This window comes from Diadema setosum, chromosome 13 (genome assembly GCF_964275005.1).
Source record: "Diadema setosum chromosome 13, eeDiaSeto1, whole genome shotgun sequence".
NCBI classification, from domain to species: domain Eukaryota; kingdom Metazoa; phylum Echinodermata; class Echinoidea; order Diadematoida; family Diadematidae; genus Diadema; species Diadema setosum.
In genome coordinates, this window is record NC_092697.1 from 9,750,210 (window position 1) to 9,877,137 (window position 126,928).

Below are 126,928 nucleotides of genomic sequence, written 5' to 3' on the forward strand. Positions count from 1 at the left end.
AGATAGCAATGATAACAAAAGACCAGCTTAACACAATGAGAGACATGAATGAAATAGCGAAAATTTTTCGTTGTCTTTATCTTTATATAAGCTCAAACAAAATTGAAGTCGGAAACTTAAGGGAGAAAATAAGAATTTTCTGTCAACTCAAACTTCAAATGACACAGGGAGTAAGGGCACAAAGATGATGAAATGAACAAAATATTTTTTATTCCATTCATTAAATTTATTCCATTCATTAAATTTAGTAATTTAAGAATTCATGAGACAAATTCAAGAGCCAAATATAATTTACAATTTTCCAAATTTGAGAAATCAATTCAAAATCCTATCATTTTTGTTAATATTGCTTCTTCTCTCGTTTCATTTGAATTGGATTTGACAGAAACTTCTTCATTTTCCTCCATTTTTTAAGCCTTTATTGATCTTTAGAACTTCAAAGGTATTATAAAGATCATAGGTATATTTTTGCCACTGAATTCATGTTCTTTAATTGTGTTAATTTTTTTTCTTATTGTTACATGGAAGAGTATTCACGCATGAGTGACAACTTTTTTTTTGGTACTTTTGTGGCTTGGAAGAGAAAAAGAAAAGTATTCACTCATGCGTAAAGTTTCTCTTTTTATCGACTTACGAAGCTGATAGTCAATCAAATTACCTTTCATGTGGTATATAACATAATACATTGATATTTAGCCAAAAAAATTATGAGAAATATAAACTCGAAAAAGTGTTTTCTTTCTATTTCTATTTATTTAATTTTTTTTTGCTGAGTGTATAACAGTAGAAAAACCCTCTTTGTGGACTCCAAGTTGTAGTACATGGTTAATTTCCTTTTAATGATAGTTTGATTTAGCTGAAATAATCAAATGCAAACATGATGTCACTGATTATACAGTTTTCACTGATACACAAACACACACACACACACATACACACACGTATACATAATATCACAGTCATCTGCAATCTATCACACACTAACGTGCACTAAGATATGCAAAGATACTTCTCTCCCTCTGCTCTGTATACTATTAGTTATTGATATTTCTCTGAAGTTCAGATGTCGATTAATTTTTAACCTCAAGCCATGCACCAGCTCGTTTGCAGTTTTCTAACTGACTTTGTGCATTTCAGTGATCTGTAGGTAAAGTGACTATGTATAGCTGCTACATCAGTTCAACATCCAATATAAACAACAACGATCTCATCGTTTAAAGTGCAATTCCACTCAGAACAAAGTTTATTGCAGTGCATCACCCAAACGCTGACGTTGTTGCTCAACGTTAACGAAACTGAAGAGAATGTTTTTAAAGCGATAGATGTGAAGAGTTTGTTTGCAAAAACCTATAAGTCCATTTTTGAAGATTTTGAAGTACCGTCTCTGTCATAAAGTACAAAATACATGTAATACCTTTTAAATGCTATATTGGTCACTACATATAAAGGTACATTTTTAAAGTTATGGTCAAAAGAAGCAAAAAAATTCTTATTTTCTTTATTTTTCTTGACCTTTAATCGCAAATAAGATTATCTCCATTTGGCAAATATGGACTTATCGCGGTTTTTGCGAACAAACACTTCATGTATACACAGAACATCACCTTTTATTGTGGACAGATGGGCAGAGCCATGTCTACAATATGAATTAAAAAAAACTATACCTTCCCAAGAGCAGACAAAATCTATCTTTTTTGTTTTAACGGAAGGCAGATTCGCTTCTTACGAAAATTTAGCTAGTCTCAGAATGTCAAAGACGGTATTGCAACTCACAAACTACATGTACTACCAAACAAAGAGACAAGTGTTCTTATTTCTTCCTTGAGATAAGTGAATGAACAATAAATCTTGTAAACACGGTACAAACGATTCTCATGATAACAATGATTCTAAAAGTGACATTCTTTGCCATCTTTGTTAATTCTTTTTTTCTTTTCTTTTTTTTTGAATTATGCAGTTCAAAGTTCATCACAATACTTAAAAAAGGAATAACATCACTCTTTAATTCTCTTTTCATGATTTGCGATTTTTTTTCTAGTTCGTCAAAATAGATTTTCAAGAGCAAAGAGAAAGTGCAAGAATGTCATATTATAATGTGCTTGAAACTACTGTGTACTAGATATAAATAAAGATGTGCTATGCATCCAGTAACATTTATATCATTTTAAAACTGCGAATATTTTCTTCAAAAGTTCTAACGCACACCAAACAAATGTAGTCGGTATGATCTGAAGTCCTACACATTTCATCGAATGTACAATTAACAAAAACATAACCTGTCATCACGTTTGTTTGTTTTTCTGAATGATTCTCAAAAAAAAAGAAGAAGAAGAAGAAAGCCAAGTCGTGTGACGGAAATCAACGTTTTCCTGCAATATTATAATACAAAGAGAAAAAAACACACAAAACGTATGCTACGATCATATTATTGTCGAAATTAATCATTTGTATTTGAACGTCTAAAAAACGTTTGTGTGCCTGTGGCACCCCTGATTTTCTGTTGAACTCCTTATCTATACAAGGTTTGACATTAGCGGTGGCGCAGTGTTCAGCGACCACCATACAATGTTCAAGATGAATTGCCATGTCTAAATCACAATTTCGAAGGAGCAAAACAATATTTACCAATCTTCGATATCCAACAAGAGGACCTTGCGGCCAAACTCCATGCAAAAAGAAAAAAGAAAAGAAAAAGAAAACGGAACATATCTAAACGACTCTATTATCGATTATAGAATTTGTGACGAAACAACAATAAATCGCCTGATTTCCTCGAAATAATTCAGTGCCAAGGTAGACGGTGTAAGCGATATCTCTTCTTTCCCGCAGAAGACTAGTGGCAATTCTACATTCTTTGTAATGCTAAACAATTATGCAGTAGGCCCTACTAGCCTACCTCTCTAAGAGTCGATTCCCAGAATTTTTGTAAATCAAAGTATTTACGTTTGTCAAGGTGGATTCACCAGTGCAAACGTAGAAAAAGTACAAGAATGTTATACAGGCTTATATGTTCTTGAAAAGTGCCGCGCTTCCTATGATTCATTATCTAACAGGTGTGCTTTAAAAACTACTAAGGTCATAAACTTAAAACCTGAGTTCTACCGTTGTTCGTAAGTTTCATGGGATAACTCTTCCCTGGAGGAGAAATTAAAGGCTCGCTATCACGTGACCCTATGCTTCAATAATCATTGTCGACATCATTACAGGCTCTTATCATTTTTGATTGTATGATATGAGAGCGTGTATCTTATTTTCATTTCGTTATATTGATTTCTCGAAACACTTTCTTTTATTAACCACGGAGCACATTTTTGTCGTTGAGAAAACAAAACAAGAACCATGGACCAAAGTTTACTTTGAGAGGCCTTTTCAGGAGGTTACAAGTCCCTTACATTCCCATAGGACAGTCAACCTGTCCATGCACGATAGCGAGTAAAACCTTAAATGTGTTCACCAATCGGCAAATTATTTAATTTTCAACAACGTGCAGTAAAACAAAACGTCATAGTGTGCTATAAAAAATTCAAGAATATTGGGGCACTTCAGGGCCTCGTTTTATCGAAAGATATAATCAATTTTAGATTTCCTTAACACACAGTCTGCCATAGACTTATCATTGAAATCAACTATAAAATCAATTATAACTCTTCATAAAACAGGGCCCTGCAAAGTTTTTTTTTTGTCCCCGCCGAACGAGTTCGAGCAGGGGACTATGAAACGGGCTCCGTACGTGTGTGTGTCCGTCCGTCCGTCCGTGCGTCCGTCCGTGCGTCCGTCCGTGCGTCCGTGTGTCCGTGTGTGCGTCCGTGCGTGATCAAAATCTTCAATTTGCTACTTCTCTGTCATTTATGAGCCAATTTTGATTCTGTTTGCTTTATATGATAGCACTACATGGGAGCTTTGAAACTTCTACACAGAATTTCAGTCGTGACCTTTGACCTTGACCTTTGACCTATATTGTACATTTTGCTACAAAATGCTACTCCTTCGCCATTTCTAACCCGATTTCGATTCCGTTTGCTTTATATGATGGCACTAGGTGAGGGCTTCAAAACTTCTACACAGAATTTTGACCTTTGACTTCTTTGACCTTTGACCTTGATTTTTGACCTATATTGTACATTTTGCTACAAAATGCTACTCCTTCGCCATTTCTAACCCGATTTCGATTCCGTTTGCTTTATGTGATGGCACTAGGTGAGGGCTTCAAAACTTCTACACAGAATTTTGACCTTTGCCTTCTTTGACCTTTGACCTTGATTTTTGACCTATATTGTACATTTTGCTACAATATGCTACTCCTTTGCCATTTCTAACCCGATTTCGATTCCGTTTGCTTTATGTGGTGGCACTAGGTGAGGGCTTCAAACCTTCTACATAGAATTTTGACCTTTGACTTCTTTGACCTTTGACCTTGATTTTTGACCTATATTGCACATTTTGCTGCAAAATGCTACTCCTTCGCCATTTCTAACCCGATTTCGATTCCGTTTGCTTTATGTGATGGCACTAGGTGAGGGCTTCAAAACGTTACACAGAATTTTGACCTTTGCCTTCTTTGACCTTTGACCTTGATTTTTGACCTACATTTTGCTACAAAATGCTACTCCTTCGCCATTTCTAACCCGATTTCGATTCCGTTTGCTTTATGTGATGGCACTAGGTGAGGGCTTCAAAACTTCTACACAGAATTTTGACCTTTGCCTTCTTTGACCTTTGACCTTGATTTTTGACCTGTATTGTACATTGGCTACAAAATGCTACTCCTTCGCCATTTCTAACCTGATTTCGATTCCGTTTGCTTTATGTGATGGCACTAGGTGAGGGCTTCAAAACGTTACACAGAATTTTGACCTTTGCCCTTGATTTTTGACCTGTATTGTACATTGGCTATAAAATGCTACTCCTTTGCCATTTCTAACCCGATTTCGATTCCGTTTACTTTATGTGATGGCACTAGGTGAGGGCTTCAAAACTTTTACACAGAATTTTGACCTTTGACTTCTTTGACCTTTGACCTTGATTTTTTACCTATATTGCACATTTTGCTACAAAATGCTACTTCCGGCGGGGACATATATTACGCACCGCGTAATTTCTACTTTTCCTTGTTTTTTCATGCATTAAGTGTTTGTGATTATAATATGAATGTATCTGTACATAGTATTGCTATAAAGACTTAGTTGAAACTGTTATGCATGCCTAACAACACTTTCTGTTGATAGACTAGAAACTGATTATTGCAGTGCAACCAGGATCACACACAAACGGTGCGAGCTTGTTCATTTCCCTCCGCATTGTAACAGGCAAGAGCAATGAACTGTAGGACGCCATCAACCACCCTTACTGCCAGACATCTCCTGTTACTTGGGCTGTCCTGCAGGTCTGAGGAAGGAGGACAAATGGAAAGATTATCAGAATCACAAACAGGAATTTAGTTAAAAGATACTATACATACGTCTCGAATAAAAACAAAAGAAATCATTCAAAGGCTTATATGTGGAATGGCTAACTTCAATAACAGATTAATCGATTTTCATTTCGTTTCTTCTTTATTCACTTCACGAATGCTAGAACAATTCAAAAACCCAAGTTCATTAAATTCAAATGAAACATGAACAATATACTATATTTAATAAAAATTAATGTAGAACTAGATGCAAATGATAATATGATATATATATATATATATATATATATATATATATATATATACACATATATATATATGACACTGCACCTCAAAACCAACAAAATTCACCAGAGATGGACTTTAGTAAAGGGCAGGTTCTGAAAGAGCAGACTTTGAACTTTAAAATGATGTTAAACTCAAATCAATGGACTCTCCTAACCTATCTAAATCATCAAAAAGAAAACCCATACTCTGGAAAAGTGTTTATTATGAGAAAAGAGGCTCTGAAGTTAAGGTCTGTTTAATCACACCAGGCGGTGAATTGGACAAAAACAGGATGAAAACTCCGCAACAAAAACAACAACAACAACAACGAAGGGATAATAAGATTAAGCCCAAAATTAATTGAGCATGCTCTATCAACAAATTCTATTCATGACTAATACCAACTTCCAAAGCAGTAGCTTAAATCTTTCAAAAATTATTAGAGTCGAAAGTAAAGAATGGTGTAAAAGGTTTTAAAGAAATTCTAATACCACTTCCAAAGCATTAGCTTCATTCTTTCAGAGTCGAAAGTGAAGAATGTGTGAAGGGTTTTTAAGAAATGAAAGGGGACCCTGGGGCACATCTAATCACACTACCATTAATCCACAAAAAGTTGATCTAGAAAACTGATCAAAACACAATTTCCAATTCATTTTACGATCCCCAAACTTTATCATAGGGTAGAAGAAATCTTGCTCTTTCAGAAATTATGAAAATCTCAAGATTGACTATGTAGGTTGACCCATCTCACCTATTTTGAGTCCTCACACAAAACTTAAGAGCGTGCGACTTTTTGTTGGTGTTGCGATGCACGGCCATATTATACATGTATACACATATATGTTTATAAATTTGATTGTTGAAGAATAAAAATCACACGCTTTTGAGAGGTGTTCAAAAGCACGGAGACCATCGTAGCCCCCGGAGACATCCACCAAATTGTCTTGCTTCCCAATTCACCACCCCACAGAACGCAAGAAGCATCTACAGTCATTCCCACAACAAAATCATCAAATTAACTACTCGTGTGCTACGGTATAACCCCCCCCCCCATGTGCCACACTATTCTGAGACAGCAACGTACGATCACTTTTTGTAAACATTCTGTTTTTCAAAACCATATTATGACTTTTTTTTTTAAATAGAAACGTTCATGATATAGACATGCTTTGAGCGAAACTGGACTGAAAGATTTGCTGCCATGTCCATTTTTGTGACAAAGCTATATGATTACGCATTTCACTTCTCTTGTAAATGGCCATCTGCAGCACAGCAGTAGATAGGCCATGTTCTTAGCCAGGTCGAGGATTCATGATTTATGTAGACACAATGATCCGCGACAGAAACTAGAAAAAAAAAGCACCTCTATGAAACACTACCTATATGCAAACACCAGACCAAACAAGCTAGATGTTTGAGGAAGGAAATCGCGGCTGAAGCTTTCATCGTATATATAGTAAGGCCTTATTTATCGATTGGTTTGGGCAAGTTTGTGCGTTTGAGCAGAATATGCGAACTTGGAACGCCGTCAACTGAATCAGACGTGCTAACGTGGGACAAAAAGAGTGAAATACACTGTACTCTGTCCGTGTTCAGATGTCTTATCAAAGTTGCACTGTCCCCTTAACTCGGCGCAACGACAAAGATGGCAAATTTAAAAGAATAACCATGCAAACAGAACGCAAAACCGTCTAAAATAGAAAAAAAACAAAACACCCAACAATTCAGAGCTCATAACTTGACTGCCTGACCAGATCATTTCCACCCATGTTTATAGATTTCCATCGTATATCATATCATAGTTCCGGGTTTATGCCATCTGCATAATTAAACTCAAACATCGCTGGTGCGGCCGACCAGCCGTCTCGCACTTTCTATCTAGCCCAATTTAATTGCTATGACGATCACAAAAACAAGCGCGCCATCTATTGTTCATAATGGGCTCAGAGAGTCTACCAATGTTTAAGAATCCCCTCCCCCTAAACAATAAATAAATAAATAAATAAATAGATGAATAAATAAATAAATAGACAAATAATGAAACAATCCTTGATCCAGACGGTGATCCGGATCACTGTCAAAATTTGATAATGTATTTTTGTGTCACTCTCAAATCAGTATATAACTCTTTTTGAGCTATTTTGCAAAAGGCAAGCATAACAAAACTGACAAAAACACAACCTCCTTAATATGACGAAGGCAATTAACAAAATTTGCAACAATATGTGAAAAATATGTACGTAGACAAAGACATGTAACAGTGATTATAATCCAGTATGTTCTACAATCAACTGTATTCATTTTATAATAAATGAAGATAAGTGAGAACAGTTTCCCATGAGTATTATCTGAATGATATCAAACATTCAATGGCAGCACATAGTGCGATCACAGGAAAATTGCATCCCCCAACCTCACAGTTGGACAGTACAGAAATGTTAGCAAAGATTCATGTTATAATCACGTCCATACGACGCGGTATTATTCTTCTTAATAACTAGTGCGATATTAAATCTACGATATCAGGATTCAGAAAATCATTGCACAGTTTGTTAAAAAAAAAGAATCTATACAAACTTACATATCAACTGCTGTCCTCGTCATATCAGTACATCGGTCATTCTCGTAATGGCTATGTCGCTTTTATGCTTCTAATATTTGAACATGACTTTTGATATCAAATCTTATAGTAGGACTAATAAGTTTTAACCTAATCTCTCCTCCCCATTCTATGCAAGACTATATTTGGCATTTTCGCTTTGAACTTAAAAATATAGGCCTACACTATTAAAATATGAATAAGTGCACGTACTATTAGGAAATTGTGTTGCGAAGAAACTGACACTTCCTAACGGAATATTGCCTCTAGGAGGATACCAGCATCGCCAGTCACCGTCTCGTACAAAGTATTGCCAATCCCAAGATATCTGCTCCCATGACCAGCAACACGAGCAGCCCAACCAGATGAGGTCGTGATCACCACACTGGTTTCTCACTGCGTTCACTATGTCGAGGACGTAAGACTGGTTGACAGGGAGCGGCAGGATTTTCCCGTCTGTACCGCACCTCCCAATGGATCGTATCTCCCTCTCGCAGGTGATTTCAAAGGAGTTTGCTGAAAGAGCAACAAACAAGCAAACAACACTAACAAAGACAAGTACAAATCACGGTAATGATGATATTAGAAATTCAACAAACAAATAAGCAGTTCCCAGTCGATCATTACTCGGGACGGTTAATTGAACACAGTTTTGTATCATGCTTTCTGTAGAAAGGGGGGGGGGGGTCGTGTTTGTGCATTTAAATTGTATTTGTATGATGAATGTCTTGACTGCTTTCGTTGCTAGCACCACGAGATATCCTTCATATTATCCAAACACAACTTTGATATGAAAATGCAGTTTCATCATTATACTAGGTCTTTATCTTTCACATCCTTTTGAATACCTGTTCCATTATTTACATACCAAAGGAATTGACTTTAATGATTCTTCACATACTCTCTTTAACATTCACTAAAGGACGGTAAACAACATCTACTGTATATGAATTTGCATTTGCAAGGCACTTTCATTGGGTATAGTATCAAATGTTTTGAACATAAATCATAATAAAAGTATGTCTCTACCAGTATCCAGTGTTAGCAAGGTATATATATATATGTATGATATACACATTATTTGTCATTTGGTGCACATAAAACTGTAGTAATATACCGAAAATTGAGAGAGACAAAAAAAAACCAAAACAAAACTGTGGACTTTTTTGGAAGGCCATGCGTTTAAATTGTGGAGACGTACCATTCGCCATAACGACATTTCTAGTGTTCATTTATACCAATATGACCTTTTTTGTGATGTATATCTGTAACATTTAATGTCAAATAGTTTTTGAAACTCGATCAATTCATGTTGAAAAAACCCAACAAGCCCATGCTTAAGTAAGCTAGGTTATTAGGCCCTACATGGCTTGTAATTATTCTTTTATTTAACACTGTTTAATATTTTTCATCATTTATACAGCGTTTTCGTCATATTGATGGTTAATTTCAACAAATTTATTTGCAAAATGTCGTTTACGGGTTTTGTAAAACGAACAATTTCAGTTTTGAAGCTGCATGTTCCTGTTTTATTGTGAATAAACCTATATTGAATTGAATTGAATTGAATTGAATTGAATGAATTGAATTGAATTGAAAAATAACCCCAAAACAATCCAGTGTTGATCATTCAGATGAAATCTGCTGTTCGGTCACAGATGTATCAGTGTACCCTATATAACTACACCATCCGTACAGTACCTGTCTCCTGACTGGTTGTCTGAACAGTCGACGTCATCTCCGCCGTCGACCCGGAGTGAGTACTTGGCCTTATCCCGTCGGGAGGGGTTTCAGACACCACTGTCGTAGTGGACGATACACGAGGAATCTCTGTCTGTGCTGGATAAGACGTGCTCTTCTCATCAGTGACCCCAGCTGACCCAACGCTTGTAGACTCTTGTGAGGCGTTTGTCGGTGTATCTCGTTGGGAAATACAGTAAGAGTTAGTCTTATCAGTAGCTGCCAATTTTACATGTGTGTGTGTGTGTGCGTGTGTGTGCGTGTGTGTGTGCGTGTGTGTGTATGTGTGTGTGTGAAATAGGCGTCATCGCTGATATCAGAAAAATGTTTCAGGCAATCAAGATCCGCCCGGAAGATACAAGGTTCCATCGGTACGTCTTTCGAGAAAACCCGAACCAACCCATTCAAGTCTATGAACTCACTACTGTGACATTCGGAGGCAGGCCTTCTCCAACGGCAGCAATTGTCACACTCAGGCACGTCATAGATCAACACGCACCCGATGATGAGCAACTGAAGAAAGTCGTCACCGATCAGTTTTATATGGACGATCTGAGTGAATCGGTCACCAATGTCGAGGAAGCCGTCAATCTGAAAGCCAAGCTTGTAGAAACGCTTGCTAAGGGCAAGTTTGACATTCGCAAGTGGCAGTCGAACGTACCGGAAGTGTGCGACTCTGAGGAGGACACTCAGACCGCGTCTGTGTTAGGAACAAAATGGAACCTTTCGACTGACACACTTAGTGTGAAAAAAGTCAAGCCAATGGAAGATGTTGTCCTAACCAAACGCAAGTTGTTGGCTCACACCGCATCATACTATGATGTGTTTGGTATGCTGTCTGGAATGTTGATCCGGCCGAAGATTCTACTCCAGCAACTGTGGCAGTTAAATGTCGACTGGGACACGCCACTCAACGACAGACCTGAGCTCTGTCGAATCGTCAGGGAGATCAAGGTGGATTTGGAAGCAGCATCTACCATATTCCTGAGACATTGCGAGGGAAAAGGCCATTGCCAGAGGTTTCTCTACACGGAGCCAGTGATGCGTCTGAAGATGCCATGGGCATTGGCGTCTGGTTGAGATGGTCAGAGACTGAACACACGGAAGTACAGTTGTCCTTCGTCGCTGCAAGAGCCCGACTCACTCCACTCAAACAAACAAGCATGCCAAGGAAGGAGCTTCAGGCCATTCTCCTCCTGTCAAGACTTATGGTTGCCCTGAAAGATGCCCTTCGTTTCAACATCTCCTATTCGAAGATGTGGACGGATAGTTTGACTGTAGTAAGGTGGCTGCGGGGACAGTCCAAGTCCTTTCGCTCGTTTGTCGCATACAGAGTGGCGTTGAACGTTTTGGACGGTCTTTGTAAAGACCTCTCCCTATCGGAGAACGGTCCGAAATGATAGTATTGTGAATAATGGTCGAGACCCCTTCTCGCAGTCTCTCTCTCCCTCTCTCTCTCTCTCACTATATATATATATATATATATATATATATATATATATATATATATAGAGAGAGAGAGAGAGAGAGAGAGAGAGAGAGAGAGGATGATTAAAAGAGACTCGGACAAACAGATACTAGATACTAAATTCAGTGCTTATTAACGTCGATATGGGGAAATTTGTCAATCAATCGCAATGAAAACATCTCGACGAAAGAATTTCGTGAATTTGAACAAACAACCAAGCTCCAACCCGCACAGAAAAAGAAGTACTTAAAGTCAAAGTTACAAATTCTTATTTTTTTACAAAATAATAATGAAATGATATTACATGTAACATGAGGCATCATAAGTGAACATGCGAATTGTCATAATGGCCTAATTAATAGTCATGATTGCAATACTTTTATGTTAAGATAATTTATCACTGAAAGAAAAAAGAAATAGGTTTCTTCTTACGATAGAGACATGAATCCCCGCTAAACCCTTCAGCACAGTCAGAGTGGCAATGGAAGTTAGTCTCCGTTTCCTCACATACGCCATTCTTGCACGGTTCCCGTAAGCAATCTGTTTCGTATAATACAAAACTGAATTGAGCTGAATTGAATATTGAATTGAATGGAATTAAACTTAAACACACTAATGCATAAGCATGCGCTCAAATTGAATAATGTATAAAGACGAAATACAGATTATTCATGATATAGATATTTATGTAGGCCTATACATAATTATGTATAGGCATATGTACGTATATGTGCTTATGTGTGTGTGTGTGTGTGTGTGTGTGTGTGTGTGTATGTACGTATGGTATTTTGTTTGCTTTATTTTTCTTCCAATTTCATACATAAAGATTCATTTCAGTAATATCACATAAAATATCAGTTAACAGATTACAACACAATGATTACATGATTCAAAGAAGGAAAATAAATGTGTAAATTAATTTCATTAAAAGAATTATTGTATTATCAAATTTCCAAATAATTACCTCAGAAGTTATGCGGAAGGACTGCCACTCAAAACGTGGCAGCCCAGGAAACCTATTAACATAATATGTAAATGTATCATATACCATCAATGGTATTGGATTGGATTGGATTTATTTATTCAATGCTCCATAAAAAAATCATACAAACAAACAGAGAAAATACACAACATATTAGTACAAATACATTACATTCAAATTCATGTCGTCAAGTGTGTATAAAGTAACTGATATGTCTGCAACGGGTACAAAATATAAACTTCAACACACACACACACACACACACACACAAATATGAAGCATTAGGCAATTAGGAACTTGGCAGGAAAGCGGAGCCTTATATTGTATGAGGTAGTGTATCATTCATGCGTGTGAAAGTGTATCTATCGGACCTTGGAAGGACAAAAAGATCTGTCGATTTGAGACAGAACTAGATATAAAGCGAAAAAAAAAAACAAAACAAAAGGAAACTCAAATCTGTCATAATATATTAAAGCTGCAGGAAAGCGGCTGATGGTAACGTTAAGCTCATTAGGAAAGCTTACAATCCATTTAGCAATGCTATACACTCTTTAAACCAATATGAATTTTTACCTTTCGATATAATTTTGTCAAATTGTTGCACAGCAGTGAAAACTAATAAGCACCTACTTAAAGGGGATGGCTAGTAACTGATCAGTGGGAATCAGTGGGAATGCTGAGGGATGATTGTTCCAATCCTTGTGGGATTCATTTAAGAGTACATTATATAGCTATTCTTGTGTGAAAATTATTTGCTTCAGAATGGTCTCATATTCAAGTAATGTGCAGTTTAATGCTTCCAGGTAAGCGTCCCTGGTCAGTGACGGGGCATTAATCTGCACATTACTTGAATACGAGACCGTTCTGAAGCAAATAATTTTCACACAACAGTAGATATATAATGTACTCTTAAATGAATCCCACAAGGATTGGAACAATCATCCCTCAGCATTCCCACTGATTCCCACTGATCGGTTACTAGGCATCCCCTTTAAGCCATCTCGACGAGATGAATTCAATGACTATACACTCCACTCGGTAATGTCAGCATTATGACCGTCAGGTTTACCTGGAATTCGACAAGTCCATTCTTCAGGCTCAGCGCGCATCCCAGGATTGCCATGGCAACTCTTGCGGGAGACAGTTCCCGGTAGATTAATAACCTTTGGGATGAGTTGGATTTGTTCGCCGTTGAATGATACGGTCATGCACCGGGTGTTCGTTGGAACAGTATAGTTTACATTGTACTTGTTCCAGTGTTCACCATGTACTGGAAACGCAAGATAGATTCGTTCCGTTATTGCTGAATTTATAATGAAAGAACAATTCAACCCATAAATACCCAAAGGAGTTCTCAGTACGTTTATTTGCTGACAGCATGCGGTCATGTCTTGCACAAGTCACAATATAAGGATAATATAGCTGCAGATAAGCCCTCAAATACTGGAATGATATAGATTTACAGAATGGTATGATAAATCTTTCTTTCAAACACGCGCTCGCTCAATTTCTTACCCCTCCCCTCACTCCCGCCCCTGGAGATCTCCCTTGTCCCCTCTCTCGTTCCACTTAAAATCCATCCTCTTCCTGTTATAACAACCCAACTTTAACTTATTACATTATACATTTGGTACTGCTTTGTTATGTTGTTGTTGGATTTTTTTTTGTTGTTGTTGCAAAGCTAATGCATGAAAACATTGCAGCGCTACATATTCTAAGTACAACTATCTCGTGCTTTTGGGAACACTTTCAAATTATGCCATCAGGTCAATGATTTTAAGCCAAACTATTGTGCGCTAACCTATCTTGCGAAGAAATACTGAAACTATACTTGTGAGGCTTTCATCACACTTTAGGTTTTTGATATCAAAGGTAAGACAACGCGAAGTTCTAAAATGAGACTTTTCATTCCTTATCTTTCTTGAATTGTTTATTATATTATAATATACACAATATAACATTTCCCACAAAAAAAAAAGAACATTTTGGCAAAGATAAGTAACAACAGAGGTTGACTTAAAGTAAAAAGGGGCGTATTGAGAGCAAAACAAACAAACAAAAAGAGAAAAAAAAACATGCGCATAGTTGATCACATAACGTGATACAGGTTGTATCATTATAAACGGACGGAATAAAAAGCAAATGCTAACTTTCATTTGAGTAAAATGTTATTATTGTTCTGAAAAGTTTCAAATTTACCTGATCAAAAAAGAATATGATAAGATATGTGTTATCTTCGTACAAAATTATAATCATAATCCCACTCCTTGTCATTCCGGCATTTGATATAGTATTATACAATCTAAAATAATTATGGTAAGTGTTATACTTAATAATCTAAAAAAGTTTATAGCATTACCCATTATGGCGCTGACAAACAGTACAAGAACCGGAAGGCTAGTCCGCTGAAAGAAAGAGGAAATAAAATGGACAATGCCCGCAATTGCAGTGACTGAAGAAAATCAAAATTTGTCGTACTAAGGCTAATATACGGTCACAACGTAAAGGGCGGCTTCCGGCCGATTTGTAGCTTGCTCGTTCGCTGCTATAGAATTTAGCCATTTCCCAACGATTTTTGGAAAAGTCGAGCAGGCTGTAACACCCCCGCCGATGCGATGCCCGAGTGATCCTCTGTTGATATCCTGTCGGTCTCCGGTCGATTTTAGGTCAGTTGGTCACCGGTCGATTTTAGGTCAAAACTTGGTAAAATAGGGGGGTATTCTCCGCGTAGAGTCGAGCAATCACCGAGTCCGGTGACCTACCACATAGCAACTGGAACATCTCCCACCCCGTTCGGCCACCAGCCTATTTTTGAGAAATCGGCCGGCTGTCTGCAAGTGATGAGTGGGACATCTGCCAGTGTCCCGTCGGCGTATCGGCCAGCTCCGCCGAAAATTTCTCACGAGCTACTTGGGAATATAATAATGTGACTTACCTTAATTGGCCCCAACAACATTCGCGTAGCTTTGCATTTAACAAGGCAACGAGGTCTCCGATGCTCCTGATTCTACCTCAACGACTACCACAGTGAGGTTCACATGCCCAGCACTTTTGTGAAAACATGAACACATAAAAACCTCTATACCAATAATCAATTAACAACTTTTTTTTTTGTTCTGAGTTATTCTCCTAAAGATTAGAGTTTATTCTTCATAACGATAAAACTCGAAGTAAAGTATTTTAGAACTTAATTACGAACTATCAATCGCAGTTGTGAAATAGAAGATAAATAGGTATAACACGCATGGGAAATGAAATAGAAAGAAAAGAAAAACCAAGATTTAAAAAAAATGCATAATCACTCCTAGATTAGGATGTGCCAAAATACTTTTGCTTTGCTACTCTGTACTTAAACTTCATTCATTTTTCCTTCTTCCTAATGAATTCTTAAAGGACAAGTTCACCTTCATAAACATAAGGATTGAGAAAATGTAGCAATATTAGTAGAACACATCATTGAAAGTTTGAGGAAAATCGGACAATCCGTTCAAAAGTTATGATTTTTTGAAGTTTTTGTGCAGTAACCGCTGGATGAGAAGACTACTGCAGTGTACGATGTCACATGCGTACAACAATATAAGGAAAATATAAAGAGAATTTCACAAAAATTTCATCTTTTGAAAAAAGTACACATTCCCTTGACTCGTTACCGACATATGTTATGGGTAATACTATTCCCCCTGCCTTTAGAAAGAGGCAAGTCAAATGCTCTTTTGTTATGTGAAAAAAATTGAAAATATGTTGAATTTTCTTTACATTTTCTTTATACTGTTGTACTCATATGACATCACAAGCTGTAGTAGTCTCCTCGTCCAGCAGTTCCGACACAAAAATTTTGAAAATTCATAACTTTTGCATCGATTGTCTAATCTTCCTCAAACTTTCACTGATGTGTTCTACTAATATTGCTGCATTCTCTCAATCCTTATGTTTATGAAGGTGAACTTGTCCTTTAATCATCATTATCCACACATCTTTTAGTAATTACGCCTTCATTCATAAAGATACACATCGAAGCAAAAGATTTAAGAACTAGATAACGAACTATCAACCGCAGTTGTGAATTTTTAGATATTAGTATAACTAATAGGTAGAAAATAGGAAATCAAATAGAAAGGAAAAGAAAACCAAGATAAAAAAGTACACTCACTCCTATATTAGAATGTTCCAAAATACCATTTCTTTGCTACTCTATAGGGCCTACTTATATTTTAGCTACTTTTTCTTCTTCCTGTACTGAATTCTAAATTATGCGGGCTAACTCTGTTAAAGGGAAGCAGTCCTGAGATTTTCACTTTACTGATAATTAAGAAGAGTAAAAAAATATAACCTTTCACCAATTTATACGCGTGGACATCAAAAGTTGTCTCCGTACGCGATTTTAAAAAAATAATTCCTGCAAGCGATCGTGTAAGAGCCTACCAAAAGGTGCAACGTCATTGATGCCCTACTCTCAAGTTGACAGCCGTGCCTCAGAAAACCAATTTAAGTGTTCAAAATGATCATATCTGATTTTTTCATAAAATGTGACAATATGTGGTTTTATTATTTCAAACAAAATATTTCAAGCTTATTTATATATACAATTGATATAAAAACAAATAGTAAACATGTATTTATAAATAACTAGGGAGCGTACACTTGACGAGCAGAACACCGCTGGAAAGAGTTGTGCATCGATGACGTATGACTCTCCGCCAAGACTTACTCATTAGCATATTCACCATGCAAAGTCACACTTTTTCAACCAAAATGTACGAGCTTATTTGGTGATTTGAAAGTTTGTTTTTGGTGAAAGTAGTTCATTGGAGGTACCAACAACAGCATATATATATTTTTTGAAATTTCGTGAGGACTGCGTCCCTTTAAATGTCTCATATACTAGAAGTTGCAGAAGATGATGGGGGTTTTCTCGTGTCTGTCTTCCTTCGACCTCTTCCGATAGCCCTGGCTCCTCTTTTACCTCTTGTCTCTTGTTGTTCTTCTGTGCTTTTGTACTTTTCACTTCTATTATTTTGATCTCTACAAATCACAAGTCGGAAACCGACTCAATTAGGTTGGGGTCCATGGGGTTGCCGTCGGGACATCACCGAGCGTATTTCGGACTGTGAGTGTAAACTTGACGGTCGCTATACTAGAACTTGAACTCCGCGGTAAGACTTCACCGAGCAATGGCCTAAAAATCAGTGGTGCCTTGCCGAAACTTGCTACCCCCTCCCCGCCCGCCCCCCCCCCCAAAAAAAAAAACAAAAACAACAAAAACAAATGCAAAAAAAAAAACCAAAACAAAAACAAAAAAAAAAACAACCAAAAATCTGAAAACTAAACAAACAAAAAACCTCGCCTCCCGGCAGGCGAGCAAGCTGATTTTTTTTTTTTTTTTTTTTTTTGGGGGGGGGGGGGGTGTGACCGTAGCCACTGGTGTCTTATATCAAATAACGGTATCAATACTATATTAAGCTTAAGGTCGTCTTTTCATATATAACCTGTTGGATTTACTCCTTTTCTCCAATATTTTAAAAATGACAAAAAAAAACCCCACTAACAACAACAGCGACAACAATAACAAGAAGAAGAAGAAGAAGAAGCAAATCATGTTATTTTTTCCTTGGTCGTATTGATCTTGGTTCAATATATAATTTTGTATCAAAAAGTCATACAGTCTGTTATAAACAAGCCTTTCTATGACCTTAGAAAGGCTAGAAAGAATACAGATAGGACAGCGATTCGAGACAAGAGAGGAGTCATCTTTCTTGTATATTGGAACAACTTTTATTGGCAATTCGGAAATTCGGAAATATGCCAGTTGAGGTGTCATTATACTCTGTGACCAACAATTTGTTTTGAAAAGAGACTTCCTCATCATGCTCATTTCATCACAACCATTTGTATAACTTTGTTTTAATGAATGTACAGTGTAAATTTTCTCACTATAATCTCTTTGTTGGAAAAATAATGAATAATCATTGATGTGCCTGAATACTACGAAAATATGTATACGTACGATACTTTTTTTAAAGCTTGAATAGGACCTACATTAGCAAAGTACTCACTAAAACCAAGGAGGTTCAAGAGCTGGAGTAACAACAGTGTTATTCCCTTTGATACCATGTTTGATGCCGCCAATAAGAAATATTTGAAGTATGATAGGATAGGAAGACAATTGATTTATGTGGCATTGCATCATGACTCGTCACTCTCAAAGGAAGATGTGTCTTTATGATTTAATTACTTTTTGCTGTCCCTTCTTATGAAAGATGAGCGGTACATAAAGGTACAGACACAGGCAGGTGACAGGGATGTGCGAACAAAGATTCCACAAAAATTGATGAAATAAGAATAAAAATAACCCGAATTTACATGTTTTTAAACTAATCTGGAATATAAATGAATAAAGAACTACACTTAAAGTTTATACCATATCAGTTTCATTTGTCGGAAGTGATCGGAAAGATGATAATATCGATTTTCCAGTATTAAAGGGTGCAGTTCAAATATTTTCACAACGTACGGCTCAGATTTACACTTTTTGACGTAATCCTGGACAGGAGTTACTTTCTTCTTCATATATGCCTTATCATTAGCTGAAATTTAATTTTCCTTTAACACAAAACAAACAAAATATAGCCGACATCATGTAAGCGTTCCAAAATGAATCATCTCAATGCTCGGAAAGACGGCGGCATCAAACCCCGATCATCATAGTCACAAATGCATCTGTGGAATTCTTTTCATCAAAAGAAAACCAACAACTGTTTGAATGTTAACAGCCAGTTTGAACTCCATTTCTCAAAACCTCCTTGCGAAAACAGAGTGCTCCATCTCTATTATGGAGCGTTTGTCGGTCATATGTATCATTTGAAATATTTAAACCTTCTTTTGCTTACCAATAGCCTCATTAACAACCTTCCTAGTGGCTGACATGTTTCCAGTAGCATTTTTAAAGGCTTCCGTAAAATACATTCTCTGGGAAAGCATAATAATTTGCGGCAGTTTATTCTATATAATTGATATCAATTAACATTATAATCATTAGAATATTGTAACCTATATTTATATCAAATTTCTTGTCTTAATGGAAAGAAAAAAATCCTCTGTTATTAAAGGATTATTTTTTCAATTGTTCGGTATCTGCCCAGAATACCCGAATGCTTCCCAAATCCAACCGAATTCCATCCGAATACAAACCGAATTCCATCCGAATACACCCCGAATGTGGCCCGAATGAAATTCGTCGGGGCCACATTCGGGAGTATTTTGGAGGTTATTCGGCTGGTTTTGAACATTATTTTCAAACGAGCCGAATCCCTCCACGATTGTCCCAGAATCTCTCCCGAATTCGTGTATTCGGGTGGAATCGCAGCTGATTCGATCAGCTCCGGTGTAACCGAGGCTTAACATTCTGTATAAGAATACAAGTACTATGTGTTGTCAAAATAATGGGTAAATGATCAGAAACATCACTTTTCAAAGACCAGATTTCGAATAATCTGCATCAATATTAGTGAAATATTATTACTCAAGGCTTGTAAACTGCACGCAAAATATTACAAGATTTATTCTTAAAACATTATCTTGATTCAAAAGATCAATATTAGACAATGTCAGAATATCCTATCAAGTACACAATTCATCCTTGATTTATTGATTGACCAGCTCTAATAAAACAATAAATTATCCAAGAATAAATGGCAATCTGTGTGAGGAGGTCTGTAATATACATTGTAGTACACAAATATTACTTTTTTTTCAATTCTTATTAATTTCAACACTCACGCAATCGAATTCATTTCCGTTGTACTTCAACTTAATAAGGCCTTACTTTAAACGATATTAAGTATGATAGGAACAGGGCAACTTTGCCTCCTCGTCTGCATTTTCTATCAGAGCGGACAACAGAATATCTATCAATGTTATATAAAGGGGGAGATTTGTAACTTAAATCTACATGTCTATCGCAGGCGACAATTGTATATTTTCGTACTTTCTTTAAAGACTGCGAGCATTGACGTGCAATACAATGAAAGAATGCTCATTAGATTTTGAATTCAACTAGTCAGGTAAAGTACACCAACATTGGACATTTTTTACCCAAATTTGAAAATAAGAACTACATATGGGCCATGACATGACCATCAGCTTTTGCTGTATTGCTGAAAGAAGAGAAGAAGAGAAGGAAAATAGCAAAATAAAGTGTAGGTTGTTACCAAAGTACCCTCGTGAGTGTAGTGGCCGCATTGGACAATGTGGATCTGACAGGAAAGATCATTGTTATAAACATGTACGGCCTATGTATATATATCAGACGTCAAATTGTATATTTGCAAGAAGTTTATATACACAATACATACATCATACATAATATGATATTTGGCATAACTACGTGGTCTAGACTTAGAGGTTGACAGAACAGAAAAGTTGAGAGGTGCATGAGTGCTCGGAGAAAGATAGAAATAGACATAAATGATATGATTGTGACACAATGAATCAAACAAAAGTAAAACCAAATGATTGACTTGCATATATTGGCCTTAGAAAGGATTACACAAAGACTAAGACTTACCATTGTTGTTTTTCATTCAATAAAATGCACAGGAATATATACACGTTGCTTGATTTATTACAAAAGGCAAAATAAAACGCATTTGATTCAATGAATTTCTTCACTTTGATGATGCAAAAAGATTATCGATCACGTTTCTCGAGTTGCTGTCCTGAGCGATGTCATATTTCGATATGGTTGATGAGCTGACTGAAGTGATGACTTCATTAGTTCCTGGTCACGCCTCACCAGCTGCCTAAAGGCCGTGTCACACTAGCCTTGCGTGCGACTTGCAAAGAACAATTTTGACTACCCGGAGGTCCCTGTAGATGATCCGCACATGACAGTACCTAGCATGTATCTCAAAAGTAGTCGCCCGGAGGTGCGCAAGCATATTTTTTTTTTTTTTTATTTTTTTTTTTTTTTACCCGCAACCGTGTTTATGCCCCGTCACACCTTTCCGGGCAAGCTACTCGGTTACGTGTAGGGATTTTCTAGCATACCGGACATTCCTGAGGGCGGAAAAGGATTTGTGCGAGTCAGCGCATGTGTCTTACTTGCTGGACGCGTTATACTTGCGAGTATACTGTGTGACCTTTGTACCAGTCGCGTGGGGGCTGACAACTCAGTGAAGGAATTCCTCTGCTGGAATGGTTGAAATCTCACAGAATTTCATTATCTTGGCTGCATACGGGACTGCGAAGTACCTGCGTGGGAATTGTCTGGGAAGTACTGCCGCTAAGGGTCTCCTACTGGCGTTCTGCGTGGACCTCTACGGTCATTCCCGCGACTCACCCGGAAAAAGTTGTAGTCATGCTCAAAATTTGGCTGCGGTTAAATCGGACTTGCGTGAGCACCTCCGGGCAACTACGCGCTAGACACTGTCAGGTGCGGACCAACTGCGGAGAGCTCCGGGGAGTAAATTTGTTTCCCCGCAAGTCAAGCCGCAGAAGTTCCCCCATACGGTATGACAAGGCATGAATGAAAATTTGCAAACATTCTTGTTCGCCCGCTGAAAATCTTCTACGTGCTGGAAACTACCTCCTCGCCACAAGCCCGCGTAGCTTGCCCGGAATGGTGTGACACGGCCTTATATTAAACAATGAGCTTGACATAATGACATAGGTCGAACAACGGCGAGAAGCATCCATCTCTGTCCATATAGTCCAGTCAAACTATGGAATGACCCATAATTGCAACAGAAACCATTCCACATGCATTTAACGTTGAAGAGCTATCAAAACAACATATTAAAAGTTCCCTAAAATTCGAGTGGTGGATCAATGCCTAATTTGCATAAATTCAAAATGGCCGCCATAAATTCAAAATGGCCGCCATAAAACTTATTTATGCTTATATCTTGGGACATAGAACCCATAGAAAGTCAGTTCTTGTGTCTAAACCTATGTTTTTTAGGTCAAGGGGTACAGTTATGACATCAGTAATAACTTTAAAGTATCTATATGTACATAATTTGCATAAATTTACATATAAATGTATTCAAAATGGCCGCCATAATGGCCTTTTAATATCTCCGTACATAAAACCTGTAGAAAGTAAATTTTGGCATCTATATTTATGTTTTTCACGTCAATATACCCAATCATGATGTCAGTTGTAACTCAAAAAGCATTACTACATACATGTACATAATTTGCATATGCATATAATTATATGCAAATAGCTTGTACATGCCCCTATCTCTGATTATTTCATCCGTAAGTGGTTCCCTTTGTGTCTCTTATCTTCACTGCCGGGAATAATTGCTGCAGTACATACATTCAGTAGTAAGTCAATGAAAATCTGCATAAATATACATATAAATATGATTATTCAAATCACTAATATGAATACATTTCTGCTTTTAGGATATACATGCAGCCTGCACAATGTTGATTGTGATGCCTGTATCTATTAATTCAAGGGCAAAGAACATTTACATTTTACAATCTTATAATGAACATCCTTACACCTAGTTGCATGAATTTCCATGAATTTACAAGTAGTTTTAGGCCTACTCTATACCACCCAGGATTTCCTCAAATAAAGCCTCTGGACAGTAATCAATGATGAGCAATTAAGAGTTTATAAATATTAGTATGCATTTGTTTCTGTATCATTATGTTTCTCAATGCTCATTGTTTTTAGTACATTATGATATTATGCTTTTTGATCTTGCCTTTGGTACTATTTTTATATACGCTACATTTTTTTAATCCTTGAATCTATATCTGTGTATGATAACGCATCTCTATTTTCTCACATTTTTCTTTTACCTGTCATATGTTTGTTTTGACTACTTTTTTCTTCTCTTTTCTTTTTGTTTGCGTTACACTGTGTAAACCTACCTGCAATATTTCGATATTCTGAACAAAATGTGAAAGTGTACTTTTTACTCGTTGCCATATCACTTTTTGGCCATTATATCTGAACATTCTGGTATAACATAAATTATTTTGTTTTTGCATATGGTAGTCTCCTGCTGTTTTTACTTTTAATTTGTTAATTTTTCTATCTTTTTTTTACTTACGTAGATATCACATCTTGCTTGTTTCTATGTGTTCGTTTGCTTTCTTTTGTTGCTGGTGTATCATGTGATTTTTACTCGCAATGTATTATTTGTAACAGGGCTCACTTGAAAAGCAGGCCCTTGGGCCCTGAACGTGACTACCCTGTTCTTTTTTTTAAATAAAACTGAATAAATAAATAAATAAATAAATCAATGTAAACTGCACTGAACACAACCGATTTTCATTTAACTTTGACTTCAAATTAACTTCCAAGTGTCCCCAATAGGTACAGAAAAATTGAAATCTTTGAATTGTATAATGCATATTTGTAAGTACAATATATATATATATATATATATATATATATATATATATATATATATTTTTTTTTTTTTTTTTTTTTTTTTTTGCAAGGATGAGGGTACATCAATTCATAATGAGCATGTTTATCTATGAGTCTATATACAAAAGTTACATGAGTTTGGTATACAATGTAGTAGATGTTTTGGTCATATTTTGGTGCCTTGGTCACTCAATGACTTTCTGAACAAGAGACCATGGGTTCAGAGCTCACCTGAGTATCTCAAGTTTACCTTCCATGCAGTCTTGCAGACTGTTACCTAGGTAGAACACATCAAAGTTGGAAGCCTTTAAAGATCTCCAGGGCCCAGGGAGACATGACATCCTCATGTTTTTATTCCATGACACTGGCAAAAACACCTGCAAGGTCTGTAGAAAATGTGATCATGCGTTTCCAAAAAGATCAAAACTTACAACTGGTCCCTAATGAATTAGGTATGGCAGCGACCAAACCGGAGCACTCCTGGATCTGCCATGAAACATTTGAAAGTACCTTCTACAGTATAGGGTCCCTGTAATCATGGCCTTTATTCTTTTACCCATTTCTGATTCTAGAGGAAAAAAAAATGCTTTCAAAGATTCCCTAATTTCAAGGATTTTGGGGATCTTGGAGTCAACATGGGGTTCATGGTACTCATGTGACTAAATAATATGATATTCTATCACCTGCAAAGTTCGGTAGAAAAAAAATGACCACACTTTTCGTGAAGATGAGAGTGTGAAAATTGGTCCCTAATTTAGTACAGGCCCAAAGGGGATCATCCCTGAATCTATCATAAACAATCTTACGAGTCCATTCACTGATGTATTTACTCAAAGCACTTCTGCTTTGAATATACGTTATAGAAGTAGATACTCTAACGCCATTTCTTTCAGTGGTTGATGGGCCGCTTTCAGACTGTTTTCTCAAAATTTCCCGGTCTCCCTCCAGAGTTTGTAGTTATCCCGCTCTACATAGCTCTCTCTCTCTCTCTCTCTCTCTCTAGATTTTTTTTTTTTTGTGTGTGTGCACATGTCACAATTCAACACCCAAGAGTCATACAGCCCATGAGCTTGACACTAAACAAAATATTTAAGGGCCATGAGTCTGACACATTAGGCAATAAAAAAGAGCCCACGAGTCTGACACAACGCAAACAAGGCTCTTAAGTTTGACAGAGATTATTAAAGCAAAGAAGACCAAAGACCCTTTTTTCAATGCTGACCTCAATGACTCGTGGGAAACCCCCAAATGTTTAAAGCAGGAGAACAGATACAGGGATGATCCCCTTCGGATAGAACCAAATTAGGATCATCTTCAGATATATATATATATATATATATATATATATATATATATATATATTCTTTTTTTAGAGGGGGGGGGGTCTACACCGCTGAGGGTACTTTCAAGTGTTTCATGGTAGATTCAGGGGTGTCCCCTTTAGGCCGCAGCCAGGAATAATTTACTGAGGACCAGTTTTACGTTTTGATCTTCTTTTTGGAAACACGCATGATCATATTTTTATACACTTTTGACAAGTGTTTTCGCCAGTGTCATAGAATAAAAACATATAGATGCCATGTCTCCCTGGGCCCTGGAGATCTCTAAAGGCTTCCAACTTTGGTGTGTTCTCGCTAGGTAACAGTCTGCAAGACTGCATGGAAGGTAAACCTTAGATACTGGGGAGCTCTGAACCCATGGGTTTCTTGTTCAGAAAGTCATTCAGTGACAAGACACCAAAATATGATAAAAACGATTTCCACACCAAACTCATGTAACTTTTGTCTATCAACTCATAGATAAACTTTCTCATAATGAATTATTCATGTACTCTCCCTCTTCAAAAAAAAAAAAAAAAATTGCAGTATGCATTAAACATTAAGGCAAATTCTCACATTGTATGCAAATATGAGACGTTTTAAACAATTCAAAGATTTCAATTTTTGTGTACCTATTGAGCACACTTGGAAGCTAATTTGGAGTTAAAGTTAAGTGACAATTAGTTTCGTTTGATACTGTTTACATTGATTAATGCTCAGAGGCTTTATTTTGGGAAATTATGAGTGGTACGCAGTACTTGCAAATTCATGCAACTAGGCCCTATATACATATTATATAAGATAATCATTCACTCAGTCAATCAATCAATCAATCAATCAATCATAGTTTATTTCCAATCAACGAAAATCAAAAACATAGTACAATGTACACATGTCATTAAATGATATTGTTCAAACGTTTGCAAAAGATTCTTGTTATATACGAGACAAATTATAGAACAACATATATGTACAATAATTAGGAGGAACACTGTATAAATACTACGCGGGCGAGCGGAAAATAAATTCGATTTTGGAAAATAGTGATCCACTAAAAAGCAAAGCTTGTCGGACGTGGATCGCTAGATAAATAATGAGTAAATGATATACTATTATATCATTAAGGTTGTTATGTTAATGTTCTTTGCCCAACATTGTATGCATATATGTATGATAAAAGGAAGTGTATTCATATTAGTGATTTGAATAATTACATGATCTGATTCTGATTTTATTTCTGAATTTCTTTTTCATACATAAATGAAGTACAAAGTCAATTGAATAAACAAATTGAGCACAGTATAAATTGAATCTGACAATTAAAGCAAATAAATGATTAATTCAAATATTCACCTCTTTTCCATGATACAATTCAAAATGAAAATATACTATTTTGTGCATACATAAGTTACAGTACATCTCTTGCTCAAAGACAAATCAGGCAATTCTTGGTGTAGAGAAATTCAGGAGACCATGGTCATAAGCAAGCACTTGACGACGACAATGGCCTCAGAAATGATTATCTAAACAATACAACATTGTAGGAATATATATAAGTCACCACTCACTGATTGGCGATAAGGAGAAAGGGAGGGAAGAATGAGGGGAAAAAGTGCAATAATTATATGTATATTTATGCATATTTTTTATTGACTTACTCCTAAATGTTGGTACTGCAGCAATTACTCCTGGCAGTGAAGATAAGAGACACAAAGAGACCAACTTACAAATGAAATAATCGGGCATGCACAAGCCATATGACAGCCATTTTGCATATAATTATATGCATATATATGCAGATTACGTGTGTAGGAATCATGCTTTTTGAGTTACAACTGACATCATAATTGTGTATATTGACGGTAAAAACATAAATATAGATGCCACAATTTACTTTCTACAGGTTTTATGTACGGAGATATTAAAAGGCCATTATGGCGGCCATTTTGAATGCATTCATACGCAAATTTATGCAAATTATGTACAAATAAATACTTTTAAGTTATTACTGATGTCATATACTCCTTGACCTAAAAAACATAGGTTTAGACACAAAAACTGACTTTCTATGGGCTCTACATCCCAAGATATAAGCATAAATAGGTTTTATGACCGCCATTTTGAATTTATGCAAATTAGGCATTGATCCACCACTCGAATTTTAGGGAACTTTTAATATCAGGTTCGAGTTTCTTCAGTTTGTCTCCCTCTACAAATGAATATTTGTTAAGATCGCAACTTTAGATTAGATTAGATTTCTTCCATCAAAATGAAAAAAAAAATATTAAAATTGTATTCAGTTAAATGTGGTTGGGGACCCCTCCTTTATGGGGAAGATTTTTAGACTTTAAAACCTGAAATTCAGAGATCTGTTTCAAACTTTGTTTTGGAAACGTTCGATTTTTTTTTTTCTTCAAAGGACTCCTGAAATCCAAATGCATGTTGATTTGTGTTGACTTCTGATACCCTCAACATCACTTTTGCGGTGAAACGAATATCTAGAAACATTCCATGTACTTTTAACGATTTTTCTTCTATTTTTCTTCAAATTACGTGGGAACGCCCCCCCCCCCAAAAAAAAAAAAAAAAAAAAAATCCTTCCAAACCAACATTCCTCAGATAATCTCTTCTGTCAATCATTGCTAAAGTTATGAAATGTTTAACAAAAGACATTGGAATGCGCTTTCCCTCGACTCAGCATAACTTAAATGTTTCTGTGATATTAATGTGACTAACAAAAGACAGAGAATATGCTTCATGGAACTTAGGATATGTGCATGTACTGCCTGACTGATTTCCTTGGGTAACGGGGTCAACGGACAAGGTCAATTCGTCAAAATTTCACGATATCCCTCATATCTATGAAACGCCCAAAGGTATTTCGTAAAACATGCATTTTATATTACCCAATAGAGAATCTCTGGGAATGTTTTTAGGCAAAAGGTCAAAGGTTACAAGGTAAAAGGTCATTTTGCAATTGTACATTTCTCTTCTTCCTTATTATCTTGGAAGTGGCTCAAGATATCATTAGTGATTCTCTTGCGAATTTTAGGGTAATGTGTCAAAGATCAAGGGTCAAAGGCCAGCTTATAATGCTAAAGTTTTACCATGCAATGCAAATTATGCTTTTTCTCCATACCTAAATGATTGATCAATGCATAAACTTATAAAGGTCAAAGGTCAAGCAAAAATCCTCAAGGTTTATTTGGTAAATGTGGTAAGAAACAGTACTCCCGGAATAGGGGAATATCTGTAGTCGTCGTAAATAATTACAATTTATTAGTGTTCCTGACAAATTGACAAGTTCAGAGACATCTCATTATGCCTCGGAACCATTTGCCATGAAAATTGGTTTGTTCCAAAAGGCAAAATGCACTTAAATCGACATTACGAAAGCTTAGTCCGATGATGGAATGATTTATTGATGAGTTATTGCTTTGGGCGATGCCAGATGCGTGCATGGTTGATGAGCTGACTGAAGTTTGACCTTTTGTGGCAATGACAGGGTTTCACGGCCAAAGACTTGTTATAAACAAGGGGGAAAAGCAATCATACTGTGTCCATAGGTGACTGTGTGTGTGTGTGTGTGTGTGTGTGTTTTTCTTTGTTTGTTTGTGTGTGTGTAAATCTGTTTTTACAATTTAATTATGTTAATATTTCTTTACTTGTCTGTGTTTTTATCTTTGTTATTATTCTCTATTTTTTGGGCTTTGTTCAGATGGTAAAACATGGAGAGACAACATAAAGACGGGGAAACAAAGGAAAAACAGAAAATCGCGAGCAGCCAAACTGACTCAGCAACACTATAATATTTTACGCAAGACAACTGATATGAAAGGAAGCTTCCTAAGATTTGTCACTAGTTTATTCATTATTGTTCTTATCAGAATGGCTTTTATTCAAATCTAATGCCACTCTGATATTGTTTTCCTTCGCAGCTTGTCTATTAAACATCAGGTACTATATGTGATTCCAGGTCGTAACACTGACTGTCAGTTTCACACTGTTACTAGGTCTCGATCCCAATGGCATGTTAGTGGCTACGAGTCAAAGAGGAAGAATCAGCTACGGAAATTTAGAAGATGTTCACAATGATCAGAATCATCCAGTACTCTCCGTTTAATCCAGTAGTGTCGTTCAGAGCACTTCTCTCTTAAGCGAAGTATCCGATCAGCCAGAAAACGTGTTTCACTCTTCTTACAGCTACCACACACCAATTATGCACCTATTTACACCACATTATTTGGCATGCACAATGTCACTATACAGGCACAGCTCGTTTAAAGTTTTGTAATATAGCCTTAGCAAAAATCTCAATATCGTCTAGTAATGGTTTCAACGAAAACAAATCTAAAGAGATTATAATGTTTTGTTATCCGGTAATATATATATATTTTTTATAACATGCATCGGAACCGTTTGTTCACTTTTTATCGATAGCGGAGTACCGGATTAAGTAGTACCCGATAAATGTGGAGACTACTGTATTTCCATGATGGATGTATCAACAACGAAGTCGTGCACTTTCTATTTCTGACAGCTCTTTCGACGAGTATGTTTGAATTGTCTTATTATTTGTATTATAATTTTAATGAATCTGAAATGGGTAATTCATTTTGTAATCTTTGATTATTTATGAATTCAAGGTTTCTGTGTATTTCTTAATGTGAAATAGAAAATAAATGAATAAACACACAAACAAACAAACAAAACGCCGACACTCGGGTCATTTACGTTATTTCGAAATGCACAAAATCCTAAAAGTTTGTTGTTATTCCATCGGTGGAATGTAACAGTTATGAAACTTGGTTAATCTGAAAATGAAGAACTCGTGTACTCTCAAATCTTCGGAATTACGAACCTTGTGTCGTTTTCGGATGACAAACCTTTGAATTAATAGTGATATGTGAGCTCAGGACCGACAAGTTTTAGATCTCATGTGTAATATGATAATACGTAAATGTTTTTACTTCGGTAATACAACTTACAGGGAAAGTGGTAGAAGAGGTATAGGCCCTACGCCATAATCTGTTGGTTTCTCATGATTAATTCGTGGCCGCTAGAAGCCGATTGCGGAACCTTCGGCCTGACGCACGGGCAGAACGAGATGAATGGCATTGGTATAGGCCTACCTCATTAGCACTTTCATTTCAACAAAATAATTGGCGAAAGGTGTTTGTAATACCACTCTGTTGTGCATTATTCCTGCTGTTATAGTTGGTCAGACCGTCAATGTAGGACGATTTTCCATCTTTGCTTGTCAGTCGTTTTCTCCTACAGACGTATCTAATCTATCCCTCTCAGATTTGAGGGGGGAAAAGTTTTGCCTTTTATAGGTTCTCACCGTCGTTGCGTTTGAAGTGCTGTAGAGAATATTGACTTTTGTTTGATCAGGGAGGTGAGAAGAGGCAACTTCAAAATATTGCAGGTATGGATGTGGAGGTGGGTGGTATGGGATTTTTCGGGCTTCTTCTTTTTTTTTCTTTAGTTTGTTTGTTTGCTTGCTTGCCAGCGGATTTTGGAAAGAGAATGGGCAGAAATAATTTGAAACGCTTTTGTTCTTTATAATAAATAATAATAATAATAATAATAATAATAATAATAATAATAATAATAATAATAATAATAATAATAATGGAATAATAATAATAATAATAATAGAATAATAATAATAACAATAATGATAATGATAATGATTGTTATTAGGCCTATCATTACCATTTTATTAATCTCATTATTGTTATTATTATTATCATTATCGTTATTATCATTATCAATATTATTGTCAATAATCATTATGTGTTTCTTTTCAGTCGATTTTGCACAAAAGCTGCAGCAAATAATGTGAAGACCTACCTGTCTTGGTTTGTTTTGTTTGTTTGTCACGATCATGGGATCAACCCCGCACTCCAAGGCCTCCCCGTTAGCAAAAAGCATGATTTCTATTTATTTATTTATTTATTTATTTATTTATTTATTTACTTATTTATTTATTTATTTATTTATTTATTAATCTACTGATTTATGTATGTATGTATGTATGTATGTATATTTATTCATTTATTTATTTATTTATTTATTTACTTATTCATTTATTTATTTATTCATTTATTGCATGTTCACACTATTCTTTCATAAAGCGGTGCATTATAAGCTGTTTTGCTTCTCACGCGCATTATGATTAATTCACATCCGCACGGAAGTGATTGCAAAACTTTCATCGTGACGCATCGTGATGCATAGAAATTTCCATGATTACTTTCCAACTCACTGCATCCCCACATTAATAAACCCACCAGAATAAACAACAACACCCATAGTAAAACATTAATAGATAATATATTGTCTAATGTTATTACTGAAACCTGCACGAACGGCATTCTTTATTCAGATATATCCGATCATCTACCGATTTTTATGATTAACGATAAATCTGCAACAACCCCAATACGCCGCCAACCCAAACAATACTTGAAAATGCATAGAAATGAAACACCACAAGGTATTGATACATTGAATCAAGATTTACTTGAAGAACAATGGAATGACGTCTTTGAACTCCAAGATGTTAATTCTTCTTATGAAATTGTTTTACGAAAACTTTTAGATTATTATGATAAACATATTCCTCTAACTACCAAAAGAAATGGAAGGAAAAGAGCCCGGCAACCATGGATTACTCAAGGTCTTATACATTCCATTCTTACTCGAAACCGTCTTTATAAAATATCTCTGAGAAAACACACTCCTGAAAATGTGAAAAGGTATAAAACATATAGAAACAAACTAAATACTTTAATTCGAATTTCACGTAAATCATATATTTCAAATAAACTCGAATCTAACAAGGATGATAAAAGTGCTCTAATGGCGGACTGTTAATGAAATATTCAAAAAGAAACCTACGGAATGTCCTGATAGTATTACTCATAATGATAATGTCATTACCAATCCCGACCAAATTGCAAATATTTTTTACAATTTTTTTTTTTTGTTAATGTTGGTCCTTCTTTAGCAGCATCTATTCCCATAATGATATCAAAAAATATAAAGAACATTTATCTGAAAGTAATCAAATTCTTTGTTTTTTACTCCAATTAATGAATCAGAAATTATTGATACTGTTCGATCTCCGAAATGTAGTAAATCCTGTGCGCCTGATAATTTAAGGGTGAATTTGTTGAAAAAGAAATAATTTACCCCCTAGCAGCCCCTCTCACCCATTATATTCAATCTATCCCTTATACTTAATGGCAAGTATCCAGACTCTTTTAAAATCGCCAAAGTTATCCCCATCTATTAAAGAGAAAATCCATCAATGGTGAAAAATTATAGACCCATCTCATTGTTGCCTGTTTTATCGAAAATTTTAGAAAAAGTAGTTTACAAGCGTCTTTACTAGTTTATAATTGAAAATGATATATTGAATGCGAATCAGTTTGGTTTTAGGAAAGGATTTTCTGCTGATTATACTATAATCAAATCTGTCGACAAAATCATTGATGCGCTTACTAAAAAAGAATACCTAATTGGAGTTTTTATGGATCTTAGTAAGGCATTTTGACACTATTGATCATGACATTTTACTTGAAAAATTACATAATCACGGCGTTAGAGGGATTACTTTGTCATGGTTCAGAAGTTATCTAAGTCATCGCAAACAATATTGTTGTATCTAAATCTAGTCACTCATTATATTCTAACGTGTCATGTGGTGTCCCTCAGGGATCTATCCTCGGGCCCCTACTTTTTTTTTGGATTTACATTAATGACATTATCAATTCCTCCCCCCGTTTGAACTTCATCTTATTTGAGACGACACTAACGTTTTTTACTCTCACAAGGAGTGAAAATGTTCATTTTCACTCATTTTGGAGTGACTTCAGGGATCACTCCAAGATTTTGGAGTGATCCCTGAAGTCACTCTAAAACGAGTGAAAATGAACATTTTCACTCAAAATTCACTCCATTTTCACTCTAAATTCACTCTTTTTTGTATGCACTTTTTTAAGAGTGAATATTTTCACTCGATTTTTTTTTTTTTTTTTTTTTTTTTTTTTTTTTTTAAGAGAGAGTAGCTTCAAGAATCAAGCTGCACCGAGATAGCACTCATTTCTCAATCATTCCTGCTAACCAACCAGTTTATTCAGGGAAATATCAATCCGAGTAGAGTCCGGTAAGTTATCCATAATAATCGAAGTAGAGTAATAAAGAAACACAAACAAGACAACATTTTCAATGGAAGCTAACAAACAATGCGATAGCCAAGTTTCATATTGACTTATAGGTGTCCTACACGCAAAGTTCTTCTAGATTATTTCTTGCGAAAAGAAATGCAAAAGAAAGAAGGCAAAATTACATCAGTATTACGCCACATGGACTAGGGCCTACGTGTATGTAACGCGGAATCAAACGGAGAAAGGATGAATAGTCCCGAAGGCGTGCCATAGTCCACATTGCTTGCCGACTTCGTTCTTCTCATTGGCTTCATGAATCTTCACTTCTCTCCTCCATGATTTTAGAACCTTCAACTCCTCCCTCTTACCCTTCCCTTCTATTTCATCTTTGTCCTCCCAATTACGATATCCGAACATCTTACTTGATTCTCACTCTACGAGCCATCATCCTTACCACTCACTGACTCTCTCTCTACCGCCCGTCAGGATAACTTCAAATTCCAACCCATTACGGTCCCCCAGTCTTCATTTCTTTACCCTTCTTACAACCCCCATATGTTGCTTCTCTCCTCAATTCTCCTCTTTCTAGACTCTTCTTCTGCCAAGCAACAACGCGGGTAAGGACTGCCAACAAATAATAAGTTATGTCCTAGACTTGCAATGCTATAAGAGAGGGAGAAAGAAATTTGAGTAATCTGCGTAAAAAAAAAAAAAAAAAAAAAAAAATCTGGTAATAACTCTATGATTGATTTAGCGTGGGCTTATAATCAGTGTACTAGTATCTATAGCAGACATAATATTATAAGGCAAGGCGTAGTATATGCCTCCACATATCTTAATTATGGAATTCCCCATATCTTAATTTTCCCCATATCTTAATTATGGAATTCTTGCGTGGGGTAACGCATCTAAATATTTACTGGATTCACTTTTTCTTCTTCAAAAGCGAGCGATCAGAATTATTAACCATGCTGGGTATTTATCTCACACTAACGCTTTATTTCAGAAAAATAAGATTTTAAAACTGATAGATTTGTTTGGTTATAATTTAGGTATTTTTATGTATAAATTTTCCTCAAAAGATCTTCCTGGTGTCTTCTTACAGATGTTCATAAGAAACAATTCTGTCCACCACTATCCAACTCGCCAGAGTGACGCTTATCACCTTCCACGAACTCGAACAGTTTTCGCTAAAAACACAATTATGTATACAGGTCCTAAATATTGGAATGATCTCCCAACAGAGGTTAAAAGCTGTCTGTCATTATCATCTTTTAAGCGTAAACTCAGACAGCATGTATTGAATAGCTACAACACACAAGTGCACTAAAATTCCTTTTTATTATGCTGATGGCTGCTCTGTTATACTACTCGGTTGTTGCCATGTGAACAGACTCATGCATATACATTTTAGTTGCATGCTCTCTCAAATTCCTTCCCATCGGTGTTTTTCCTTCCACTCCTAGTATGAACTTGGTCGTGTCGCATAGTTTCCCCTCCTTTCTTTCTTTCCTTTCTTTAATGCATCATTGCAGCTGGCTGGTATATCACATAAGGGAATTGCAATTGACTCATGTTCTCCATTTTTCAAATCTTTCCCCGTGTCTATGGAAGCCGGAATGTTTAAACCCTAAAATTATATAGTACTTAAGTATTCACGTCATTATCACTCCCGTGTCAAAATTGCTTTTAGGGCAACTGCTATAGTGTGCAGCATGTGGTTACTTGTTCTCATTTTATCACACACATAAATACATGTGAGAAGAATCTTCTGAGCCTCGAGTAATAGTCATTCTCTTTTATTTATCCTTACTTTTGGTCTTGATTGTACCCGTGCTCCTCATCCTGTTCCCCTTACTAGGCTTTTGTTGGGACCTACACTCAACAAGCTTTGCTTTTTAGCAGGTTCCATCGTATTTCTCTTCGCATCCTTTACTTTGATTGAAAATGACACATCGACCGTTATGTATTACTTTTGTATTCCTATTTCGTCATGTATATATCCAAGCTGGACATTCTGTATTATATTTTGTTATTTTTTTTCTTTTTTTCTTTATCCTCCTTCGAGGGACTTTATTTCATTTCAAATATCTAAAAAGGTTCACAGAAGAGAACAAGATATACGAACATAGAACAATAAATTGTCAAATCATAATCATCACATGAATTTCGATTCCTCTGGAAATTATATACTTCAAATATATCCAAAATACTTCATAAGAGTGACATTACCTCAACATATTAATTTTAACATCCACAGTTAATCAAATATCATTTATGTGATTCAACTTCTGCTCTAATTCATGAAGATGCCTTTTCGTGAAATCAAGTAAGTTTTTTTTTATCTAAAAATTTTAAATTCATATTGAGCTCTGTTCTGAAGTTGGTCAATAATGCATATACATTCGTTGCTTTTGCGGTATAATTGCTAAGTATATACAAACGAAAAATCGTATATTGGGCAAAAACTAATATCAAATTTAACAACATCAAAGATTTATCTCTTACATCTATTCCTGTTAATATCATTCGTTCATTTACAGTGATATCAATATGAAAATAAGCGTATATAAAATTTGATATTTTTCCCAATATAACTTCGTATCTGGGCAATGTAACAAGACATGCCAAATCGATTCAACTTCGTTGCATTTCTTACAAATCATATCAGACACAATTCTCCATTTCACTAAATTTTCTTTAAATGGTAAAATTCTATGTAATAACTTAAAACTATATTGCTTTATTTTATCATTAAATAATTTTCCAAACTTGAAATCACACAACACCTTCCAATCAAATTCTGGAGGTATATATAATGTTTTTGTCCAAAAGTATATTACACTTAGCTCGGATTTCTTTTCATCCAGCAGTAACGAATAAAACTGTTTTGTCTTTAAAACTATCAATTCAATTATATCCCCAGTATTTATTTGGAACAATTCTTTATCAAACAAAACATCTCTGGTACATTGCCTTTTGCACAAAAAATCAAACCACACCTGTGGCAGTGCCTTTTTAATTCTTTCATATTGAAACAATATTAATAAAGAAGTCAAATTCATTGTCTCATATATTTGTTCATGATTTTTCCATGATTCATTTTCTATCAACTGTTTAACATAAATGATACCTTTTTCAACCCAGTATCTGTTAAATAAAACTTCATTCATACACTTGATGTTCGTATTATTCCAAATAATTTCATTTGATATATCAGTCACCTGCAATATACTTTTATAATGTGTTTTTGCCCATGTAGAAAGAAGATCAGAATAAAATACCGGTAATTTATATCTTTTACACAATAACATCATATCTGTTGCTGAACAATTATAATGTAAACATAAATAAACCCCTCCGATTTTATTTAACCCAAATTTACATATATATTTCCAGGATTTATCACTAGTATCTAATAATTTCGGCAACCAAGAAAGCCTAAGTGAATTCATTTTTGCATCTAAGTCAATCATTCCTAACCCACCTTGTAAAACACCATTCATTACAACCGCTCTTTTAACTTTATCTCTTTTAGAATTCCACAGAAATGAAAATAATATCTTATTCAACTGTTTTACATATTTCTGAGGAATTCTATAACAAGATGAAAGATAAATCAACTGAGATACAAGTAGAGATTTAATAATAACTACTTTCCCATAATACGTTAAATTTCTCATTCTCCACATTGTTATTATTCGCTGAATTTTTTCAATTTTTACTAACCAATTCAAACAATTAAATTCATTTTCTGTCTGACACAAAACAACACCAAGATATGTAACCGGCTCTTCTGTCCATTCTAAATTTTCTAAACAATTTACTTCATTAATATCAATATTCAATGGTAATATTTTTGTTTTTTGAAAGTTTAACTTTAACCCCGCATATTCACCAAAAATTAATACCTCTTTCATTGCAATATTACCTGACTCTACCGAGTCAACAATTAATGTAGCATCGTCAGCTAACTGTGAAATACGTATACATATTATCATAAACATCATAAGACGGGTCATCATAAACTGGTATACTAATACCGTGTATATTAATATTAGAACGTATACGTGTTGCCATTACCTCAACTAATTATTTGCTATATATTTTGTTATATACCATGTATTTTCCATCGAGAAATACGAAAATAAATTGAAATTGAAAAATTGAAAATATAATAGACTACTTTATTGTAGAATAGTGTGATTAGGTATGTCGTAGAGGCCCTTTTTATTTTCTTAAAAATCCTATGCACTGATCACTTTCAACTCTAATAATTTTTGAAAGGATAATGCTACTGCTTTGAAAGCTGGAATGAGCAATGAACACAATGTTATGATATAGCGTGCTTAAATTCAACCTAATATGATAATCCCCCCATTGTTGCCACGGTGTTAAACATCCTGCTTTTCATTCTATTCATTGCACAGCTAACGCGACTTGGTATTTATTAAGCGTTTGAATAGACCATACACTTCGGAGCCTCTTTCCTCGGTACACAAGTTATCAGAGTCTGTGCTTTCTTCCCAGTATCTAGATTAGAGTTATATATCATTTTAAGTCTTAAAGTCTGCTCTTTCCTAATCTATCCTTATGTAAAAATCCATGTCTGGGGACTTTTTGTTTGTTTTGTGATGCAGGGTCACACTATTCTTTCATAAAGCCACTTTATTCTGTATAATGTTCATTTTTGTGTCCCAAACCTTATGGTGCACCATTAAATTTTGCCATATCCCAAACGGGTCTACCCTGTTAGAATTACACCACATCGCCTGCCATAATAATGGAAAACATTCATTAACCTTCTTGAAAAGAGGAAACCCAAACAAGTAATTTTTTTGAATTCGTTAATATTTGGTATTTGTGAGCTCAAAATTGGCAAAGCCCATTGCCATAATGATATTACTTCTTTTATTATCTAGAAATACGTGCATTGTAAACCAGTAATGTGTTGCTTCTCACGCTCATTATGATTAAATAATTCACATCCACACGGAACTGATTGCGAAACCTTCATCGTGACGCATCGACAGAATGAAGGCATGTATACATGATTAATACGTAGACAAAGCATGCGCCATTAGAATGTCTAATAGTCATCATTTTGCATTTTTAAAGGACAAGTTCACCTTCATAAACATAAGGATTGAGAGAATGCAGCAATATTAGTAGAACACATCAGTGAAAGTTTGAGGAAAATTGGACAATCGATGCAAAAGTTATGAATTTTTAAAATTTTTGTGTTGGAACCGCTGGATGAGGAGACTACTAAGGCTCGTGATGTCATATGAGTACAAAAGTATAAAGAAAATGTAAAGGAAATTCAACATATTTTCACTTTTTTTCGCATAATAAAAGAGCACATGACTTGCCTCTTTCTAAAGGCAGTGGGAAACTTTACCCATAACATCATTATGTCAGTAACGAGTCGAGGGAATGTGCACTTTTTTCAAAAGATTAAATTTTGTGAAATTCTCTTTATATTTTCATTATATTGTTGTACGCATGTGACATCATACACTGCAGTAGTCTTCTCATCCAGCGGTGACTGCACAAAAACTTCAAAAATTCATAACTTTTGAACGGATTGTCCGATTTTCCTCAAACTTTCAATGATGTGTTCTACTAGAAATATTGCTACATTCTCTCAATCCTTATGTTAATAAAGGTGAACTTGTCCTTTAATGGACGGCAGCTATTTTGATCTCGCTGCCAATTGGTCAGCCTGTAAATGTCAGTGCTGAACATACTCATCCAGACTCACATTTTGTTTTGCTTGTCAGTTGTTTTCTCCGACTTTTGTTAATCTAATCTCAAGTGATAAAAGTGAAAAGCATTTTTCCCCTGTGAACTTTCTCCGCATCGTTCAGAGCGCACCAATTGGATATTAACACGTTGAAGACTAGTCCGCAGAGTACCCCGGCAGGTATAAATGGGAAACGTGTGTTATAGCAAAATCAGCAGCTCATCTTCAATCGGTCAACAGTAGTTGATATTGGTTTCAATCAATCAGGGAAATCCAAGTTATCCATAAAAGTATAGAGAAGAAAAACAAACAGGACGACATTTCCAATGGAAGCTATCAAACAATAAAATTATAATAGACAATTTTCATATTGACTTAAACACGCAAAGTTCTTCTAGATTATTTCTTGCGAAAAAAAAAATGCAAAAGAAACGAGAGGCAAATTAAATCAGTTATTACACATAGACTATGGAACGCGGAATGAGACGGAGAAAGGATGAATAATCCCAAAGGCGTTCCATATAGTCCATATTGTTTGCCGACTTCGTTCTTCTCATTGGTTTCATCAATCATCACTTCTCGGCTCCTCCATGATTTTCCTACCTTCAACTCCTCCCTCTGAGTCTTCCCCGCCCTTCTATTTCATCTTTCTCATCCAAACGATGTCCGAACATTTTACATGATTCTCACTCTATCATCCTTACCACTCTCTCTGTACCCTTTTCTACCGTCTCCACTAGTGCAACTTCAACTTCCAGCCCATTACTATCCCCCACTCTTCATTTCTGCCCTCCTCACAATTAACCCTCATACAACAGTATGTCGCTTCCCTCCACAATTCTCCTCTTTCTAGGCTCTTCCTCTGCCAAGCAACGATCCGGAGAAGGACTACTAACAAATAATAAGTTATGTCCTAGACTTGCAATGCTATAAGAGAGGGAGAAAGAAATCTGAGTAATCTGCGTAAAAATATTTCTAGTAATATCTGTATGATTAATTTAGTGTGGGTTTAGTGTACAAGTATCTATATAGCAGACATAATAGTGGCAAGGCATATGACTCCACATACATACGCGCATTATTTTCCTCAATAAGAGAGCTTATAGTCCTCGATCAGCACATTGACATATTAATCTACCTTTTTCTCACTCAAATTAAATATGATGTGATATTTAGTTTGTGATTGCTTTAAAAGGCGGTCAATTATTTAAGGAAATAATGCGCAATTATAATTACTAGACAGACATGGTTAACAGCCGTGTTTTGCATTTTGTCGATCGCTGGATTGCATACATCGTCGAACAGAGTCTGGGGATACGAGACTAAGTACAACCGAAAGAACTGATGTGCGCATGCGCACAGTTCAACCGCCAAATCCGTTTCTGCTTTGAACGCAACGAAGTTCCACTGCGTTCTATGCTTTAATTTACACTTTCCATCATGTATATTAAGGAAATCATCATAGACGGCTTCAAATCCTATGCTCAAAGGACTGAGATTAAAGGATTTGACCCACTCTTCAACGCGATCACTGGTTTGAACGGCTCTGGAAAATCAAACATCCTCGATTCGATATGTTTTCTCCTCGGAATATCAAATTTAACACAGGTGGGACTAACGATTACTAACACGTTAGTATGGTTGCTGTACACACGCAGTATTTTGTCGAATGAAGCCGATGCAGTACGTGTTGTTGTTGTTGTTTATGTAGACTCTATATCGTGATTCCGATATGTGGTGATGTTGTTAACGTTATAGATCAGTTCCGGGAAAAAAAAAAACAACAACAACAAAAAACAAACAAACCTTGTTTCCTAACTGGATTCTATAGATCTAGAACGATTTCGTACTGTACATTTTGAACACAATTCTTTATGCACGTCAACGTAACCTCGTAACGACGTAAAAAGTGTAGATATCTAACAGTTAGGCTAAACCAAACCAACTAGTGTCTATCTGTTAGAGCTAACAGTTAACTGTTAACGGTTGGTCGCCAGTTAAAACCTTAATCAACTCAGCTTAGCTTTGTCGGCGAGTGAAGTGCGACTGCTGCGATACATTACCAGCCCGAAGAAGGCGAAGCTCCGGCGTATACAAATTACTACCAAGACTACTAGAGCTTCAAACATACACCGTCCGCCCTTGACCGACAAGTAGGCCTAACTGTATGTCTAAGGCGAAAAACTTCTCATTTATAATAATGACATTTGCTGGGTCAGTTGTTCACTGACCCAGCAATTGTCAATCCGAATGAGAAGTTTTTCGTGGAATTACACATACTTGTCGGTCAACGTCCGCCCGTGTACAACCAAGCCAGCAGGAGGATTTCTAACGTTAACCGTTAGAATGAAGCTCCTTCAACCCCAACCGCAGTTACAGCTACACCGCCCCGCCCCGGGGTTACTTCAACCCTTGACTGACCTTGCGTTGGTACACCGGCGCGGCGCGGGCTGTGCCGGTGTTACATTAAAGGACAAGTTCACCTTCATTAAGATAAGGATTGAGAGAATGCAGCAATATTAATGGGCAGAACACATCAGTGAAAGTTTGAGGAAAATTGGACAATCGATGCAAAAGTTATGAATTTTTAAAACTTTTGTGTTGGAACCGCTGGATGAAGAGACTACTAAGGCTCGTGATGTCATATGTGTACAACAGTATAAAAAAAATGTAAAGAAAATTCAACATATTTTCACTTTTTTCGCATAATAAAAGAGCACTTGACTTGCCTCTTTCTAAAGGCAATGGAATAATATTACCTAACTGTTATAACATATGTCAGTAACGAGTCAAGGGAATGTGTACTTTTTTTAAAAGATGAAATTTTGTGAAATTCTCTTATTATTTTCCTTATATTGTTGTACGCATGTGACATCATACACTGCAGTAGTCTTCTCATCCAGTGGCGACTGCACAAAAACTTCAAAAATTCATAACTTTTGAAGGATTGTCTGATTTTCCTCAAACTTTCAATGATGTGTTCTACTAATATTGCTACATTCTCTCAATCCTTATGTTAATGAAGGTGAACTTGTCCTTTAAACAACAATTGAACAATGCTGGAAGAATTTGTGGATCTCCACATGATGATCTCACAATCACATCCACTCACTTGCTCACTTTAGCTTGGCTTGGCAGATACGAGAATCAGTGGTGGATCCAGCCAGAGGGGGGCGCACTGGGTGGGGTGCAATTGGTGCACGCCCCCTCTGTTATTTGTTGCCAAAAATGTTAAAACAAAAGAAATAGAATTCAAAGGAAAAAAATTAGATGAAATGAAACCTGGATGGCTGGATTGGAAGTAGCACTAGAAATATTGTTTGCCATGCCCCCCCCCCCCCCTTTATGGAATTCCTGGATCCGCTAGGCCCTACTGCTGAGAATGATCATATTACAACAATGTAACTAGACTATTAAACTTATGGTGCATTTGTGTGTGTGTGTGTGTGTGTTATGTTAATGTCCATTTTGCCCCAATAATAAAAAGTAATAAAAAGTTGGTGGTTCATCATGAATTTATATCCCGTACCTGTTGTGTAGGCCTACCCATATTTTAGTCTGTGGACTGACTGCTGATATCTATGCAGCTGTCAGGGCTGCAAAGGAAATAGGTGCAGGTCTTCATATATAAATCATATGCATGATACAATGCTGGAATTTCTATGGACACTGATGGAAAAAAAAAAGTCCAGACAAAGGAGTATCCTATAGTTTGAGGCCTACCTACCCTACCCCCTGATTTTAGATTAGGTCTATTAGTTTTTGTATTATAACTATTATTTTTTGGTCTTTAAGTTTTGTATGCATGCAATTTTTGGTCTTTAAGTTTTGTATGCATGCAACATACAATTAGAACTGTACAGCCTGTATGTAGACTTCTACATTTGGATATTTTTACCCCGTTCAATTCAAACTGTCCTAACAGTAAATGATACTGTAATATTTGTTCAGTCTCTTAGTCTTATTACTGAACTGCATTGGTGCCATAGGTGAGAGCTGGCAGCCTACAAGAACTTGTGTACAAAGGGGGACAGGCTGGTGTTACCAAGGCAACGGTAACAATCATCTTTGATAACCGCAACAAGAAGCAGAGTCCCGTGGGCTACGAGAGCTTCGATGAAATCACAGTTTCCAGACAGGTCAGTAACTAAAACTTTTGTGAACCATGTTCAGCTTGAAACTTCTGCACAGGATTGCCTTCATTCTTGTCTGTCAAATATGCAGAGTGAAGATGTTTCTCCTCAGTACTCCGATGTTAGTTTTCATGTGTTAGTTTGTTGCATGTGGCTGTTATTAAATATGGTATGCAAGTTCATATTATGATCATCAGCTGCATTACATACCGTATGCATAATGCATTGAAACTGTCGTAGGCTTTATCATATCTTTGTTATTTTGTCCCTCAGTATCTTTTATGGCTTAAGATTCCTACTAAACATGAATGAAACAGAAGCAACTTCCTGTTCAAATGGGATTCACACTGCAACATCTTACATGTATCATGTAGTTAGCTATTCAATCACACATACAGTATAATAGCATACAGGGGAAGGGCTGGGGGGAATGTACAGCAGCATTGACAAAATGTTTTGACATACAGTTCTATGTAGTGCAATGCATAAAACGTCACCATCTGTGAATGTACAGACATATTGAATGAACTTTGTAAGATTTTGGGCCTTTGACTGTAATTCTGTCTTTTAAATGTATAAAATTATTTTAGAGTGTTGCATACATGAGTTGATTAGAAGTTGCTATATATCTTCAGTGATGTCCTCGATCACTGTGATGCATGTTGTACGCAGGTTGTCATTGGAGGCAGAAATAAGTACCTGATCAATGGCAGCAACGCCAACAACAGTCGAGTCCAGGACCTCTTCTGCAGCGTGCAGCTCAACGTCAACAACCCACACTTCCTCATCATGCAGGTTGGTCCTACCTTACAGAGACCAAGTGCTAACTTTATACTGTATCTAGGCTGTCAGACTTGTCGCTGTTTGCTCTGTAAACATCTTTTTGTTGTTCTACTTACAAGTCCTTTCTTTTCACATTCTAGAGACTTACATCCTACCTGGTATTTGAAATTGAGATGCCTTCAAAAAAGTGTTGGACAAGGCACTCGTGCTTTCTGGTCTGTACTTTCTGTATTCAGCCAACAGGGTCTAGGGGTCATAGACCCATGATATGACCATAACATGTTATTCATGTTTCAGGGGCCACGGAACATTTTTCAGTGTGTGTGTGTGGGGGGGGGGGGGGCTGTTTGCTTATCAAAGATGCAGGATCACCTGTTGCATTTTATATGATCCACATTTCAAAGACAAATATCAAGACTCAGAATGATTGTATCTGTGAAGATTTCGAGGAAAGTAATGATCTGTAATCCATAATTCTTACAGTGCTTTGTTCGCTGTTTGGCACACACACTGGAGTGCTTTCTTTGTCGATAGGCACAGACATTTCGAAACTTATATTGTCAATGATTAGATATTACCTAACCCATCTACTCCCTTTTATGTCAACATGGCCTTTTTGTTTGGACTGAGGCACATTGCTGCACCTAAATGGCCTTTGCTGACTTTACAAGTAGGTCTTGTTTAGATGAATTACTGAATTCTGATGAAAAAGCTTGGCAGGTTAAACTAGGTGCTTGGTCACATGAGTCTTATTTTGTTCAATTCACTCTTGAAATCCTTTGTATTTGTTGTTGCAGGGTCGAATAACCAAGGTGCTGAACATGAAGCCACCTGAAGTGAGTTGCCATGAAATTACTTGATGAATTTGTTCGTCATTATTTTGTTTTTTTAACTACCCCATTCAAATACAGGGCATTCAGTGTGCTCCAGAGCACTCCTAGTGTGCTCTACACTGTATGAATAGAGAAAGTGGCTCTGAAATGAACAGTTGTGCCCCTCTCGAGGCTAGGTTTGAGAGTGCTCCTGAAGCATTATAAACTCTGTTATAAATGGTCACGTACAACCAACATACAATGTACGATTAGAAGCACTCCTGAAGTGGATTACCAGTATGTGGCATGTGCTGGGCCTACAGTTTGTATGTTCAAATTTCCCCTCTCTTGCAGAGGTTACCATGACAATTATTTCTCTCTCAGCCACTTTGTGTGTCATCTTGATTGACTGTGACTCTCTGTATGAACAAACTCAACAGGGCATAAGTCGAAGCGCTTCAAGAGCGCTCCTGTGCCCCAACTTCTTGTATAAATGGGATATAATATACAAAGATGCCAACTGTTTTTTTTGGCTAAGATACTGCAGGTTTTACAGAAAATACTTTTTTTTTCCTGAATTGTATTTCTGTGTATGTCTGTGGCAGGAAAGTTAAAGTACTGTTCTTCTGCCCAAAATATGCTTTTTCAGCCCTCAGAATACTGTAATGCTGTGCACAAGGTTGGCCTTCCTGGGTATGAGATTTCATATCTCGAATCCCATGTAATACAGAAGTTTGCATTTTCAAAACATGAAATTGTGGGGTGTGACAATTGCTTATTGAAATTTTATCAAGCCTGTCATGGAGTTACTCCCTAGATTTTCCATTCCCTTTGAAACCAGATTCTGTCTATGATTGAGGAGGCTGCTGGAACCAGGATGTACGAGAACAAGAAAGCTTCGGCTCAGAAGACAATCGAGAAGAAGGACGCCAAGCTCAAGGAAATAGAATCGGTAATTGTTGATGTGTGTGTTTGTGAATCCTGAGCTGGGATACATTGTACTTTGGGTTGATATGTGCTATAAGTGCACTGATTACAAACATTTTGCTGTCATCTGTTAGCACAATTCAATCAAATGTCAGCAAACAGACCAAATCAGAAAATATCACATATAAATGTATGTGATATTTTCTATATCTTTCTTTTGCATAGATAAGTGTCATGGCAGTGCACTCTTCCATGTGAACACTTTGAAAAAATTGCTGCAAAAATTCTCTTGCTCTGTCATCACCCGCTCGCCTAAAAAACAAACAAGCAAGCAAAAAAAAAAAAAAAAACCCAAAAAACAACACCACACCATGAGTGATGTATAATGTAATGAATACACCATATGTGATGCGCTCCGTCGGAATGAGTCAAAAGTCGCAAAAAATGAAATCGTAGTTATGCCTATATGCGAATTCTACAGACTCTAAGCTTTACACTGATATGTAATACAACTCATTTCGACATCCCTATAGATCATAAAAACGAATATTAACTGCGCTTATGATGTCAGTCCATTTTCTAAATAACGGAGAAAATCGCTCTCAAAGTTCAGGCTATGTTCAAGCTCACAACCAGTTTCTTTCACGGGACGAAACAATACAACAGTCCTGCTTAGCGACAGCGTTTACGCTCCATCGCACGCACTACCGTATAAGGCGATAGCTTGGGTGTGTAAGATCATTAACCAATCGCAGGACAGGTCTATCATTAACGATTCTGACCAATACGGCAGCCCGAATGTAAACTTCGGTGCGTTTGTGTCCGTGGCGCTGCCGCCGCATGAATGAGTCGGTACGCGTTGTGTGTCGGCTGCGGTGTAGTTTGCCGCAAGTTTTTAACTCACAAACAATAGGAAACAGTTGAAAGAAAAAAAGGCACGCAATGCGTATTACGAGAAGCGTCTTTTAGCGAGGGCGTTGATCGCTTCCATTCTCCTCCCACGTTGTTGTCAATGGAAACTAGAGAGGATGCGTTTAGCAAGTACCAATACCTAAATAGAACCTGAGAACCAATTGTAGGCGGGGGTTCAAAAGACAGTATCGGTAGAAAAAGTCAATGAAGTTAATTAACGATGGTCGTCTTTTGAGATCGTGTTCTTTGCGTGTACTAAAAGCCCTCAAATTACGCACATGGTCGTAATGTTGCAGAGCATCAAAGACTGCTTTCGCGTCTGTTCTACTGCAGCTGTATACAGCCGTAACATTCTGAATTCACGCCATATTAGGCACATTTCCTGTATAGGCGTTGCGTGCACAGTAATTATCGCTTATCACGCTTGCCAATGCTGCACATACTATACGTATGAGAAGCAAAGGTTGATGTAGGCTTGATAGCTTCACGTTGGGTTTATATAATTGTATCATAAATATACTTCTTATTCTCAGTCACTTTTGTAATACCATAGCATAATCAAAGAACCATTAACTTGTAGCTTAAGCTTAATGTGTTTTTTTTTTTTTTTTTTTTTTTTACATCACATTTGCAGTTACAATCTCTCTGCATTTGAGAAGTGGAGTATAGATAATTATACTGACAAATAATCGGAGTTAGTACTTAGGCCTTCCTCACTTCGTTTTGTATTCACAAACCTTACTAGAATAAATGATTGCTTGATTACTTTCGGGTAAAGGAACCACCGGAAAAGGAACCGCATTTAATTTTCTTGTTAACGAACCTAAGCTAATAGCGAACCATATTTCATTGTGTGATTAACGAACCTTCAGAATTATCAATTGTTTTACTCCCCCCCCCCCAAAAAAAAAGGCATTTCAATGTCATGCGTTGTCAATATAGTGATAAAAGGCCCGTTTTTATTTCGTAGTGTGTCTCAGTACTCCTGTGCTTATTTTTAATGATGTGCCTCTCTTTATGATTGCGATTGATGTTCAACTATTTCTTTCCCGCAAGCTTGAAAAGGAAGAAGCTAAGATTCATGCAAGGAGACGAGTTTTCTTCCATGAGATACAATCATTAAGACATTCCCGAAAGTTATGTGATTGCTTACGTGCTAAAGAATTGTATCCATTACATGTATCAGGCACTATACAAAACGGTTGAAATCTGCTGAAAGTCGAACTTCGGTTTGTTTGTTTTTTTAAATTTCATTTCCATTTCAAGCGGGGATAGACTAGAAATTAGTTTGTCTTTACTGGCAGGAGACATTAGTTTTCCAGTACATACTCCGCATTTAAACAGTCGCCATATTTTCGTGGTCAGAATCAGATAATGGACACGTGATATATTATAAAAATGAAAATACAAAATAACGAACACGCCACATGTACAAACATTATGAACTTCAATGAATTATACTTACCTGTAATATTCTGCATAAAAAACAACCACGCCAATTAAATAATTTAATAGAATTAATAGAACACACAGCGATATCATGCATGACAGATCAAATCAAGTTCAATTGGTGAGAAAGCTAAATGGAGTTAAAAAGTTGACTTCTCTTCGTTTCTCTTTCAATTTATGAAAACAGAATTACATTGTATATTTATTGAAGCGGATTGTCTCTGTTGCGAACGATCGCCATATAGCATTGTTAGTCTTCTGCGCAAATCCGAATCCCTAAATACTTTAATTTTTGCTTGATAATGTAATAACCCTTATAACCCTTATATGTGTCATTTTCGTTGCGACATCACTTAGGAATTAGAATGTATGAAGATAATCGTTAGTCATTTATTTTGCGCTATTATTATAGCATTTACATTTTCCAACTGTTATTGACAGTATTATGTTACTGTATGGTTACGATTACGAATGTTGGTTATGAATTCAAAAGACTGGTTCATTAATCGAACTATAAAGGTATAACAGCTGTTTTGAAAGTGGTTCGGTACAAGTTAAAAACGCAATCGAAGTCATCGTCATAGGGGGAACTGATAGCTCTAGAAAACTTGTTTAGGCCAGTAAAGATTGCCGTATGCAATCTTTGTAGAAAGTTTTGACTTAGGCCATCTTTTTGAGTATTTTGAGATATTATATAAAGAATTATTTGTTTTGATTATGTCAAGAACTATGAGAATGAAAAGGCGCGGACACCCCAACAATGTCGTAGTTCGATTAGACATGATGGGTAAAGTGAATTCATGACTTGACTATAATCCTTACTGAATTGATGATCACTTCTGTAAACCATCAGTTAAGTCTTGTAAATGATACCTTTGTAATCCTAGTCAAAATTCTTTTGAGCGATGAGACGAAAACCAACAACCAAAATGCCATGTATCATCCCTCGAGATTCCAACATTTGGCGTCACCCGACCAACAATAAGTGACGAATCAAATGGAACATTATGTTGTGGGATAGCAGACTGTGTTACGACTTTTAAATGTTGCGAGTAATTGTTAAAAAAAAAGAGAAAATGAGGCGAAGTTCAAGAAATTAGAAAAAAAAAACACGTAAATGCAGGCGATCATGTTTGATTATCAAAGTAAGAGATTACAATCGGCCATGCGGATGTATATGATTGCCTTATTTATATGTCTGATTTCTGTAAACTATGTTATATTTAAATTTAAGTTCCCTTCCCTCCTTGATAAAAGTTGTGTTGGGTTTTCGCTATAGGCATTTATTAGGAAACGCTGTAAAAACGACAACAAATGCCTACTATACATCAAGAGATGGTTTACATGAAACACAAAAATTCTGTACGTTCTGATATAATGCAACTGCTTGTTTGTTTGTTTGTTTGTTTGTTTGTTTGTTTTGAATTACCATGGTCTTTGTCGGGGGAAAGATGAAGAAAGATAGTATAGTGTATCACTCTCAAATCCGGATGATTGCGATAAGTGTGTATCCCCGCCCTTTCTATACGGGTAAACGATTTAAGCTTGGTATGCTATTATAAAAGCCTGGTGTCACGTAGAAGAACTGATTCCGCGATCACTTTTAACCTTTCATAAAATTCACGTTTTAAGATAGTAACGATAGCTTGTAGGAGATAAAGTAAGTTTAAAGCGTCCCTGACTGTGGTTCTGAACACAAAAGGGGACTGAAAAATTCTTTTACAAATTAGCAGACATAATGCCGATCCTCCAACACTGTTGCTCCATTACGTCACTGATTCTGCTATCAATGGCGAAGAAAGAATACTGGTTGCGTGATTATCCACCCCTTGATAGCAGGAAGTTTACCTTTCATTGTTTAAGGCTTCGTTGATGCGGGGTTTACTCGGATACAAGGCGTGAACAGTGTCGTCCGAGTTCTTTCATTCGGAATTCCTCAGAATACGCAATTCAATGGGCAATTAGCGCTGCTACTTCGCAAAGCTGTTAGCCAAATTCTTTGCAGACTTGACCTCTCACATGTCAGCTACACGCAATACACGACAAACAGCTATCATTACAAACATTTTGATTAAAAAACAAAACAAAATGAAGAAGCACACTTTTGAGTAGCGACACAGCTTTCTGTCACTTTCTCAAATAGGTCCTACTTCTAAAAAAAAAAAATACACAGATGACAAGAGTCAGAATATCCTCCAAAGGGAACACGAGCTATTTGGGCATTAATAATGTTTGTCTTCCGATTTGTCTCCATACCGTCACGGCCCAAACCACCATAAGAAATAGGGCAATAAGTTTTATTAACCAGGGAAATAATAGTACGCATTACATACATTTGGCGAATTATCACACGAATTGTCGAGTTTATAAAAACGAGAATAATTGACAACTTAGGCCCTACTTTATCTCCAAAGATGAACTTTAAACAGCAAGTCACATACCAGGGAACGAAAGTTATGATCATTTGAATGAATTCATTAATGAGGCCAATAACCGTTGTAAAAGTACACACACGCATAAAGGAGTTTCAAGTTCGATATGTTATCAGGTATTAGCTCATTGATAAAGTATCATAAATTTTGCGTGATCGTTTGTTGGAATTATTTTTTTTTCAGCGCGATTTGTGCGTCACATCAATCACCACTTCAAGAAATGTGGTGCATGTATCAAACGAAACTCGCTGGTCATGCAATCGATAGCCTTGGTCAGTTCACTATTATTGCGTAATTCTAAAGCCCTCGCCGCTTGGCCGCCGACGCCGCCGCGCGCACCATGCTTTGTTTTGTCTTCAATGGGGTCAAGAGCAATGCTTCATTAGCATACGCCCTAGCAACGGAGGCGGAGTCTCGATCGGGCAAGAACAATAGGTGCGAAACGCAACGCAAAGGCGAGCGTTCGAAAAAATGTAACCGAAAAAAATTGTCTCAGAAAAACTGTGATTTGGGACACTTGTACTCATTTTTACACGCTGAAATTTTCTGTACAAATAGATAAAACATCAAGGAATCAAAATCCGTCATAAAAATTTTTTGACCCGAACAGTGCTTCCCCTTCATTTTCGGCTCATTACGGGAAAACTCCCCGTGCGACTTATGACTCATTTTGTCGGAGCGCCACACATATGTTTTATAGGTACTGTATGACACTTTTGCAAATTGGAACTTCTAAGATAATTTTTGCGAATTTAAAGGGATCGTATAGTTTTGGTTGAGACCTAATTTCAGGTTTCTAACATTTTTTTGGTGAGATAATGAGAAACCTCTTATGAAATATGAAAGAGTATCTAATTCTATGAGGAATTCAACATTTATTTGATGAAAATTGGTTTTGAAATGGCTGAGGTATCCAAAAAAAGAGCGATTCTAATAAAGTGTGGGACCCACACTTTATTACGATCGCTTTGTTTTACTTTGTTTTTGGATGTTTCAGTCATTCCAAACCCAATTTTCATCAAATAAACTTTGAATTCCTCTTAAAATGGTATGCTCTGTACTGTATCATAAGTGTTTTCTTGGTGTCTCACAAAAAGTTAAAAGCCCAATTCTCATCTCCACCAATACTGTACTATCCCTTTAAGCCTTCAAAATTGAGATCCTCAATGACAGGATGAGAAATAAAGGCTATTACTTATCAGAAGAAATGTTGGTGTGATTTTTCAACCTTGGAATGATATGCAGTGGATGTGTGTTACAGGAGGCAATATCTTCCCAAGTTTTTAACTTTGCAAACATCTGTTGATTAGCCAAAAAGTGAATACACCACAAAATATACAGCATGCACAGCAGATGATGCTTAAGTTATGTGACACATGGACCAGCAGTTGCTTCTCTTTGTAACACTTAATATGAGTCAACAATTTCCTCTCTTTACTGTCTTCTAATAGCTTTGATGCTTTCTTCTAAGTGTCTTTTTTTTTTGGGGGGGGGTGGGTTTGTGGGATTCCAATGTCAGACCCTTTTTGTGATGAGATTAGGAAAAAAAAACACCTTTAACAATAACAACCAGTACACTGGGTAGAACTGTTACATCATAATTCATATGATATCCACTAATCCTCTAAGTTAATAAAAGATATGAAACTAGCAATTGGTAAAAAGACAAATACTTTCTATGTCAACGCATCAACCCTCCCCTCCCTCCAACCATACCAACTTGACCCAGGTCCTGAACGAAGAGATCACCCCGACCCTGACCAGGCTGAACGAGGAGCGGTCATCGTACCTGGAGTACCAGAAGGTGCTGCGGGAGCTGGACCACCTGACCAAGCTCCACGTGGCCTACCAATTCGTCTCCGCCGAGAAGCTGTCCAAGGAGTCTGAGCAGGACCTTGCCAAGGTGGCCGAGGAGACCAACGCCCTGCGGGAGAGGCTCCGGGAGGTAAAGTCCTGGGCCAATCACGACCTTGGTCCCAAGGATATAGTATTTGCCAGGCAGGCAAACCCTGCGAACATAGATACTAGAAACTGATTTAACAAGCAGTGTTTGTTTTCTTTTCTTTTTTTAAACGTAAACATGCTAACCCAAAATGTCCATTGTTTTGGAGATATTTCATTGATTTGAATTATATGATTTGAATTATTTCATTGATTGGAATTGATTTGAATTATATGATTTGAATTATTTCGTTGATTGGAATTGATTTGAATTATATCAGATGCATCTCATGACACTTACTAGCCAAGATTCACATCTCATTGATATTGAACCAACATGTTGATGCTTTGGTATTGCATGTCATTGCTGGTTTAAACCAGTTTAGTTTATTCCTCTGAGGATCAGGTTGGAACATTTACATAAAGTATGTTTTTGTTGTGAAGCAAATAACAAGAAAAAGATGCTTGTAACATGCATTGAATAGATTGCATTGTGTCTGTTGAACTTCCTCTGGAGGCAAATCATTAACTGTCTGAACTACTATAAATCTAAAACTACCTACCACTCAAAAAGGTTACTTGTTCATTCTGTACATACAGCCAACATACTATTTGAGCTGGGTAGAAATGACCCTCAAAACGGTAGGGGGAAAGACACACACCACTTTGCTGAAACGAATACTGTAGGGCCAGAAATGTTTTCATACATAAAACTCGCAATTTTTGCAAGGAACCAAGATTTGTCTACACAATGGAATAAATGAATGCCAGTGGGGTGATTTGCAGAAGTTTCATGCGGCAAATGTGTCTGGTATTACAGTAGACATTGTTATGCACCGCCACATGTACGCAGTCCTCTCCAAAGTCCGGTTCTATTCCGTGCAGATCGACGATAAAGTAACAGACCTGACAGATGCCATCAAGGAGCTGGAGAAGGAGAGGGACGTGGAGGCGGGCGGAGTCATGCAGGCCATCGAGAAGCGGCTGGTGGAGGCCCAGAACGCCGACACCAAGCTCCAGAGCTCCCTGCAGCACAAGAAGGAAACCATGGCCAAGGAGAAGAAGAACAAGAAGGGGATCGAGAAGAGCTATCAAGAGGTGAGAGGTCAAACCAAAAAGCAAGTGTTCTAAGCTCGGCGTATATCATTTGATTTGATTTGATTTATTCATTCTCTGCATGGCATTGCTTTGCAGTTTCATCAATATTTAGCAAAATCATCAAACATCATAACAGCAAGATTGAATGCCATTGATAGCACGACTTAAGAATTGATGTGATTAAGTGAAGGAACAGCAAAATCTTGATGCTTGGCTGCATATTTGACTTTGTTCGTCTAGTTTTACAGCACTGACTGAAGAATGTTCTTAAATTAAAGGGATGGTCCAGTATTGGTGGAGGTGACAATTGGGCTTTTAACTTTTTTCGAGATACTAAGAAAGCTGTTACGAAATAGTACAGAGCATACCATTTTAAGAGGAATTCAAAGTTTATTCAATGAAAATTGGGTTTGGAATGATTAAAACATCCAAAAACAAAGTAAAACAAAGTGATTGTAATAAAGTGTGGGTCCCACACTTTACTAGAATTGCTTCGTTTTGGATATCTCAGCCACTTCAAAACCAATTTCCATCAAATAGACATTGAATTCCTCATGGAATTACATGCTCTTTCATATTTCATAGGAGTTTTCTCATAATCTCACCAAAAAATGTTAGAAACCTGAAATTAGGTCTCAACCAAAACTTTACAATCCCTTTAAACAATAGTATGAAAATATCCCAGAGGAGCAAAGGTTACACAAAAGGAAGTCATGAGAAATTTCACTCTGTTTCATTATATTTTCTCTGCTAGATACATCTCTTCTTTGCCAGCATCAATAAGTATCATTGTCGGCCATATTTGCCAGCATTTGCATTCTGCTGTATCGTATGTTCATATGAAGCGGGAATAACTTTCCTTTGTGACAGGAGGGCATGGCAAATGTAAATATCTCTGCTATTCTTAACTAGAATCACTTGTGTGTCATCACTAATCGATAAAAACTTCTATGCTTCACTGGCATACTTGCCAACTAGTAAGATTTTATCAGATTCAGTAAGATTTTTTACGTTAGAAATAGTAAAATCAGATTTTCTGTCAGAGAAATCAGATTTTAAAAAAATAATTAGATATACCTTTCATGTGTATTTTCTGAAGATTTAACCGAAAGTAAGATTTTTAACTTCAGTTTGCATATAAAATAAGATTTTTGCAATCCACGAGTAAGGTATTTCATCTTGAAATGTTGGCAGGTATGCACTGGCCCTGAGTGCAGTACATTTTCATGCTAATTTATCTCACAATGTCATTGTGGCAGCAAACTTTGGTGGAGATCTTTATTTACATTTTCCCAATCTGAATGGAAGATGTGAAAAAAAAGAAGGTCATTTTGTTTCAGAATTGAATAGCTGATTTATAGGTCAATTATATGCCATTTCTGATCTGACAGGTTGGTAGATTCTAGGCCACATTTTTACATGCTGCTATATAACATCACACTTTCATCCTAGCAAAGGCAAAGATCGCTACAAGTCTCCATTTGCATTTGCTCAGCCCATAGTGACCTTACCTGTCCTCACAGTCTTGGAATATTCACAAAAAAAGTAAATGTAGCAATTTATGTGATCCTATAAACCCTCTTCATATGTCCAATCCACAGGATCAAGCCACGCTGAAAGCAAAGGAGAAGGAGATTGAGAAGCTCAGCGGAGGGTACGCCAAGCTGGAAGAGAAGTGCAAACAGCAGCAGGAAGGCGTGGCCGCGGCACAGAAGCACTTCCAGGCTGTGTCGGCCGGACTGTCCAGCAGCGATGACGGGGAAGACAAGACTCTGGCCGATCAGTTGATGGGTGAGTCTCCTGTCCACTTTCAGGGTCATTTAGATAGTCAGGGCCCAGTGGTCAGCCTGGCATTGTTATGAGATGAATTGGTTCTATTACAATATTATGAATGCTTAGTATCCTCAACCAAGACTTTTTCTTTTCTTTTTGTTCTCAATGTCCTTCTTGTATCATGACTGGACATGGATTTTGCAAATTTTGTCTGTGTAAATGTTGTAGTGTTGTAATTTGTAAATGTTGTAAATCATTTTGGTTAACACATCAATAATTAATTCACACTGATATGTGCAGGGTGTCCCATTTTGTGCTTGTTTTGATAGTCCATGCACTTAAAGACCTAATAAAATGCTTGCAAAATTTTTTAATATGCAAAAGAAATGTAAAATATATGTCATGATTATCAATGTAAATATGTTGTCAGTGTCGTTCCGGTTTTCATCGCTTCTAGAAACTCCCCCAAATATCACATTTTTGGAGGACCCCGTTGCAGCTTTTGCGAAAAAGATAGTCACGTGACCAACACCCCTGAACCGATTGATGACGTATAAGCACGGAGTTGTGCTCAGTTAGCAGACGCCGCTCAGCACAAGCACTCAGATTACTAGCTTGGTACACGCGCGTACACGATAGCTAGCCACGCAGCCCGGCCAGGCCCGGGCCCCGCGGGATGTGCGCTCCCGGTCGACACACTGACTGTCGACATACTGTACGCATTACCACGTACATTATCACTAAGTTAGCTTGCACAGATACCTGGTACCTCGAGCATAATGTCTTCCCCTATATGGGTAAACTTCGACATTGATGATGATGATGAAGACTGCAGCTCTGACGATAGCGGAGAGGAAGAGGAGGCACATAAAGTTGAAGGGGAAGATGGGGAGGGAGAGGCAGCCGATGAACCAGAATGTTATCGTGGGGCTGCACCTTACCGATATGAACCAGCTGCATCTTCCCCGCTGCCAGTGCAAGAGCGTATGAACATGGCACCAAGCCCGAGATTATAGACCTCACGGAAACGATCGCCTGGGAAATACAGAGTGGTATGTCTGGTATGCCCCCATATAGTTTAACGTTAGAAAGGATACACTGTATTCTACATGACTGACATTGTAAGTTGTAACTGTCTAGTAAGTAGATTAGAAGAACAGGCCCAGCTCGCTCACAAAGTGAGCGGCTACTCCGGCCGCAGCAAGCAAGCGGGAGCGTCCCGGCCGTGGCCTGGCCCGTCGGCCGGCGCTTACAAGTTAAACTACCAGTAGTAGTCTAGTAGTATATCTAGTAGCAGTCTACTAGTAGTTCCTACTAGTAGTAGTAGTCTACTAGTACTACTACTAGTAGTGTACTATTACCACTACGGCACTAGGTCTAGTAGACTAGTAAATAGCAGAATCTTTGGTAGTAGTACAGAGGCTACACTCTAACGATTAACGGTTAGGGGGATATGTTGTTAAAAAAAAAAAACCTAACACGTTAACCAGTTTCCCATAGTCAGTTTCTGCAATATGATCAGTAATTTAGATGCGTCATTTTCTAAGAAAAACGATACCAAGAATGATCGTCAATTTTGGTCGAGTAGTTTTTGTTTTATGCAAAAAAATCATACTGTGGAAGGAAGCCCAAACGCCGTGACCGATGAATGCCACGGTGGGGCTGGATTCACGAGTAGGTCTAGGCCTATAAAGCAGGCGAGTCGCCGTAGTATTAGTACAGACACGCAGTGGTGGTGGGGCTATCGTGAAATAGGCCCCACCGCAGTCACACGTGCACTGTACCCGTGCGTTTATAGCAAGCAAGGGTAGGTCCTCCTAGGGTTTAGGATTAGGTAGGGTTGTATTTATGGTTAAATTGGCCGTTAAATTAGTCGAGCCGAGGGCCATATTATAAAGTCATTTTCGCCGCATTCAAGAGTATTCACTGTGGAAGGCAGCCCCACCGCCGTGCTTACCTACCGAGATGAACGCCACACGGTGGGGCTGAAACAGGCGAGTCGCCGTAGTATTACTATTACTACACGCAGCGGTGGGGCCTATTTCACGAGTTTGCCGAAAATAATGGATATCCAAGCGTACCACAGTTGTAATCTGTATCATTGGCATTATTAAATCCGATACAGTTCATTAAATATTCTTTTGTCTAAAGGCTTAGCCAATGACAATAGTGCAGCGCAGCACCTGCTATGCGCTCGCTAGCTCGCTCCCCCGCCAGCGCTAGCCAGTGCAGCCGCCGGCCGCGCGCCGGCTGTCGCTGCGCTGCGCTAGCATAGCCTTGCCAGCTCGCTGGCTGCGGCTAGACTGGTCGTGAACGACTCCGTTCTTAGACGTCATCACAATTTAGAAGTGATAGTGCGCCGCATGCGGTGAAAGTATAGCAAGTTTTCCAAAACCGAGGAAATTGCATCCATTATGTTAACAAATACAGAACAAAATTCAGAACAGTAAAAAACCCCGCACAACCATAGAATTACTGAGAATTTAACATTTAATATTATTACATCATTGAGAAAAAAATGCCTAAACCATTTTATTAGGTCTTTAAGTCAGACCATGGATTCTATTTAAAACTACCATTGTGATTTCAGGCATATACATTCAAATCCATGACCAAGACTCCGTACTCCCGATTCCCAATTGGGGGATGTGAGTTTGATTCCCACCCAGTGCTTACATCCATGAACAAGATGTTTTTACCTACCGCGTCCCTCTCGACCCAGGTGTATAAATGGGGACCTGGCAACACTAGAGTAATAATAATATGGCAGGGCCCTCTGGTAGAGCAGTGGCAATACTGAATAGGCTACCCTGGATAAAGAAGACATTGTTATTATTATTATTATTATTATTATTATTATTATTATTATTATTATTATTATTATTATTATTATTATTATTATTATTATTATTATTATTATTATTGTCGTCGTCGTCACTACTACTACTACTACTACTACTACTACTACTACTACTACTACCATCATCATCATTATCATCACCACACTCTCATTCCAGCATGCAAGTCTGAGATGAAGGCTGCCGAGACGAACCTGAAGCAGGCCCAGAGCACACTGAAGAGGGACCAGAGCGAGCTGAAGAAGAAGCAGGCAGAGCTGAAGAAGACCGAGAAAGAGTATGAGAGGGACAAGACCAACCTGGATGCCATCCTCAAGAGCAAAACTAAACTGGAGGTGAGTCACTGTGGGAAAAACACTAAACTGAAGATCACTAAACCATGACCTTTGACATCATGCATTTCCCCATCCAAGTTTTTTTATTTCCTTCTTTGCTTGTTTTCATTTTAACCCGTTGAGGATGAGTACCGACTAGTATACTCAGGCAAGTGCCTATGGGAAATGCATATTGTAGCAAAATCAGCCCGTCCTCAACGGGTTAACTTTTACTTCAAGATTTTAGTGAAATCTAACTTTAGTGTATGCTAGTATACAAATAGAATAAAAAAAGAATGTGAATATTTTCTTCAATATCAATGTCATTGCACTGTATGGGACAAACATTTTAAGTCATTTTTTATAATCATTTTCCAAAGATTACATGACTGTCCGCCCGAACACAAATGCAACAGCCAGGTTCAGTCACCTAACAGGATGTAGCCATCCTCTCAGTAGGATTCTTTGGCTGCAAATTTAAAATGCTTTTGATGATGGCAAGATGACTTAAATTCTCACAAAAAAACTGCATGTATTGTAATATGCTTAAAGGACAAGTTCACCTTTGCATATGATATAAAGAAAATATAAAGAAAATTCCACATATTTTCACTTTTCTAATAAAAGACCGCTTGACTTGCCTCTTTCAGAAGACAGGGGGATGATATTACCCCTAACACATTACTAGTATGTCAGTGGCAAGATGAGGGAATGTGTACCTTTTTTCAAAGAATGACATTTTGTGAAATTCTCTGTATTTTCCTTATATTGTTGTACGACATCATAAGCTGTAGTTGTCTTCTCATCCAGCAGTGACTGAACAGAGACTGTAAAAATTCATAACTTTTGAACGGTATTGTCTGATTTTTCCTCAAACTTTCACTGATGTGTTCTAATATTGCTGCATTCTCTCAATTTACACGTTTATAAAGGTGATCTTGTCCTTTAAAGGGATGGTATAGTTGTGGTTGTGGTCCGAATAAAAGGTGGGACCCATTCAAACCAATTTTTTTTTTCAACCATTTTAACACCAATATTCAAAACCAATTTTAAGATATGAAAGAGCATACAATTTTAAGAGGAATTCAAAGTTTATTTGATGAAAATTGGTTTTGAAATGGCTGAAATCCAAAAAGTGGTCCTAAATAAAAGGTGGGACCCACCTTTTATTAGGACCACAACCAAAACTATACCATCCCATCCTTTAACTGTAGTAAAGAGCCGAACAAGGATACATACCGCAGGGCTCCACACTAACTTGTTTGTTTGTGGCCCCAATGGGGCCACCAAAATCCTCAATTTCATGTTTGGTGGCGCGAGAGAAAAATTTGGTGGTCCCCCCCCCCCCCCCCCAAAAAAAAAAAAAAAAACCCAATAAAAAACATTAAAAGTCTTGTTTTTTTTAATGAGTCAAATATTTAAGTTTTATCATAGAAAGAATTGTAAGTTGGACATATCTACTCATAAATGAACCTCAACAAACTCGCAACACTCACTCTCAGGCACTCATTCAGTCCTTTTCATCCATCCTTTAAACAAATTTAACTGCTAATTTCCGACGCAAAAAGTTAAGAATTTATTGACATACTTTTCAAAAAATTTTGGTGGTCCAAGGCGGGCCACCAAATTTGCCCTTTTTTGAAATTTGGTGGCCCGACTTTCTTTTCTGGTGGCCCCGGGCCACCAGGCCACCGTTAGTGTCGAGCCCTGCATACCGTAAGAGGTTAACTTGCGATTGTAATGTATGTCTACCAGGGAGAGATGAAGAAACTTGGCTTCGAAGACGGCCGGGAGGACGACCTAGAGAACCAGCACAAGACACACTCGGCTAAGGTTGATGCCCTCTCCGACAAGGTCAATGCACTCACTTCAAGGTAAGCGTGATCGGCTGGAAGTTGCAAAGCTTGAGGCTCCCAGACTTTGCTAAGTGGACAAACAGAATGAAAGGCAGTTTAGTTATTTCTGTTCTGGTGAAGTACTGTGTTATCACCAGATGTGTCGTAAATAGAATCTCTATGTATTTATAACCATATGGAAGTGAACTGATTCAAAATGTGGTTGTGAGGTCAAATGACACCAGATCAAAGTCAAAAGGTCAGTGTTTTACACTTCAAGTGATAGTGTAGGAAACGTTTCGGGGAATTCAATTAAAGATGCTGCGAGGTTCTGCAATGAAGCAATATGTTTTGCCTTTTGAGCTTAGATCTGTTGAAAATAAATTGAGGTCAACTTCTTAGCCCCTTGACTTTGTTTCATTGATGTTGCCAATTTGTAGGTATATCTCTGTTGTTTGATCTTCCGTCATATTCAGAGACTTCATTAGCAGGATGTCATTGACAATAATCAGTTGCAATGAAAACATCTCAACGGAAGAATTTCATGAATTTGAATCAATGTCTTGTTGCTGTGACCAATTGTCTCTTGGTATGTCTATAATCATCTTGTTTTGTTAGTTTTCTGTTAAGGTAGTTTCTGTTGTAGTTATGCTTTGTTGATATTTTTCCCTTATCTTCAATGAATATACAACTTTAGTGTATACTGTATCCAGCATATAAGAATCCTTTCCATCACAATTCTTCCACTACAATCCTTCTGGTTTCAGATTTCCCAACCTACAGTTTGAGTACAAGGATCCCGAGAAGAACTTTGACCGTTCCAAAGTGCACGGTCTGGTGGCCAGACTAGTCAAAATCAAAGATGTCAAGTATGCCACCTCCTTGGAGGTTGCTGCAGGTCGAAAGGTCGGTGTCAGATGTGGATCCAATGTAGTGTATTCATCTAGTAAAAGACAAGTTTATGTTCATAGGCTTTATCCAAAAATGCATTTTTTTTTGTCAGTGTCAAGATGTCCGACATATTAATACAGGAAACAAATTTATAAATGAGGTCTATTATTTTCACACTTTTATAGAAGAACACAACAAAAAATGTTTGTCATTGGTAAAATTCTTGTATTATGAATCAGATGGATTATTACTAGTCACTTTCAAAGGTCTTCCCCAATATATTCCTCAGATTTCAGCTTTGGTTTTATATCCCCATGTAGTGCTGCAAAGATAAGAATTCACATATGGAATTCCTTAATCATGCTATTAAATTCTTCTATTCTATATTCTAGCTGATTTTTCTGTATGAGGAATGTTATGCTAAGAAATGTTCTTAATTTTTTGCCTCATTCTCATTGAACTTTGATATGATTGTATGTAATTTACAATATGTGAAGCATTTAACATTTGCAGTTGATGAAATGCATTAAGAACATTCTCCTGTTTGTGCAAACGCATTGCCAATGATAATGACCGAATATACAGGTGACCCCCGTTATAACAGGTCCTTGAGACTGTAAGTTTTCTTTTGTTATATTTAATTTTTGTTTGAGCCAAACAAAGTACATAGAGATAATATCTTCAGGTCCCAAAATTATTGTCTATGGTGTATCATGTAGGCAATAATTTAGAGACCTGGCTTTTTACTTAATTGACAGGAATTTTGTTAAAGCTGTGTTCATAATAACAGAAATGCACTGTTTACTGTAATAAAAGCAAGATATTTTTGCAGTATTAAATTTTTGCAAATTGCAAAAGGCATTCAATGCATGTAGTGTGAATGAAAACTTTTGCAAATCTTGGCTCTCATGAAACTAAAATACATGCAAACATTTCTGGTGTTACAGTAATGCTGTAATCATCCTAGAGCAGTAGATGTCCACTCCTCCAGTCTTAAGCTACAATTTCAATTACAAATTTTAAAACTTTTACAAATGTCAATTTGACCCTTCTTAACTACGGGCCCACAGCTCTACAATGTGGTTGTAGATACGGAGATGACGGGAAAGAAACTCTTGCAGAAGGGGGAGCTGAAACGTCGTTACACCATCATTCCCCTCAACAAGATTTCGGCCAGGTCCATCTCAAGTGACACCATCAAGGCTGCGGAAAACCTGGTCAGTGTGAATGCTTCTGTGTCCGTCTTGTGGGCAGATATGAGGCCCAAGGCATGGCCTGTATCATGAAGTCTGTCAATATTTTACCCTCCCCCCCCCCCCCAAAAAAAAAAAAAAAAAAATCTTTTTCCAGCTGTCAACCTTCAATGTAAACGCTTTTTCCAAAAGTGACACCCTGTTGCTCAGTTAGGAAGAGAGTATCACAAAATATACATACTTGCCAACTAGTAAGATTTTATCAGATTCAGTAAGATTTTTCACGTTAAAAATAGCAAAATCAGATTTTCTGTCGGAGAAATCAGATTTTAAAAAATATTTAGATATACCTTTCATGTGTATTTTCCGAAGATTTGACCGAAAGTAAGATTTTTAACTTCAGTTTGCATATAAAATAAGATTTTTGCAATCACAAGTAAGATATTTCATCTTGAAATGTTGGCTGGTATGAATATATGATTATTTAGTGACAGCAAGAGCCATCTGTAGGGGAATATTACTAATTTCAAATCATCTTTAATTCCTTGTGTCGAACTGCTTTGATTGTAGCTTAATATTTCATTAAGATGGAATTCCTGGGGTATTTTTTATTTGGGGGGGGGGGGATAGCTTGACTTTCTTAGAATGTACAAAGTGATAAGAAACATAGTTTGGGTTTGTGTAATAGAAATTATTCAGAGTAATTGTATGTCTGGTAAATATTTTCAGAAAGGAAAACAATTTTTCTGTGTACTGAACCTCAAAAGATATGTTACCTCAGATGCAAGACCACTAGGAAATCTGTTACTAATGAAAATGCTGTGAAAATCAACATATTTCAAATGTTTGGAGAGTAGAAACCTTTACTCTTATAAGTGTTTTGTATAGTAAATGGTCACTGACAGAGGTAATGATATTGTCATGCTCTGTTTTGCACAATCCTTGTGAAATATCTTTGATGTGTGTTTCAGAGGATCTGAAGATATTCATCTACACTTTCTTTGACCGAGTTTTACATAGTTTACCAGTGAATAACATCTGTATAGTGCTGTAGCATTGAATTTCAATGTATTTGTAAAATAAAATGATATTGGATTGCTGCTGCCAATAGTGAATGATTTTTATAACTTTGGGACCACCTATTATGCTTTGCTAGAAATTATTGTTGGTGGGTTTGTTGTTTTTTTATGGAGAGTTGCAAGGATGAATATCGGTTCCATAATTATGCTGAGGTGTACTATCAAATGTTGGCCTTGTTTTTCTGTGATTTAGGTCGGCAAGGACAATGTCAGAACAGCGCTAACCCTGGTCGGCTATGAGAAAGACGTGCAGGCTGCCATGGAGTTTGTATTTGGTGCGAGCTTTGTCTGCAACGATATGACTCATGCCAAGAAGGTGAGGGCTTTGTTTGTTTTGTTTTGTTTAGTCTGATTTGTTTCTGTCAGTAAGTGGCAGTTGTCACTCTCCACCATAACTTGTTCACAATATTTGAAAACCAGATATTTTGACACTTCTCATGGCTTCCCCCTCTCTCCTTTCCAATTGTATTCCTATTCTTATTCAACACCCGGCAGGAACAGTTTCACAGTGATACTTGAAGTGATGATACATTGCCCGAAATAATCACAGTAATTGCCACAGTGATGACCAAGATGGACACAAAATATTTATTGCATCCCAGCCACTTCCATGGTAACTGCATTGTTGGTACCTACATTTATGCAAACATTTTTAGTGCAGTGGGTCCTGGGTTTATTGGCCGTGTGAGGAGTAAGATTGCTCTACACAACTAGGTGGCATATGATGAGAGCTGCTGGTAAAGCCCACAGTGTTTTGAAAGTAATTTCATTTAACAATTTTAACAAATGCCTTTTTCAATAGTTGATCACATATACACAGCAATTATGCTGTCATGCCAAGTATCCACATGTTACTGCAGTTTGCTTGAGTACCACAAAGTCATATCATGTATGATGGGACAATGATGATGGTGATGATGATGATGATGATGATAATGACGATGATGGTGATAATGACAGGCATGGTGATGATGGTAATGAAGATGATAATAATGATGTTGCTGCTTTTATCTCTTCACATACTCTCTCTGAATGCAGGTCACATTTGACCCCAAGGTGAGGTCAAGGACAGTGACCCTTGCTGGTGACACCTTTGACCCCTCTGGAACTCTAACAGGAGGTAAGAGTAAGAATAGGGTCAGTGTAACCAGTCCTTACAGGTCTTCGCCTTCAACCGCTTAGCACGAGTTGTCTTAAATGCATAGGAAAAAGTTTAACCCAGTAGCACATGATAATAAATATTACAAGATGGGCATTCCATTCTCATTTTAACCCATTGAGGATGAGCCCTGAGTATATTCGGGCTGGTGTCTTTGGGAAATGCTTGTTGTAGCAGAATCAGTCTGTCCTTAACGGGTTAATTGCATTGTCATATTTGCATGAGACGTTGCAGGCTTTTCCATGTTCTGGAAGATGCCAGTAGCATTCAAAGAAAGGAGGAGAGGACTGGAAGTTAATATCTCACTGCCAAACGTACAGATATATGAATTGCAGACAAGTGAAATCAATCCAGTGCAGACTAAGAATCTTTAAATGCACACCTCAGCTATACTTACTGGTATGCCATAGAGGCTCCACATGTCCTGTGATATCGAGTATCATTTTGATCCCAGTTCATGTAGCTACAGTATAGGAAATTACCGTGAGTTAACGTGTTTGCATTTACCATGGTAGCAACCAAAATACAGCTAATTTCTTGTCAGCCAGCTACTACCGTGGAAACTGCAAATTTGTTTTGAACTGCACTATGAAATGTGACCCCCCCCCATGCCTACCCCCGCAGAAAAAAGAAACTACCAAAAAAACAAGATAAAAACTGCCATGCATCAACTAACCAATAAATTGATGAACGCTGTTTGATATTGTCTGCAGGTTCCCGTGGCAACAACTCCTCTGTCCTGCGCAAGCTGAGCGAGCTCCAGGAAGCGGAGGCGGCCCTCGCGGAGGAGCAGCGGAAGCTGGACGCGGTGAAGAAGGAACTCGCCACACTGAGAGGATCGGCTGACAAGTGAGAAAGATTGATTTTTTTATCAGTCCCAAGGTTGCATCGATCGACAAGTTACCTAGAAAAAAAAAAAAGAAAATCAGTTGTTCTTACTATGAGATTCTGCTGAAAGTTGTATGTTACTTTGACATTCAAATGCAGAGCTAGATTTTGATGATGATGGCATAATTGCCTCCTCTAATGTCCATGTATTGTTTCGACCAACATCTCTATTTATTTTGGTGAAAAAAACGGAAACTTTTAAATTCCACGACTTTCTTATTGTATGCCTGATTTTAATAAGATTTTCCCCTACCGTAAAATTGGATATTTTCACTGAGTCATTTTTTTGGATCAAATCCACACCATTACTCACCAGGTATTTCAGCCAGATGCATCTTCCAGTTTGTTTGCTTACGGTTCGAAAATGAAATTTAATAAAGTCTAATTGAATATACGTTATGAAAAGAGTTTGAAAAGTTCAGATCACATTGCCTTGGCAAACTTGATAGCGAAGTACATTGAACTGCCCTCTGTGTAATATTCAGCATATGGGATCTCCTCCCACAGGTTCCGAACTCTGAAGGAGCAGTACGACCTGAAGGCCCATGAGGCCCAGCTCCTGGAGGAGAGGTTGAAGCAGGGTACCCACCACACCAAGCTGGAGGAGATTAATGAACTCCAGGCATCTTTCAGTAAGTGCATCATTCTCTTCTCTTTTTCTTCTTCCTTTTCTTGACTTTTTTGTTTGTTTCTTTGTTTGCAAGGAAGATTGCTCCTGATTCTAACTGGTGGACAGCTTATTGTCATGGACAATGTCATCACCTTGCAACTGTACCATTAGTTTGTAGACCTACAAAACAGCTCAAAAAGAATTGTCATAATGTAGCAAATGTAACACCCCTTTGAGAAAGTCCACTTATGTGAAATCACTACAGGTGACTCCTGTTATAACAAAGTCCTCATGACCAAATGTTTACTTTGTTTTAACATGAACTTTGTTACAATTGTGCTCCTTGTAACTGGAGTGCGCTGTACAACTCTAGACTGGAACACTGAGTGAAGTTTCTCCTTACATGTACATTCTCAATTTCCATAATAACTGTGATCTTTGCAGAGGAGCAAGAGACGATGATTAGTGAGGCGAAGACCAAGCATGCCGAGATGCAGGACCGGGCAAAGACCCTGGAGGAGAAAATCAAGAATGCGGCGGCCGTGCGGGAGCGGGAGCTGAAGGCGGCCGAGCAGGAGGTGACCAAGGCCATGAAGAAAGCTGAAGAGGCCAGCAAAGATATGAAGACAAAGCAACAGGTGAGGGAGATGATTCCTTTTTGGTTTGATTTAGTGATAAGTCTTCTGTCCGTGTTTCTCCCACATAGTGGAAGTGAGAAATATAGACGTTATTTTTCCGTCATCAGCGGTGGCGGCGGCATTGTCAACCATTTTGTGTACTCTCTCTCTCCCTGAAACTTACAATACAGTTACACATAATATTAAAAAATAATGCTGGTCATGTTAAAATATTGGGTTAGTCGGACAAGGTCAAACGTCAAAATGTCAATAAACTTTTCCTGATAAGCACTGTACTCACAATATTTGCGGTGTACTCTCAATAACTTTCTACAGATTTGAACTATGACTGCCAAACTCACACCACAGATACATAACCTAAAGATGCCAGTCAAATATCAAAGAATATGAGTAAAGTCCGACAAGTTCAAAGGTCAAAATATCAATGAACTTCTTTGATTTAAGTGCCATATATTTTGTGCTCTCAATAGCTCTGTCCATGGCTTTGAGCAATGACCACAAAACTCGGACCACAGGTACATTACCTTTAGGTGCCGGTCAAGTTCATTATCAAGTCAGACATGGTCAAAGGTCAAAAGGTCAATGAACTTACACTGAAAAACAGTATAATCACAAATTGTGATATGTGAGTGAGACATCACTTGCTGTTTGCCTCCTTTTAGTCATTGAATTCATTATTCTTTTCTCCTGGATTGATTCTTTAATTGTACTGTAAAAGTGGTAATTTTTGCACATTTCATGTGACATAAAACTAGTGCAAAAAGAAAAGCACAGAAATATTTTAGCCTTTCATGAGTAACATTTCATCTCTTTGATTCCTTGTAATTAGAAACATGCGAAATTCATGTTACCCTGCTGATCGCAAAAAAGAAAAAAAGAAAAAAAAAGACTCAGACTGCAAAAATGTCCTCTTTACAGTATTCCTGTGTTGGAAATTTTCTTATGAATTGGCAGCAAGAGAATGAGGCTCTTCTTTTATTTTGTGCCTTTTATTTACACGGCATTGTTATATCCTTTCATTTCACTGGAACTTTGTAAACCTTGTTAAGTCTTCTTTCCTTGGACTCTCAATGCACTCCCTTGTTTTTTCATTTGATTTTTCTTCCGTGTGTTATTCAGGAGTTAAACAGTCTCAAGTATGAGGTGGAGAACTTGAAGCAGGAGCTGTCCAAGTATGATGACCAACTGGCCGCCAGTGACCAGGCCATCGAGGCTCTGCAGCAGCAGCTGGACGAACTGGACACACAGGCCCAAGAGTCCAAGGTAGGGAAATTGACCAATTTAGTGAACACATGCTGCTCATCACTCGGGGACTGAATATTCCTAACATCTGGCTGAAACTTTAATGCAAAAATGGCCATGAAATTTACATTTTGCACGATGACAGGTTATTGTTTATTTCTGTACAAAGTACAGTTGAACCTCTCGTATCTTGACAAGTCGGGACCGGGGCTCATCCGGATAAGGGATTTGGCCAGATACGGGAGACTCAATGCTTTATACATGTACATATACATACACATGTACTGATGAAGCCCATTGTAGTACCACATGTAGTAATGTGTATACTGCAACCTTTTCATTGTTACATTTGGGGATGTTTCGGATGTTGAAATGTCTGAAGGTAAGCAATTTGGAAGGAAATTTGATGCAATGTATGTTAATCATATTGGAAGTAATATGTAATTCATGTGTGTTTGGGTAGGAATTTTCAAGGAGTTGGGAATCCCCCTTTCTTCCCGTAATTATTAAAAAAATATCACGGCGAGATTGCGTCCGGATAATAGAGAGATCCGGATAAAGGGAGGCCGGATAAGAGGGGTTCAACTGTAGCTGATGTGACAGCAAATTTGAAAATTGGTTTCTTCAATATTGAACATATTACAACACAGATAATAGCTTTGTTCCATTTTCATTCTACTGTGATCATTGTGCTGACAGCAATCTGATGTGATGATGATGAATTAGGTGGTCTTCCCAGTCTGCACAGAGTTGCTCATCCTTTATTGTGTGTTGATGTATGGATTTGGGATTTATATAGGTAGAGTTTTATTTGTCCCCTTTATTCATATGATATTTCTATATATGTTTGCATGATGCATTATTTATTGGTTGCCTCTTTATCTATTTATAAGTTTATTTCAAGCACTTTTTGTATTGTGTACAGATGCTATGTGTTTGTTTACGTACCTGTTGATTCATTTGTTTGTCTATCTGTTCATTCATTCATTCTTTCATTCACAATGTCGTTGATATAATTTGTTACAATGTGAACAGAATGCAGTGAAAGAGGCTAAGAAGGAGCTGGAGAAACAGAAGGGGAAGCTGAGGGAAAAGAACCAGGACATCCAGGCCCGGACGGCCGAGAGGGAGGCGCTGAAGGAGGAGGACCAGAAGACCCAGCTGGTCATCAAGGAGAACGAGCACCGGGCAGCCAAGATCCAGCGGGACAGCAAGGACGCCGCCCACAGGGTGAGACTAATCAGAGGGGAACCCCCTTGTTCTGTCTGATATGCTGTAAAAGCTGGTATTTTCACATACAGATATTTCCGTTAATGAGGAGGTCACGGACATTTTTGCGGGATGCTGTTTTCGCGAATTGACAACGTGGCTATCATAAGTGCACTGATGCCTGTCCGTTCACTCCACAAATTTAATGGGATCAAGATCAAGATTGCAGTGTTGTTAAATTCTGGCCCAACAGTGATTTACAAAATTCACAATCAAATCCTTGCAAAAATAACAGCATTTACGGTATAAATTATATCTCTGCTTGTTCTGTGTGATATATAGCTCTCCTTGTTCCATCCAGAATATATCTCCCTGTTCTGTACTTATTCTTGTTATTCTCTCTTTTTTGTGTGTGTGTGTTTCTATTTGGGATTTGTTTCTTTGTGTTTCATAAAAGTAAGTACACTCCAGCATTCAGATATAATGTCCTCGTATTGCAAGTTGCCAATCAGTTCTTCCTTCACAGGAGATAATGTGACATTTTTTCAGTTATAGCAGATTGCACTAAAAGTTGACATATTTCCAATATCAATAGGGCTGTTTTCACACAGACCAGAAATTCATTCAGTCAGTCAACGTTCAAAAGGTTATCACATGCTTTACATGCATATTTCTGTCTATCTCGCACTCGCTTTCTCTCTCTATCTCTTTCCATCTGTGCCAAACTGTTACCCTCTCTTCATCATTGCAGGTCGAGGCTCTGATGAACAAGTACGAGTGGATAGCCGCGGAGCGTCAGTTCTTCGGCCAGCCCAACACGGCGTACGACTTCGCCAGCTCCGATCCGCGGGAGAGCGGACGCCGACTGCAAAAGCTGCAGGAGACCAAGGAGAAGCTGGGCAAGAGTGTCAACATGAGAGCCATGAACATGCTCAGCAAGGCCGAGGAAAAGGTAAGTTGTCACTCCTTTTTTTTACTAGATTTTCAAATTGTTGCTGAAGACTTGCCCAAACAAGGGCAAGGGCCCTTGTTTGGGCTTGATAAAACACGATCATCTAAATAAACAGTACACGTTGATTTGCATGCTTTAACAACAAGGGAGTAACAAACTTGGTTCGATCGATTGTTGGCGTTGCATTGCGTTGGGGCTTCTTCATGTAAGTGTTGAAATGTTGCTGAAATTAAATTAAAGAATGTTACTTAAACAGAACAGTCATTATCCTTGGGCCTCTGTATGGTTGACTATGTGGGTTTGTGGGGGAAAAAGTAGAAAAGGGGTGGCTTCAAAACTTTTCGCTTACCCAACTTTTTCTAATTTTTCCAAAACACTTGCTCGACTTCGATTTTCACTTACCCCAGGCAATCGGGCAAGTGCTTATGTAGCACCTTGCCAGTGGTATGACATTCTGTATATGTCATAATATTTCTAGTCGAGTCTAGATTTTCCCGAATCAGGACTTCCTGACAATTTCGCGAGTGGTTAAATTCGCGATCGTGGAGTCCTGTACTGAACAGAGAAATGTATACGCGTACGTCAGATTCATATTGGCATTAGAGTCAATATTTTCGCATGTTTTTAATTTTGCGAATAGCACCTGACTCGCGAAATTCGCGAAAATAAAATCCTCGCAAAATATTCAGCTTATTCAGTATCCTGTGCCTTCAAGGCATGGGGGGGGGGATCTATCACCCCCATCCCCAAACCAGACACCAAGTGTCTAAAAAACTTTGTAAATGTGTAATATGTTCATGACATTTAGTGCATGAAATATATATATCTTATTTCATTTTATTTTTCTAAGAATGAAGCTGCAGCTCAGTCATGAATATTGTTGTTTTTAGTAGTAGTAATAGTACTGTAATAATCATTGTCATCATCTGTATTATTGTACAGATGTCTCATATGCTTTATATCATGAAAAGAGCGAGCTTTGCGGATTCCTTCTACCCCTCAATATTCAGCAAATAGTTCAGATGTCAAGTGGTGGTTGATCAATAAGTTTTAATTACAAATTTCTCTGATTGTATGTATTGCAGTACAATGACCTAATGAAGAAGAAACGCATTGTGGAGAATGACAAGCAGAAGATCATGGACACCATCAAGGAACTGGACGAGAAGAAGAATGAGGCTCTGAAGAAGGCGTGGCAGCAGGTCAACAAGGTAAGACACCCACAACACATCATTCTCCTCCTCATTCTCTTTTTATCTTCCTCTTCTTTTTCTTCCTTCCTCACTTTTCCTTCCTTCTGTTCTTTCCTGTGCATCTTTCCTCATCTTTCTTTCTTATATGCCATCTTATCCGTTGTTTTCCAAAACCAAAACCCAAAGAAAAACATGGATTGAGTGAAAAGCAGCAACATTAGTAGAACACATCAGGGAAAGTTTGAGGAAAATCAGACAATCGATGCAAAAGTTATGAATTTTTGTAAGTTTTGGTGTTGGAACCACTACATGTAGATGAGGAGACTACTAGAGGTTATGATGTCATGTGTGGACAACAATATAAAGAAAATATAGAGGGAATTCCAGTTGGGAAGGGAATTGTACTATGCATCAAAATTGTTGTTGTTTTTTCTGCCAGTAAAACAAAATTCATACCAAGTTTTATCTTGTGCAAACACATGCTGAGTAATGTGTCCTGTTGATGTGTTGTTTGTCCTGGTAGATAGGAAGTGTAACATACTTTGGAAATGTTTGTGTGACGTTGTCCTGTAAGAGCAGCTTTCCTGATATCCAATCCTAATTACATTGTATTCAAAACAATTCCAGACCATTTTTTTTTTTTTTTTTTTTGTGGTCATATTCCCCATAACCAAAACCATGAGTGGGTTTTTTAAAACCACAAACCAATAACTACAATAAAGTTTCACTTTTTTTTTCTCTCCAAGGACTTTGGTTCCATCTTTTCCACACTCCTGCCTGGGACTTCGGCCAAGTTGACTCCCCCAGAGGGAATGAACATCCTGGATGGGCTAGAAGTGAAAGTAGCCTTTGGAGATGTGTGGAAGGAGAGTCTGCAAGAACTCAGCGGAGGTCAAAGGTTGGTACCCGTTCTTAATTCTGCAAGGTGGATTAGAGGTCATGTTGCATATTTCGAGAGTATATGCAGTGTCGGCCTTTTGTTTTGAGAAATGATCTATTCTCTGGTGTGGTGATTGTTATTATTATTATTATTTATTTTGCTTTTCAACATAAAATACAAATAGAAAGTCATATGACATGATATAAAGAATGTGGTGATTCTAGGTGCATACTGCTGGTTTGCCAGGGGAGAAAAAGGCAAACTTCATCATGAAGGCTCTCATGTCATTCAAATCTTGTAAATTTGACTTTGAAAGAACGGAGTTAACTTGGTAACTCAATGCTTTTTTTTTTTTTTTTTTTTTTTTTTTAATCTCTGTGTGATTCAGGTCTTCAAAAATTTTTTATAGTGGTCTTTCTATTTGTGACATATTTTTTTGCTCAACTTATGTGTTCCAGATTCATCCATTGATTGGTCCTTTTCTGTAGTTCAGTCAGTGCTGTAATAAAAGCAAGCCCAATATATTTTGATAGTTATGTTCCCTTTTTGATTAATCACTTTAAAAAAATTGCTGCATATTACTTGGAACACTCAATCTGATTTTAGTCTCATGCTGATCTAAGCCTTCTTAGCCTTCTGTTCTATCCAGCTGTTAATCCATATATTTGCTGACTGTCTAATTCTCAATCTTCCCCCGTGCTCCAGTGCTTTTCTACCAATTTATCTTTCTAAGCTGTTGAGCCATTTATTTACTCATCCAGCGAGCCTTGATCTAGCGACATATTAATCTGTCCTATTCTTAATCTGTCTCATGACCTATCCTTGATCCACCCGGGTACCCGTTTGGTCTGTTTACTGTTCTGTCTGTATGTTTAGCTATCCCACCTGTCAACCTGTTTTACATGTTTATCTTTTCATATATCTTCCTGCATTAAAAATTGGAAAGGTTGATCAGTCACCTGACTATTTTACATGACCGGTCACGTGACTATCGCTGTGGCATTCAACCAACTGTCACACATGTGCTTGAACTCCCTGCAGGTCTCTGGTGGCCCTCTCCCTCATCCTCTCCCTGCTGCTCTTCAAGCCGGCTCCTCTCTACATCCTGGACGAGGTGGACGCCGCCCTGGATCTCTCCCACACCCAGAACATTGGTCAGATGCTTCGCACCCACTTCAGGCATTCTCAGGTTGGTGTCAAACTGCCCTCTATAGTCAAGAGTGTGCAATATCTCTGGCTTCCAGGAATGAGAGTGAATCTGTAGTGTAAGATCTCAGGATCACTTTACTTTTGTACTTATACATTCGTTTAGACCTTCATGGGTCTGGAGGCAGTATTCTGAGTTAGCTGTGTATGTATGTGTGTGTGGGTGCGTGCTTGTGTGTGTGTTGATTTGTGTGTGTCAGTCAGTCAGTATTTAAACCCCCGAATGCATTATATCTCGATACCTTGAAAGTTTCTTGCATCCAGAATGCTGGTAATATGCCTAGCTCCAACTCGACACATTTTGAGGTTTCTGTCTCCCGTTCTTCAGGCACAGTTGAAGATGATGATCTTTATATATGATAATCTGGGATATGAGGGTTCAGAGCTTCATCTGATTTCAGATTTTTATTTCACACTGCCCAAAACCCACTTTTCATTGGCAAATCAAATGCATCAACATGTCCACAGTTGAATGCACTTCAGACTTTTTTTTTCATAAATTTCAGATTTTTTCAGATTTTTTTTTTTTTCAAGTACTCGCACACCTCCGGGTAGTGGACCTGTTGAGTCTCAGTATTACATAATGCACTCTTTTCGGTATTGCCCCTTGCTCCTCATGGAACTGTAAGCTGTGTGTATGAGTCTATCTGTCTTTCCATCTATCTTTTTACTTAGTGTATTACTGCCTGAATACACAAAGATTCGACAGAGGAGTTTGAGTTGTGAAGAAGAAAAAAAAGAAAAGCTATAAAATTCAGTAAAAAGCCGTGTCAAACGAATCAATCAGAGTTAACACGAACTTTGTTCGGGCACCAAGGGTCAAAGGTGAGTGGACTCTGCCTGACGATACTGCTTTTCACCAGAACCAGATGGATAAGTAGATTATCAGAAAGAGAAACGGTGTATTTAGACTCGTTTTTTTGGTGGGATCTGTCAGAGGACAAAGTTCAAAGGTGTGTCGCTTGGACAGCTTCTTTATCTCAGTAGCTCATTTACTCTAGGGCGGATATTGATAACACTTTGTCAGAACTCAGACGGTCTGCTCTTGGAAAATCTGATGATAACTACAAGGGGGGATGGGTGAGAATGTGTCGGCGATTGTTCAGGTTGACCATACCTCTGGCTGCCAAGATTTTGCAAACAGAGCAAGTTGTGTGTCTTACAAAAGTTTGGGACATGTGGAAAGAGTAACTCAACTTATTGTGCAGGTGTAATTTTGAATGATTCACCTTTTGACCATTCATTGTCAATAAGTATAACATGATGCTTCAACAAGAACTCAGTGGAAAAGGAGTGCAGAATGATTATACAGGCGACTCCTGTTATAACAAGGTTCTCTGAACTGCAGTTTTCTTATGTTATAGCTGAACAGTAAAGTACATACAAGGTAGAGTATTGGATGATCATTCCAGAACTTGAATTTTTACTTCATTGTAACAAGAGTTTTGTCAGAACTGTGTCTGTTATGATGGGAGTGCACTATACCAGTTGTGATCATGGCATTCTTTGGTATGTGTGTCAGTGACAATATTCGAGCAAATTAAAACTAACACTTAAAAGCAGTTTTGCATATAACTTGAATCATTGTAAGACATGATAGATTATGGTGAATCAGTTTGTTATCCACCCCCCCCCCCCCCAAAAAAAAAAGAAAAAAAAAAGAGAAATATAAATAAATGAAAATCAGTTGTATTTTCAAGGCTTGGATGGTAGTGACTTGTTGTTTGTACTGCCATAGGTCATCTCTGTTTAAAACTTAAACTGTGATAGTAATGCATGTAGATGGGTGATACAACATTTACTCCTGTAACAATTGCTCCAGTCTTATTTTCTCCAAGAACTAATAGGGTAAGTGTTAGGGTTGTGAAAAGGTTTTAGGTTTAGTTTGATGTGAAGATTCGGATTAGGGTTAGGATTGTGTTTGTGGGTAGAATTTATGTTTTGCTTAGCATGCTGATATTTCATGGGAACAATTGCTACAGCAGCAAATGCCATGAAACCATAGAAGAGCTTGTTTCACATGCAAAAATGAAAAGCACCGCAAAAGTTGAAGAAAGGAGGTAGCTTGACCATCATCGTCCTGTCCCATCTTTGACTGTGACAGTGAATTAACATTCAATAGAAGTTTTTAGATGCAATTTTAACTGGGCTAGCATTTACAGTATCCATCATTTCTCACAATCAAAGTTGTGTACAACAGACCTGGTTTCTGTGTAACTCATTTGGGGTTAATGTACTTCTTTTTCATTTTTTTTTTTTTTTTTCAGTGCACAATGATCTGTGTCACTGCACAGAAATACCTAGTTAAAGTTATTTGTCACTTTATTTACTGGTGTGGTGATGAGTGTAGGATGTGGGAAAGGAGGACAGAATTATTCAAACCTCCTGCAGGGGGAAAAGAGAAGAATTATTCAAACCTCCTGCAGGGGGAAAAGAGAAAATTAAATGTTTATCGTTCCCGTTTAGTGGGTTGAAGGCCAATATATCAGTGTCACCATTTAAAAAAAAAAAAAAAAAAAAAAATCATGAAAATCATTATGAACAAAGGGTGTAAGTGAGTATCTTGATGACAGTAATGGGAGTATGGATTTGGCTGCTTGCTAATCAAACAATCAAATTTGAGAAAATTTACCCATAGTCCTTCTTTTGCTTGTTGTGTGTGTTTTTTTTCTCTCTTTTTTTTTTCAACAATGAACATGAACCTGAAGATTGATAACACGGTGCATGTCATGGGCTCCTTTGTTTGGTAATTGATGCTCATTGTTTATCGCATTTTTTTTTTTTTGAAAGACAAATTGATCAATGGATCATATATCATCAAGAAACAGTGAGAGCGCAGTGTGAGCTACAAGGCTACTTTGTGTCAAGGGCGAGCCATATATCAGAGTGATATGCACTCTTCATGAAAAGGGAACAATAGACGCTGTACACTAATGGGGAAATGTGGCACACATCAAACGCCATATCTCAACTGTTGCATCCTGTTGTGGCCATGTCAGTTTACAAACAGTTATCCCGCTGGCCCACGAGACGAGTGTGCAGGTGTATTCAAGTCGTTCGCATCCAGTGGTAAAAGGCATTTACAAAAGAGTACAATGGTGACCATCCGATGGTAAAAGGCATTTATAAAAGAGTGCAATAGTGACCCAAAGTCTTACCTGGTAGAAACCTGCCTGATATAGCAAAGGCCAAAGTAGGCAAAATAGCTCCCAGCTGGGGCAGGAGAATGGGAAGTGGGTGGGTGGGTCTTTTTACGTGGGTCCCTCTTTTCCACCAACGTAATCATTTTGAACAATTAGTTCCATAATATGTATGCATTTTTTGTTGTAATTCATTGTACATTTTTTTGTTTTCATTGAATTTGTACAACAACAAACGTGTACTGTGTTATTAGAAATAAAATTTCATTTGAATTTGAAGTGGGGAGGGGGAGGGTTGGGCATGGTGAAACACATCGATATGCATTAGGACATGAAGTCACCATGCAGATTTGTCTATAGGCAGGAAAATGATAACTAGCACAGATTGCTCTAGTGCAGGTTTAAGTGTGCTTCACTGGTGGTTATCTAACCGAGTAAATTGGGGCAGGTCGAGTTTGATAATACACTGAAATTTATGGTTATTTTCTCTATGATGAATTATCAGGCAGTAATCTGTTCCTTTTTAGTGCATGTCAGAAAGTGTAGGATCTTCAGAACAATAGAGTCTGTTACGGCAGCCAGGAAACTTGCCTCAGGCTCCACCTACAAAGCAACAACTAACACATGCAAAGTTGATCCCAGTTCTTGGAACATATTCAGTACAAACAGGTTAGTTGAATGACATTATACTTGGTTCTCAGAGCATAATGTCAGTATTGAGGTTTTACTGAAGCAGTGAACCCCAAAGTTGGGGAGGGCATATGGGTGGGGGTGGGGAAGGGGCATTACGAGTGACGTTAACGCAAAACATCATTACTAGCGAATTAATTGGACCCGAAGTTTACTCATCTTGTAACTTGTGCTTGACCTGAGCAAAGTAGTTCTATGGGCTCCGGATAAGGAGGACTTGAGTCTTGTTGGCTGAGAATATTAAACCATGGTTCAAGGGTGCCAGTAAAGATTGCTCTTTGGTCTGCCCTACATTGTTCATTTTAATTCACAGCCTTCGTAGGGATAGGGGATGAAGTGGCCATGACTTCACCAAACTGTAGACAATCAAGGTTCAGATAAAAGCTGACCTTTATGCGATATGCCACCCCAGATCTTGCTTGGGTTTGAATGTTTGTTGCACGTTCCAAACTGACATCATGATAGTATGTACATGTAAAGAGATGACTTAATTTCAGCGGTGAGCCCTTGCATTAAAACTACATTCATACCTTGTGAAATTACGTAAAAATTATGAAAATTAGGTAATTTTGCATATTTAGGTCTTATGCTAGAGGGAATCATTCCCCTATGGGAAGTGCCATAATTTGTGCAAACTATGATCCCTTCTCTCTAATGATGATTCCTGCCAAGGTTGGTCGAAAACCAGCCACCAATTTTCGAGAAAAAGATGAAAATGTGAAAAAGTTTGTTCATGACAGACAACAGATGTTAGATGGTGACTGATCATAACCTCTCACTTGAGCCATTGGGCTCAGGTGAGCTAAAAATTGGGATTTATTGTTGACTATAGAGCATATTTTAGATGAAAAATGATTGACTCAAAATGTAAGGACTTTCTCTTATAACATGTTACAGTTATGTTACAGAAAACCTTTATGTAACTTTCAAGGTCTTCTGTTTATTTTCCTAAATCCTCATTTGTTTGAAGCGAGAGTGCATACAGTCCCACATGGGTGGGACTATTCTTTTGCTCTGTTATGATTTTGGGAGCAATAAGCAGGAAGACAAACCATCGACAATTGAACAGCTATCATGATCATGGATGATAAACAAGAGATAGGCTTGGGAAGGCCCTCAACAGCTGTGATAACAATTCCCCTTCGATCCCCAACAAATCACCCTCGTGACGAAAAGCCTAGGTGTGTCGAGCACAATACTGCTGACTGAATAAGCAGCAACTCTCTGGACAATCACAAGATCGCACATGGCTCCGAGGCGTGCTGTCGGAAAGTTTGTCGAGGGGCGCTCTGTCCCACTTCTGATTGACGTCAAGGTCCTTGGGTTAGGTGATATGCAGTGATTACCCGCTGATATTTCAGCCGATACTGCTGCCTCACATGAGGACACCGCAATCTAGTGATCTGAGTAGTTTTGTACACAGAGACACCAAAGACAAAACCGAACACAATAGGCATTGTGCCATCTCTCAGAATCTGCTTCGGCTCTTAACCCGTTGAAGGCTACATGTAGTCCCAAAGTATTCTTGGACTGGTGGAAATGGAAAACGCCTGTTTATTACAGGAAAAAAATCAGTCTGTCTTCAATGGGTTAATTTCGATTGAGGTATTCAGAACTTGTGCACATGCCCAGAATGCTGGAAGACTAAATTTTTTTTGCCCACCATAGTCCGTGGTTGCATCACTCATTGAGTTCTAGGACTGAGAGGCAGGAATTAGATGCCCAAAGTACATGTATAGACATTCTTTCCCATCCCCTTAGCTAGGTCACTGTCAGATACAGAGTCTAAAGAATGACCTAACTTATTGTGTTCATTTATTGTCAAGATGAGATTTACAAAACAATGTTCAATCAACTGCAAGTGAGCAGTCACTCTGAAAATAGTCTCACCAATGCATAATTCTGTCCAGAAGGCAACCAAGAATGGAGCTTGTCAGTTCTGGTTGACATTATCCTCCCTGGTCCAAACATGTAGTAGCCCCTGGTACCCCCCCCCCCCAAAAAAAAGAAGAAAAAATGACATACACTTGTATATGCCAAAGAATCTGCCTTCCAGCTAAGAACCTAGAAGAATCTTTACACTGTAGAATTGTGTCATTGGTAATCTTGTCATTCTTGATGAAGAGTATTCTTCAGAAAATACAACCACATTAGACCAGTTGAGGTGTGACCATGTGTTATTGCATGTATGACATTAATTTATCTGTTTATAATGGGGAGAAAGTAACAACACATTCTTGTCTTCTTCTTCTCTCCTTCACTGCACAGTTCATAGTGGTGTCCCTGAAGGACGGCATGTTCAACAACGCCAATGTCCTCTTTAAGACCAAGTTTGTGGACGGCGTCTCCACGGTGACCCGCTACACCCAGCAGCAGTCTTCGGCACCAGCCTCCGCCCCCTCCGCCCCATTCCCCCGCGCCAAGGGTACCACCACCAAAAAGACGTCAGCCAAGAAGGCACGGACGGAGCCTCTAGCAGAGAAAGCACACTGAAGCAGTCCGCAAGAATTTTGCCATTGACCTGTACATATGTGACATGCTGTGCACTTTGGATTGCTTACTTCAGCTTTCCTCCAAGGACGTACCAATGTACATACAGTCCTCCACGCACCAGAAAAAAATTTCCTGTAGACTGAAGAAAGATCTCTGTTAAAGCCAGAGCTAGATGTGAGAAGAAGTTACCCCACACCTCCACTCTGACAGGGGTGTTTGGGGACTCGTCATGGAAGGATGAATTTTGCAGACTGTTTGGTGCAGTGCTATCCGCACAATGAGTCTGGCCAACTCTGCTCCAGTGGGTAACAACATGGCGGCATGATGCGTTGGTAGGCAAGCAAGCAACGAGGGAATGTACGCCATGTTGCAACCAGCTGAAACCACATTGGCCGGTAGCTTTTATGTATGTACATTATAAGTAGATGGCTCTGGTTTGGTGTATATATTTGCTTTGATACCATATGTAAAATCAAATGCATCACGTAGCATTGTTCAATATCAAAGAGAGAATATCACTGCATAGAGAACAAAGCATGTAAATAGAAGACAAACAAATGTACTCTTACACCTTTTTTTTTTCACGCTACGGTCAAACATGTCACGGTCAATTCCATCCGTACAATATATGAATTCAAATTCACATAATCTAATTTGCATTTTTCAACTGTCAGTCACTGGTCCAGTGACTTTTGGTGAAATGCAATCAGGCAGTCTTTGACTGGAATTGGCACAGCCAAGGCAAGTTACAGTATCTCATCAACTTGATTGTAATATATAGGCAATTCCCGTTATCAAATAACGAAGTCCTCAGGGACTGGCAGTTTTCTTTTGTTTCATTAAAATTTTGTTATAGCCAAACAGTATAAGTATCAATATAGAGAAATATAGGTAATTTGGGGGCCTGAATTTTTACTTCATTGTAACAAGAATTCTGTTACAACTGTGTTCGTTGTAACAGGAGTGCACTGTACACTGGAAGCTCGAGTAAGAAATTATCTCTGACCGTGTTCACTCTTCTGTGAACCAGCTACAATAAATGTTGAGTAAGTTTTCCACATGCAACCGATAAAGTACATGGCAAGAAATTTGTTTGAAAAGGAAGAAAAAGCCAGAGACTTTAAGATGTATATAACAATGATTCCACAGGAAAAATCGATGAGTAGACATGAATTGATAAGAAATAACATGACAAAAGTAATAATAAAACACAGCAATCTTTCTCTGTCCAACTGTGATAAGTAGCTCTATTTTATGCAATGAGGCAATTATATTCAAAAAATGCTTTGATGAATCGCTACCATTTGCTGATAATAGGTGAGGATGTGGAGAGATTTATGACGTGTAAATATTTGTACATAGAATTTGACAAGTGGGTAAACAGATGCTTAAGTTAGGAGATTATATCAACTACTGATAAATGCATGTGTACAGTATTCGGTGTCATTGCTCCATAAACTTTGGCCTAAGTGTACAAGACACACTCCTCACACTGAATGCTATCTAGACCTCCGGCATCACTTCACTTGTAATCAGCTCGGATTTATCATTTCCCAAAATATTTATGGAGATGCTGCAAATGTTGTTTGAATTCTCTTTGAGGGGGAATAAAATAAGAAGACATCAATATTGGAAGGGGTGTCTGTCTTCCAAAGCCCCCTCATAATAATCAGGTCCTACACACTTTGCCATACTTTTTTCTTTTTGTGGAGAAACATAATACGTGTATATCCCCTTTGTGAAAATTTGACAGCCAGAACGATGTCAGAGACACATGTAGGCAAACTTTTCTGTAATCCTACAGAGAGAGAGAGAGAAAGAGATAATGGAATCTATCCCTGTCAAAACATGTTGCCAGTAATACTGCTGGTTTTGATATCTACCTGGAAAACAAACATTGCTCCAAACTATGTGGGTGACCCTCCGTGACACCGTTTTGCTGACTCAGAGAGTAAACTTTTTTGTCTTTCTTTTTCGTTCTGCTTTGACTTGAGGTAAAAATGTACAGTGTATCCAGGCGCAAAGCAAGCTGGTACCAGGTACGGGGTTATGTCTCATAAACTAGTAACAGAGATATTCTAACTCTCTTCATGTGGTACAATTGCAGTAGCCCTCTTTTCCAAGGTTTTTGGAAGTCAACATCAAATTTTCATCCTAGGACAACATTTGCTGTTAATCCAGGCACAGGATCTGCTCAAGTTCAAATTAAAATGTATTCATATTTGTCTGTGGGATTCTTCTTCAGTCTCCTCTGTATAAAGTTAACTTTCCACGGTCCCTTTTTGTTCAAAATGCCCTACTCTTTACGTAAACATTGCGTTGTGGTTTTGACGTAAAAACTTGCACATAAATGTGCTAGAGTTATTTCAAGTTGCAATCAGATTGTAAATACACTATTTTTTCATAAAACCACAGTTGTTTTGCAATCGAGTTCCCTTTCACTTTCACATGTAATTATGTCACATTGCCCTTCATTTCTTTTTTTTTTTCTTTCTTTTTTGCTGTACTGATACCCAGTCCTGTGTGTAATTTGCTTGCATATTTCTAGGATACAATTGGGTAAGTTATTGAAAAATGCATTGTACAACATGTATATATAGAAAAAAAATTAGAAGTCATTGTACGAGATCAAACTTTTGAAGATGCAGAAGTGTGGCGTGTTTTAGACTTGAACTGTAAAAAGTAAAAATAAAATGTGTATACAGTACTGTATCATTTACATTTGTGCTCTTGCATTTCTGTGTCATGTTTATTGTGTCTGTATGTGATAGAAAGAGAGAAACTGAAAGAAAAAGAAGGAAAGAGAAATGTGACCCATAACTCCAGCAAAACATGAGACAGAACTTTCATTTCATGGTACTTGTTTATTATGCTGAGGCAATCTTGCAAAAGAAATGCCAGTTTGTGATGACAGATATCACCAGCGTTCTATTCATTAGTCGGTCTTTTGATACTCCTTTTCCTGAAATCTTTGTCATGTTTGCCAAAGCCAGACAATGCCATTCTTTGAGTCAATGACATGGTCCTTGGGACCTTGATATTTTTTTGCAGTGTCCTCCAAAGATGGGCTCACTAGTCCCACATGTTTGTGTACGTGTTAGCAATGAATTTGATAACTCTTTGAGTGCACCACCACCAACCGTAATCATTCAGTCTCCTCAAGTCAGAAATCTTCCTCTATACATGCACTTTCCTTTTTTTGTAAGCACCCAGAAACATCTTGTTCCAAGTTTCACAACCGATCTCGTTTCCAACAGAATAACTTGTTTCATCACTGAAGGCTAACTTTTCGAAGCCATTCGCATCAAAGAAAAGCGTTCTTGTTTGATCTGTATGTGCGGGGCTCCTCAGATTATACAGCCACTTGTCACATGTTCATTTGACAAGAAGTGAGCGGCAGTTGTGTGATTATCTTTTGCGATGCCGAACGCAGAGATACGGTGAGCCAAATCTGGTCGCAGAAGCATCCTAGGCTGATAAGTGGAAGTCAAAACGGGTTAAAGAAGTCATCATGTGTACTCGATCAAAGGCTGCTAATCCCACTTATCTGGTTGCTGTTTGGTCAATCATGATCTGCGTTGACAAGTGCTCTTTGTTGCGTGATAACAGTTATCACCCCAACGACCTGCTCATTGCTGTAGCGTGGAGCTGGAAGCGATGAGGTTCAACTCCTGCTCTAATCCGGAACCATTTCCAAATGCCAAGATGGTGCATACCTTCTTTGGTGACTACATGTATATGAATAAGTGGTGTACAGTGCATGATAAACAGCTCATTTCCTTGGTGGTGAAACAGCTTTGACCCTTAAAGGGATGGTGTAGTACTGGCGGAGATGAGGATTGGGATTTTAACTTTCTGCAAGATACAGTGTACCAAGAAACCATGAATGAAATGATACAGAGCATACAATTCTAAGAGGTATTCAAAGTTTATACAAGCGTGTACATGTATTATGATGAAATTCGGTTTTGGAAGGGCTGAGATATCCAAAAACAAAGTAAAACAAAGCAATCCTAATAGAAGGTGGGTCCCATCTTTTATTAGGATTGCTCTGGTTTGGATATCTTGGCCATTTCAAAATCAATTTTCATCAAATAAACACTGTATCACTCTTGGAATTACATGCTCTTTCATATTTCATAAGAGGTTTCTCATCTCACCAAAAAATGTTAGAAACCTGTAGTGTAGGTCTCAACCAAAACTATACAACCCCTTTAAACAGCCAGAAGAGGACTGGAAAAGGTGGTGACATATGACCTTACTCTATCAATGTGAAACATTCTCATCCTTGCATCCCTTCTGCAAAACACATGACAAAGCATGTCAAATCCAATCCAATCCAATCCAATCCAATCCAATCTAATCCAGGCAACTTTAATATATCGAAATTTTATTGTATCCAATAATATTAAGTGCATAGATATATCTAACTGATAATTTTGGGCTCTGAATTTTACTTCATCGTATCAGAAATTTCTTATAACAATGTTCGTTATAACATATTGTATTGTACAGTGCACTGTACAGTGCACTGTACAATACAGTATACTGTATATACCATATATTTCGTGAGTCTAAATTTTTGCGTATTGGGAATTCCCAACGATTTCGCGAGTGGTTAAATTCGCGATCATGGAGTCCTGTACTGAACGGAGAAGTGTGCACGCGTAAGCCACATTCACATCGGGATTAGAGTCAATATTTTCGCGTGTCTTTAATTTCGCAAATAGCACCTGACTCGCGAAATTCGCAAAAATAAAATCCTCGCGAAATATTCGGCGTATACAGTAATACAATACAATAGGGTACAATACAATACAATAAAATAAAATAAACTGTACAATACAGTACATACAATAAATTATACACTGTCAGAGAAACAACAGGTTTGTGTAAGCAGTGATTCTACAAACAAACCCATACATGAATTTATGAACATTGAAAGGCAAGATGCATAACACATTTTTTTATTTTGCCCACTTGTCAATCATATATGCAATCAGGTTAGTGTTGAAACAGCGGGGTATGTTTTTCAGTCACGTGCCCACACTTGCTTTGTCACAAGGCAACACGGAGTGCCCTTGGAGTGTGGGTATGTTGGTTTCTAGCATCCACATATGTTTAACCCTATTTGCACCAATGAGTCAAATATGCATAAATTTCACACACTTGCCAATGAACAAGAAGTTAATGTGGCACACATGAGAGTTAAACATCAGTTTCCTGCATTACTTACTGCTGCCCCCCCCCCCTTAATCTTCTGTTATTGCATTCATGTGATTTAAAATACAATCAAACCTGTCTTTAAATAATGACCACCTGTCTATAGTGGCCACTTGTCATTTACAAATAGAACCACTATTTGATTTGATTTTGATTTGATTTTATTTTATTGGTTCCTGCATTATATCATTGCTCATGCAGATACATAAACATATATCACATACATTAATGGTACCATACATATAAATGGATATACATGAACATTAGTTGCTAACAAAATGAGTTTTTTCATTACCTTTAGAATATACAGCAATACATTTCTTCATTGCCTGTACATAAATGTCCAACAGAACGCTACAGTGATGCATTGAATAACGCAGAAGGGCTACAGCTTAAGCATTGCTTGATTTGCATGCAGCCCTCGTACATAATACATAACATAATAGGAAAATAGGGGGAGGGATGACTTGCATAGAGATAGGATAGGAGAAAGGAGAGAGGAGAGGTCTGTCTGCTTTAACTAATACACAAAGTTAGATCACCTGGATCACTGAATAGTAAAGCATAGCAAAGTATTTTCTCACCGAGGTACAGGTGAACAGTTACAGGTCATGGTCGGTTACATAACATTACGCAATAAATTCAGAACAACGATAATTCCACGAGGGAATTTCATATACAATACAATTGCAATGACATTATAAGATCACTGATATCCAGAGAGCAGCATTGTCTTTACAGCTTTCTTGAAAGAATACATAGACTTTATAAGTTGGAATTTCTGAAGGAAGAGAGTTCCAAATATCAGGTCCAGTGTGTCTGATAGATTTCAGAGCCATCACCGTTTTAGGATTTTGTAGATGAAATTTATCAGATTGCCTTGTGGGATAAGAATGTATATCCTTGTTTAAATGAAATAACGAGAAAAAAGAAGATGGCAACTGACCGTTATACAAACGAAACATAAAAAGTGAATTTTGCAAAAAATCAATATCATTTACCTTTAGTGTTTTTAATTCTACGAACAAAGGATCTGAATGGTCCCGATAACCTGAATTGGTGCATATACGTATAGCTTTCTTTTGTAGAAGCAATATACTGTCAATGTGACTTTTCGCAGTTGCCCAAACAATGTTACAGTATGAGATGTTCGATAATATCAAGGAATTATAAAAGACAATTTCCTCTGAGAGAAAAAGCATATTAAAGAACCTGTCTACAGCAGTCACCTGACTATAACTGACATTTATTTTTCTTTCTTTCTTTCTTTTTTTGTGTCTCACTTGGCTGGCCCCTATAGACAGGTTTGACTGTACCACCAAACAATAATGATCAAGGGACATCGCATGATATCCGTCCTACAGTGAAAGAAACGAAAGGTGAATTCCTGCAAGTAAACATGTATATTTGCACTGCACCATGATTAACTTCTAGGTCAGAAAGTACAGTATACACTTTAAAGGACACCAAAACCCAAAGAGAAATGAGGATTGAGTGAAAGCAGCAACATTAGTAGAATACATCAGTGAAAGTTTGAGGAAAATCAGACAATCGATGCAAAAGTTTCGAATTTTTACAGTTTTGGTGTTGGAACCGCTGGATAAGGAGACTACTAGAGGTTATGACATCATACTGTGTGGACAACAATATAAAGAAATTATAAGGGGAATTCCACAAAAATTCATTTTTCATGAAAATCACACATTCCATCAACTTGATACTGACATACGTTAAGGGTAGCAATTATTCCCCCTGCTTTCTGAAAGCGGTTAGTCAAGTGTTCTTTCATTATGTTAGAAAAGTGAATTTTTGTGGAATTCCCTTTATATTTTCTCTATATTGTTGTCCACACATGACATCATAACCTCTAGTAGTCTCCTCATCCAGCGGTTCCAACACCAAAATTTTAAAAATTCATAACTTCTGCATCGATTGTCCAATTTTCCTCAAACTTTCACTGATGTGTTGTACTAATGTTGCTGCTTTCACTCAATCCACATTTCTTTTGGGGTTTTGGTTTCCTTTAACAGACAGGAGAAGAAAAAGGAAAAAACTGATATAAAACAAAATACCAATACATGCACTGACATGCTCTCTATTCAGGACCTGAAGGGGTCAAAGTCACAACAAAGAAAAGAAAAACCCTTGACACATACTCAGAAAAAAAAAATACATTGTACTCTTAAATCCATGCTTATGTGGGATTACCCTGTCCAGAGAAAATACTAGTCTATGCTCATGTAAATAATTATGCATACTAGATGATAACTGAAGTGAACTTAAAACAGTTACACTTACCTAAAGTGAACAAAACATTATATATAAATAATATAAAATAACTTTGTATATAAATTATCACAAAACTGTATATACGATGTGTTCATACCCTCCAGGACCAGTAAAAATCAGTCCGACCAGTAACTTTTTCTTTTTTTTTTTAAAGGAATGAACCAGTAAAAAATTGAAAAACTGGGTACCTACTGGTCTGACAGAAATGGGTTAGTGTGCAGCCCTGATTAAAGGAGTGAACATGCAATTGCAATTGCAATGGGATTTGGGTGGAAATCTGAAATTTGGAACTTATTGGAAAATAACTTGACATCTGAAGTACCGGTAACTTGAAAAATACAAAAATTAGGAAATCAATGCTTAGGGGTTTTATCAGGTGTTTGTGGTAAAGGGTAAAATCTGACATCTGAAGTACTGGTAACTTACGAAATACCAAAATTGGGAAATCAGTGCTTGGGGGTTTTATCAGGTGTTTGTGGTAAAGGGTAAAATCTGACATCTGAAGTAATGGTAACTTACGAAATACCAAAATTAGGAAATCAGTGCTTGGGGGTTTTATCAGGCGTTTGTGGCAAAGGGTAATATCTGACATCTGAAGTACTGGTAACTTAACGAAATACCAAAATTAGGAAATCACTGCTTGGGGGTTTTATCAGGCGTTTGTGGCAAGGGGTAATATCTGACATCTGAAGTACAATGTACTGGTAATTTACGAATTTTTGATATCAAAATTAGGAAATCACTGCTTGGTGGTTTTACTGGGTGTTTGTGGTGAGGGGTAACATGTGAAGAGTAGTTGTGAAATGAATGCAAACTGGTGTATCATTCAAGTATGAAACTTGACACAGTTTATACATATACACGTAAAATGTATAAAATGCACAGTCATACATATACACGTAAAATGTATAAAATGCACAGTCGGAGCCTGGTAGTACAAAGGAGTCGGGTATTCCAGACGATTTTCATAATTTCACATCATGTAGTACATAAATCGACAGCACCATGTATTGATTTGTGTAATTTATTGTGGTCTTTGAGCAGAGAAACCAATACTCTGAAAAATATTAAACCAATTACATTGAATAGTGTTGATAACATAATAGGAGCCTCACATAGTGTACAATATTAAAATGGGTTAGTCAAATACAGGTGAGTGATTGGCTAAACACAGTCACATGATGGAGGCACATTGGTTATGCTTGCTGATGGGCAGAACATTTTCACGTAACAAATGACAAACGATTGAAAGATCATATTTTTCACGCAATCGATAGGATAAATTTGCCTATTCTATAAAATGTGAAAAAACAGATTTGACTAACCCATATGATATAATAGATGATAACTTTTGTTGTCAGGAACATGTACCAAACGTTCCACCCTCAGGGTTTGAAATGCTATTTCGGGAGGCTATAAGTCCCTCAATAGCATTTCCAACCCTTCGGGTGGAACATTCGGTATGTTCCCTCCCCTGCCAGTCATCATCTATACAATGTATTTCAGAAATGTAGCAGTGCAATTCCATTTCACAATACCGCTTGCTTAACAGGTTCACCAATGTAAAATCTGTGCATGCCTTCTTCTTTTGTTCTGTTTCCTTGAGCCCCAACTCATGCATTCTTATGGTGAGGCTGCCATGTCATCATCCTCGTTTGTTGCAATTTGTTATAAATTTTTGAAAACATTCATATTCCTCATCCCAATCATCATGAATTCTGAAAATCTGTACCGGTACTCGGTATAACTAATTTATAGTTGTTCAAAGGTAAAAGCCTGAAAATCATCCGGAGGTCTCCCTTAATTGCAAACAATACTTGTTTGTATTCAGGTAGCACCGGCAGGAAACTGTGGCAGGAACTCTCACGTGCAGTGGATTTGGATCACAATCCATTTGCTGTAATTTCCTCCGTGGTAATCTCCTGGAAAAATGTTGAGTCCCTATGACTTGTGGTCGCTAATGAAGGTTAAAATGCTGTCTACCTTCAACTGAATTGTACATGCATTTGAAAAACTTTGCATTGTACTTCTGGACCTAGTGCTGAACCTCAAAGTACTTTCTAAATGATGACACTTCACTTGTAATCGGAGTAGGCAATGTGTGCTTCATGTGAGGCCGAAATGTTTCCCCGCAAACAGTTAAAATCTGAAATAGAAAAATGATCATTTCATTTTCTTCCCCCCTTTGATATTCTGTCAGTGCTCTAGGAGTCCGGGATTGTTCTTGATTTGCCTATGTCAAGTTAAAATCACAGCCACAAATTGAGCACTGTGCCATGTTTTGCCATGTGCACAGCCAGCTCTGCACACTCATCAAAGTCTTGTATCTGCTAAAGATTAAGTAAATTCTTGGGCATGAATGTTAAGATTGTTTTAATTACATCATGAAATTCACATATTATTGCCTGCAGACATCTAAGCTTGTCCTTTAATCTCAACAGCTTTGAGTAATTACATGGTGTAGGTGATCTGAGTATCCTCTCGGATCACCTATCGTATCTGTATGGATTCTTTATTGATTGTAGAATTGATTGCATTTGATGCATTTGTAATACTACTGTAAAAGTGGATATTTTCGCGCGAAGTCATTTTTCGTGCTTGGCCAGGTAAGATGAATTTCGCATGTTTTATTAAATTCTGAGGAATCAGGAAATTAACTACTGGAACATATGGCTTGCAAAAATATTTGTGTGCTTTTTATTTTCATGCTATCTTCTGGTTGTGCGAAATGCCTGAAAATTTTCACACCGTGAAAATTTCCACTTTGCATGATGGATACACAAGTACCTTAATAGAAGATCGAAACATTGGTCTCTTGCTAAAAATAGATATGATGTCATAAATTCTGCATGTAACAGCCTCTATGTTTTGATCCCAATGGGACAAAGGCATCTGTTTGTCTTGCTTTGGTGTATGTGTGTGTGTGTGTGTGTGTGTGTGTTTGTGTGAGTATGTGTGTGTGGTTTTTGTGTGTTTTTTTTTTGTTTTTTTTTACATTGATAAAAAAGACAACTGCCTGGTTATAGTAGTTATGGGGATGGGGGGGGGGGGGGGGGGGGGATTCCGGCTCCGAGGCCCTCTTTATTCTGATTTTCCATTGTATTTTGCACTGTGCTAATTGATCCCTTCACAAAGGTTGCATCGAAGTTCATCTTTCATAAAACTTCACACTGCACTTTGGCAAGGGCTGAATTATGCAGCACAACTCACAGGATGCAGTAACAGAACATAACAGACGGCTCTTCGCACAATATCCTCCCTTTTTCTCCAAAACGTCACATGACGAGAGAGGAAATTGGTACCAAATGTCACAGGATTTGCCTCAAATCCTGGCTACAGGATTTGGCTGGGAGAATCAAAAGTATCTCAGTTTCCTCTCCTTCAGTGTTTCTGTCTTGTGTTTATTTAAGTGGTGAGGTAAATGTTCCTTTGTGTATGATCTTGGTTTGAAATTTGAGACAGATGTCTGACAACCTCATGAGCTGTCATGATCAGCTATACTGAAACTGAAAATATGCCATCTTCTAAAAAATTTCAATCCTCCTTGACAGCAAATTAATCTGTGTCCACACCACACTGACACTTAGTCATGTATGGACATGATGCTGATGACAGCGATGTCTGGTTAACATTCCGAAAATTCTGAAGATTCTGAAGAAAGAACACTTCTCTTTTTATACATGTACAGTATTATGTATGTATACACTATTTTTGTTGTTGTTTGTTTTTTTTTTGTCTAAGTCTACAGTACTACCAAGAGCACAGCAATAAAGGTTTCCTACATAGATGAATTAGAAACTTATTAGTGAAGAATTTATTTTCATTTTTAACTGCAAATTATTTACCACAAAAATACATTGTATCTAAATCAATATACAAACCATGCAAGCCTATGCACTGTCATCATTCGACAGTGTATCATGCACTGCATACCAACACTGGTGCAAATCAAAATATCGTATGGATATATTTACCTAGCAAGCATGAAGAATCCATTACCATCAATGAATGTTCATCGATAGTGACTACTAAGTAATCCAAACGAGCAGTAACCCAAGTGAGTTGGACACATGTACAGTTGATGTAAGCCAAATGTATTCAGAACAGACCTGCTAGAGTACTTTGCAGCAAACACCAATTTAGAGAGGTGCATATTAATGCACACACACACAGTGCACGATGTAACTGCACTACTTTAACACTGTTGTTATAATAATACAAATGTATTACTAAAATGTCACCGGGCAGGCATGAAAAGAATAGGTATTTACAGTTACTTGCGCCTTTTCGAGGGTACACTGTACATCTGTACTTCCTTTCGTGCCCTAACAAATGCAGCATGAATGACCCCTGTATCATATACAAAACAATGCCATGTAGTACCATACATTTCCTTCCTCCAGCTTCTTATTCCGCATTGAAGTTCCCTTTCGGTTAAATGTCAAAGACACAATTGACCATCACTTCTTTCATTCTGAACAATTGGTTTATCTCCTCTGACAGTCTGTGCCAAATTTCTATGCTCATTTCCTCAGCCTTGGTAACTTTGGTAACTTTGGTGACTCTGAATCTCTGTCTTAATTATCCGTTCTCATGTTTTCACTTCAAACCAGTCGTCAAGTGGCTTACCCCTAATTCCCCCTAAATTAAATGGTAAATTATAAAGTAAATCTCCCCTAAATAATATTGCAATTTATTGTTAAATTATATATCAAATTATAATAAAAATCCTCCTTTTGTATAGTGACTCATCTTATAATTCTGTTGTTGTCAGTTACGAGATCAACTGAATTGTGAATTCAATACATGTACATTGCTGTTTGTAAGCCTCACTCCAAAACTGTCACTAAAGTCACTGACGCGATACGTAGCATGTCCTCCACATTCCTCCAATTTCGCATGTTTTTGTCTGAAATCATCATGCTCAAACTTATAATTACCCCATGCAAAAAAATACTAAGTAGTGTATGTTATCTTCTTTTTTTAATCTGCCAATGAGGAACTAAATTTTGTGTTATGTTAACGACTTATTTTCATGTTATCAAAACCGATGTCTGTTATGCGTCCAGTTAAATTTACGATTTGTATGTATACATTTCTGTTGTGTATCTCCCTTGAAGAAGGATACTGAAGGCACTTGGGCGACTTACAGTAATCTCCCACATGATTCTTCTTATCCCAATTGCATACAGAGTGCATAGAACTCGTCCATACACCCTCCATTGATATCCACTTGTGTGTATTCCTTAAGATTGTTTCGTTTGCCTTATACTCATAATGTGTTTTAACATATTCTTGCATTATAAGACACTGTGGAATCCAAATAACACTCACTCTTTTGAAGGTCTCGGTGTCTTTTGAAACCTGTTCCACTCCCCCATTGGTATTCACACACTATAAGACGCATTTATTTTATGGACATGTGTACTCCTAATTGGATTCTAATTGTCGTTTTCCCAATACTCATAATGTCTTCAGTTGTATCCGTTTTCACAATGCCCATGGATTTTTTCCCAATCATATTATGCAATTGTTTCAACCCGAGTTAGAAAACGACGAGAGGGTCATTACGTGTATGTTCTCCTTATTCATCCCTTACAACCCCCCCCCCCACACACACACACTAATCGAGTGCAGTCACCTCAACCACTTACTTTACATGCTTTATAGCCAGATCAAGCTGCATTTTGATCCGTCCTGTATACCTCCCCTGTTATGTAACATTGCGCGTGAACTGTTTTCAAATTTTTCTATATACTTGTTATGTAACAGGACGCGTGAACTGCTCCGCATATTTTCGTACCTTTTGTGAGTCAATGCCCGGCAAAACTTGACCGAGAAGGTCGTTTGTCTACCTCTAATTCCTCGCAAGTTCACCCACCTTTTAAAAACTGAATTGCATATGCATGCAAGTGTTTAAAACAGTCTAGCATTTCACATGCCGTTTTCTTTTTTTAGCACCTGCCAATGAAATATTCATCTATCCCATCTCCGTCCTCTTCACCCTCCCCAACAAACACTTTGTTTGTTTCATTTCTTTCTACTCTTTTTATGCATGAACGCCTATAATTTCCACTGTTTTCCCCCACCTTGTCAAACAATACAAATTACACACGCAACCAGTGCGTTTAAAACTCCAGGAGGGTTGAATCGGGAGCGGAGGTGGGACATGCAGTACATCCTTTTCTGAATAATAGGATCTGTTTATTTATTCATGTATCCAAATATATGTACAGCGCTTTCCCTGTACATGCTGATTTTTTTTTTTTTTTTTTTTTTGCGACGCATGCCTAGCATGAAATATTTGTCTATCCCTCCTCCGCCCTCTTCACCTTCCTCAGCAAAATACTTTGTTTGTTTTATATATATATATATATATATATATATATATTGCTCTTTTTACAAGTGAGCGCCTATAATTCCACTGTTTTTTTTCCCACTTTGTCAAACAATAGAAGTTAGTTTCCATATGCAACCAGTGCGATGAACTCCGGGAGGGTTGAATCGGGAGCGAAGGTGGGATATACAGTACATCTTTTTTCGAACAATAGCCCGGTTTAATTGTGCATCCAAATGATAAATGACGCTTTCCCTAGGACTTTGGAATGAAGTGGTTTTTTTTTTATTATTATTATTACCTTGTCACCTTTTGTAAACATGGTATCTAGTTCACATACAGCTGTTGCCCCGTCTGCCCCTGCGAGGGCTGTCAGTATTATTATGTTGTTCACTCATTTCAGCAGTTGTCCGACATGGCTATTGTGTAATGTCAGCATATTATTTTAACTTAATTATTCTGATTCTGTGTGAACACAGCCTTATGTACAGCCTTATGTACGATGTATAATGAATGTTAGACTTCCGGGCCTTGATAATATTATGATACTACATAATGATCCAAGAAATGAAAGGGGTTTTATTTTTTACACGCATTTATTATGCATTCACTATATTTTCATCTTATAAATCTATCATTATTTCCTATAAACAACAAATAATTTTTCCAAATTCGGGAGCTATCTCTATGTCCGTTTATATGCTTGCACTGGTTCTGTCAAAGTTCTTTTACAGGCTTTGACTATTTGTGTGTACGCTTTCTTCCTGTGTTGTTAATGTATTCTATGTTCTTTGATTATGTTGCCTAAGGTCTATGTTTTCATGAATTTGCCTACTCGCTGTACTATCCGTGAACCCGGAATTGTTCGTGCATCTTTTGTGCCAAAAATTTTCATTCCTCTGCTAACTCGTCAGTTGACATGCCTTCATATACCTTATGCCTCTTTTTATGGCTAATCGACTTAATGTAGCATTTGATTCCCTTGATGATGATGAACTCTTTGATCTGTTTAGACGTTCCCCTTCGGAATTGAGTCGGAATAAGTCACAATCGTCTGCTTTTTTTGACGATCTTATTGTCAATAATGTCAACTCATCTTCAAAAGATATATACAATGAATTTGATTTTGAATATGACTCCCCTCAAATTCCTTCTAAATATGTAACAGTTGACCAATTTAAAGATTATACAAAAAGTTTTTCACAAAGTATATTTTCCATGTTACATTTAAATATAAGGAGTATTAATAAACATTTTGATGAGTTACAGATACTATTAGATAATCAAAATAAACAACAAATTTCAGTAATAGGTTTAACTGAAACATGGTTATCATTTGACGTTAATTTGCCGTATGCATTAAATGGTTATGATTTTATTGTTAATAATAGAGTAAACAGGACGGGTGGTGGAGTCGCTTTTTATTTATCGAAAAAATTTGAATTTAGTGTTTGTGATGAATTAAATGTAATAAATGAAATTGTAGAGACTTTGTTTGTGGAAATTTGTATTCCGCAAAGTAAGAATATTATAATTGGTATTGTTTATAGACCCCCAAGTTCTAGTTCCAAAGATTTTTTGAATTGTATGACAAATTTATTAAAAAGTCCTCTATTTATTAATAAAAGCACTTTCATAATGGGTGATTTTAATATTGATTTGATTAAGAATGATGATAACACATCTCAAGAATTTTTAGAAATGTTTTTGTCAGCCTCTTTCTTGCCATTAATTTCGAAGCCAACTCGTGTTACAAATCACTCCGCAACCCTCCTTGACAATATTTTTTCTAATTCTGTGCAGATTTTAAATTCTGCTATAATTTTATCTGATATAACTGATCATTTCCCTATTATAACATGTTTTGATCTTAAACATTTGGTTAATAGGTTTCAGTTTTCTTCATTTAGACGTAGAGCTTCACCGGAAAATTTGGCTAGTCTTGGTGCTTGCTTAGATAGGGCTGACTGGTCCAGTGTTTATGATAATGATGATGTAAATGCATCATTTGAAAATTTTTCAGGGATTATGAATAAATATTTAGATGAATATATTCCTAAATTAAAAGATAAGTCAGTTAATTATAAAACGTCTCCTAAACTTCCATGGATTTCAAAATCTGTTCTTCGTGCAATAAATAGGAAAAATAGGTTATACTATAAATTCAAAATGAAAAAAACTGAGAAGTTAAAAAATAAATACACTTCGTATAAAAACATTTTAACGAAGATTATACGGTTGGAAAAGAGGAAATATTATATGATTCAGTTAGAAAAATATAAACATGATATAAAGAATACATGGAAGGTATTGAAGCAGGCTATGAATATATCAAAAAAGAAATTAAATATTACAAAGTTAAAACATGATAATAAAATTGTTGAAGCTCCTAATGATATAGTTAATATTTTCACTCTTATTTTTCAATAATTGGGGAAAATCTGGCAGAAAAAGTACCACAGTCAAATACGCATTTTTCTACATTCTTAGGTGAACCTAATTCTAGTTCTATTTTTTTTTGTTCCAACAACCAAATATGAAATAATAGATATTGTTACTGCAATGAATAATAAGCGAAGTGCTGGTTATGATGATATAAGTAATTTTATTTTAAAGGGAATTATATCATCAATTGCTGACCCACTTTCACATATTTTCAATAAATCTATACTAAGTGGTGTTTTTCCTGAATTTATGAAAATAGCTAAGGTTTTTCCTTTATTTAAAAAAGGAGATGAATTTGACGTACGTAATTATAGACCCATTTCATTGCTTTCATCCTTATCTAAAATTTTGGAAAAATTGGTGTTTGTAAGAACAATTAATTTTCTTAATTTTCATAATGTTTTTACAAATTCTCAATTTGGGTTTCGTCAAAAACACAGTACCATTCATGCCCTTTTGAAGTTTATTGACCACGCCGCGCATACTATTGATAATCATTCTCATCTTATTGGTATCTTCCTGGACTTCTCCAAGGCCTTCGATACGATAAATCATGAAATTTTATTATATAAATTGTCTCATTATGGAATACGGGGGAAGGCCTTGGAGTGGTTCAGGAGTTACCTACAAAATCGAAAACAATATGTATCTCTGAACGGGAATGACTCAAATCTAGAATTTATTAAATGTGGCGTCCCACAGGGTAGCTTATTAGGACCTTTACTTTTTATCATTTATATTAATGACTTTTGTAGATCATCTGATATACTCTCATTTATACTTTTTGCTGATGATTCCAACGTTTTCTTTTCTCACCGAAATCCAGATACTCTCGTACGCATTGTTAATTCCGAATTGAAAAAAGTTACTCAGTGGATAAGAGCTAATAAATTATCACTTAATCTCCAGAAAACTAAGTATATGCTTTTTAGCAATTCCGTAGAAGATTTGCGCACAAATATCATTTTTGATGACACTCTGCTAGAACGTGTATCTCATATAAAATTCCTTGGTATCACAGTGGACAATAAACTTTCATGGAGACCGCACATTATTAACATTAGTACCATAATTTCTCGTAATATTGGTATCATAAATAGACTCAAGTCTCATATTCCAATGTCCTCCTTGTTGACCTTGTATTTTTCTCTAATTTTACCGTATCTTAATTACGGACTCCTAGCATGGGGTAGTGCCCATCAAACTTTGCTAGATAAATTACTGTTACAGCAGAAAAAGGCACTTCGTATTATTTGTGGCGTCCCACCACGTTCCCATTCAGAGCCACTGTTTAATAAATATAAGATTTTGAAAATTAAAGATTTGTATTTTTTACAGCTTGGTCAGTTTATGTTTAATTACAATGCAAATGCACTTCCCAGTATTTTCAATTCAATGTTTCCACGGAACCAGTTTTTTCATAATTATCCCACTAGGCAATCTAATGAGTTTCATTTGCCCCTTCTGAGAACTTTATTAGCCCAGAGTACATTTATATACACCGGTCCTAGATTTTGGAATTCATTAAGCTGTGAAATAAAAAATTCCCCTTCTTTGCATTCTTTTAAGCGCAAGTTGAAATCATTTCTCTTAAATCCTCTCTGATATATTCTTTATTAGTTAGATCTCATCAACCTCAGGGTTCATCATCCATCCACCAATCTTTCGATCACTGGCTTCATTATTGCGTAATAGATTACGTGTTTTATTATGTAATAGCCATCAAATCCTTGCACAGCTGCGTCCAGTACCAGCCCTCTGAAGCACATTTTCAATCACCCCCTGTTCCATTTCTCTAGTTCAGCGTGTAGGCATTCTCTCTTTTTTCTCTTCTTTTCTCTCTCTCCATTCTTTCCGTCTTTTTTGTCAAGTCGTGTCATGTCTTTTGTATTTCTCCTGTCTTGTTCTGTTCTGTCGTAGTGTGATAAGTATTTGTAAATAAGTAATTCATAAGTTTGTTCATTTTTTGAGTGGTTCACAACATACAAGCTTGCTTTTTAGTGGACCTCTCAGTTCTTTTTTTTTTCAACTGAAGCATAACTTTGTACTTTTTTCCAGTATGTGTTCTTTCGTTTATCTGTATCATTTATCTTTTGCAAAGTCGAATGTTTATGTTTATGATGTAATTCCAAATTTATTATGTGTTATGTTTTGTTGGAAAAAGAAGAATGAAAAATAAATGAATTGAATTGAATTGATGAAAACGAAACTGTTACCTAAGACAAATTGTTCTCAGTCCCAATAAAACACAATTATTATCTGGGCCACACTGTTTTTTATTCATTCTGAATAATTGATAATTAATGCATTCCATTGGGATCAACATAACTAAAAAAAAAAAAAATCACAAAAAAGGAATCAACTGACATGAATAAGGGTGAGAGAGACAACAACTGTGAGTGAGGCTACAAACCGGCTTTAGATGGCGGTACATAGTGGTCAAAATTTTGTTGCTAACATTACCGAACTGAGTCTAATCAATTCATGTACACTGTTAGTTTTGATTCATCCTGTTGAGCTTGACCTGGATGAATCGTTCCTACCATTACTAGAAACTGTACGAAAAATTGCTTTCTTCCATATCACTGTGAGATAAAAAAAAAGACTTTCTTTCAAATTTGCCCTGGCTATTTCTAATGCACATGTTAGGGCTTTCAATTCAACGCTGTGAAAAGATGTGTAGAACACAAAGAAATTCTTTGCAGGGAGAAAAGTTCTGAGTACTCAAACTCAGTGTATCAAAAACGAGCATGATCTCTGCTGTTTAATGTGCGACCTCGCTCTCTTCAAGCACCATGCAGCAAGTCAAAACATGTATATAATTATCATATAGATAACAATGGACAATGGGTGTGCGGGTAGGTGTGTGTTTCCAATATAAACGTGCAGTGCTGTTTTACCCCCTAAATCAACCTACAATGTATTGACCCATTGATAGGGAGCATTGTATGGCTGTGAAAGAAGGCCAAAATAATGTTACGTAAATACCATGTAAATGTGACCCGGTCCTTATGGTACCAATTTGTTAATTTCCACATCTTGTTACCTCCACACAGATTTCTCACTTCGGACATCATACTCTCATTTCAAAAAGAGAGTGATATTGTAATAATCAGAAATCTTCACTGCATGAAACTTTCGCAAATAGGAGCAAGCAGCCCTTTTCATGGCATAAAATTTTTGCAAATTGCAGACCATAAAAAAAATATGGGTTTACTATGTATGCACTACCGGTATAGGGATTCGTAGACAAACACTGCGGGTTGATATAAAACACTATAAAACAAAACTGAATGCGCACTACTAAACACAAAAAGTTTAAAAAACAAACAAACAAATGCACACCATAGTACACATACTATTACAGTACTTGTACATACAAAAGTAGTAGGCCTACAGCATTGTACTGGCATTCAATGCAATGTGTAGACATAAACTTACACGTGCATTTTTCTTTTGCAAATCTTGGCCCCTTGTGAAATTCATGAAAGTTTCAAGCAATCAAAATTTTTTAAGTTCTCCAGTGAATGTCATGCACTTGCAAGAAATGGACTCATTATATAAAAGTTCATCACATTTTCCTTAATTGTATTGACTTGTGTTGTTATTTTTCATTCTGGTGCTTAATGATTCTTCACTCTAGCAAAAAAACCATAATCCACCAGCCTTATAAATGCAACCATTGGCACTGTAAGTGCACAATATTGTTTTATTTACCATACCTTCTGATGTAATGTATGACAATGCACTATGTGCAATCTGAACAATCCAAAACGATGTGTGTATCTCATCAACTGGTTGTAATTGTAATCAAGCATTCCTCATTTCAATCTTGTTAAAAACCATTTCCAATTTCACACACTCATAACATTATGTTCTGTTTCTGCAGTAGAGACTGAAGCATACACAGCTGTATGTGATATCTCCTGAAAGGACGAATGGTATTGTGATACATAGGATTATGCATACCAGGCAAACAAAACGTGGTTGCTGGATGGATGCAAGAAGCTCAAGTCTTTGGTACAATTTTGCCATCCACGTCACAGAGCAGCCTGACACCACACGGATTACCACAGGATCGCTGCTACCTTTCACCACTCCTAGTTTCACACTTGTGCCATCTTTGCCTCTAGCGAAGAGCCAGCGCTAGGCGGGTCACGTCTGTTGTGGATTTCCAGCAGCATCCAGGTCCTGTCACACTCTGCAATGTGCATACCTGAAAACGATACAAAATACACAGCAATAGGGGTATGGGTGGATAGACAGATATGGGAGGCAGAATAACAGGATAATAGCATTAATTGATTAAATCATTTGAATATGCTTCTTGAATTCACACTAATGCTTTCTGAATGTTCGCTACCTGTTTGAAGTACATCAATCGATAATACAGCTTTCCTCCATGAGTGAAATAGAATCATGTTTGTTGTTGTTTTAAAGAACGAAAGAAGAGAGAGAGAGAAAAAAATGGGGCCCTATACAAATAATTTGCCCCAGACAGCACTTAACATAAAATAAACATTATAAATCTTAGAGAGATATATATAAAAAAAAGAATACCAAGTCTCCACGAGGGAGCTCATATCGTCTCCACGAGGGAGCTCATATTGTCTCCACAAAGGAGCTCATTAAGTCTCCACGAGGGAGCTCGTGGAATCATGTGACCAAGTTTAAGACAACATTTAAGACAACACATCATGTGACCAAGTTTAAGACAACATTTTGAGAGTGTGTGTGTGTGTGTGTGTCTGTCTGTCTGTCTGCTAGTGTGGAGGTGTTCTAGTATGATGAAACAATTACACATGTACACATCCATTCCTGGATTCACATAGGAAACATTACTTAATGATTTACTAGCATTGTACAATGTAATCACAGTGTTTAACTAATGGTTTAAGAACATTGCTCTTTTGTTGTGGTTGTGCTCTTTCAATTTCAATGCATCTATCAAATTACGTTATTTGTTTCTTTTATTTTTCTTGTTTTTGTTTTTGCAAAGACAACTTTCATTTTGAGATGCATGCCTCATGCTGAGGAAGTTTATATTCATTCATTTATCTGTTGCTCTTAATATCCCGGATGAGCTGCTTTACTACAACATGTTTCCAGTAAACACCTGCCTGAGTACACTCAGGACTAGTCTTCAACAGGTCTAATGTAGAATAATACAGTATGTTCACCAGAACAGAGGAGGTTTTCCATAGGACGTTGCTACACAAACACAAACACATATTTGAATCTTAGAAAGTCTAACTTGTGTACAAAAGAAGCACCTGGTAAAGTTCCATAGTTATTTGATACACAACAAAGTGAATAAAAAAGATAAAAAAGTATAACACAATTAACAACAAAGGAAAAGAAATTTATACAAGAGTCATCAGTGAATACCTGCACATCTCTTGGAAATACACACTTAACAGATGTGCTATGAAAGGAATAAGTTAGTTTACTCTATCAAACAGGAGACACCAGCCGTTTACACCTTACCCTCATTCAGTGTGCTATGATGTGTAACAACCTACCAGTAATAAATCTGAAATCTTATGTAATCCTGTATTGGATTTAGTTTTGTCCAGCTGATCATTCTTCTTTTGTAAACAGGCTTCCTCTTTACCATTATCTTTATAATTACAATCTGCATAAAATCCCTCCAGCACTGTGATGCCTAACACTGCTATTTCTGAATACAGTACATAAAACCATGACATACAGAATGAGACAATTACAATGAAAATAACTTCTTGTTGAATATCAGAATCGAATGAGGTAAAAGACTAGGGCTGTTTTCCATCAGAATGTATGTGATTTAAGTGACACATTCCGGCAGCAGCTTCTAAACTAGAAAAGTGTATCATTTACACACTCCTCTGATGTTGGTTTTTGTTTTGTTTTGATTTGTTTTGTTTTGTTTTTACTAAGTGTCATTAACTCGTTGAGGACAAGATCCGAGTATACTCGGGCAGGTGTCTATGGGAAATGCCTGTTGTAGCAAAATCAGTCCGTCCTCAACGGGTTAACATAGCATTTTATAGAAAGAGCATACCTGTAAATAAGACAGACCATGACTATGGTGTTCTCGAAAATCTTCCAAGTCCATGTATATACCTTTTATATCAAGTAAAAAAAAGAAGAGAGACACATCACAGGTCATTTAGTGTACCCCTAAAATGACTTTCCTCAAAACTTTGCTGTACTCACTTCAACAGCTCATCGGTCGATCTTGTTGATGTTCTTCAGGTTTTTCTTCACCCAGCACCCCTTGAAGGAGTTGCTCCTGACGTCAATTTCTCCTTCCTCAAGCTGTTCATCAGAATAGTATAGAGAGAATGTTCTTCTACACGTTTGGTTTTCTCAGTTGTTTTACAACATTCAAGTTTTGAATTTGACAGAATAAGGATAAATGCAAATGCAGCAATTTTCCTGGCATCATGAAAACATGTGCACGCTAAGGCTGATCATATTCATGTGGTATCATCTTTGGTACGGTGCACTCTCCAACAAATTATTTGCGTAAAACATGACAACAGACTAATTAAAGATGTGATTCATATGACCCATAACCTAGTTATCTTGACAAAGCTTGCAGAATTAAAAGTTAACAAAGAGAACTACAAAAAGAAGGTAATATGGCTCAGAACTGCAGAGTTTGATATCACATAGCAACATGCTGTCAAACTTCCAAAGTCTAGAAATGTTTTGAATTTCAAAGCTTTTCCCTTTTTAGGATGTATGGTTAATATCAATGTTTTGAACTGACCTATAGTGTTTAATATACTGTAAAATCAGAAATTTTCATGTGCATGAAACTTGTGTGAATTTTGCAACACTAAGCCAAGATTTGAGAAAGCAAAATTTATGCAAGAGTTCAACAAATCTATGCATTTCTAGAACATGTTATAGTATATCTCATAATTTTTTCATGGTCAGCGACTTGTGAAAGTTTTAATGCTGTTAAAATGGTTGTCGGCTCCAATTCAAAAAAGGTTCATGCTGTGAATGATTATACTTTTACAGGGATACTGATTTCCTGCACATTTGACTACATCTGGCATGAAACCAATATTCTGGGATCTGCGCACATCTAGTGGATAGCTTTTTCACCATCTCTGTAGTCCAGGTTTCATTAAAAATTACTGTTGAACATATCAAATACCATTTGAAAGCACAGCCTGGAAAATTGAAAGGGCCGAAATCATCACAAAATTTATTGATTGGTGACTTCATTAGGTCTTTGTGGCTAGAAGTCATTTCTGATATAATACTGCATATCCCTAAAAGATTTGCAGACATGGGTCACCGATCTACATTTTTCTCATGAACAAGAGTTCAATAAATTGTAGTATGAACACAAATAATCAAGATCCTGTCAAATACAATTGTACAGGTATACTGTACTTTTTAGTCACATCTGCCCCCCCCCCCCCCCCCTTCTAAGGAGAAGGGGATTATAGGGAAATACTACTTTCCATAGTTTATCAATCCTCCAACAATGTTCCAATCCTCACCCAATGCAAGTTAACAATGCAGGATTTTTTTGCGGATTATGTCCCACTTGAAAAACTTGAAAATACTGATATATGTTTTGTTTTTTTAAAGGGACTGTACAGTATTGGTTGAGGTAAGGGATTCATGTTTTGAACATTTCTAAGTGAGATAATGAGAAACCTCTTATGAAATTTGAAAGAGCATGTAATTTTAAGAAGGATTCAATGTTTATTTGATGAAAATTGGTTTTGAAATGGCTGAGATATCCAAAAAAGTGATAATAATAAAAGGCGACAGGCCACAACTTTATTAGGATCTCTTTGTTTCACCTTGTTTTTGGATATCTCACCCATTTCAAAACCGATTTAATTCAAATCAACTTTTGATACCCTTTAGAATTGCATGCTCTTTGACATCTCTTAGAGTGGTTTCTGAATATCTCGCAAAAGTTAAAAGCTAAATCCTCACCTCGACCAGAACTGTACACACCCTTTAACACACTCCTACCTCATCAAATGCGTACAGCTCATCATAGCACTCTGGTGATATGCAAGTTCTAACGCACTTTGTCAGTCCCAGGCCACTCCGCAAGGAACACTCTGGGCTCTTCTCACAGCGAGTTGTTTCTCGCCGAAAGATATTTTCCTGTTTTGAGTGCATAAGACAAGGTAAATACAGACTACACCACACACTGGCCTACAACAGTAAGCATGAATGCAACATTTGACTATTTGAAGATGATGCAGTGTGTATGCAATTTATTCTACACCTAAGCAGGGGCCATGATTTCTGGTGTAACAGACACTATTTTCTATGTCAAATGTTACAACATTCTTCTCGGCTTAAACAAAAGAATATTGAATGTTTTGTACAGGTACAGTAAGAATGTATCAAACACAGATTTTCCAGCATTACACATTTTGGTTTCAAAACAATAACAGGACACCATACTTTCCAAGTGCGTACCAGCTTTAATTGTCATCTCCTAACTAAGTTTACTTCATAACACACATCACCAAGTGTCAAAGTGTTGTAAGAAAGACCTACAGTACTACTTACCAGACCTGTTCTTATGGCATCCAATGTTCCCTTGCTATTCTCTAACATGGGACACTTTTTAATATATATATATATATATATATATATATATATATTTGATACTTGATAAGAGGATTCATTTGTTAGAATGTGAAGTTAAGCTTCTCTACTTAGCTACAGTGTAGGCCAGTGTGCCACCTCAGATTAGCTTCCTACGAGCTGCTGCAGCAGGGATAATACTCATTCAAGGATCAAGTGTGGCACCATCTCTTAAATGTGCTATTGGTATTATTATTTTTTATTTTATTTTTATTTTTTTTTGTTTAATTTGTGCATGTGTCATACTAGATCTACGAGAACTTTTTAAAGGTCAACATTGTGCAGCTCCCCTTGGCCGGCCTCTCAGTCTTTGAAATGAGAGCAAAGCAACAAGACATGTATGTTCATGTTAATCATGATGGTCAAGGCTACCATCTTAGTCTCAAAAAATGAACATCATAAGCATTCCTTCTTCCCACGCACTGTGCGGACTTGGGAACTCACTGCCCCCTGACATCATTTCAGCCCAACCAGCAGGCACCACCAGTGGACTGGCAGCCTTCCCGATGATGGCAAGCTATGCAGCAGTGTAGACGGTAGACTGCTGTATACTCCCACCCTCAGATATTTTAAACACACTTGTACAACTGCACATTCACATAAGCACAGCACACACAGCATGAATCATGCTTGTAATAATCTTCAAGTCTGAAGGATGCATGACTATTAATGGAAGAAGAATGCTTTTTATTGGCACAAGCTTTTGAGACTGCAGTATTGACTTTTCAATCACAATTTATATGTCATGTTTATTCACTTTCCTTCCTGTAGGCTTTCAGAGCAGAAGAGCAGAGCAATGCAAAGTATCACACAGCACAAGTGACGTGTCGAAACCGATTAACCTGGTTAGAATAATCAATTGAACTTGAAGGTCTGACAACTCACTTGCGAGTCGGATAGAGTCATTTTACTATATTTAGTCATAAAGTTTAAATATGTTACTCGAGTTTCCATAGTATCAGAGGACAATTAAGACCTCGAAATTATTGCATTTAGTATGTCATATACTTTTCACATCTCTCGTTGCCCAGACAACTCATATGGATTGTCAAACGACTCGTAAATTTAATCAACCATGCACACTTGAAAGTTGTGTGGTAAATGGAAATATGCGGTCTGTTATTGTTGCGTCAATGCGTTGATGCGCGTTGTGTCCATGCCAATGTGCGTGTGGTTGGCATGGGCACAACGCAACTTTTATTTTCATGAGATAAGATGACGCAGATTTAATTGATTCTTGACTGGGACTTTGACTTTGACTTGAGACAAAATGGACGTGGACATGATGATGTCGAATAATCAAAAGTTCGACTATAAATTTATTTGTTATTCTGTATAATAGAGTCTAGTTATCCTGACGCATTGGATGTACGTATGAGGATAATACGGAGTAACGGAGTTTATACATGTATCGGCAAACTGAGACTGTTCAAATAAATCTATGCAACGTCAACTGGAGACTGTCAGCGTCATCATTAACCCGGCTTACAACAGTTGAATTATCACCACCAACTTCAGTAAATTTACCGCTGCGCTAATTCCACTAACGTGAAAGTTGACATATGGGACTACAATTAAAGGGCTTGGAGGAAAACAAACTTACCGTCCGGGGTTTCTTCTTGTAGTGATACCGGTTGAATTGAAAAAGGAGTTTCGAGCTAACGCAATCTAAACATATCAAGAGAACAATCGCAATTACAGTTAAAGTTCTGAATGCCATCATCACTTCTTCACATCACTTATACGTCGTGATTCTCGCGGACAGCATAGAGGCTTGACACAATCATAATAATACAGTGTACTCAGTAGCACGTAGCACCGGCACCGGGCGGGAGCTCAATGCAACAATGCAATGATACACCACACACGTAATGTACACAGCATTTTATCATAAATATACTAGTAGTGGGTCGGGGGGGGGGGGGGGGGGGGTTGGCTTGTGTGAATTTTGCAAGAATGAATTAATACGGAATTGGAAGGAATTATGAGAGCTTTTTGAATGCCAATGGATGGTATTCCTTGGTATTGGTTTGAAAACAACGTCATCCATGAGACACTTACCACGGTACGGTTCCAAACAATATTGAATGTGAGATTATGTTGAAAATATTGACAAAATGCAAAAGCAAAAAAAGAAACAAAAAAGAGAAAAGCGTCCCTGGGGAGAGAGCCTCCAGGAGAATATAGGTCTAGAGGAATCGAATTGGTCAATGTACCACTATAATGATTTTGGCTGTGCAGTCATGTACTATGATGATTTATTGAGACATATATTATAACGCCATTGGTTTAAATGAGTTTTGTTCAGGATAAAGAAATTATTCCCTTTCTAATACGCCCTACTTGTTTTTACTGTTCTTGGTCTCCGGAGACGCTCATTCATTTTTTTTTTTTATTCAATGTTCAGAGATGCCTGAGCCACGTTGACAAAGTCCCTGTAACAAAGAAAACATGTGATAATGATAAAATCCATAGTCATTGTTTAATTCTACTTTTTGCATTTTTTTAAGTTGCTTTGATCGCATTCACAAAATACAAACAGAAGATCGCCTATGATGATCAGTGGAAACAGAAGCATGATGAATTTAATCTAAATTCCATAAATTGACACCCCCCCCCCGAAACATCACAATGAACTCTTTTCTAGTATAATGAAAGAGCACTTGACTAACCGCTTTCAGAAAGCAGGGAGAATAATTGCTACTCTTAACATACGTCAGTATCAAGTAGATGGAGTGTGTAATTTTCATGGAAAATTAATTTTTGTGGAATTCCCTTTATATTTTCTTTATATTGTTGTCCACTCATACGTCATAACCTGAAGTAGTCTCCTCATCCAACAGTTCCAACACCAAAACTTTAAAAATTCATAACTTTTGCATCGATTGTCCGATTTTCCTCAAACGTTCACTGATGTGTTCTACTTATGTTGCTGCTTTCACTCAATCCACATTGCTCTTTGGTTTTGGGTTCCCTTTAAGGGAATTGTACGGTACTTGGTGCAATAACGAAATATACGCAATTGTTTGTTTAGGGATTTGAACCAACTGATACAACGAAATACGTCACTGAGTGTAGATGTGATGTTCCTGGTGACGCCATTTAGAGATTCAAATTTGATGTGCTGTATACACTCAGGGTAAATAAGACCATATTAGGCTCATATCATTGATAACAATACTATCATTATTATTCAACTTGGTGGACACTTCGGGTCCTCGTGCACGATCCTCATGCGTAACCACAAATAGCTGATACAAGTGCCGATAGCTGTTTGATATTTCCGCTACTTATTACAATAATCCCTCTTTCAGGAAGTTCATTACATGGAGGTTGGCAAGCAGTAGTCTTCCTGAATGACTGCCTGACCGTTATCCTCCCCCCCCCCCGAAAAAAAAGTGATTTATGCAAATTTTACGCAAACTTTTTATCAACCCAATGATATTGTGAAAGCATTGCCGATTTTGTTTTCCTAATGTTCTTCCTTTTCCTCCTCTTCTTCTTTTTCTTCTGAAAACTTATTTCCTCATACGCGTGTATTTTATGTATTTTACATGTGTCTGTAGTCCTGTATGATATAGAGATGTCATGGACATGCAGCAACGATCTGTGAGTTTCATTCTAAAATTCGTTTGAAATGAGTATAGGTGTACTTTTGGTGATGAAGATAATCAGGGTGATACTGATGATAATAGTTCAACTCACTTTGAAATTCAATAGAAATCTATTTCCATTCCATAATCTGTTCCTATGATTTATTGCTTGGGTTTCATTTTGCAAGTGAAAGAAAGGGAAAGAGAGAGAGGAGAGAGAGAGAGAGAGAAAATCGAAGATGTAGGAGAGGGATCGAAGAAGGCGACAAAAATGAAACTTGGAGATTCCGCTTCATAATAAGCACATTGAATAAACGGATGGACAATGCACGGAAGTGTATTGTTCCGTTCGTTACGCCTTCGTTTTGTCATGGAAATCCTCAATATTTTGACTCTGAAAGTGCATTGAACCTCCCGCTCCATATTTCACAGAAAACCACAGATAACAGCGACAGTAGAAATTCTGCTTTAGGCCTTCATCCTTGCATGATAATATACAGCATAACTTTTTATTACATTATGAACACATTATATACCCACTATGTCGTCGTTATAATTTCTAATATGCACACACCTTTTAAGATCACATGCCAGCACGCTAAAAACAAGCACAGACACATACACGCACACATGCAAAGGCACATTATAGCAGTCTGTTACAACAGGGAGGTGAGCTCACCTCCCTGGTTACAAATAGGCGTATTATCGGTTCTTTGTTTGGTGGTTGCGTTTTTCCCCTCGTTCCAGCCCAGCTTTGCTGAAAGTTTGCTGCTGATAAGATGTGTTGCTGTCAGTCACTCAACTGGTCTTTCCGAAGGGCCAGTGACGTTCAAGGGCAGAGTGAAAGTTTGCCGTCAAAAAGTTCGTCGCTGCACACTATATAGTCTATTTTGTTAAGACCCTATTCTCTTTAAAGCGTTACCGGTACGATCGCAGATTTTTTTTTTTTTTTTGTCTGATCCGGGTGTCTTACTGCGTGCCAAGATCTTTACAATGATCCTTGTGGTGATTTTTGTTAAGATATCTAATATGGACATAATAAATTATGCATGTCTAATCGAGTGTATATTATCAACGTTGAATATTGTGACTATAATACCAATAATTAACGTACTGGTATACATGTAATTACTATGACTACGCTGGTTTTTATAATGTCAACTATAATCGTTGATTTGACACCATGAACTCATGGAGCACGAAAACCATAATTGTCATGCTATAAACTTGTCGAACTCCTCTGTAACCTAGTAACAAGCACCTGATGGGGGTCACGTGTTTGATGATATCCCGATAACAACATACGACTGTTTGTCAAGACTATCGTCACCAGCTGATCCGAACAAAGCTTGTTTGGTGTTGTTGTTGTAAGACGGCGAAAGGCGAAAGAGAGGAGGGAGACTGCCAGCAAATGGAACAGCCCTGACACTCAATAGCATTGTATGCTAATGATTCCTAAATAAACAGAATGGTTGATTTAGCACGGGAGAGGGACCCTGTTGCTACCTACCCGCGGACTCCTAAATCACCCAAGTTAGTGGGGTAAGAGTTCGTGTGATGTCATTTGGTCTCAGAAAAGGAGAAAAACCATCATATTCGGTTTAAGCAGGGAGGTGAAGTCACCTCCCTGGTTTTAGAGAGCAGTGCGGTTACCACATGTGCATATTGCAGCAGACGACAGAATGGGAATGGTAGGTCCTAACCGTCAATTAGGAAAACGAAGTCCTCGATCCTGCTTTTGAAATGATCCTCATTTTGGTGTCCTAATTGTAAATGTCGTGAAACTACGTCACTGATTCACGTGCAATATTTTGCCTCTCGCATCTTCTTCCTTCTTTTCTCATTTGTGTTAGATATTTCTATTAATCTCCTGTATATCTCTCGTGTGCTATTTTTCTCTCTTCCCCATGCATCGTTATAATTCTCCTTGTGTTTCATAATTTGTTGCTTATACGCTATCCAAGAAAGTAAACCAAAACAACAACAAAAGACATGGTCATAAACATTAGTTTGTTCCTTTCTCTGTATGCATAACATGTAAATGTGATAAAAACGTATAATTATGTAAAAATTATTAATGCTCTTTCTTACTTATATAAAGTTATAAACCTTACCAATAATCACCTAAAGACAAGGGTATAAACATTAGTTCGTTCCTTTCTCTGTATACAATATAGCATGTATGTAGAAGATAATGTATACATTATTTATGATTATGTATGCATTAAGATACTTTGCTTATATAAATCATAAACCTTATCAGTCATGACCTAAATAAAGACAAGGGTGGTTAAACCGGAGGGACAACTAGAAGACACTACATTGTATAATGCAACAGAAAATAAGATGTATTAGGGCAGTGCGTTATAATTAAATTTTCCAACCGAGAATACACGGTTTCGAGATGGATGCATGTCAATGTATGTCGAGATACAGTTCGACCTCGATTATCCGGCCATGTCGGGACCGGCGCTCATCCGGATAAGCGAATTGGCCGGATATGGGAGACACAATGTTAATGTATATACCTGCCGTCCAAGCTGCCGTCCCAGTGCACTGGCAGCTACATGTAGGCAGGTAGCGTACCCCGCAACGGTGGTGTAATCTATGCTAGCCTGCGCAAAATAATTGTAGTCCCTTCTTCACAAAAATAAAGTTTATCTTTATGTGAAAATCATACATGTTTTACCTCATTAGATATTGAGAAACCTGTCATGCGCATCTTATGAAATTAGTGAAATAGATCCATGAAAGTCACTGTTTTTTGCTCAATTTTTGGATGAAAAAAAAAAAGTCCTTCACTGCGTGAACGCGTCCGGATAATAGAGATTTCCGGATAAAAGGAGGCCGGATAATCGAGGTCGAACTGTACATGCGTAACGAAGGCCATAAATACCTAGTCCATGCATGCAGCATGCAGGAATGACCAACATATCGGGTTGATTATCGCAATGACTAAAATCGAAAGCATAAAAAGCAGCACCCTACTATACACACCACAAGACTGATACGCTTGTCATCGAGGTATATTGTACAAACATCTAGCCTAATACGGGCCGTTCACTTCTTTCAACTCAAATCCCCAAAATGGCATTGTATTATAAAGACTGAAACCAATACATGTATAATAATTATCTACACGCGAAAAAAAAAAAAGCATTCTCCTGTATATCTATGCAGAAAGAGGGTCGCTGGAAGGCGTTGCCTCTTTTAATAGGCTTGATAAACGTCTTCATTCCCAGATAGATATCCAGTAACTAAACTTTGAGCCAGCCAAAATAACGTTATCTAGAGTAACAGACACTTCAGATAATACATTCACAAAATTTTCATATCTTGTTAAATAGGTGAAGTTAGTTTACAGAAGAGCATTTCTTGCAAACGTTAAAGAAGTTTGAATATAGGATAGCAGGAAACAAGGCCCTTTGTGGAGACAGACCCCCAGGGAGATGGCACCCACCTCGCTGCCCTGATCTTCCCGGATAACCTTCCACCCATGAACTGTATCATTTTGAAGGAAGTAACTCAAGGTGATTACCAGCTGATGGTCATATTATTGTCCCTTTTTTGTTTCGCACACGTGAACATTGAGGGAACAATGGCACACCTTTTCTGGCATCAGTTATCATCAGTATTAACCCACTGACTACGGCAGCATGATGTTGTATGTCATCTGTAAACTGAGGTGCAAAATCCCGTAGCAAAAGGGGTATTGTTCTGTGACTTTTCAAGGCTCTGCGGTATATAGGTTATGATGTTGTTGCAGGGACTCCAAACAGAATCTCACAACAGGAAAGAGGCAAATCATCGCTTGCACGGAAAACTGATTGTAATCCGCAGACAATCCATGTGAAAGATGTGTAAAAAAAAGTGTGAACATGTGTTCAACAACAATTTGATTTTACTGCAATGTTCAAAGGCATCGTGGCTTGACCTTTAAAGGGATAGTACAGTATTGATGGAGACGAAAATTGGGCTTTAACTTTTTCGCGAGATACCAAGAAAATACTTATGAAATAGTACAGAGCATACCATTTTAAGAGGAATTCAAAGTTTATTTGATAAAAATCGGGTTAGGAATAGCTGAAACATCCAAAAACAAAAAAAAAACAAAAAATAAAATGTGGGTCCCACACTTTATTAGGATCACTCTGTTTGGCATATCTCAGCCATTTCAAAATCAGTTTTCATTAAATAAACGTTGAAATCCTCATGAAATTACACGATCTTTCATATTTCATAAGAGGTTTCTCACTATCTCGTGGATCAGTCTTCCACAGAACGTCTCATTCACGCATTTGTTTCCTCTCATCTTGACTACTGCAATTCCCTTCTTGTTGGTCTCCCTGCTTCAAGTACTGCACCACTTCAAAGAATTCAAAATACAGCTGCTAGGCTTGTGACCCTTACAAAAAGATCTGACCACATTACTCCAGTTCTCCAATCCCTCCACTGGCTCCCCATCCATCAACGTATCACTTTTAAAATCCTCCTTATTGTTTACAAGATATGTAATAATCTTGCCCCATCTTATCTTAAAGATCTAATTTCCTTCCGCTCCTCCACTTCAACCCGTTCTCTTCGTTCTTCCTCCGCTCTCCAATTATCACGTGGTCCCCGCACCTGTACACGTTATGGTGATAGGGCCTTTTCAGTTATTTCCCCACTTCTTTGGAATGAACTCCCTTTTTATATTCGTAACGCTGAAAATGTTGATAGGTTTAAGTCATTGTTGAAAACTCATCTGTTTACACAACCTTAATCTTGCTGTTGTTGTTGTTGCTGTCGTTATCATAATATGTACATAATGCTGTATTTTGTTTTTACGTTATATATATTATTTTTCCCCGATTTGATGCGCTTAGAAACATCAGTATTAAGCGCTATATAAATGTTATTCATTATCATTATCATTATCATTATCTCACCAAAAAATGATAAAAACCTGAAGTTAAGTCTCAACCAAAACTATGACGATTCCTTTAATCTTATATGCACAATCCGTAATTTGAATGGACTTTGCGGAAATCGAGAGGGCTACAGCAAACAAAGAATCTGAAAGAAAAAAATATAACAGGAGAGGTAATCGAATGTCAGATGAAGAGTTTATTAGGTAGACATGATATATTGGGTATGTGATAGATACGATGTGGAACTATAAAAAGAGAAGAAAGTATCAACAACTGATCAAGATAAACAGAATATTTGCCTCACTTGTTGTTGATACCATCTATGATGTAGAATGAAATGCAAACCTTGAATAAAAGAATTCGAATGCTTAAGCAGAAGATTGGCTGTATCCTAAATAACTGTTTTTTTTTCTTCACATTACACCATTTGACAGCAATGGGATGAACTCAGTATTACCTCATCCTTATCAAATCAGTGATGACATTACACCGAAAGAACTGTATAATTTCCCTTGTCCTTTGTTGACTCTTCTTGTCTCTCGTTGTCTGTGTTGATGTTGAAATCGGATGGAGATTATTCTAAAAATCTCCCAGTTGAACCTTGGTCGAGTGTAAATAATACAAACGGTCGAGATTGAACAGTCATTGAAACTCGATTGTTTAACTTTGTGCATAACCTCCTCGCGGGGGCGATAACCGATTTCTTTGACAAGAAAATATTAGACGTTTTAATCGCCAAACCACTTCGTACGATGACCTTGATTTTCTTCAAGTACCTCAGATCTAACGAGACAAATTCAAAACAGAAGGTTTGTTTGTTATGAATAAGTATTGAAGGATACGATGGATATATTTATCTATTATAGGCCTATGTATCATCCATTATCAGCGAACACGTTTCGCTTAAAATAGAAAGAAAGAAAAGAAAATGAGGAAGAGTTGTAATGTAAAAAGTTGACTACCAACTTCTAGGCAGTGCATGATGGTAGGAGAGACGTTGATTATACAGATGAAACAATATCAGCCCAAGATATAAAGTGTATATTTATACGGTGAGCTGGAAGAACATTAGATTTCTTTGGTATATCAGTTTGCCGTCTTGACCAGAAAAACAAACAAACGAACGAACGAACAAACAAACAAACAGATAATATAACTAACTAAGATACAAGATGATCACTAGCTAGTTGACTCTATACAGCTCGAAACTGTCGATTTCACAATGTGCTTGGTTCTCGCGTATCGCAGGCTGAACTCCTCCCTTGTCATTTTCATGCCTGCTGTAATGTGTGTTCTCGGATGCCCCCTTCTTTGGGGCAAAGAAAACTTACCTACAACGCCTTTAATGAGAAAAGGCAACATTGTCATAAATAATGCCAGAATGATCATAATCACATGTATACACAGGGAGAGAGAAAAAAAAAGAGGAGAATAGCATAATTCCATAGTGTGCATGAACCGTAGTTGAAGGGTATAGATTTTTCTTCTATATTTTTTCCTTCCAATCTCGAATCTGATGCAATCCAATGCAGGTCTTGTCTTGGATAGTGTATTATTTAGACGAATATTTTGGGGAACGACTCCATAGATAAGACATGCCACATTATTTTGTGGAAAAAAAAAATGCTTGATATATTTAATAGTCATTGCTCAAATCGACAATGACAGTGGGAAAAGGTGACATCTCACCAAGGTTGGACTGGTACTTAAATACCTCAAATCAGAGCAGGGACCGGAAATAGACTGATATCTAAACGAGCAACAGTCAATGTACCCGCGTTTGCCCATCTGACAATTTGATATATTATTAGTTAGCGTCAAACTTGTCATCTTTTGTTTTGTGTACTTTTGTTTGTAACAACATGCAATGCTTCTCTGCACTTACTGCAATACTGTGAAATATAAAAGGAAAAATTGAAGTGATGATTCCATATACAGTTTGAACATATTGTTCACATTATAAGAGTTTGGGTCTCATTCTGTTTCTGTTACATTAGATACACGCCACGTCCGTCAAATCTCAACGATATCAGTCATTTCAACTTTTTACAAAATAAACCACAAAATTTACTGTGCCTCTAATGGATTGTTGTTTCGTTGATATGTTTACAATATAAACTTTTCGATTGTTGATAACGCATGATTTCGATAGACGGTCAAATGAGTGAAATTAAAAACCCAAAGGTACATTTTAAAGGAATCGTATAGTTTTGGTTGAGACCTAACTTCAGGTTTCTATAACATTATGTGGGTGAGATAATGAGAAACCACTATGAAATATGAAAGAGCATGCAATTCCAAGAGGAATTCAACATTTATTTGATGAAAATTGGTTTTAAAATGGTCGAGATACGTAAAATAGAGCAATCCTAATAAAAGGTGGGACCCACCTTTTATTATGATCGCTTTATTTTACTTTGTTTTTGGATGTCTCAGACATTCCAAAACCGATTTTCATCAAATAAACATTGAATTCGTCTTAGAATGGTATGCTCTGTACTATTTCATAAGTGGTTTCTTGGTATCTCACCAAAAGTTAAAAGCCTAATCCTCGCCTCCACCAATACTTTGCCATCCCGAGTACCCGAGTGAACCGATATAGTGTCACGCATTTTGGTTCAGATGTTCGATGTAATATTGTGTATATAGCATTACTTGTTTTTCATTGTTTTCATGATTATTGTACAAGTCTATGTAAAGGATGTCTCGCTAGCGCTATCACAAATTACTAGTTAGCAAGCCCTATCCCAATTGCTTTGCATACATCGGAGTACTCTCTTTGGCCATCTTCTTTGTTCTTCTGATCTTCACATGTCATTCTGTGCCTCCCTCGCTCTGACTTTGCTTTCACCTTCAGTACTTTCGCTTTGTCCCTTCTCACTTGACTTTGTCTTGTCTTTCAGAACTCTTACCTTGCTCTCCTCAGTTCAACCTTGTCCTGACTTTCAGAATCCTTGCCCTTACCCTTCGCCCTTGCCTCTCACTGCCCTTCAGCCTTTTCAGCTTGCTCCCTACGTCCTTGACTCTCACTGTCCTTCAGCATTTTCAGCTTGCTTCCTTTCCCCCTGACTTTCACTGTCCTTCAGCCCTTTGTGCTTGCTTCCTATCTTGACTTTCTCCTGTCCTTGTATCCTCTCCTTGCCTATGACTTTCAGCTCTTCATCTATGCGCTCAAAGACGTCCTTCTCCTATATTCTCCGCAGCGCGATAAGCGTCTTTCTCGTGACTTTCATGACTGGTCCTCTCTATCTCTCTCGAACAAGAGGAGCTTGTTTGACAGCGGTATATAAGACAGACTTTGCGCTTATCTCGAGAGAATTGACCTAGAGGAGAGTGTTACTGTGTCCGCCAAGAGTGAAACCCGTGTTTGAACAGCGAGAGAGTAACCTACCTACGAGAGAGATAAAGAGTCAACCTGTCCAGAAACGGTCTTCAGTCTTGTTAGCTTTCCGTATTAATTAGTCTAAGTCTTTCACCGCATCGCATCCCTCATGCCTGGCGAGACATCCTCAAAATCCACCCTTGTAAATGTGTTCGAGTGATTCTCCACAATAAACTTCTTTAACCGTGACTTCTGCCTGACAACTGTAATTTCTATGTGTCCCTCGGCATCCATCGACAAAGAACTTCAACATATAGCGGGACTTTATTTTGGGACATTTACAGAATTGGAATTATATTCTGCCCATCATCGACAAATATAGGTCGCCGTTACACTGGTGTCAGGAGTGGGATCCAGACTTTAACACGTGCCGTGTATACAACGATACTGCATAACATGGCTCCGAGGAATCAGAAAGCAGACCTGGAAAAGGAAGAGCAGTGAGATTCGAACGTACGTACCATTTATACACCTGACCTCTATTCATTGAAAATGTTGAGCAATCATTAAACGACAGAAAGGCCAACGACCAGCAAACCATATGGAGGAGGCAAAGGCTGGTGACTTTTGTGCATGATACCTTCTTGGAGGATTAAATCGGAATCATTTTCTATGCATGGCCATTCTCAACCGAAGGACAATGAAGGTCATAATTTTTCTTGCATTAGTAGCTCTAGTCTACTTGCTAGTGTCAGCTGATGCTAAAAGCAGTAAGGAATCACAGGCAAAAGGACTAACGATTATCGAAAGTGTGTTCTTGAACATAGCGAGCAGAGACAAGGAAATCGGCAGAATTGAATCCACATCAGGATACAAAGGTAACACGGCCCAACACATCTTCAAGGATGTCATAATACGGGGAGGAGTCTTTCCTCATGGAGATATCACCGGAGGCAAGACCGCGACAAATTTGATGATGAAAACTTCCAAGCTGAGCCACTACGGGTCTGGTTTGCCGAGTACGACCAGCGCTGGCAGAGACGAGAACGGATCACAATTTTTCATCACGACCACGACGACCATGACGACCGATAAGACATCTTGCCTGGACGGGAAGTACATCTTTGGATAGATAGACCCGGCACATATCACCATGACAACCGAGAGACATCAACCATATTCCACCACATGAGCGGAAAAAAAGAAGAATCAAACACCGTGAGAGACTGAGAATACCTTTGATAAGAATTGTGTCACACATTGGATTTGCGATTTGGCACGTGTTCAACCGATTTCATATACAATCTGTTTTTTTTTTTAAACAACCAGTCATTGCCATTACTTTATTATTGCACTCATCATTTGGTGGTGTAGAGATGTAACTTGATAATATCTCTTTTACTAAGAGACATTTGTGAAATTTGTTTCATTTCACAGCTGAATATGACTGCCTGCATTACGTTATGTTTCGATATTCTGTAGAAATTTTGTGGAAAATGTTGCGTATGAGGTTATGAAAGAAAAAAAAATAGTTTATGTAGTATAGTGTGATGAAATGTTGTGAAGTTGGCACGATGAAGACATATTGAAAACCCTGGCCAGGTTGTCAATTAAATGATTATGAAAGGTGCCTAAATGCGTAGAATTAGAGAAATATTTCGATTACGCGCATTGTTGTTCTTATTATTGCTGTTGTTACTGGTGATTTGCCCTGCGACTCCGAAAAAGTTGCCTTAGCTGATATTTTTCAGGCAGCAATGATCCAACTTGGAACAGCATGTAATGAATGACATAACAGTTTATCGAAACATAACGAGAGCAATGTACGCAATTTGGTTAGCTGGGGTATAATTTGTTTCAGGTTGATAAGACAGAATTTGGGAAGACGCCGCAGTTTTACTTTAGTTGAAAACATTTTTCGTTCTCTAACGAACGTTGTGGGTAAAGGGAGGCTATATTGCCCTGCGTCTCGGAAAAAGACGCCTTTGCTGGATATGAATTCCAGGCCGCAATTTAGTCCCTGAACCTATGAAATTTGTTGGTTGATAGCTAAAGTAATTTTGAAATGGCAAGAAAAAAAAAAGTTTTATAATTATTCTTTGAGTTTGTAACAAAATTTTTACGGCATATCAGAGTGACTGGTTTGTGACGAAAATCACATGTTATGAAGCGAACTCTTCAAAATCGAAGGTTTCATTAGTGGTTTATGGTCACCCTACGCATTTTTTTTTTTTGCAAAGTGCGACTTGACCTACCCTCCATAATTATAGCACAACAGTTGATTCATAGGTTCTATGGTTATTACTCTCTTGTATCCGTCATGGTAAAAATCTATTACCCAATATTCTGGGCGCACGTGGCACGCGGTAACCCTATAATGCATTTTTTCTAGTGTACCTTTTTTTTTTCATGCGTTTTACGGGGTTTTTTTTTAATATGTTTTGCGTAAAGTGAATGCTGACTGTTTTCAAAACTTCGTACGGTAGAGTTCAACATTTAGTTAAATCGTGGTAGTATTTAAGTTGCTTTTTCTTTATTTGTTACAATCAGGAAGGTGTTCACACTTGACAACGTGTGTGATTAATCAAACTTTTCCACTTTCTTACTTGTTCTCTCACTCTCTTTCTCTCCCTCAGCTTGCTCTGTTCTTTTCCTCTCCCATCATATTTTTCAAAAGTATGTGACTGTGTATAGTATAGCCGTTATGTTGACTGTTTTTACCATTTCGGATTCTATGTGTGTTTTGTTCTTTCTCCTTATTACACACTGACTGATATTTCCCTTCAGCCAAATTGAGCAGAGTGTGCCGAAAACTTTGATATGTTCTTTTGTCGTGATGCAAAGGCAAATTTGATTTCTCGACATTTTTTTACTCTCGTTGTATACTGAGTAATCATGGAATTATATCGCTTGTTGTCAAATTCGTGTTTTTCTTTTGCCTTTCACAATTTGTAACATCCTACTTCATTTTTTTTCCTGTGCCACATCACAAGCTAAACTCATTTTCTTTCTGTTTGTGATTGCTTTTGTTTAATGAAGGAACATGCATTGATTCTGTGTCTGTTTTTTTTTTTTTTCGTCATGCTTGCAACTGCAAATTTGACACATGCATGTCCATTTTTTTCTTTCAGTTCGTTTTTGATGAGGACTTCTCCTCCTCAGTGTGTATACATCTTTTAAGCTCTATGAGCTTGCCTTGCATTTTGTTTTCCATGCTTTGTTGATCGAGGTTAACTGTGCGTATACAATGTTATCATGCTAATCTTCGCCTCGTTTATCAGACTCGCACTGGCTAGTTTTGTACATACAGTAAACCTTTCGTGGCAAACACGTCATGTCTCTCTCTCTTTCCCATCTCTGTTGCTCCCACATGCCTATTGCCTTCTCTCTCTTCTTCGGTCTCTCTATCTTTTCTGTTCCTGTCACGAAGTTGTTACACTGTATTGTTTTTTTAATGCTTTTGCTTCAGCGTTTGTTACTAGAGTTCGATTTTTAGTAAATGTTTCTTGAACTACATTTTGGTTTGCGTCGCCTATATACATGTATATACATACTTTATGTTGTATATTCCTTTGTAGATCTCAGTATAATATTTTTCATGCTTTTAAATGTTTGCTTTGCTAGATTGCTTTTCCTTTCTACTCTTCTCTCGCCCTTCTCTTCTGGTGCTCTTTCTTTCAATTTTCTCTTCATCTTCGTTTCATCGCTGGGGACAGCGATATCTTTCCGTAGGGGGAGGATAGTGTCACGCATTTTGGTTCAGATGTTCGATGTAATATTGTGTATATAGCATTACTTGTTTTTCATTGTTTTCATGATTATTGTACAAGTCTATGTAAAGGATGTCTCGCTAGCGCTATCACAAATTACTAGTTAGCAAGCCCTATCCCAATTGCTTTGCATACATCGGAGTACTCTCTTTGGCCATCTTCTTTGTTCTTCTGATCTTCACATGTCATTCTGTGCCTCCCTCGCTCTGACTTTGCTTTCACCTTCAGTACTTTCGCTTTGTCCCTTCTCACTTGACTTTGTCTTGTCTTTCAGAACTCTTACCTTGCTCTCCTCAGTTCAACCTTGTCCTGACTTTCAGAATCCTTGCCCTTACCCTTCGCCCTTGCCTCTCACTGCCCTTCAGCCTTTTCAGCTTGCTCCCTACGTCCTTGACTCTCACTGTCCTTCAGCATTTTCAGCTTGCTTCCTTTCCCCCTGACTTTCACTGTCCTTCAGCCCTTTGTGCTTGCTTCCTATCTTGACTTTCTCCTGTCCTTGTATCCTCTCCTTGCCTATGACTTTCAGCTCTTCATCTATGCGCTCAAAGACGTCCTTCTCCTATATTCTCCGCAGCGCGATAAGCGTCTTTCTCGTGACTTTCATGACTGGTCCTCTCTATCTCTCTCGAACAAGAGGAGCTTGTTTGACAGCGGTATATAAGACAGACTTTGCGCTTATCTCGAGAGAATTGACCTAGAGGAGAGTGTTACTGTGTCCGCCAAGAGTGAAACCCGTGTTTGAACAGCGAGAGAGTAACCTACCTACGAGAGAGATAAAGAGTCAACCTGTCCAGAAACGGTCTTCAGTCTTGTTAGCTTTCCGTATTAATTAGTCTAAGTCTTTCACCGCATCGCATCCCTCATGCCTGGCGAGACATCCTCAAAATCCACCCTTGTAAATGTGTTCGAGTGATTCTCCACAATAAACTTCTTTAACCGTGACTTCTGCCTGACAACTGTAATTTCTATGTGTCCCTCGGCATCCATCGACAAAGAACTTCAACATATAGCGGGACTTTATTTTGGGACATTTACAGAATTGGAATTATATTCTGCCCATCATCGACAAATATAGGTCGCCGTTACAATAGCTTAACTATACCCTTAAAAGACTTGTGTTTGTTGATTTCGACATGGAATGCGCTTTCATGAAGATTGTTGAAAAGTAATGATTTCCTGCTATTTTGTATATAATGATGATTATAATCTGTTGATCCTGAGATCATGTGAATGTAGAATTTTGTTGTCAGCATTCTGCTTGAATGCCACAAAAGAGCCCTTTTTACACTTGTGTTTCTTAACCCCATACTTTCTCTGACCCAGGACTATCGTTAATCCCGTTCCATTTTTTCCAGCTTTTTACACTCGCAAATAAATCCCGTACTAAGCTCTTTTCCCGGGCTAAAGAGAAAACTGACCTTTTTACACTCGTATTTCTTGGTGAGCTTTGTGAGGTTCGGGCTTCGTCTCCGTCGCTTAACCCCGGATTATTTCTTCGTTCTGTTTACACTCGCTTGCTTGGCACCGCAATTGCGGTGCTAACCCTGCTTTTTTGCAGGGCCAGTGACGGGATTATCGGTGGGGCTAGCCCACTTTGGCAAAAACAAGTGTATAAACAGAAAGTGAATGGGCTAAGGAAAGTCCTGTACAAACGGTGGGGCTAAGGCTTCCCCCCCCCCCACACGATCGTTAGCCCCACCGTTGGTACGGGACTAAGCAAAAATTTGCAAGTGTAAAAAGTCCTAAAGTGGGCTGAGGAAAGTTCAGTACCAACGGTGGGGCTAAGCCCCCCCCCCCCCCCCCGCCCCACCGTTGGTACGGAACTAAGCAAAAATTTGAAAGTGTAAAAAGCGCTAAGGACATCAGCTACGCTCGTGAATATCTGACCAAGTAAAGGCAGATTTTTCAAAAAAGTTTTGAATTTCCATATACAATCGCTAGGTTACTTTAATATTGGCATATAAAATGTAGCATGATATTTCCGAAGTATAAACCAAAGCGAGACGGGATGATTTATTTTCATCACTTCATCTAATTTGCACATTATGCTAATACTAACCAACGTATGAATAGCGTGGTTCTGGTTTATTTTTCCATAGTGGAGAGAAGCAGAAATAAAAGACAAGTCCGTGACATAAGCACTCAAAAAAGGAAATGAATACCAAAGAATTGCCTTCAATCAGATCGCTACGTGGAAGACCGCGAGATAAATTAAAACCCCGTTTCTTGGCACGCGATTGATGAATGCGCTATATGGCCTATGAGTTCTGGATTATCATAGGGATTATTTCTAGTAAACGTGAGCAAATGAGCAATTGCCTTGATAAGTATGACTGTTCACATTATTCTCACACATTCATTTTGATTCCTCCATTCCTTAAAATTATCCTTAAAAGGTCGTATATCCCTTTTGTAAATATCATGAGGGATTTTGCATGGTAGAAGAAAAATGTTTCCCGATCCCGGGTATTATGAAGTCTTACGGTTAATACACTATATTGTTCTTTTTTTTTTGTTATTGTAAAGAAATGTAAAACTATATAGGTCTATAACCAGTTGCGAATTGGGGGTGGGGAGAGAGCGCACCGGGCGTCCCCTTATGTTTTTTTAAACAAAAGAAATAAAAAGAAAAACCGAGAATAACGTTTGGATATATATATATATACATATTTTTTTTTTTTTTTTTTTGGGGGGGGGGGGGGGGAGGAGATGAGGGTCCGAATAATGGAAATCTCGCCTTCTTTGCCTTCTCGAACCCACTCGTCTTTTCAGACCCGAGAACTCGAGAAGACGAGATCTCACAAATCGTTTTCTCGTTTTTTCAGACCCAAGAACTCAAGAAGACGAGATCTCAAGACTCGTTTTCTCGTCTTTTCAGACCCAAGAACTCAAGCAGACGAGATCTCAAGACTCGTTTTCTCGTCCCTTTGGAGCCGAGAACTCGGGAAAACGAGATCTCACAACTCGTTTTCCTGCCTTCTCGGACCCGATGACTCGGGAAGACGAGATCTCACAACTCGTTTTCTTGTCTTCCCGAACCCGAGAATTCGAGAAGACGAGATCTTGGGTCTCGCCATCTCGCATTTTCGGATCCGAAAAGGTTAAGAAGACGAGGAATGCGATAGCCCCTGTTTGTATCACTCAAATACATAGACAATATGAAAACAAAAGAGACACTTTAATTGGGACACGTGATTAAGGTTTACTTGGTTATACACATAAATGGGTACAAAATGTAATGTGTGCCAAAAATTTCATCAATCTAGTTGACTGATTTTAAGAGCACTGACACTCTCTAACTTTTTAGGAAGAAGTTGAATATCCATGCTACATAATGTGCACACCGGCTAAATGCATTGTACAGATGGTCACACATGCAGCTGAGTCCATGCGTGTCCCACCTCTGAAAGGGGAAAAGTTTGCCGCGAAAGTTTGTTCACCCGCGACGGAGTCCGAGAAGTGAAAGGAACGAACTTGATCCATGCTTCTTCGGCAACGGCACCCCAATAAGTTTGTTGACCTTCAGTTGTTGTTGGGTTTTCTATTGATATTTTCTTCAACAGAGCCAACTGAGAGCGCTGGCGATTCTGTGCCTGCGGTGTGTGGTTTGCAGTCGGTGTTTTTCTTTATTGTCACAGGTTATTCAATTCAAATCGAGCTTGACCAACTTACTTGCTCATTGTTTGTTTGTTTGTTTTCATTTTTAAGTGGAAATCGTTAGTACCATTATTATGTAGCTTTACCAGGTACTATAATTGTAAATGTGCCTATATCAATTCATGGTTTGATTCGCGCCGTTATCACCAAGAGTGACTGCCAGAGGGGAAAAAAAACCAACAAAAAAAACGAACTGTGTGTTTCTCACATCTGTACACAATGTCATTTCAAGACAACACCACACAACAGCGTCGTTTTCTCGCTAATTCATACCCCCCCCCCATACATCATCAAAAGCTTGATGCACTTTATGATGCCAAGAATATAGTTGTCGGACATGGAGCACGACCTGACCGCATGTGTTGTCTGTGCTTGTTCTTGCTATATCCAGGCAGGGAGGTGGGAACAATCCCCACCTCCCTGATCCAGGGATGCTTTTTCACCTATAGAACAGAATATTGCGACCAATAAGTTTTTTTTTCCACTTTCAGCGGCGAAATAGGTATTCATGTTTATGTTATTGTACCATGCATGTGCAGGTCGGAGGAGACCCATGCCTTGATTGGTGAACAGGCAGAACGTGGTTTGCCCGCACCTGGTTGCACAATAGACCTTATCGTCACGTGCAAAGAACGGCCTTTCACTTGACCTACAAGCCTGTTATAGCAGCGAGATTCCAAGGGACTGGTAAGTCTGCGGAAAGAAACAGCGTCAACAGTCTTCTATCCTCCGTCATATCGTCGTGGCGTGGTATAGACACACATTCATACACACACACACACACACACGCATACACACACACACACACACACACTCACCCACTTACGCACATACAAAATGCACACATGGTCATGCAGGCACAGTGCACATACAGTGTACATATTGTATTGTGCACATACATGGTGAGGGTTATGAGTGAAGACTGTTACCTTCTTGGAGGAACCAAGCTCGTCTAGTACCTCCTTGGAGGAACCAGGGAGGTGTCTCGAGCGTCACCTCCCTGAAAACCAGATGACTATTCCCAAGGAGGTATTTATGAAAGTGTGTTCTTCGTTTCACCGTCAGTGGGTAAATAGAGCGCAAAACAAACAAACAAACAAACAAATAAATAAACAACAAATGAACGAACGAACAAACAAATTTTTTGATTCACGGGCAATCAGATTACTGATGTATTAACATTATGACATGGATGAAAAATAATCATCTTACACAATCATAACCATCTGTCCTGGTATATAGCAGTCGAGGTCCAACATGGTCTTCGGCTCTGGTGTTTTATTCAGCATATCGAGGAGGGTATAATCCACATGACCAACAAGGGTATTTATCTGAAAGGGTATATTCATCAGGTTGTGTTGGATATCTAGTTGCCCGTGTCATAACTGAGTATGGGCCTACATTATGTATATTCTTTCTTTCTTTATCTCAAACCCATCAAGAGGCTGCAACAAGTAAAAAAATAAAGGACCCAAAACGACAAAAAGAACCAGGAGGGTAATAGCTGTCAGTATGTGACTGCAGATGCAGCCCCAAAACAGATGGAATATATTTTTGCTCTGTGTTGACAATTCAACACCCGCAAAAGCAATACTATACCGTCAAAGAGGAGATTGCCAACGCCATATGGAGAAAAGTCGCATTTGTCACATGCTGTTGATGTCTTTGCTTTATGGTTTTAATCACTTTTTTTTTTTCGCGAGTTATGATACCATACAGGGGTGACATGACAGACAGGAGCTTTACACCCAAAACCTTGCTTTCTGTGTGGGGTCCCATCAGGGAGGGCCACCTCTCTGGTCGCATACTGGAAAGGGAGACAATTTTTTTTCTCGGTCTCGGGGTTACATTATTTCCTGCCACCTGCATCACATTGAATGTATTCCAAAACATCAGTGCACAGGTCAAGGCGAAATAAAGGGGGAATTTTCCCCCCCAAAAAATTACATCGTGGAATCAACGCAGTCGTAGAGCCATCCATCTCTCAAAAGTCGCGACTATTGAAGTTTTAGTTGATAATCATGCATTAAAAAATTAAACAACAACAACACACGCTAATTTTATCCAAGATACCCAACGAACACTATGTTCCTCCAGAAGACCGTGATTATCTTCTATTTGATAAGAAACAGCCAGGTGAAGGGAATGCTCAAAGCCTTTTCATTATGTAATGACGATTTATTAAGTTCCCTGTAAATGTTCTATTCATATAGCTTATACTATTTTGACGTCACACATTCCCCACCAATTCTCATCTATAGAGAAATTCAATAATTCTGGATGGACAGCATAAGTTGTTCTCTGTAAAGTCTACATACGACTGTACTAAAATCACGATGGGAAAGTCAGGTTATAACGTAAGAACTACAATACATGTACATGTATACATGAAAATCCTTTGGGGACGTTATCGTTCTAGTCAATTATTATGTACAAAATAGCTTACTTTTCCCAACATCTTTATTTCTATCTGTCTCTTTGTCTAAGCTTACATCTTGCTCTCCTTTTATCCTTCCCTCTTTCCCCTCATCTCATCTCATAGACTCGATTCTTTCTCTGTCTCCCTTCTCTCTCTATACGCATAATATCTGAGTATATCTCTCCACCTTTATAATTAGCCCTATCTCTCCCTCCGTATATACCGTCTCTCACACAGTTTCCATCCATTTCGCTTATACCATGGAGCTACCCTTTGGTAGCTCCATGCTTATACAAACCTTACGTACGCTTCAGATTTCCCTTCGGCGACGGTTCGGTAGGTCGGGAAGACCAAATAAACGCAACTGTATTGATCAAGATCATCTATGGTCATGGTCGAAAAAAAAAATGCAACATGAACAGTATCGGAGGTTCAGTTCAGTTCACTTCAGTTCAATTTCGTTTTATTTCTGCATTCCGTTTTCAGTACAATATATGACAAAATTTGA

The 126,928-nt window shown here is 37.6% G+C and overlaps 2 protein-coding genes across 2 annotated transcripts; both read left to right on the forward strand.

The window, feature by feature from the left end:
• Positions 1-10,340: 10,340 nt before the first annotated feature.
• Positions 10,341-11,096, forward strand: LOC140237160 (uncharacterized). The gene has a single exon (XM_072317102.1). The coding sequence runs from the start codon at positions 10,341-10,343 to the stop codon at positions 11,094-11,096; it is 756 nt and encodes a 251-aa protein (XP_072173203.1).
• A 29,387-nt stretch (positions 11,097-40,483) lies between these two features.
• On the forward strand, positions 40,484-82,552 carry LOC140237314 (structural maintenance of chromosomes protein 2-like). Its single transcript, XM_072317253.1, has 24 exons — positions 40,484-40,711; positions 43,093-43,242; positions 43,909-44,031; positions 44,817-44,855; positions 45,673-45,783; positions 52,281-52,496; positions 53,378-53,590; positions 55,192-55,381; positions 58,381-58,556; positions 60,291-60,409; positions 61,138-61,276; positions 62,332-62,478; positions 63,727-63,849; positions 64,572-64,653; positions 65,406-65,541; positions 66,088-66,212; positions 66,635-66,828; positions 67,948-68,091; positions 69,106-69,300; positions 70,031-70,231; positions 71,317-71,442; positions 72,171-72,322; positions 73,346-73,493; positions 79,609-82,552. Exons 1-24 carry the CDS (start codon positions 40,544-40,546, stop codon positions 79,831-79,833), a joined length of 3,642 nt encoding a protein of 1,213 aa, XP_072173354.1. The 5' UTR covers positions 40,484-40,543; the 3' UTR covers positions 79,834-82,552.
• The last annotated feature ends 44,376 nt before the right edge of the window (positions 82,553-126,928 follow it).

Bases quoted from the DNA above. Each gene is read 5' to 3' on its own strand.
- LOC140237314 (XM_072317253.1), top strand. From the start codon at position 40,544: ATGTATATTAAGGAAATCATCATAGACGGCTTCAAATCCTATGCTCAA. The intron at 55,382-58,380 runs GTGAGTCTCCTG...CTCTCATTCCAG, and splicing joins TCTGGCCGATCAGTTGATGG to CATGCAAGTCTGAGATGAAG. The intron at 73,494-79,608 runs GTTGGTGTCAAA...TTCACTGCACAG, and splicing joins CCCACTTCAGGCATTCTCAG to TTCATAGTGGTGTCCCTGAA.
- LOC140237160 (XM_072317102.1), top strand. From the start codon at position 10,341: ATGTTTCAGGCAATCAAGATCCGCCCGGAAGATACAAGGTTCCATCGG.